At 36.1% G+C, this 109,247-nt stretch overlaps 1 protein-coding gene across 1 annotated transcript; it reads left to right on the top strand.

Moving 5' to 3' along the window:
* Positions 1 to 5,645: 5,645 nt before the first annotated feature.
* Positions 5,646 to 92,193, top strand: tafa3a (TAFA chemokine like family member 3a). The gene is made up of 5 exons (XM_055050464.1): positions 5,646 to 6,008; positions 62,199 to 62,311; positions 84,259 to 84,408; positions 85,156 to 85,280; positions 91,719 to 92,193. Exons 2-5 carry the CDS (start codon positions 62,200 to 62,202, stop codon positions 91,728 to 91,730), a joined length of 399 nt encoding a protein of 132 aa, XP_054906439.1. The 5' UTR covers positions 5,646 to 6,008; position 62,199; the 3' UTR covers positions 91,731 to 92,193.
* The last annotated feature ends 17,054 nt before the right edge of the window (positions 92,194 to 109,247 follow it).

Genomic DNA, 109,247 nt, shown 5'->3' with positions numbered 1-109,247 from the left:
AGAAGGAAGCCATTAGTTGTGTTTCCAAGCAATGTAGTGAGTTTAGCAAACATGTAGGAGAGTCCAGGTTTTTGATATGGTTCATCTTCATCACTCAGCCTACAGTAAGAACTACAAATGAATAATGTCTTGCAAAAGTATTAAGCAAATATTTCATTCTCCTGATGTGCAGACCTGCTTGAGACAAGACTTGCAGTTGTAATTTTAGCAAATCATTTTAGTACTGTACTGAGTTGGGGAACTGAACACCATTATTTTTATTTTTAAGAATTTTGTAGCACCTTACTTTCACTTTATGGTTAGGCAACAGTTTGTGTAGGTCTATAAAATAGCATTCCAATAAAATACAAAGAATTGTACAATGAAACTCTCATAAGTCTATAAGATTCTGCAAGAGATCATGCACACAGATTATGAGTTGTTGATTGTCGCATTCTGATATTTATTTTTCAATTTCTTTCTTTAAAAGGCAGCATTACTGAGATCAAGGTAGTAGTAATGTGTTTCCTTTTTAAGGAAAACTACAACTGTATTAGAGTCACACAAAGGCAGTCGTATTGACAGGACTGTTATTTCTCTTCATAGTCAAATAAACTGATCCACATAACATGCTGTGCCACAAATGTAATTCAGAATGTTTTACATCAAGCTTAACAAATCACCATAAAACACACGGTGAGTATTTTATTTTAATCTTTCTGAAATTTATAGTAATGGCTTTTAAAAATGTTGTTGAGATATTTTTATATAACGTTTAGAACGTTAACTTTAACAAAAGCCATCTATTTAAGTGTTATTTATTTATCAAAGATAATGCAAAATAATTACTGCTATAAATAAATAAGATACACTTATGTAAGTTTACCAGTAGATGGAGCCAAATAACCACCGATTAAGACCCATCTTAAGTAGAAATATATATTCTATACTGTATGTATGTTTGTTGGCATATTTTACACTTGAGATTATGTAAATCCTGTATTTAATAAGTGACTCAGACAGCTGAACATGTTCTTAGGCTTCCACATCTTTTCTCTTTAGCGCCCTTTTTATGACTTTTTTTTTTTTTTTTTTACAGCAGCTGTTGTATTGCAGGCGGTCTACAACACCACATGCTGGCAAGTGATAAAAAGAAAGCTGAAAGATTTCCTTTGCCTCAAAGCATGATTTCTTTTCCTCTTTGATTTTAGTCCCTCTCCTCAAGATAAAGTACTCCCAACACAGAGAAGCAGTGGATAAAGATTTAATCTCTTTCCTGATGAATGACCCTCTGCTTCTCTGACAGCAGGTGCTGAGGCACACTGCTCTGCTATGAGAAACACTGAGATGTTTCTGCATTTAGCTTTTTTCTCTTTGTTTCTGTAAAAGGTGGCTGCACTTCACATGGTCGACCCAGTTTGCGAAACCTCTGCTGAGAAGAGATATTTGATAACCTGTGGAGATAAGTTAAAAGTCAGTCATCGAGGGTTCATGTACCATTGTGTGACAGATCAATATCTCCAGCTTGTGTTTTCAATCAAACTAGATGTTGCTCACAGTTCTACATGTATTGTTTTCAGTTGTATGATATGTTATTTTATGTTTTACCTTCATTTGACAAAAATTATTATTTTTAATTCACAATTCCTGAATGTTGGTAGTGTAATGGGAGTATATCACATAACTTTAAAGAATTTTGAAAAAATTACTGGTGTGCTAGTGTTATTGAGTTTGGGATTTTCTTCAGTCCACATGGGGGCCAGAGACATACACACCAGGACAAATATTTGAAAAAGTGCTACTGAAAGTTTGAGAATGTCTTTCAACTTTACAAATTCAGGACCTACTAATTTCTTATCAGTGATCAGGACTGATTTTGACTGATGGTATATCTATGCCAGTATAAAATATACTGTATGCGATTCCCTGTGATGAATTGTAAGGTTGTCGAGGGTGCAGACCATAGCCTGAACTTTGGAAGGATCTTGGGTAGTTTGAGCCCGTTTTGTTGTTTTTGTGTAGTTTCTTATCTCTTTTAGTTCTGCCTTGTTCTATTTTTACTTCAGTGCCTTCTTAGTGATTGTAGTTATGTTTATTCCTTGTGTTTACTCCTTTCTTAGTCACTCTAGTTTTTATTACGTTTCTTATGTCCACTTATTTTATTAGATTCATTTTCTTGTTCTCAGTGTGCTCTCCCTTGCCCCTGGTGTCACTTTCTCTCTCTGTCTCTCCAGCCTGCATTTTGCTTTTTTCCCTCACACCTGCAACCTGTTAGCTCATCAGCCCAGGTCTTTTGTTCAGCGGTCCACCTCCCAGTACTTAAGTACCTCATTCTCAGTTACTTCTTGCTGGTTCCTCCCATTACTTGCCTATTTACTCCCTGTATCTCCTTCCTGTTTGATATCATAATGTGACATTTTAGTAGACTAAACCATTCCACTGGATTTTACCATATTTTGCTTTCACAATTAAATTAATTAGTATAATTTAGAGAATTGTTGATCTATTATATCTGGGAATAATAAGGCCTTGGTGTTGTTTAGTGAAATTGAATGGAACTGTTAAAAACTGTAATAAAAATTAAAATGGTTAAAGACAGTAAGTAATAACTTCACAAGGAAGATTGGTTTGGATTACCTTGTTCCTCAATAATTTAGGTCATCATTTAAAAGCTGCATTTTGCATTTATCTATCTGACAATTCCATTTGTTTAATGATGTAAAACATTTAAGACAAAACAGATTACATCTATAAAGGGGAAATACTTCTTCACAGCATTGTATGGGCATTATAAGCCATCTGAAAAATAAACAGAGAGCTTTTTAATGTTGCATCTCATTTCACGTTATCGTCACACATTTATCATTAAACCTAAGTCGGTGCTTTATTTCTAAAGTGTACTTTTCCAAATCTAACTAAGTTGTCTGTGGTTGTTTTGCAGTGTAATATTGCTTGCTGTATAGATGTTTTTTTGTAAAGATGTACTTTCAATGTTCTCTCTAAATTGAGCTCATATATTCTGAGTTTATGTGAGCATTATTTCTTTCTTTATGGATGGAGCCTCCTTTGGCTCAACTCAGAGTGTTGCTGAAGTCGGAAACTCCATTATCGAGGGCCCCTGATGAAAACCTGTTAATGGCCGTTCAGTTAGAATTGAGGTCGAGCAAGAGACCCGGCAGTGCAGCCACACACAAAGCCATAAAGCCTGATGTAGGGGGCTCTCATCGAGCGTCCGCAGCTCAGGAAGAATAACTGTACCGGTGTCTGCAGACCTGTTGAATTAAAGGGGGCATTAACTGCTGCATCCTCTGCATTATTGATGGAGAGCTCCTTTCCCGAGGCCATAATGTCGGTTATTTTTCCCCTTGCAATTTTCTGGTAGACGTCTTGCTGTCTTCAAACACACTTCTGCAGAGAGCAAAGAAAGGGTTCAGGAGAAGTACTCGGCCTTCTCCTCGCAGGTTGCTGTTATTTTAAACTAAGCTGCGAACCGCCGCAATCAATGCAGAGCTGCAGAAACCCTGTACAACAAGTCATGTTGCATGCGTGAAATGAGAGTAATCACAGGATGACAAGCGTGGTGTGATGAGTGTTATGCAAGATGCCACCTACACTGACAACACAAATGGAGGTGGTGAGATTTCCTCCTAAAGGTGCCAAATCACATGGTGCCTGGAGTGTTTCTTCATGAGGTGTGACCCCAAAGAGACAAAACCAGACACTTTCATTCCGCTTTGATGCCAAACGCTTCCTAACAGGGATTACCTCATGAGTCACCCCCGCTGCCACCTACAGTACACTTGTTGTTGAGTTTCTCCAACAACCACTCATGCTGCTGGTTTTATCTGCTCCTGGCCAGCTTGAAGCTCCTCACTACGCCGCTGACCTCATCCTGTCAGATGATTTAACGAGCAGAGCCTTGTCACAAACGGGTGCGTCTGGGGCCTGATGGGGCAGCACCACACAATGCCCAAAAGATTAATGAGGTCATCTTCATCGCACAGCACGTGTGAGAGACACTCGGCGGGGAAGAAAGAAACTTGATGACTTTGGGAACCGTTTAATATAAATGACGCAAAGAGAATCAAAAATAACAGCTTCAGTATTCATAGGCAGTGAAGCCTGACTCTGGTCTACTTATCTGCTTTGAATTTTATAGCTCACCCTGGTCGATGATAATGAGCTGACATTTTTTTGTACTCGGTCAGCAGGGATTGGTGTGCTCTGCCCTTTGATTCTGCTTCCATGTGTGGGATTCCAATTGTGTGCGTGTGTTTGTGTGTGTGAGGAAATTTATATGAGCTTTGGTTTTATGATGATAACATTCTTAAGGGCAGTCCCAAATCAATTCACCTGAAGTCCAAATGCTTGACTTCCATCTCTTTCAAAGGCTGCTATTGATTATTCCAACCTTTCCCAGATTTTCAAAGGGACAGGCGAAAGAGACTGTTCCAGAAATGGAGAGATGATAATGCAATTAAGAAGGCCTTGTGGAGTGTAGAGTAGAGCTGAATGTGAGTGGAATCAGAATGCACAAGATTTAGCAACTCTGGTTAGAGTGTATTTTTCCTATTTCCTATTAATTTTGAAAATTACAAATAACTTCTCAAAAAAGTCCAAGTGCTGAAAAATTTAAAAGCTCCACACTATTTTCTCACCTGGTGGTTAAAAAGTAGGTGGACCAGAAGCAGAAAGTCAGAGAACCGAGAAAATCCAGAAGAAACTGCTCATATCTTATAGAAAAACAATCACAACTTACAAGAGGATTAAGCTTTGGTCATTTTTAAATTTATGTGAAGCATCCTACAACTACTGAAAACACTGTATACTGAGGTCTGACAAAAAGCATTCAGAAAAGTGCCCAATCTCCTACATTATGATTTAGTTTTTATTGAGAAACAGCTGAACAGTCGATTTGCAAAGGTCCTTTAGCACAAAACATTTGGTGGTAGTTTGGTAGATGTAAAAATATGTTGTGCAAAACTGAATTAAATAAAGGATAATGCAATGTCAATATTTTGCCATCATTGACAATGTATTCCTTTTCATTTAATTAATTATTTAATTTTATTTATTAATTAATTTTATATTTTACTTTATTCTTTTTATTGATCTTTCTGAAGTGATTCAGTGACAGAATTACATAAACGAAATTGTCTTTTTGGATAAAATGCAACAAAGTAGATGCATTTTTGTCCAAACACAAGATAAACTCAGCCTTCATTCCATCCCAAATAATGTCATGCAATTTCCAATTTTTCTTTTTTTTTTTCCCCTCACTAAAATATCTCAAAACTCTTTCTCTAAAATTATATCAATGGTGATCTTTACTTTGTGTTTTCATAAATCTGATAGATGGGAATTAACAATGGCATAAAGATAGGGGTACTACAAAAATATATCTCTGTTTTTTTATGTTTTTCTGTATGTAATGAAGCATTCAGATTATTTAAGAGTCCACAAAAACTGCAGATTAAATTCTGGATGGCCGCTGGATGGCGCTAAAACACCACCAGCGCAGACACATTAGGCTTTGAATCCGGCTGCGCTGACATTCCTTTAACAGCTCGGATTCATTTCTTTAACTGCACGAACCTGTTTCCCAAGCCAAACCGAACTCACTTTGTTGAAGGAGGATTGTAAAAAAAAAAAAAAAAAAAAAACTCACCCTGCCTCAATCGTGAAACTATGTCCGAGTGTCCGGCTCCGAGTCCAGCTGCAGCGGCTCTGGCGGATGGGAAGTTGTGAGTCACATCAGGAGGACGCGCAACTTTTATAGACTTTCAAGTTCGCAGCTTGCGAGTAACCAGCAGCGCTCAGTTTCGAGTCCTCTGACTCTTGGATTGCGCGTCTGTAGAGCTGTGGCATCAGCCCACCGCGTGTTTCAGGTTCGGTGCCGTACAGGGCGTCTCTTATCGAGGAGGATATGGTAATTCCATTAAGAACATGTTTGTGGTGTTTGCGGTTTGCAATGGAGAATAAATAAAAAAAGGACGGTTATCGGGGATTAACTGAGAGCACAGAAGCAGGTAGGTCGGCTTTGCAGTTTTTAACCTCTCTGCTTTTAATTATTTGTGTATTTGAGATGTTGCTGAAAGATTCAACAAGATGATTTAAAAAAAATCAAACAAGGAGATTAACCATTGAACATTTTCCAAAACGCTTACTGGTATCACTGACACCAATTTGGAAATTGACGATTATAAGTCCTGTGCTGGTTGTTGCTGGTTGCCATATTTTTTAACTTTCTACTGTCAGCATGTAGACAAAAATCAGATCTTTTTTTATTGACTTCTTCAATTTAAACAGAGCCAGCATCAGTTCTTTTCTCTCTCCTCTTTGAGCTGTTTCACAAACTGGTGGACATTTTTTCTTCTGCCTATTAGCTGCACTGGCTTTTTAGTTACATGCATAGGATGGCAGGTTAATCCCTGCATTAAATCCATGCCTGATCAGATCAGATCAAGTCTGAAATGTTAATTCATGAGACATCAACAGAGATGTGTGAAGCAGCAGCAAAATTCAGAGAAAATCATGCAAGAGGATGGAATATCTGACATTTCTGACCTAAACATTCTGTGAGTGGGTTGGTGACTGATATCAAGTAAGAAAAATTAAAAGTCCAAAGAGTTTTTATGAAGATGTAAAGTTTACTGCATTTGAAGTAATCCATCTTTTTGGGATGAGGATGATGACTCATAATAATCCCTGTTTCATCTGCATATTTTAGACAAGAATATTGAATGACAAAATGTGACACTATGAAAAATGAAAGTTTAAATGAATTAATGTGCTTTTCAAAATTCATCTTTGAAGAGAACAAAAAATAACTTCAAACTGCAAAAGAAAAAAAATGAAGTAAAAAGAAGAAGAAATGAACACATATAATTGCAAAATTCTAAAACAAAACAAAAAACCTTTTAAAATAACACAATAAAATTTAAAGATGCAACAGTCAAATCTAACCCCACCCCCAAACCCCAGTCATTAAAATCATTCAATGTAAAATCTGCCAGTTTGTCTATAACTCATCAATCAAGAGCATGTACTGTGATGCACCTTGAGTTCAATAAAAATGAAATAAAGGTTAGGAACACATACTTTGCTGCACAAATGAGGATTCAGTCAACTACTTCTATCAAACAGTTTATTATGGATTAATAGCATTTTGGATTTTGGAAAAAAGCTTAAAAATAAACTCAAAAATGTAATAAATAATTATAATCTCCAGGTCAAAGCAAGGGGAAAACTGCAAGATGCTCCCAAACAGAAAATACCTCTCTAGTGCAACTAAAAAGATTCCTTTAGGGAATTAAATTTGTTATGATTTACGCAAGGATTTATTTTATCTACTCATTCATTTTTGATTGAAATGACCTTCTAAACAGAAGACGCAACTCCAGCTCTACATATTAAGCCATACTTTCACTTTTGGTTGATCAAAATGGATGGTCGAGTCTGACTCTGTGGGATTTTTTTCATCCTTTTTTTTTACATCTCAACTGGATGGCGTTAAATAATCTGTGAGTTTCCATCTTGCGTATCAGTGGAAAGGTTACCTGAACATGGCTCCCCACAGTAAAGCTCTACAGGCAGATCAAATACAGATCTGAATCCACAGCAGGGGCCAGTGTGCTTCCTGTGAAATCCACCATAAGAGTAAAACAGCTTCACCTACAAGCTCTTGCTCTGTGACTTTCACAAAAGCACAAGGCTTTGCTCCTGTAGAAATGCTTGGAACGCTCAAACAGAGCCTCTAATCAAAATTGGCTCTTGTGTTTGTCGTCAGCTGCTTTCCACACAGAATGCAGATATTTACCGTTGTGCTTACACATCACTGACGCGACTATCATTCTCTCTTTCTTTCTCACTTATAGTCTGTCTTCACCTTGTTCCTTCAGCTGCCCTTCATCACCTTGCCTTGTGTGGTCAGCTGTTTTTTCTTCCCCTCCTTTTCCTCAATTAGTGCTATCATCGCATTTCATCCTGCAGAATACAGGGATGGTAATAACCTTATACTCCTATTGCAGCCTGATACAATTCTACTGTGATTAATTGAAGTCCCCTCAGAGAGTCAGAGGAGGCGTAGATCTTCCCTTTCACACTCGCTGACAGGCAACCCATTATATTGTTTTATAGATCGCCGTCAGTAGCCCTTGAAGCCGCCTGTGGCCCACTGTTGTTCTGGAGGGTTTTATTGTGTAGGGTTATTGGTTGCTATTGCTGACAGGCGGAGTAAAGGCCACCTTGGGATTACTGGAGATGGGATCTCTGTGACAGCCCCACTGTATTTGACAGTAACACCGGAGACTTGAAAAAGCTTGCTCTGCAGACTCTGATGGAGAAAGTGGCAATTTGTTTTTTTTACCCTCACAAAAAAAAATAAAAAATACTTTTGCCACCATAACACCACAATAGTGCACTTTGCCATGTGTGGTCTCCAACAGCAGGTGAAGCAAACATTTTGAGCCTTTGTGCTATTTGCATGTGACAGAAACACTGCAGCTTTGTCAGAGAATCGATATAAAGAGGTGAGACTGACTGCCTCGCAATTCCACTTGTCTTTTAAAAGCTACCAGCAAGCAGGTATTGCAACAACAGAGTGAAGAATTCAGAGCACTGAGTGAGGCTTGGAAAGCGTCCTTGAAATGCATGAGCCACCAGGTGACATCTAGAAAAAGAGAACGGTGCAGAACATCACAATAAGAGGCTTGTTTCTAGTTTTAAGAAGCCACCCCAGGCTGAATTTGTGTTCTTCACCATTTTCCTTCTCTTGCTGTCAGATCAATAGGGCTTAATAATAAAAAAAAAAAAAATCCGTAGCGTGTTTTCAGGCTTGAAACAAACCGTTCAGCACTTTAGTTTTTGCGCTTTATAAAGGTCTGTGTGGGTATTGTGCAATTTTACTATTAAAATTCCTCTTTTTCCTGCAGTACTTCTAAATATGTCCTCATTCAACACACTTTATAGATGTCATGTGGTGTGAAAATACAAGGTATGTCTGTTTATGCAAAAGGCATGCACACAACTGTTCAGTGTCTTATCAAGGAGAAAATACACAGTGATGTCACAAATTAACCATAAAACCATGTCTCTTGCATCACTTTAGAATCGTTATATTACCTACCGACTTTACAGGTTTAGTTTAACAGAACAATAAAAAAAATCCACCATCTGTCTAAGTGTACATGATTACGCTCGATTTCAGTGCCTCAAGATTTGCTGCTCAGTGACGTTCATAGGCTAATGTGTTTAGAGAGCTTTTTGTTCCACCTCTCAGCTTGCCAGCTCAAACTGCTGAGGTGAATCTGTCTGGTGCTTAAGGGGAGATTCAGAGCACTACAGTAACAAAAGAAATGCAGCACTGGGATGCTCGTGTGCTGCTCCGTCATGTCAAGAAGAGGAGGAGGACACAAAGAACATCCCTCATGTTTTATAGATGCCATTTAAAGGAATATTCTCAGGAACAGCCTTGCAGAAATGAAGTACAACACACAAACGAAACACTAAGGCAATAAACTAACAAACTGTTTTTTGTGGGAGGCAGCAGAGTCCTAATCACTCATCAGGGCTGATCTGTGCTGATGCGGTGCACAATTTTTCTCTGGAAGATTAGGCTGGAAAGCACAACCACATCTCTTATTTATTTTGTTCATGCAGCTTTGCTGTGTGCATGTTTGGGTATTTGGTGCACATGAGGAAGAGAGGCAGGTGATGATGATGATGTTTGTGTGTGCAGCTGATGTATTGCAGGAGATCTTGAGTGGCTGGTTGAATGATGCATGTGTGCAGAGGATTGTTTTTATTTTCCGTTGCATCATTAAAACTTCTTTTTTCAGGGGCCGAGGGGGATTGTTGTTATTTGATGATGGTCAGCTCCTTATGTTTCCCCCTGAGTCCACATGACTTGAATACAAGCAATCAGGCAAAGTTCATCTGACCCTCAAAATAACTGTTATTTAACAGCTATTGTTAGAACCGCTTTGCTGGAAGAGTGCAGCCTTCATTTTGATTTTCTTAGATCAAGTTTATTTTAAAACAACTTTAAACATAGAAAACATATCCATATATTCAATATAGAAACGAGAAAATTATGAAGATGAATGTTCTCAAAAGCATCAAAAAAAGCATGGGTGTTTTTAGCCTTTTCTTTTGTTACTTTCCTCAAAGTTAGAAGTTCACATACAGTAAGACTAGTATATTTCTCAACAATTTTGGAAAGTCCACAATTTATTTCATAACATCTGCTCAATCATATTCGAGTATAAGAGGAGATGAACATGTGAAGGTGCTACATGTTTGTATGCAACCCAAAACAAAAGAACAACTTTATGAATAGGATGCTGGCTGAAACTGTTAGAGCATAATATTATGTACCAATATATGCTGAATGGGCTCTCAAAGAGACATAATGTCTCAGAGAGACATTATGCGAAATACTGGATTACCCTGAGTGAATGGATGTGCTTTTTTAGAAACATGTCCTATGATTGAATGAAACTAATGTTCATGTTTTTGGCCATTGTTCTTGTTTATTCATACTGAACTAAGTAGTGAAAACTTTCCAGTCTAAGAACTAAATCCTAACTTTGAAATGCAGTGATGGCAGTATCATGTTTTGTTAGAATTGGCTCTTGTACTTTGCGATATCAATGACAGCAGAAGAAAATATGAGTAAATCTTAAAACAGCTCAAAATAGTTCAGGGTCAAATGTGATCTCACTGGATCCTAATCTCATCACCATTTTAGTTAAAAAATGGCTTAAGAAAAACAAAAAATGGCCTTTACAAAATCCTGATCTATCAACAGTTTGTTGGCAGAGTAAAAAAATGTGTTAATGATCAAGGTGACCTTCAACCCTCACTGAGTTACACTGAGTTACATGAGTCCTGATCTCAGAACTACAGCAAAGTTCTGCAGTTGTACGGTTTAAAAGGTAACTCTGTCAAATTTGAAGAATACTTTGATGTTTTTACCTGCTCAATAATAAACTGAATGCACAACATTGTTACAAAACAAATAAAGTAATCTGATTTTACTTATAAAAGAATCTGTAAATCATTACAGGTCTGAAATATTTATTTAAAATATTCTCATTTACATTGAAATTGAAAGCAAAACATTGGGTTTATTAACATTTAATAATTTGTGCTTTACATTTTATGAAAATGATTATTTGTCTGAAAATTATTTGAGTGGCCTGAAAATTTAATTATTTTTCATTTATTTTTTTCTAAAAGCATATCTTCATCGATTGCTTAGGCTCTTAACGTAAGAATAATGATAGGTCATAATTTCCTAACAGAGCACCCACATAAAAAAAAAATAAAAAATAAAAAATTGAGAATACATTTCAACGTTTAATGGATTTATACAGAAAATGAAAATAATTTTAATTCCCATACTAGATTTTTCAAACATCAATATTACAAACTACGTTTCTCTGTTCAAATAAGTGTAAATCATTGAGCTACACTTCAGCATATTGAAGGAAACATGATTACCTGTCTTTGAGTCTGCTGGCATTTATTGCTTTTTATTATCTGGCAAAGTTTATAGGATGCAGTCACATCCAAGAAAACGATCAAAAAAGCTAATTTTCTTCAGTACATGTCGAGAACTACTCAAGCAGAAATGATGTTTCATTTAGTAAAAAATAAATTCAAGCTTTTGTTGATAGAATGCAAGTAGCAATAAAACCCTATGACTGTTTTCTGTAGCAACCAGAATGGTCACATATTGTAAAATCAAAACTTCTTAGAGGCATTGAAGTGAGTTGTTACCAGCAATTGTTATGAGGTCCTCCTGAGAAAAGTACTAGTACTATGATAATCTGGACCTTGTTTATCACTTTGGAGCACATTTCAGCCAAAGAGCATTTCAGTGCAAGATGATCCAATCAGCAGTCTAAATGATCTGAACAATACTCAGGTGATGAGTGGCTAACTTGCTGGAACAACACACAGAGGAGCAGCTCTGATTACAACACATATGTAGGCAGGGTGAGCTCATTCCTTAGAGGGAACACAATCATACTGCTCTACCTCCACAGAACTGCTACTGAAAAGCGAACCTTTAAACCTTTAAGTCAGTTTTGTGCTAACTCAGTGAAAGGGACTTCTAGCTGTGCAGGGATGGCAAACGCAAGCAAAATGCGTTTTTGTAGTCCAGAGAGTCCTGACAATTCAGAGCAAACTCTGTATCCTGAGTGGGAGCCACATGAGTTTGAGTGGACATTTTCCATCTAACTCTTAATGTGTTATGGAAACTGAGGATGATGAGGGTTGAGGGAGAACAGGAGCCCCAGCAGAATAATTCAATTTTTCAAGATGGCGGGTTGCAGCTCTATCAACTTTCTTTTCAGTTCCTCTGTCTGTTCCCTTTTCTTGAGATATTCAGTGTTTGGCAGCTTTCACACCCAGTACTGAGCCATTGTGCTGAATTCTCATCACCTTCTCCTGCACCACAGCAAAGAACGTAACTCCCCAAACCCCTTACATTCAGCACGGTAGAAAGGTTGGGGAAGTGGAGATTTTTGAGGCCCCATTTCTAAACCTTGGTTCCTTAGGGACAATAGAAGCTACCTTTTTTTTTTTTTTTTTTTGGTTTGCTTTCTTTCTGTTTCTAGCACCACATTGTTTTTAGCCAATGTGGTGCCTAAGGGGTCTTGGTAATATTTATTTTTCTCTCTTCTGTGTTTTGTTGCTTTCAGCACATGTAGATAGAACATTTTATCTGTGAGGTCTCAACATAATGCTCCTATTGGCTGTGCTCATTTGTTCTTTGTTTAAGAAAGCAAGAAATATGCAACAGGGATGCGACTAATTAAAAAACTGGTATTAATAAATTACACAGTTTCTGTCTGTCAGGTTTTAATGTGGAAGGCTAGAGGACCAGAAGCCATATAATCTAAGCTGAAAGCATTGGAGGAATTTTCTGCTCTGAAAATACTTCTCAGAGAAAAAAAGTTATGAGTATGAGAAAGGGGAGGCTTGTCAAAAGAATGATACACAAGTATATATTTTCAGAAAGATGGTTTGCCTGCTTTGCTCAACTTTTCTTCTTTTTCCATTTTCACTTGTGACCTTGGCAGGAGTCGGATGCAATGAGAGGAGGGGAGGATGTGCAAATTAGGAACTTACACGTTGGAATAGCTTTAGGTTGCTCTTTTTGCACCTTTCATCATGTCAGCAGCTGGAGGTGTGTGTTGTATTTCGTGCCCTGAATTGTCAGTTCTCTTCATAAAAGACTTCCAGCATTAGAAAAAGCATCAAAAAAGCTTCTCTGTCACTCAGAATATGAATTTGGACTCATCAGTCAGATTTATGTTACTGATGTAATAAAGAAATGAAAAGTTATTGCTACTGATCTGATCCAAATAGTAAACTTATCGCTCTCATCAGGCGTTTCCCCCCAGGCTTTGAAAACAGCAGTAATCAAACCAGTGATAAAAAAGAACAATTTGGACAAATCACTACTGCAGAATTACAGGCCGATTTCCAACCTCCCGTTCATCAGAAAAAGCTGTGTGTAAACAGTTAATAGCTTTCTAACAATAACCAACCGCTTTGATTTCTTCCAGTCTGGTTTTTGTGCTCACCACAGCACAGACTGCCCTTGTAAAAGTATTCAATGACATCCATATAAATAAGGACGGTCTGTTTTTAAGATGTTCTTGCTTATTTGAGATTGCCTAAAGAATATAAACTTTCATGGTACTTTTTATGAGAATAAATAAATAAATGCATACTTTTTAAAAGGCAATGCATGCAGGTCCCTCAAACACTGTGCTGTTTTTGTGAACATCTACTGTTATGGACTATTGCAGGTTCTATCTATTGCTGTATTTCTCCAGCACAGTGAAGCCTTTGCGTTTTCTGCAGCACAATTTTAGATGTTTAGATTGATGTCCTTTTTTCAGCCGGCATCAATTTTCAGATAGGAAGAAAAGTTATACACTTTTCCCTTTCCCTCCCTTCTGTCTTCTATCTTCACTGTCTCTCCTTCCTTCCCAGACACTTTCACAAATACACACACACAGAATCACACACACCATCCTTGACATAGTGTGCTGGGTGACTAATTTCTCCTGGGCTTTGGACTTTGGCATGACAGAGGGCTAGAAGGAGAAAATCAAGAGAGAGCAGAAGCATTGGTGCACTGTTAACTCACAGGCATCCACCCACACTAAAAGACCTTCACACTACCTGTCCCATTACTTTTTTTGGCCACCCGTCTTTCTGTTTTTGTCTCAAAGGCAGGTGCAAGCCCAGATCACCAAACATCTGTGTCGCCTCTGTGGGACTGTGTCAATTTGATTGCTGTTTATACTCCAGTTTCAGGTACTGGAGACAAAAGCACAAGCAATGTGCGTGATGCTCCCATCTGTGAAGAAAAATAGAAATCTAAGTGTGTTGTTTTTGAATCCGATTTGAGTTGTCTTTGCTGGAATCTGTAGAGTGGAACGGGTGCCAGTCAGTGGGGATTTGTTTACTCTGCATCCTGCTGACAGAGCCTGATACAAATATCAGCCATGCTACTGTCATGATGTGTGCCCTTGCACAGTTTGATAGAAACCAAACTGGAAAAGGGTGCGTGTCACCAATATGGTACAGGTATGCGTCAGGAATTTAAAACCTCAAAAAAAAAAAAAAACACTGTTTAGAGGCAGCAGTGGTAGGTTTTATACATTTTTTCAAGTTGTAAATATTGATATTTGTTACAATAGTAATTTATTGTGATTTTCATTTACAGGCTACAGTTATGTGTTTTATACCAACACATAATGGCGTTACTATATAACACAATTGTGTACTTATTGTATATAATTAGAATACAATTATATACAACATCATGAAAATTAGTGTAAATAAGCCTTTTGTTTACACTGATACAATACTGATGAGGGTATGACTACCAAGTTTCACTATGAACACTGAATATATTTCTACTGCATAATTTTTTTAAATTTTTTTTATTGTAATTCCCTTTCTATCTCTTGTTTGCCTCCTAACACCTATTTCCATGCTCCTAATTCATTTAAACATTTAAAACAGGGACCTCAGTAATTGAAACACTCCAGACATCTGCAGCCCTGAGTCAGGCGTCCTGTGGCATCCCGTTGCACTGTTTGTGTGGATGGACACATTTCTAGGCTCCTCATTAATTGATGTCTTACTTGACATCAGGGGGCTAATGTACTCCCACTCGTCACTTCTTACTTTCTGTGCTGATCCAGCATGTCACGTCTTCATCTCTTCACATAGACAGTGTGATGGATTCACACAGAAAGCGTGATGCCAGAAAGTCACGCGGAAGTGATTCAAAGGGTGCTGCCACCCCATGGGACAGATCAGAGGAGATCTTATGTTACACAAAGCAGCTGCAAGTGGACAATGTAGTCTACTACCTTTTTCCCTTCTGTTTCTCAGTCTGTTCAACTGACCTATTTTTGTTTCTGCTGAGCATGACTTCACATTTTCTATCCTTTAAAGAGATGCTCTCGCCTAAGGCAAAGATCTAGCAATGTCAAAGGGCAAATATATAGAAAGAAAGTAAAATGAATATTAAGTAATTAAGAGCCATAATGTTATAAAAGTCAGCTGAGGTGATCAGCCATGCTGCCATAATTTTATTTTGCTATATTGAATTCATAATGCAGATGGCACCAAATACATGGAATAAAAAAAACAAAAAAACAAGCATTACATTTTGTAAATGTGCACAAATTTGCATCAGGCCTTAACTAATGAACGCAGGTTATCACAGAGATGGAAAATTATATTTCATGTTATTGCTAATTCATTCAGCATAGATGTAAAGGCATTGTGCAATATATTCCACAATGTTTGACAGGAGAAATTATGTCAGATGTGATGTTGCAAGTTGTAAGACAATGGAGTGATGCCTCCTTTAACTGCTTCATTTTGATATAAAAGGCAAGGAGCAAAAAAAATATGAGGTTATTGAAGTGTCATGTTTAGTCTACACAAAAGTACTCTACCGCTACTATTACATAATTGCATTAAAATTTTTTAGAACAATCACACATTGCATGGCATATGTTTGGGTTATTAATATGCAGATTTGATGTATCCACTAGAATACTCCACAGCTGCAGTTTAAAAAAAAAAAATTGTATTTTAATGAAGGAAACTGCTTTTAGTCATAATTTAGACAACTTATTTCAATGGAGAAATTATTTTTGAAAGATAGCGTCCATATCTCATTGGGTGAGAAGATTAATTAACTTTGTTACATCCTTGACTTGTTCTCTGTAAAGCAAGCAATGTTCCATGTCTCTGGTTTCCATTTTTCTTCTTCTGCACCACAATTACCACCAGCTTTGAGCAGGAGAAAAACCTCAATTAAATGCAGTCAAACTGTGTCAGAGCAGCAACAATACTTGCTTGTTAGCTCTGTTTTAGGAACCATTCTGCTTTTGCATCTGGTTCATGAATTCCAGGCATGTGCCAACTCAGGTTTGCAGAGATTTAAGATCTGCAAAATAGCTTTGCGCATCGGCCCCAGTGAGTTTCAAATTCCAATTCGATGCTCATTTGAAATTTTTTTTATCATTTTTCACTTATACTTGGTTAATACTGTTCACAATGTTAATATGATTTGGAGTTTTTATTAATATTGACCACGGCATTGAATTTGATATTTCATTTGGCCAACATGTATGAAAGAATCACAATATGCTGTTACTTAAAAATCTGTCTCACCTAAATTCACTTGCTGTTGTGCTGCTGCACTCCCAGAAGAGGTTGCAGTCAAGCCTGTTGAAACATCTGCTTTATAAAATCGGCCGCATCTATATTTTAGAGTGTGCACATATAATTATTATGGTTCTCTTCCTGCTGTGAAACAGGTGTGGTTTGTTGGAGCTGTTAGATTTTTTTTAATCTGCAAAATAGCAAAATTGTTCTGTAAAAAGATTTTTTTTTAAAATGTGTCATACTGTGATAAAAGCACTCAGGTGGCAACAGTTTACCCAATATAAATTTGCTCTGCTCGTATTGCTGGAGATTTGGAACGACATGGCAAGTAAGTGTGAATTAAATTTTTTTTTTAATCCAGAGAAAAGAGGCACTACTGAAAAGAAGGATACAAATATTTGCCAATTTAAAACCAGAGGATCAAGAAAGGCTAAAACAATGTCTGTGGTATTACATGTTATTTTTGTGCTGATCCCAACATGTCACTCATCATTGCAGGAGCCATTAATACACTAATGATCACTAATAAAAAGTCAAAAATTTTAACAGATGTATTGAAATCTGCTGAAAACATGTGTGTTTGCTAAAAGTGGCAACTTGGAAAAGTTAAAAAAATATAACGATAGGACAATCATGGAAATTTCAAGCTTATTTTCACAACTCCTGTTGCAGTTAGTTGTGCTTCTAGTGTCACAGTCAGCTTGTATGTAAACAATGCGACATCTAGAAGTTCTTTCCACTTTTATAAGATGTTTTATTATGGCAAGGTGACCTTTTCTAGGTATTAAGAGTTTCTTTAAGAGGACTTCTTTTGCTCATGGCTCTTTGGTTTGTGCTGTGGGATTGGTTGCAGGCTGCCGGCTATGAACTGGTGCATTTGTCTTCAAATTTGACCTGAATCTAATTGGGAGTTATTTATTTCTGTTCAGCAATTTCACATGCTGAAAATGCAAAAGGAAACCATTTTTTTTGAACCATCAAGCTGCAGGTCATGACCGTGTGGAGAAAACCACAGAATCAGTAGGTTAATTGCTTAGAATGAATGCATGGATGAACAATGGCTTAGTGTGTTGATCTGAAAACTAAAGTTAATACTGTTAATACTGTGTTTCCTTGTCACTAAATTAAATAATTGACTTGTTTATATAATAAAGAGAAATGAGAAATTATTTTAAAAATTATTGCGATGCTAAATGTGCTAATAGTTAAATTATGGGTCAATTTAGAGTTCTGATGGTAATTTGTACTTGCTTCTTGATAATTTGTTACATTTTGACTGGCCTTTAAAAAACAATTTTGGAACTAAACTAACAAACAGTCCAAAGAGTGACGATAAATATTCTTATTATTTGTTTCTGTGTGAACTATGGTTTGATTTTTCAAAACTGGTCATGTGGTTTTACAATCAAAAAATGTGCAAAAATTGAAGCTTTGAAAGATATTTTTGTTTTCATTGTTAGCACTTGGCCTTGATAACTAGTTGTAGAAAATTAAGTCTTGACTCCTCTAAGTACTTCTTTTTGTCTTGAAATAAAAAGCCTTTCAATACTGGAGGCTGTCATGAATGCCTGAGTGCCCAGCCTGACCACTGTATTAGAGCTGTGCAGGAAATCAATTCAGGAAATATAGAGGCAATTATTTTGTCTCCCACATTCGCTGACAAAGTTGCAAGTAAGCGAGCTGGGAAGAAAATACAGAATTAAAGAGAAGAAAATAAATATGTCTTCTATGGGGTTTGGGGCCTGTGTTAGGAGCACAGGGGTAATTTTAAAATCCTGTACACCTCTGCAAAGCAGCTGTAATTAATGAGCTCTGTGAGTGTTATTGATTTGCTGAAACCTGTACCTGTATTGTTCCGTTTCATCCCAACTTAGGCTCAGGAGACATTTTGATGAAAAGTTTGAAATTATCTTTAGCATGATATTCAAGTATTTCCTGTTTCTTCAGATTTGATCTCAGCTTTACTCCTCAGACATATTGTCAGACCCAACATAAATTGCTCATTCTTACTCTTTCTCACTTAATCATTAACACATAAGCTTTTGTTCAAAGTGAAGGAGGTGGAGTATCTGCAAAAATAATGATGGGAGCAGACATAACATTCACTTCAGATTTGAATTCTAGATCTGCTCTGTTAATCACACTACAACTGTGATAAGCAGCACATTGCTGTGTATGAATCATGCATGGGATTTTAACACATATACCACTGACTCATTAGTGACTTGAAAAAAACAGATCTGTGTACAAAAATATTAATTACAGTGTTCAATTTATGTGAAAAAAAAAAACTAAACACAAATATAGGAAATGTTGCTACTTAGGTACATTTAATACCATTTTGGAACCTCAATGACATAAGTTCAGCGATTTGTTGAAGGGAGAAGAGGTGGATGTTGCGGGACAAGAGAATTACTTAATTGTAACTTAGTGCATGGCTGATTGTGAAGAAAAGGGTTCCTCAAGTTGACCAGGGACCCCCAACTGCTACAAAGGAGTGGGATGTCTGAAGTAGGATGAGGGGATAAAAGGATGACTGTAAAGAGGTATAGAAATTGGACAGAGGCAGGCAGTATGGATATAAAAGTGAAGGTGAGAAGGATGAAGAAGCTGGAGGTGATGAATGGAGCATAAAGAGAGTTTGGATAAAAGGAGGAAGGGTTGAAGGATGAACGGATGGGCAGTTGAGAGTGAGCTCAAAAGAAATGATTACAATGCTGAAAATGAGTTTTGTATAAGTCGACTGCTAGATAATTGGGAGGTGTTGACACATTAGCTGTATATACAAAGGCTTGTTCCATTTGTGTCTAAATGTTACAATGTCCAAAGACCTAAATTAGATCATCTACAGAATCAACAGCATTTTATCTCTTACGTTTTGGAAGATTTTATAGAAAATTACAATTATATCATGTATAAAACAAAGTAGCTAATTAAAAATATCTAGGTAATAATGAAAATTGGCATGTTATGTTATTGCGTAGCATTTGCAGCCTGACATTTGGCAGCTATTCATTCACTTAATTCTCTTCTGTTCTCCTTGTTCTCATAAACTTCCTAAATCCCAATAAAGTTGCTCTCATTTCCTGCAATAAGGTGAAAGGAAGCAAAGTGAGTTTGAAATTCTGATGGCAACATTCTGGCTAAACTTCTCTTTGCGATGGTCATAAACATAAGTTTTGTTCACACCGTGTGATTATCAGTGATACAAAAACTTTACAAAAGATTTCTTAAATTCGTTTGGTCACCCATGAGTACTTCTATTGCTGCCTGTTTTCATTTCTTCTCCCTCCTTTCAGCATCTGACTCTAACATTAAGTGCATTAAGACCTGTAACTTCCTGCCCATTTATTGGAGAACGGATACATCCATCAGATCTGTTGCATGTGACTGTGTTTCACCAGGAAGTTGTACAGTGTGGCATCTTCTTTCAAGCAGTGTGACAGGACTTACTATTCTATTGAGTGAGATGTTCAAATATTGCACGTTTTTTGAAACCCTACAGTGTGTGCTGAGCTTTAAAAGAGACAGAATGCATAAAGCCATAGATTTAGTTCTTTGCTGGCCTGTTATACCTGTAAACCCAACTGAAGTCACTCCCTGTCTGCAAGAAGCTTCTCCACAAAAACAACATAAACAGGGCATGATCTATGTGTTTTTATATTGTGGATGTGAGTCTTCAGTTTATATCGTTAACTTCAACAAGAGGAGTGCGGCATCCCTAATATTGATAATCAGATTAATGTGCATAATACCTGATATCTACTCACAGAAACACACACAAACAAAATTGAAGGTCTTGAATTTAAGGGTAAATTTTGTTCTTGGTAACGAAACTAACGTTTGCCATAAAGGTTGCTCAAATTTAAACTTATTTTCACTCCTGAATAGAGCACTGTACAGAACCAACAGGGAGGACTGCACTTAGTTAACCTTCATCATGTATAACTCAACATTGTTCAGTTCAAAGGCCAAAAAAGTGAAACTTAGATTCATTTGAATGCAATCTCGCAAAACACTTAGTTTTGCATGAAGACAGACTTCGAGTGATTCAAAGTAGTTTAACTGTCATCACTTATTTTGATGTTCATTTTGAATCTAATAAATGCTGTAGCTTTTAATTTAATTCCTGATTTAGACCGCCTGACATAAAATCAACTTTCTCGGGATCTCTGAATGTTCAAATTAATTCAATGTTTACTTCATCTTTCATTCCTGTCATTTCCTGTGTGAGTTCTGACATTTACTCTCTAATCAGATGTCAGAACTTCATTACGCTCACAGGTCTCACCACCGGAGCCTCCCAGCCTCTAATTCTCCAGTCAAATGAGGTGTGCAAAGATCAGCTGTAAGCCATCAACAACACTAACCAAATGGAGGAGCAATAAAGCGCTTCTTATGCAAAGATGCACAGCTGCCATCTATCTATTAGCATCGAGGAAGAACTCAAACCTCATAATGTTTGGCATAATTAAAAAGAACACTTCTACCCTTGTATGGCCTATTATCTTCAAATGAGGGCTATAAGATGTGAAAGGAAGGCACAGGAAGGTGGGGGTTAGAGGAGGGATTTGAGAGCTTGACAGTGAACAGTTTGCAGAGGCTTCACCGAATTAATGGTGTGAGACTTGACAGGCAATAATTCTGTTGTAAGATATAGCATATCTTGGCCATAAGGCCCCTCAGGGACCACTAGGACTGGAGAATTAGACATGGATTTGGACATTTGCATTACAGAATCACTCAAGATTGTGAAAAGCATTTCCCCTTATAGCTCTGGAAATGAAGGCTGGAAAGACTCAGCGGCAGAACATTTTCTCCCCCCCAAAAAAAGCAGTGGAAGAATGTGTCGGCGTGTCATTCTGCCTGCTGTGAAGAGAAGAATAACGTTCTCTGAAAACGGGAGAAAAATGGAACGGGCCTGGCTCTCTGCTAATAAACTGTGATATGTTATAGAAGCTGTCTCTTCCATCTGTTGGGAAAAAGAAGAAGGAAAAATAACTCTCGGCAGGGTTGGTGGTCTGCGCGCTTTCCGCTCATCCTCCCCTGCAGGCATTTTGGTGTAAATGCAATGCAACATGACTGAACAAAGCACAACCTTCATTTCAAGTGTGCCATGGATAAATAAAGGTTAATCAATTCAGCTTTTCCTGTCAGAAAGTCTTCTGTTATAAAACACCATGCAGTCCCAACATCAGACACTGAGATCCCTGCTTGCTGCTTTAAAACATTCAAGTTTTATCCATATTTTTTCAAATGAAACTACTAGACAGAAATTGTTCTTTCCTACAACATGGGCAGGATATTTCTCTAATTTATTACCCAATTATTATTTTGTTTTACTTTACCTTGTTGAAGTTCAAAGATCAACAACATCCTTACAGTTTCTCTTTGAGACTATTTGGGGAAATGCTTTGGATTTACTGTCTGAACTCTCTAGATGCAATCTGGTTTAAATCCCCTCTGCATTCTGTGAACTGCCTTTGCATGTCTTGTTTTGCCTTTTTCATTTGACCCAAACATTTAGACTGAATCACATTTTCATTTAAACTTACATTAAATCCCAAAGGTCATTTTTGTAAAGACTCAATCTGTTATTGCAGTTATAAGTGGACAACTTTGTTCCCACACATAAGCTTGTACCGCTGAGCTGACCTTATCCACACTCATCCTTATTTTAGCAGCCTTCTGCACTGTTTTTCATTTATCCGTTGAGAACATTTGCTTTGTTTCTGGACATTTCATAGAAGCAAAAATACTTTTTTTAAAGCTATCATAGGCATTAAAAGTGTGACCAATTATCGTTCATCAAATAATTTCAACAACTTTAATACCGTAGTGCTCTTATTGCACAGTTACATGCGTATCCTGAGTTTTAAAGAAATTACTCATTGAAATTACACGTAACAGTCTGATTAAAACTCAATAAGGCATCCTGCATTAAAAAGCGTGAATTAAAAAAATGAATTAAATAAATAAAAAAAATAAAAATTCCATAAGCAGACTCATTATGATTCAAGTGACCAAGCGTAAAACCCACTCCAAATAAAAGACCCAAGCAGGTGAGGGACAACACCTGTTTGGGTGTTGACTTGGAATGTTCAACCAAAAACAACAGTTTTCAAAAAAACTGCTGGATGGATATCAAAATATCTGAGTGAAGGTCCAGCTGCCTCTAATTTAAGGCTGTGGCATATTTTTATTTAAGTATATGTTAAAATCTTTTCATGTTATTTGTTGAAGCGAAATAATTACCAGATGATTTGCGTTATGCTAGCTTATCTAAACACTTCTAAAAGATATTGAGACATTTTTCTCACAGATTTTTAAAAGTTTTTTTGTAAGATAATCAAACAAGTAATAATATGAGCCATTTCAGCAGTCAAGATGCAGGAAAAATATACACAGTTAAAATGTTTTGCTTCAAACAAAACTGACAAATGATATTTTTGTTGCCAATTGTCCTTACATAATGTGTTGGTTCTGTATTTTATGTATGTTTGCTCTCTTCTTATACAGCCTTTCTTTTTTTCCCATGAAATCCCAGGGCAGTGATTAAATGCACTTTTTTAAAATTAAAATACACATAAGTGTTCTCTAATAGCGTACATGAATGTTTGCGTCTTTGTATTTATGTGGGTAAGCTTGGGGCTCTGCTTTCAAGCCTGACCGTTGAGCTTTCTGAAGGGGTGGAGCAGACACAGCGCTCAGATACGCCGATCCATCACTCTGAAGCACAGAGTTCATTAAAACGACCCACACAGCCTCCTCTGTTGCTCTATACCGAAGCCAGCCTTCCATGCACAACAAATAGGGTCAAAAAGTGATTTCACCACACGCTGATAAAGTTCAACAGTAATAACACTGAAACACACAAACTGGATTTTCTTCAGATTTACATTTAAATCAACCAGAAACTGAATCCCAGCATATTCTTTTGGTGTTTGGAAAATGTTCTGCTCTGTAATTTTATGGAGATGTATTTCAATAAAAGTATCACTGCACTGTTTTTATTATTTTGTTGCCATATTGTTGACATGGCAGCTAAAATTAGACATCATTATTTCACAATTCAAATGATATGCCTGTAAATAACACTTTTCTTCTTCATTATTATTAATTCAGAAATACAAAAGTTGCTCCAGAATGTATTGATAAGAAGACCCAGGTGCAGAAAATCAGTAGCAGTGGTGAAACATTGAGGAAAACAATGATGAGAGTGATGACAATAGAGGAATGCTTCAGAAAATGAATTCCCTTCTTGATAATTCGTATCATAGTGGTTTAGGGTGACTGATTCAATATTGAATACTCTTAAGTCTTTGTTCTATCTACTCATTTCAAACAGGAAGCAATGCAACTGACTGAATCTTCAAAGTTGATGAGTATGTAATGAATGAAAATGATATGAATCCTAATTTCTTCTAAAAATGTTACATCATCTGAACATTTGGAGGCAGCGGTGGATTGGGTGGTGGGGTAGGAGTCCATGGTTGGATCCTGTTGTGCTGTGGCAACCACATGGAGGGAGGCATGGAAAGGAAAACAACTACTTTATCTTAACATTTAAATTGCTCCTTACATTAGTTAGAAGGCAACTGGCCTTAATTTAGTTGTTGGGTGTTTTTTTCTAAGATGTTTTCCTTCTCATCCGAGGAGCAGACTGCTTTTCAGAGGCTTTGCATTCAACAGAGCTTATAGGATTTCCTTGTAGTGAATATTGGAGAATCACACAAAGTGTACTTCTTTCAGTAAAAAATGACAACAGGACAAATAAATGTTTGGACGAGAAGCTTTATTAGTCACAGTACTTCTTTCCATGTTAGTAAATCTTATTATCTAAAAATAAGTACTCAACTGCGTCATCTCATTTGATTGTATTGAGGGTTCAGCTTTCTACAAAGCAAACACAACAACGTGAAAGGGGACCTTTTCTGTTAAATGTACTTCCTTCAGAACGGTTCCAGAAACAGTCCAATTGCTTTAAAAAAACATCCAGTCTTTTTCTGCGAATATGTGAATGTTTTTTGGTATCTGAAAAAATGAGTCAATTCAATAAGCTTCCTATACTGATATCAAAATTCACGGACACTGCCACCCCAGCCGAGCCCAGCCCGGGGTGCCATCCTCTTCATTACCTCTGAATGTGCTGAACAATGGCTGCTGGAAAAAACAAGAGTTTTTTTTGTTGGTTACAATGAACATCATGTGACTATTCACATCCTCTTACACTTCTGGGTTTGACTCAGAACTGAATATGTACCATTCCACAATTGAGCATTTGTTTTCAGACATTTTGACATGTATAAACTGCAAGTGTAAACTTTGAGTTTAGAGATGAAGAGGGGTGTGACCACCAACAGCTTATTTGAATGAAAGTGGCAGAAGTCCTACACAGCATAAGAACTGAGTAGGTAAAATCTAATTATAAGTGGGTGATTTTGTGTAAAACACCATTTTTCAATTGCCCAACCTGCTTAAAAGGAAGTATTATAGGTCCCTATTAAGTCGAGGTTGTGGCGTTCTCTTTTCTGTTCTTGCAGCTCAGCACATTAATTTCTTGCCTAACCAACTCCAGCCCAGTTCACACGGTGAGCCAACAAAACTCAGACAGCTGGTCAGATTTTGTTGGACTTCACGCGCTCTGTGACCAGTGGGCTTTTGGTTCTTGCTGAGTGCAGCCAGGGTGACCTCTGAAGTTATCCTCAACCATTTCTAAAACTCCTGACAGCTGCATATGAATCACTTGGCTCCACAAGCACAAGGGTTACTGTAAAGCTCAAATTGGGCTATATATATATCTATATATAGTCCTTTTCCCAAAAACGTCAGCATTCATTAACTCTTCCCTTGTGTATGTGTGAGCGGACATGTATATAAAAATTCTGTGGATGCTAAATTCGGGTGTTCTGTTGAGCTGTGTGGGTTTTGGGTGGTTATAGTGGGGCTGCACTGGAGCAGATGTGGCATTTAAATGGCATTTTTTTGGGGAAGCAGGTGGCTGAGTGTGATAGATCATAGATGTCATCTTTGTGCCATATTAGAGCTACAGGGACAAGCTTCTCTCTCAGGCGCTTCAGAGGCGACACACATGAACACACGTGGAGCCATGCACATCCACACACCATCACCGTCTACGTACACACACACGGGTGTAAAACTGCTGTAATGATGATGTGGTGTTAATGCTGGAATCCCTCAGGAACACATTTTTGGATCTCTTCATAATGACTTGTGAAACTCTGCGAGAACAAAAGAATTAGTCCAGCTCGACATTTCCGTCAAACGTTTGCATTGCAGCACGCGATTTACAAACCTTTGCTTCTTCTGGAATGGACGCAGTTCTAAAATTACTTCTCCCATGTCCAACAAATAAAAGTGAGGGATTATAATTACAGCTGTATCTGATTCTGTAATGATGTGTTTGTCCATGCCCGCTGTCCTCGGGGTTTGTTCCAGTTCTCCTCTCATGCTGCAGCTCTTTATTCCCGGTGTGGAGAGAGGGCGTTTTGAACGAGCCCACAGCAAACATGACTAAAAATAATGACTCTGTGGCTCTGTTTGAGCTTTGCTGCTCTTTGCCTTTCCCCCAGGAATAGCAGTGTAAATACACACAGAGCCCAGGCCATGGCGCAGCTCTGGGCTGTCTGCATACCTCCTCAGTCATTTTCTTAAAATATCCTAAAGCTCTATTGATCTGTCAGCCTTAGTGTATCCACTGCCATTTAGAATCTAACTTTGTGCCTTTCTGAGCATCTGAGGCACTTGTTTGCACTGGCTTTGCAAACACTGGAGAAAAATCAAGGAGGGAGCCGGGTGCGAGCGGTGGAGAAAGTGTGCTGAATTACTGTTATTATTAGCTTGCAATGACATCATCTCTCTGTGGGGCTGTGAGCGGAGTTTGCGAACAATCACTCCGAAACATGTGATTTCTGCTTACACCGCTTGTTCTGACAGCACTCCCCACTGCTCGATTAATTTTAATCAAATGTTTACAATGCACAAACAGCTTGGAATTTTGTGTGTAATAATGATGGAGAATTATACGCTGTTTGAATTTACTTCACAGAATAAACATTAATTAGTCTGCTGTATGAAGTGATGGATACACGCTGTCCAATCACAGACGGAGGGAGAAGCAGCGGGAACTGCGGATAATTGAACTCCCGCTGTTTGTTTCTCAGCTGCTATAGCTCTTATTGCCTTGTTTTTTCTGTAATATTCTCTTTATTCCATCTCTCTAATTCCATGTTGTTTAAGTTTGTCTCTCAGTCTTTTCATTTTTTCTTTCTTAACTCACCTGTTTTTGCTCTCCTGATACCGCCACCCCATCATCCATTAGATCCCTTGAAGTTCTGCCTTCCTCATTGACTCCCTCTTCCTGTCTCTGTTAAATTCTTCATTTTCTGCCTCATTTCTCATGACTCTTCACTCCCTCTCTGGTCCCTCAGCCTCCCTCCAAGCCCTCTTCAGAATCACCACTCCAGATTCTCCATCCCCGGTTTCACTGAGAGGCGACACACATGCTGCTCTCGTCTTTGGTAGAGTGTGTTTACTGTTCACTGGTGCTCATCTCAGAGGTGGGTAGCAAACTTTAAGGCCGGATTTGGCCAACAAGGTCGACTTTTTGCCAGATAGAATCTAAGAATTTCAGTAACACAGATAAGATGAAGGGCGATGGGATAGCAAGAGATTGTTTGTTGTTTTTCCGATTAAACAGATTAAATAAAACCTCCCAAAGACCCATTCTTAACGTGGAAACCAAGGATTTTAAGGACAGAAGAAAATAACTTTCCTGTCTCCTTTGATAAAGTCTGGAGAATAGGAAGAAACTTCAATTGTGTCCCCTTCTTCTTTTTGTTTTATGTTGTATAATTTAGATTAAATTTGTTTAATCCAAAGTGACTTTGAGTCTTAATATCTAGGCCAAAATCAGTCTTTGCATTCATCAGGCAGCAATAGATGTCAGTGGTTACACTGCAAAAACACAAAATCTTACCAAGTAATTTTGGTTTAGTTTCTATTGCAAATATCATAGTGCACTTGCAATGAGACAAAATTAACTTATAAGTGACTTTTCAGCAAACTATTAGAGCTTGTTTTAACTGTTTTAAGTCAGTATTTCCTTAACATTGATGAAAAATATATTTTAGTGAAATAATATGCCAATGGAACTAATACTATTTAATAAATATTAAAGAACTAATAATGATTAAGAAATTAAAACAATCTCCTGTATCTTTGCTGAAAAGCTACTTGTGTTGTCTTATTTCAAGTGTACTAAGATATTTGCACTAGAGACTACAGCAAAATTACTTAGTAAGTTTTTGTGTTTTTGCAGTGTGTAAATAAATAAACCACAGAGTCAGAATGAATCAAAATAGATTTTTTTTGTGCAAAAATGTCCCCAAAAATTGTGGAAATAGTAAGATGATTTGTTGCTGCAGTAGTCACTAGTGTTGCCTTTCAGCAAGTTCCTGGGTTCAAATCCCACCTGAGGCCTTTCTGCATCGAGCTGGCACGGTGTCCCCCTTTATGCATATGTTTTCTCTGGTCTCTTTCTCAACATTTATTTTTTTTGTCAGAAAACCACAAAGTTGAGCCTCCTCTGAGCTCCCTTTGGTCATTCATAAGTTACAGGAGAAGTCAGTGAGTGATAACATTGATAGTTGTGTGTTTTCCAAAAAGAAAGCCAGAAATGCTGAAGTACATGAAGTGTTGAGTGGCTTAGACATCAGCACTAAAAGGTTTCTTTCTGATATTGGTTGAGTCAGGTGAAGTTGGAAAAAGTGAAAGCATATTTACTTTTATGATCAATATCTTCCAAACAAAGGTCCAAACAAACAATTTCAAAACCAGAAATTGCTTAAAAGTATCAAAACAAGTCTACTTCTGAGTTGGATGAATACTAAACTGTTAATTATAAAATATGAAGATAAAAAAATTCTCAAAATAACCTAGTTGGATGTTTCACATTGTAGATTTGTACCTTAATTATTGTGTTGACTTTTAGTTCCCAGTTTATGTTTACCTTTAAATCTGTGATCAGTCTAGTAAGGTGCTATAAAATTGATAATTGTTAATTGTATAATAATGTTTTGGCAATTCATTTTCAGAATTGTAATAAAAAGAAAAACATTGATTATTTTGTAAGAGATTTTTGACAAATTTTCTGGCATAAAGAAACTTCAGTGGGATGCAATTCAAAATGATATTGTAATTAGAGGCTTTGTGAACAATGTCTGTTAATTGCATGCTTATTAAATACCAATATTTGATTCTACAAACAGTTTTTCATTTCAAATTAATTTTGAAAATGACTGAAAAATTTAACAGATAAAATTTTGGTTGCGATGATGTACAACAAGTTCTGCCTTGAGTTATTGGAAACTGAAAGTTTGGTTTCATGCAATAATTCATCCAAGTATAAAGATTCAGATGCAGTTTGATTCAAGACTTGTTGTAGAAAGTAAACTAGAGTGTTTCTATTTCATGCTCTTCCAAATCATGCAGTTAGTAACATGTTAAATCAATTTTTTTATAATCAACATCTCTCTGTGTCACTCTTTACTAAATGTTAGTAAAACTCAGATTTTTAAATTCTCTACATGTGAATATTTTTCTTAATCATTCACACCAACTTTGAAGCAAAAACCAAGACAGTAATAAATAATAATAATAATAATAATAATAATAATAATAATAATAATAATAATAATAATAATAAAACATGTATTTGAAGCATGCTGACATAGCAACACTGTTTTTTCAAAGTCTCATTTTGCCAGAGCTATAAACTGGCTTAAGATTTTACATATTGCACCTCAGGAGTAACAATCATCTGTGAAGTTTGCTCTTAAAAGCAGTCTTCAGTGACCTTTTAACTCTGCTTATTCTGCGCTGCGTCATCACATAACCCGGTCATAACTTTCCACAATTTGATCAAATGCATTAGCTTTTTTCTGCAATTAATTATTCAGCATTAAAGCTTTAAAGCTCCAACCCTATATAAGGCTGAGCAGAAGACTCACAGACATGCTGATCACCAACATCTGAATGTTGAGAGTTTAAGCTGCAGTTCTATAGGCTCTGAAGATCTAAGCTAACCGTTAACAGAGCCAGCCATCATTAACATCTTTGACCAGACAAGCAGATTCTTCATTCAAAATGGTGAATATTGACTCCTCTATTAGTGTCAGCTTCTTTTCTTTTCTGTTCATGTCCGTCAGTGAAAACTGTCTCCCCGCTTTGTCAGTGTGGCTGTGGCTTATGTTGCATTTAAGTGAGGTGGGATCAATCTGTCCAACAACTTGACAGCTCAAAGCAGCAGTTTGGGCAGTGATGTATTCCACTCTTTGGTAAAGTTTGTCAAATGACAATGTGAATGCAACATGAACATGAGAAAGATTCTGCCTTCACTTATAAATCAGCTTTTAAAGCCCATTTCTGCTTATTGTTTAGCAAGTTAGCAGTTATTAAACCCATTTACCTCAATGAGGTCTTATTCAGACTTTCAGAGGGAAAGAAAATGATTGCACGCTTCTTGCACAGTGTGCAGAGAAAGACAGTCATGTACTGTATAACTGGATTATTTAGAAGCACACCGATATTAAACGTTGATGCTGCGTTAATAAAATGATTCTGTTTTCTTACATTAATTAGATAAACTAAAAAAAAATTCAATATTGTCTTTTTACTACCATCCTCAACTACAAAAAATACTAATAACATCTAAGTCACCAGTTATATTTATTACAGTTAACTATAGGCGTAGTATTCTGTCAGAAGACATTTTAAATCAGATATTTATTGTCTGGAATATCCAAAAATATCCCAGTGTATTTCTACTTTGACTGGCTTGATTACCAGTGTAAAAGTGTAACAAGTTTTTGTTGTGGTTTTAAAACTGCTGAAAGTTTTCCACTACCATTACTATGTGTATTTGAGGAGATGCCAGAGAAAGCAATGAAGTGAGAAAAGTTTAATCCAGCCATGTGAAGCAAAGCAACACAACGCTGCCCCTCTCCATCAGTTGCTGTGCGCGACTGGTGTTTTATTTGTTCATCCTATTCTCACTCTTATTAAGGAAACACTGTTTTAAATCTACAGCTGGCAATGCACAATGAGGATATATGTTAAGCAGCTTACCACAGGCTTTACTGGAGCAGATAACCCAGCTAATTAAGCAGCTGAGACAAGTTTTTTTTTTAGAGTTCCAGGGCTTTTCTGTATACATTGTGTACACATTTATTAGATATGTTAGTATTTCAACATTTTCTAGGAACACTTTTTAACTATAAACTAAATAAACTTGAATGCTTAATGGATTTAAGCACAAGTGATGCATAGCTAACACTCTACTTCAAGGTATGCATAATTACTAGCTAGCTTCTGTTCTTTAGGCTAAATGGGCCACAAAGGACATTTAATTGACTTTGGAAAATCAAAAAGCATAAAACATTCAGCTTTATAGTACTATGAAAATCTCTCACTAGCCCATCCTTATAATTTACTATTGAAAATAAAAAGAAGAGAATGACTCTAACAATAATTGAGTTCATTTATTTATAGATTGACAAAAATAGCTTCCAATAGTTTTTTTGTGGGTTAAAAAACTTTTAGATTTTGTTTTCTCCATGACTTTGTTGGTTTTAAAATGGACAAAATTTTATGTGTGGATTGAAGTTTACCTGTCAGTGTAAAAATGGAAGTAATGAACAAATCTGGTCTCTTTAAAGTCATATACTTTGAGTACAGAGATATCCAACTTTGAACCAAATGCAAGAACATTTAGTGCAGATTGCAAGTTCTATTAAACATAAAGCTTAAAACTAATGAGAAGAATGCCTCTACATTTTGTAATACTCACTTTGAGCTTTACTCCTTATAGCTGTAATTACTCTGAAACAGAAACAAACATTAAATTCAATCAAATTCTTCTTGTTATCGTACAAACATGCTCTTGAGTGACAAGACAAGTGGGTGGTGTTTTGAGTGCTACTGCAGACTGTGTGAAGTCTCCTCACTGGACTGGTTAATGAATTGGCAAAAGCCTTGCACCATTCTGCCAAACACTTATCAACAATGCAGCCCTTGGCATCTGTTTCTCAGCCAGGAGGACTCTCCCTGCTATAACCCCCCTTGGATTTTTGCTAGCTGATTTTTTTATTTATTCATCATCACTTTTTCACAATCTTGTTCTACTCCAGGAAGAGAAGCATGTTTCTAATTATCTCAGGGCTATTTATTACAAATGACACTCTCTACACTGTGCTGCACAGATACTCGGAGGGTTAGAGAAAATGGGGTTTGCCTTCACTCGATGTTCCTCTGTGTTGATGAATGGTGAGATAGAGGGGAGGAAAGCTTTTATCTTTGCACAAAGTGCTATGCCGGGGCATGAATATCTGCTTTCATTGTCAGATTATCTTGTGTGTGAAAAATCTTTTAAAGGGAGTTGGTCCTGCTCGAGAGAGCACTGGGGAAAGATTTGATCTGTAGCAGTGAATTACCTGAAGGAAGCATTCACAATACAAGTGACGTTAAGATTTTTGCTCGGAATGGATCAAAAAGAGACACAAAGCATAATTAGCTTACACCATTACAGCACTTCTGAATCATTTCTGTTTCAGCAATAGGTCACAAAGGGTTCTTAATCCATTGGCCTTTTAGTCCAAGTCCAGGTAATCAGACATGCAGCTGCAGGCTTTACATCCTGACAGAACTTAAACAAATTTAATCAACCCCCTGTGGAGGGCAATATTTACTTCCTGTTTGTTAAGGCAGAGCAAGGACAGCTGTCGACAGGGCTGACACAGCAATCACATAATCACTGGTGTGACATGATTGCGCTCCTGGCCCGTCAGAGCTGTACTGCGTGCACATTTTGCATAAAGCAGTGCTGCATCAAAGTATTTCTAGACTTTATCCGGGCATTTGCAGTGTATGTAGGTAGAAAATGATACAAAACCTTTTTATTAAAAAAAAAAAAAAAAAAAAAAAAAAACCCAAAAAAAAAACTACAAACAACTGATTACTGAAAGTAATCTGAACTGGGCAAGAAGGATTGGTTTGTTCATCTCAGGCTGTGTTTAACTTTACACAGTGTCTTGGAAAATATTGAAAACCCTGAACCTCCTAGAGTGTGCATCTTCCAGTTTGTGCATCTCTTGCAAAACAACTCAAGATAAGTCAGATTGCAGGTACATGTGAATGTCCTCCTCAGTCTTCACTCTATTGCAGTCTCTAACAACTTTTCTTCAAGCCAATTTTTAACTCCATTTATTTTCCTACCAACTCTCTATCCATCCTCCCTGTCCTTGCTGAAGAAATGTTTCCCCAAAACACGATAGCACCTGCAGGAGATCTCACTATTTGTCCTGCTGACAGGTTTTCTGTTCTGATGTGTGGATCTCTCCTCCAGACTTACCCTGGGCATGTTGGCTACGTCTCTCTTTGATGCGCTTCTTTCTCAGCTTATCAGTTTGAGTGGACAACCATGTCGGAAGCTTAAGAAGCCGTTTTATAACCTGACTTTGCTTTAAATGTCTCTACAAATCTATTCTTAAATCTAGAGTTTTTCTTGGCCTTCATGATGCTGTTTGTTCACTGAAGCTACTGTCATTCCATTTTGTATCTCACCATGTGTAGAAATAGGCATTTTGAAAACACAAAAATGTTAAAGCCAAACCAGTTTTTAAGGTCAAATTTTCTTTCTTTATTTTTTTTCTTTTTGTGGACTTAAAATATTATAACATTTTGAGTTATTCTCCAAATATTTGAAGACAGTGTGTAACCCAACTGCGAGCAGCTAATGCATTAGACCATGACCGGTAAATTAGCGCACAATCAAAATAATATGCATGTAGAAGCTTAGTTTGCATTTGACATAAGAAACTGAAAATTAAAAGTATCCATACTGTCCATATTGTTCCTCCAAAGTCTCTTGATATTATGCACAAAAGGAAAATAAAATGATTGAGAATACAATAATCGGAGATCTTTACAAAGTCGGTCACAAGTTTTTACATTTAAACATCTAAGACTTTGAGATTTGAATTAAATAAATTCCTTTCAACCCTGAGATCTGCATTAATTTCCATTATTTTGTGCTTTCACTTAAATCTGAGCCCTTTTTCCATCTACTGTGTGAAAATATCTTTCTTTGAACAGGATGTGAAAATGTGGTGCAGACACAAAAGAAGCCTCTTACTGTGCTCTACTGTGTGTCACACACAATTTAAAAATAACATAATGAATAAATTATATTTAATTCAATAAGTACCAACTAGATTGTGAGGTATGTAAGCCACATATTTGCAAGTGTGGACACCAAAAATATCCATAAATAATAAAAAAGTAACTGCAGCAGACCTCATTGTTGTGGTTTCTCCCAAATTATGTTGAAATAATTTTACTTTTTGGACCAAAATGTTTGACTAACTGAAGTCACAAGCATTCAATCTGCACACAACCAATGGTTCATGTTTTCCTTCAAAACTTCAGCACAATTATCAAAACATCACAAACATCTGTTTTTGATACTTTTTTAAAAAATATATGATATTCTGCTCAGCTTTTAGTGTAAGCCAATCCAGCCTGCGTTTAACTGCTTTCCTGGGCCTGCTGTTGATATTTTAACATCTACTTAGCTCATTGTTTAATTATTGATTTCCAGCCTCTGGAAATAAGCTACAGAAAACTAGGTAATAAACCAGATGGTGATTTTATGATGTTAATTCATGGAAAAATGTGTAAATTATTGCTTGCTCATTCATTTTTCTTGTTTACTGCATATATGGAAGTTACAGCATATTTAAATATCTGCAGATAAAAACAAAGCTTCTAATACAAAACCGTGTGATAACAGCAAACATGAAATCATCAAAGCTGCAGACTGTAAACCCTCATCCAGCTTCACAGCAGTCACTGAAGGTTTTGCTTTCAAGTTTCCACTCACAGCTCTATCCTATAGTCCTTTAAAGCTTCTCTGGACTTGCAAAGTACCTCTCAACTGCCACTTGTTAATTAGGACACTAGAAATGGCAAGCTCGGCACACTTTAACATGTTTTTAAGCTTTGTAGGCATCATTTAACCAGATCTTTTGCTCTTCACTCAGTCGGTAAGAGGAACACTTTGTTGTTAGTTGTTGAAATTTATCTGCCATTTGAATGCCAATAGCTGACAACTCCTGACTTGCTCTATGGGTCTCAGCAAGACAGTGAAGGCACAACAAATTGATGGAGTTTTGAGTCTACGGATCAAAATATAAATATCCAGCTTAACAGTCCTGAAATAGAGATAAATACAGAAAATGTTCTGTTTTTATAGAGATAAATACAGAAATAGAGATAAATACACAAAATGTTCTGTATTTATCTCTATTCCAGAATGAAATTCAGGGTCTTCTTGGTTGCAGCATTTTATTTCAGTCAAGAAAGATTCCTTCATTACTTCCTTTAGTACCTCAGGAGTATGATTTGGGTTTATGTAGAACTTAAAAACATCTACAAGAGTTCAAAATTTGATTCATTTACATTTTTTTTGGTAAAAAACATAAATGAATCAAATATATTTTTAGACTATACAAAAATAAGAAAGCACAAGATATACAGTAAATTAATACATCATTTTGCAAGAACTAGACACAAACATATAAAACAAAGAGAAACATCAAGTCAGATTGTATGGCTCTTGTACATAGCAGCAACACCAAAGAGAGCACACAGACTGCTTTTAGGTTGTTCTAATCTTGGTGTTCTCCCCTGGGTGTGAGCAGCTGTCATTTGTGCTGTGTTTGTCTGTTAGGTGACACATTTCTGTTGTTGCAGCTAATATAGCACAACATTAGCTGCTTGAATTGAGCACAATTTAAGCTTCTGAGGCTTCAACGTAAAGTCAATAAATTGACTAAGAGATGATCAGTGGATGAGCCAGGAAATGGTGAAGTATTTCATATTCTTCTTTCAGATCACAGTTTTGTGATTCTCAAAAATCCATAAGTCCACCTTTATGGATCATTTTGCCTGTCATATCATACAAGTGGTGAGATCATGGGGGCTATGTTTGTTATTAGGACATGAAGATAGTGGGATCATAGAGGTATAAATTATGTCTGCACACACAAGTGTGCAGACATTTTAAATTTTTATATATTTATCCATTTTATCAGTAAATTTTCAACTTCAACACAATGACTTAACTACTATGCCATTAATTCATTCATCCATATATTTTTCTCAGACATCTAACAGCAAAGAAGTTACACGATTCCAATGTGTTTTTTGTGTTTCAGCAACAATTTTGCTTGTATTTCTGATTTTGCTGATCAGAGAATTGGTCAAAAAATGTAAAGATAATGAAGAATGAGCTGACAGGATCTACGAGTAACTAAATAATAGCTGATTATATTGCAAGATACAAAATTGATTGTAGTCTTTTACTTAAAATCTGCGTAGGAAAACTTTTCTGCACAGTCGGATGGTTGTTGACTTTGTTACCTTGTTCTGAAAAAAACCCTGGATGTCAACTTTAGCCTTGTATACTATTTTCTTTTAAATGTTTAACAATGATGAATGGGGTGGGTTTCTGTTTTTCCAACTGATAGTGAGATTTTTTTTTTTTTTTTTTTTTTTTGCAAAGCCCTGACCTGAAAATCTAGATTCTGGACCATGATCAGCAACATTCAAAAATACCTCAGTAAAAAAACAGAAAAAATGGCTCTAAGACGTTTCCATCTTTTCAATATGAAAACAATTATTATGAACATACGCTAGAGTAAATAAACTTTAAAGTAAGGTCTGTTTATATACACGGTACTTTGACTCAATAGTTTGTATATGACAGCATATATTATACAATTCAGCTAATTTAACAAGAAATAGAGGATTGACAGCTTTGACAGATAAACCTGTACAATTTCTACCATTTCTTCAGCATCTCTGTTGACTTTGTTATATCTAAATTGCTCTCAACTTCATAATTTAACATATGTAGGTGGCAGTGAGAATAAATTGCTCAGAATCCTCAGTAGAAACAATATTCCTTTTCAGTGGGCTCTCGCATGTGTATGTGCCTTGACCTTATGTTTAAGTCCTCTATATTTCAGTCTTCTGTACTAATGACATGCAATTACTTGCAACAAGTTACTTCTATGAAAAAAAAAAATAATAATAATGATTTCAGTTTCTCTCTCTCTCTTTCTCTGCCTCTCTCTCTCCATATAGTACTATTAAATAACATAATAGCTTAGGCAAAACTAAATCACATGTTCTCTCCACTCTCTGTTATTTCTAAGGCTGCATCACTTTGACCTGCATCTGCTGTTAGTTTGCTTCTACATACAAATGTGTTTTGGGTCATGTGAAGTGCAGCTTTATTATTCAGATGATGTTCTTGCAGAAGTGCAGATTGTTTATCTGCAAAGCCTTATTGGAGAGGAAGCAATTCTGTGTTTTACATTTGAACTGAATGCACTTAGAAGAGGAGAGTAAAACACAGGGCAGAGAAGGGCTGAATGTGAAATCTAATGAAAAACATAAAAAATGGAAAACACAAGCCAAGACATGCACATTTTAAACAAGCATGTATCTGGAATATTTTAGTCCTCAGAGGGAGCAAATATGCACTGTTTGTACTTTTCTTACATTAGAGGAAAGGGATCTTATGTGCATATTTTATATTCACGAAGGCAGATTATTCACTTGATCCATGCTAATTCTCTCAGTGTGCTTTTCCTCTTCCCCAAACAATAAAAAAAAACATCCTCACAGCAGGACCCTCTTTTCCTTATCTGCCCCTTTTCTGCCAAACAGTACAGAAGAAAAGAGGCTTATTTTTACAAGGTGCACCACACAGTTTCCATCTGGAAGGTGATACTGTAGGCACAGGTATGTAAAAAGGCAGTTTCTGGGTAGAAAGGAGGTAAAAGAAGAGATAATAATAGAAAATTGAGAGAAAGCCAATGAGACAGAGGGAAACAGTGGAGTAAGCAGTGAGGAACTTGTCTGCATGCTTTTGAGGTATCTCAGTCTACTTACACAAGCAGACAGGCAGCTGGTCACACCAACTCACTTTTTTGTGTTTGTTTCTCACGCTGTAAGAATTTGCACAACAAAGTAACAAAACAGTTGCTCTAAAAGACAGAGAGAAATAAATCTACAATAAGACTTCAACAAATGTGTCAGTATGCTCGTGGATCTCAACTTATGTTCTTACATGTGTTAGCAGTGAGAATGCATGCGTCTGTGACTTGAACCTTCGAGATTATTATATGCAAATCTTTGCAATCTACTTAGGACACAGGCTGGGATAAAGTATTAACATGCACAGTCACAGGCCATGTAAGCTCTGTGTATAAAGCAGTAGATATACAATAGAACATCGGTCAGATTCTTTGGTCAGTAAATAAAAATGACATTGTTTTTCATCCTCTAGATTTGAAAGTTAAGTTTTACTTGAGTTTACCCCACAATTTAAGACGCAGTAAAATATTCAAAGGCATTCTTTTTCATTTTTTTTAAGAAAATGCAATAAAAGAATGCTTCCTCCTCAGCTTTGATTCAGACTCCACTTTTAGAAAGAACATCAATCATCTACGAGATAAGGAAACACATGAAATAAACCTCTATTAACTCTTCAGTTCACTGAATTTCCTTCACTGAGTCATGAAGAGTTGACTTGACAACAGATTAAAAAAGCCACAAGCCAAAAATGTGCAGCAAGTTAAACATACATTCAAAGAAACAGACTACAGGATCCTATTTCTCATTCTGTTAGAAAAAAAATATGTTTTTCAGAGGTCAAAGGAGCTTTCTGAAAATACAAAAACTGGATTGTAAACTACATAACACATTAACAAACCTTGGAAGGTAGTGATGAACTATCAGCTTTGTGAAATGTTACTAGAAAAAAGATGAATGACTGTGATCCAAGATCAAGTATATTGAAGCCTGAAAATTATATTTAATGAGGGAATTAGGGGGACCTCTGCATGCACAGTATAAAAGGAATCAACTTACTGGAACAAATTTAATGTTCTCCTTTGAAACAACTTATCTTTGTAGCTTATGTTTACAGAATTAAGTTACTGCATGTTGCATTGTCTAATAGGTTTCCAGCCTTCACCAAGTTCAAATTGCAGATCATTGAACTGGGCTTTGTGAAATTCTCAAAACCTCAGATATTGTTTTATTATCTAACCCTGCTTTCAACTTTTCTCATGATAAAATAAAAAAAAACAAGCAAAAAATATCCAGAGCAATAATAAAGCTGTCTATTTCAAAATAAATTGAACAATTGACTCTTTAGGAGAAACACTTAAAGAAATCCTGCATTGATCAAAGGCGTTTCACATCAAAGTTAGTCATTTTATCACAAAACTAAATTCTAATATCCTCCAAAATGATGTACTAATCTTGTAAGCACTTTGGTAAAAAATAAAGTTTTAGAGCTGGATAGGAATTACTCATTCAGTCTGTGAATTAGAAGCACTCTGTCTCACAAACCATTTCCAGACACAGCAGAAGAAGCTCTTCTAGATAGTTTAAAATGATCTAATCTCTAATGTAAATAAATAAAAAAAATAGAACCTATGAGAATGTGCTTTAATTAATTATGCTTTCTGGTGGCTCTTCCATGTCATCCACGTTTTTATTTTCAGATATCCAGTTTTAAAAAACGACTAACAAAGTAAGCCACTGATGTTGTACATCGGTGTGATGATCTTTTTTCTGGCATGTGAACAATTCTGCACCGGCCCGGGGGCTACCTGTCACTGGTAACCTAATGACCACAGCTGCTATTACTGCACACTGCTGGAAACCAGCTTCAGGGCATTGGTGAAATGCAGGACCAGATGCTGTTCCCAGCTCAGAAAGTTAAATCCTGACCATATATACTGTTCATTGTGACGATGTACAAGCTAGCACGCCGGATACATTGATAAAGGTCTGTGTTTCCTCCAAAACAATGCGATCAATGAAAAGCCAGACACAACATAAATCAATTAGAGGATGTGAAAGTTTATTTAATTTTGCCCTATTACCCCCGTCTGTTTGTCCTCTTCTCTCAGCTGTAACATTTTCTCTGTAAACATGGTGCAAAAGGGATTGATTAACACTTCTCTTCTAAAACCCATCTGCTGGGGCAATAAGGACTTTTTCTAATGCATGAAACAGTCGGTGTCCCCGAGCGCTGTTTAATCCGTCAGCTTACATAGAAGAGTGTGCGTAGATTGGTACTACTCTGCCGCCGCCACTGAAGGCCACACAGGAAAACAGCGAGTCAGTCACAGTCAGAGAAATCAGACAGTTGTGCTCACATCTAAAACTGTGCATACTCCTGATTTTTTTTTTTTTAATAGCTGGTTTTCTCACCTCTCTTAGCATTATCTTCTCCAGACATATATTATGCATAGCTCACCCACAGAGATTTAGAAATGAGGAAAACCAAGTGGAAAAGCGTGTTGGGCATGATTTTAAAGGATAAAAGGTGTAGCAAGTATGATTCAAATGTTATTTGCGAAGCTGTACTGTGTAACATTTCGATGAGTAGATGTTAGTGGATCATGACTTGTGCCACCGCTGAGCGATGCCACTTTTCTGGTCAAAACATGGATGGGAAAATCTTGTCAGATCTTTATGTTGGTTGACCAAGTTTCCTCTTTTGCCATTGCTGGCGCTTCAGCCAGCTTAAACTGACGATGAGAATCAAAGGAGGAGCGTAACTCTCGAATGTGAGGAAAGACGTTTCATGGTGAAGGAGCAGCCTTCACCATGAAAAGAGAGTCGATATTTCAAAACTGTCCTCTGACTGTAATGGTTGGCAAAATAATTGTACATTGTTCATAAATAAAAAAATTGCCTGGCTGGGTGACTTAATTTTTTTCAGAAAAAAATCACTTGTCTGAGAAGACAAACACAGCCAGAGAGGCACAGAATAAATAGCACAGAATAAATAGCATGATGATGAGTGTCGGACTCATATATATATATATATATATACATACATATATATGTATGTAGTATATGTAAAAATCTAAAATTAAATCTTTGATCAAGAATAATTTAATAAACTATAATCCAGATGGTGGTAATTTAGCAGTTCATTGGCAGCATGATTACTAAGTCATGGTGTATTTATCTTATGCGACTTTGAAATTGTTAATTCCTGTCAGTTCATTTGATCAGTCAGGTACGAAACAGCTGCATCCCAAATGATTTAGGAGTGATGGGAGCTTCTTGAGTGTTTTGGATAGTATTTTTCAAAAAGCATGGATAGGAACATAACTATTTTTTAAGCAGCTTTGTAAACTTTATTCACAGATTCACCTACATCTGAGTTAATTTTTGGTTAGAAAAAAGAATTTGATTTCTAAAATTAGAACCTGGAGATTTAAACTAGTGCTCAGTCCTTTTAAATGAGATGTATATATATATTTATATATATAAATATTTAATTATATAAAAGTGAACTGCTTCAAACACACTCATAAAAATGAGAAAACTTATAAATATATATTTTTTCACAACTGTTTCATTTTGTCATGAATGTTTTCATGAAGGATGAACATGTGAATGTTTCAGATTAAACCAAGGAGAAAGATATGCACAATTGTTCTCAAAATATTATTTTCTGAACTCTCCTTTAGTCATGCTCAAGATGTTCCTTTCAATTTCGATGTCCCAGTGCAGCATTATCAGCAGTTACTGGCACAAAACCACATTTTTGTTGGAAATGCTGAGCTTACATGTAGGCTACAGTAGGAGCTAATTTTATATAAATATATAAAGGCTTTGACATATTTAATGTTCTGTAGCTATATCCCAAATTTAAAAAAAATTGAACTGTTCACCTAGTTTGCATTCCAACACACAATGGAATATGACAACAAGAACAATGATAAAACAGTAAATCAGAGGTGTGTGACACCCCCAAGCCAACGTATGTATTGCTCATGCATATTGTCATCAGTCTGGGAGCATATTTCATGACAGTGACTCTTGAAAAGCAGTAAGGCTGCTTTACATATCAGTGATCACATGAAAATAATTTATGGAACAGAACCTCTTAGTCCTTCGAGGAAAAAAAAAATCAAAGCTGGAATGATTTCTCACATTTCTGGGTCAGATAACATCCATAAATCTTCCTTATTTTAAATGCCACATCTTCCTCGTCCCTGCTGCCACCTTCAAAAACAAAACACAATAAAGAAATAGAAAAGGCAAGATTTAACAATTAAATGAAGAAAGTAAGGAATAAAATCAAACGAGGAATACTAAAAAAGATTAGAAAAGCGCTTGACATGATGTCAAGAAGCTTCTGTTCTTGATCTGGAGATTAATTTTTCATTTAGAGAATAAAATACAAAAGCAATAGAGAAGCATTCAAAGAGTCTCAGGGAACCGATAACACAGCACATATCAGCCTTCACCTGACATTAGGTAGAATGCCATTATAATATGTGCTGTGCTATCATTTCAGGTCAAAAGCATTGAAAGCAGTTTTCAGCCACGGGGCTCTGAGCTTGCCTTGCAGGATTGGCAGCTTTGCCACACGTTTATTTCTCCTCATAATCAAGGTCATGCATATTTTACTTTCTTAGCTGCTTTATACTTTAGTATTGGCTTACCTTACAAAGCTGCCAAAATTAAACATACAGTGTGTCACGTGTATCTTTTCGATGTTTGTTTTTCATACTTTTATGTTTGTGTGAATGGGCGTTCCAGTGAAACGGTATCAAATGGTGTCCAAGCTGTAGGATTAGACTGAAATAGTGATAAGGGAGCAGAGAACAGCTAATTAACTGTTGCTTTTGCCTCCGAACACAGTTTCATATGTCAGTAATCCGGTATGACCTCGGTCACAAGAGACCAAGGATTGTTGGCTCAGGCGCAGAACGCTCGCTTATATATAGAACGATGCAACAGATTTCACTTTGTCCATTAACAGATCATTTGACACTGTAATTAAAAACATCTCGCATTGATGAACTAATCAATTCCCTCTTTGTAATGTAAGCTTAGAGCAGTTTCTCTCACAGTAGAGAACAGAAGGTCTGCACAGCACTTAAATGCTCTTCAGGGGAAATTCACATGGACTTTGCAGCAAATTGACCCGGAAGCTGCATATAACGGATAATGCATAATAAGAAGATGTGACTAAAAAGAAGCAAAACCGGAAAAGAAATGCTGGAATTGTATAATTAGTAAACCTCATACACTTGTTTTTATTCTCTGCCAGTAGATGATTCTGGACAAATCTTGAAAGACGTTCTCTAAAAAAAATATGAAAGAGAAACAATAGAAAAAGAGGTGGAGAAAAAAAGCAAACATGCATTTCATGTATTTGTCATAGAGTAACCCAGGCACTCAACTGAGTAATTTGCACGCCTGTAGACAAACAACCAATGATTGCACAATTTTGCTTATTTGGCTGGATTATAAAGTTGTGCTGCTGGGTCAACACAATTCCATAATTGTACTCTATAGTGAATGTATTGACTTTCAATCTCATATTTATTGCTTGATTTTCATCAAAAAAATGACCAGATATTTGCATCTTACCCTTCATGTGTTTTCCCAGTCACTCTGTCAACCACAGCAAGACGCTTCCAAAGCCTTATATGGAGAGGCTGGTTGTGGAATCTTCCCTTTCTAATGCTTTGCCCAGTGTCAGGTGTTTGTGTTTGTCACACAATTTTTTAGAAGAGCAGGAAAGCAAGGCAACCAGAAAATTTTATTACATCATAGTTATGCAGATAGATATGGGTACTGGTAAATATTATGCATTTTTAAAAAAATTATTATTTATAACTTGTGACTGAAAACCAATTAATAGTAGAAGCCAGGAGTAGAAGCTTCCTCAAGAGGATTGTGCAGTTTGTACATCAAAAGGCACAAAATGCTAGAACTCCACAGCCAGGGGCCTAGTGCTTTCTTCTAAATTTCATTATAAGTTCAATATTGTTACTCTGAAAACTTTGAGTTATTTTTCCACACATTTGTGTTTTTGTATTTTTCCTCACCGTAATCATTATCTGGACTTCTGCTTTTTTGGGGGAAAAAAAACAAAATTGCACCGCCAACTAGAAACCTGAAGTTTGTTTTTCCAACAATTGGCCAGATCATACAGAGTGATGAGCAAGTATTTAGTATCTTTATTTTGTTTCTCAGAACAAAAATAAATAATAGTCCATTAAAATTTGATCTTCTCAAATTTGTTTACAACAGTTTTTGCAAAGCTTATCCAATTTTATGTGGAGAGTTGTGAAACCACTGGAGCAATAGTAAGAGAGATTGTGTAGGAGTACAAAACATCTTAAAAGAACACTGACTGTTTCCAGGAGTCTGTGACAAACAAAGAAGATTCCAGCAACAAGATGCTGAATAGTGAGCAAGGTCAGACATGGACCTTTGGGACTTAGAAGCAGCTAACAGCTTTGCTCACACTGTCTAGTTTCAGTGTAGAGGTCCACCATCTACAGAAGCTTTCTAAGATGAACTACGTTTCTGCAGTTTTAATGAACTCATTGATAAGCCACAAACCCGCAGGGTGCAAAACATTTCAGAGGAGGTAGATTAAAATAGAAATAAGTTTTCATTAACTAAGAAATTTCAGAATTTTCAGATTTTATTGCTCTACAATTTTTCTTAGTAAATAAATAATTGAGTATTATCACTGATGACATAAAGAATGTAAACTGCATTTGGAAATAATGAATGTCATGATTCAGTGACATATTCTGGGAGGATTATGTGTTTATTCTGTTGTTGTTTGCACAGCCAGGCTTCTACCCTAAACAAAAACATCAGTATTCAGGGTGCAACCTAAGTAGTAACGTTTATTAGATTATTAAATTTTAATATTTTTCATATCATAAACAAAGCTTTGTATAATAGTTTTACATCCAGTCAGTACAAAGCAATTTATATATTAGGTTCTAAGTGAGGACACATTTTTCCAGTCAGAACTCTGAAGTTATGAAGGACCATAACTTAACTGACTTCAAATGCAATAACAAGATGACATTTTCTTCCCCGTCTTTGTTTTTGTGAGCATGTAGTCTCATTTATGCTAAAATTAGCCTGCAGAAACCAGGACAAAGTGTAACTGGAAAATACAAACAAAACTCCCGGCTGTATAAGCACAGGGAGGAGCACCAACATTTTTTTATGGGCTCCCTGAAAAGAAAATAAAGCAGAACTGTCATGAATTAAACTGGCTCTAGTTTAAGAAGGGATTCTTTTTTCAGCTCTCTTCTGTTCACCACCCATTCTCTCAGACTATGTAGCATCCTGCCAAGGCATTTCAGTCCACACTGAAGGTATCTACCACCATGGAAGAAAACTTCACAGTTTGCTAATACAGTTCACTACATTCTTTAAGTTGCAATGATAGTGTTGCAACTGAAAGGATTGCAATCCAACACAAAAACTTTTTTGTTTTTTTTCTACCTATAATAAAAAAAAGTGTAGAAATGATCTGGTTAGTATCTGTGAAGTACTACCAATTGCAAACACAGATTCAAGCATAATTTAAATTTTTATTTAATTCTAGACTTCAGAAGGATAGTTGTTTTTCTGGTAAAGTTAAGTAACAGTGGCAGCTCTAAGAATGTTTCATTTTTCAGGATTGTGGAAGAAATTATTCTTTTGATTGTAAAGATTGCTTTTGTGCTAAGTGCTTTGTGTATTTCAAAATAGTAGCTCTCCCAAATGTTGCATCTTACCCTTCATGTAAGATGCAACATGTGTAGATGTTGGTCTTACACAATCATAGGACCAACTTGACCTAAGTTTCAATCAAATAACAGTATTTTTAAGGAATGTTAAAATTTGAACAATGGAAACACTAAAATTGGTTGCATTAAAAAATAAATGAGAATGTTCAATGTCATCCTGCATTGATGACATTGCAGGATATAAAAATAGTCTTGATTATTTTTCCAAATATAGCAGGAAAAAAAAAAAACTTAATTTGGAAGTTTTCCTTTTTCTCTTTGAAATTGATAACCAAAACTCAGTGATCATTATTTTTCTGTATAAAAAAAGTTAGTCCTAATTGACCTGTGTTAAGCTACATTAAAATGCCCTCTGGAGGTGATTATGTGCATATTTTATTGTTACTCTACAGTTTGAAAACAAGTATCTTATATCAGTGTTTTTAATGACACTTACTGTAGAATTGATTTGACATATATTTTGCAGTGTTACAATACAGGAAAATGAAAACAGGTAAATTACAGCCCTCAGCAACACAGATAGCAGTATAACTAAAGGCTTGGTTCTGGTTCACCAGGGTCTGGTTCACCAGGGTCTGCTCCACTTAAGTGGCTTTTCTAAAAAGATTTTCTGTTTGCTCTAAAAAACAGAGACAGTATTTTTTTTCTCAAACTTGAACTGGGAGAGAAATCTTACAGGGACTGTGGTAGAAAAACAAAAACATAAACCAAGTGTAAAATCAAATTACACAATCTCTGACAGAGGATTTGACTTTGTTTACCAAGCTATGCTTTTCAGCTGTTCATTTATTGGATCCACTTGAAAAAGGACAACCTTCACCAAACGGACAACAAGAAACTCTGAAAGCAGCAAATGTTTGTGACTGTAAGGAGAAACCAGTGACTGAGCTTTGCATGGAGGAAAACTTAAGTTCTAAATTGCTCCGAAAATTAGCTTGTCCAAACATGTCAGAGTACTCACTTAGACATCCAATTACTGCCACTGCTCTCTAGGGGCTATTGGGTGGAACAACTTTTATTAACTACTCTCTCATGAAAGATGAATCCAAACACCCTGCAAATCCTCACTAGATTGGTGAGTGGTCGGGGCTGACGTCTAATCCAATTTGGAGGGTTTGTTAATTTTCATGACACTGGCCACAAAGCCTGAGTTTAACCCTTATTGACAGCTGAGACCAAGAATTAGTTAAGTGACAACTTTAAAGAAAAGGAGTAATAAAGCATATCTCTGTGCATCCAACTTAGCTGTCATAAGTGTCGGTGAAAGCCTCTCTTTGTATTGTTTATGAAATATTCATGTGGACCACATCCTTCTCTCTGCTTTCTTCTTACTCCCAGACGATGATTACATCAGTTTAGTTCAGTGACCATGAGCCCACAAGAGGCTAAATTTGCTTTAGTGTTGATGCCTGCTTGCTCTTGCTGTTTATTCATTTGCAGTTTAGTTCTCCTTTTGTTACACTCTAAGTGTTTCAACTGTACCCAGATTAAACAGCCTTGTTTTCTTTCATGCTGAGGATCCAAACCTCTCAAAAACCTTGCTTTTACCCCATTCCCATGTGTTGTGCTGTGCTTTTATTATTTATGAATGCATGCAAAACTACTTCTGCTGCAGTATTGCTCTAGTGTAAATAATGCATTTGGCCAGAACTTGCAGTTTTTCAAAAAAATATCAGTGAAACTTTAAGTAATGGAATGCAATGTGGTCCTTGAACCTCATGAAATCTGGCCAAAGTCCTGAACAAGATGCCCTTTGGAGTCACCAGCACATACTCTGCTGTCCTAACGGGGGGCTAATAAGGTGCACTTCAGTAGCTTCAAGTTATCTTTCTGACCTCACATTTATCATGGCGCAGAACAGTGTTCAGCAACAGCAGGTTAAAGGAATGGTTGTGCATTCTTGAAAAGCTTAAAGCAACAGATCTCTTCACACAATTCAACCACATCATATAAACACCAGGCAATCAAAATACCACTTACCAATCCAGAGCTAATCAGGGGGAAATGATTAGCATTTATTCAGGGTCACTAATATGACTTTGTAAAAAATATTTTCTTCTTTCTTTAAGATTAACAATTGTACTATTTAAGACTTGGCACTATGCTGTTTTGGTCCAGTGAAGTTTAGTGTGTAAGGAGATGACATCATGAAACAATTATCTCTCTGAGAGGAACAAAACTAACATTTTCAACTGATGCAGAATGTCGGTCATAAAATTGTGATTTTTCTAGGTCTGAAATGTAAAAAATTCTTAATTTACCTTACAATAAAAGATTACCTTATTATCTAAAGTTGTAAGACAAACACATGAACTGGAGTTTTTTCCGACTACAGATTTATAAATGCAAAATGGAAAAATAATTTGATGAAATAAGCCATTTATTTTCAATGAATTGTTTACTGTTTTATCTTAATGATGACATTTTTTAAACATAAATTTCTTTAAATATTGCCTCCTTTTTTTAACTTTATTAAAGCAGAATTGAAAATCCCCCAACATCTCCCAGTTTTGTCTTTGATGCAAGACAAATTAATGTCACAAAAGGCCTTCAAACAATCCTCATCAGAAAAATGATCAGTAGTGTCTCTAAACATTTTAAATGTGAGAATCCATCTATAATCAAAGAAATAAAAGTCCTTGCAATTTGAAATAAAGCTGACTCCACAGTGAAATCTCACCATAAAATGTGAAGTGTGGCTTTGGAAACTCACAAGCCTGTGCAGTCACTTTATAATGACAGCTTTACAAAGAGGTTAAAGGGACTCCAAGGAGCTCTGGGTACTCCATTGGGCTGTTTATATGGTAAAATCTGATTTGATTTGAATTAGAAATGCACTAGGAAATGTTTCCCACTTGCTGCTTAAAACCAGTGAAGAGCAGCGTTAACTCCACATGCAGAAATTATGGGTCTGCTGCGTTTATTGCCATCATTACTCATTTTATTTTGGCTCCATTTCTCTGTAGTTTTTATCTGCTCAGTCAGTTGTTGGAGTTTAATTGTGAAAGCACGAGGACCCGAATGAATACTGTTTATTCGAGAGTGACTTACATTGCTTTTAAGCAGCGGAATAATTTTCTGCTTCAGCAGGCACATTGTTGGATAAAACGTGGAAATAAAGCTTGAAGATCCACTTAGCATGACTTTGATCTTATTACAGCTTATGGCTGGCTCGCGCATTCATATTTATGTCAAAATACTTTTTCATGCTCTTGAATATTCTTTAAAGTCCACAGTACACACAGCACATATCAGCATTTTATGAGGGATTTAATATCCAACTGAGCTGTTGAGAAAAAAACAACATAAAAATAAGCAGGAGTTTCTGCAAAGCTGGCTTAGTTTTTAAATTGTATAAAAATGAAATAAAGGAGGTTGCCCAGAAATGCTCTGCATGTTCAATAAATATTTTTGAATACTGTTAAGAGTCTAGCAATTAAGCTGAATTGTTGAATTAAATACAGTTTCCAAACAAATAATGTGACCCTGTCGGATGATGGACAATCAGGATTAAGATTAGTGGAATACCAAATAATACTGAGATTGTGGCTGTATATGTTCACATGTTTATTCGAGTTTCACATATTATGGATTATGGCACATAACTTTTAAGTATTTAGAATTTCCAATCACAACAGTTTGGTTTGGTAAACAAGAACAACAACATGCTTCATCTGAGGCAGACAGTTTTCAGTCCAGACCAACAGCAGTAACATCCTCAACCTCACAAACCTGAGAGCACTGCTGCTTTCTGTATGATTACAAAAGTATCCTGATCCACTTGAGGTTTTTTTTTTTTTCAATTGTTCGTGTAAGGGAATTTATTTATTCAAAACCTTAATATACAAATGATAAAATCAGAATAATAACAATTGAAATACCACATGAGTGTAGCTTGTCTTTTAAAAGAATTCATGTTAATTTGCATCAGCAAGTTTTAGAGGCCTGAGGTTTAATGGCCTGGGGTGAAAATAGTTTGACCATATCATAGCTTTTGTGCAAACAAAAATGGTTGCTTAAAAAAAAATCTCATTTAACTCAGTGTTTTTTAGATTCTGGACAATTTCTTTATTTTTTTATTCAATTTCTAATTTTTTTTAGTGCTACCAATTGTATTCTTTTGTCACTCTGATTATGGAAAGATGGTAAATAAAAGAAGGAAAAAGAAATGTGAGACTCAGACTTTATTTCTAGATCAATTTATTTATTTATTTACCTTCTCAAAATTTTAACTTCTGTGATTTATATTATTCAAAACATTTCTCCAATCATGTGAAATGATATTTCACATGATTTCACATATTTCCAATCATATGACATGATTGGAAATATGCCTGACATCAATAGCACTCTTGACCTGGTTCAATAACAAAATAACTACAAATCGCTTTGAAAAACTTAAAATTTGCATGCAAAGATATGTCATGCACATTTTTAGCTTCATCAGTCAACCCAACATGCATGATGTGTCAGAAATCTGGAGCATATTGTAGAAACCTTATTGTAGAAAATATGCAAACTCCACAAACATTTTCATACCATTCTTTGAATAATTCTTTGTATGTTTTAAATTCAAGCTTCAGGGTCTTTGTTCAATATGAGATGTTAATATAAAATTTGAAAATACTGATGTTATGAACATCATGGCTGCTTACATGTTACGTGTTTAATCCTTAATTATTTATAGCAGTAAAAAAAATGTCATGTTTCTCTATTTCAGGCTATCATAGACTTAAAACTCTGAATAAAGCTGTAGAGTTAATAAAATTTTAAATTGTTATTTTGTCCTAATGATGACACATTACAATATACAGTGAAGAAAATGCACAGAAAATGCACAACTTTTTGCATATAATTTAATGCCAGAATGTTTGTAAAGACATTTGAAGTTCAAATATGTAATGCTTTGCTCTTCGATTTCCCTGTGCTTGTGCGGTCCGATGATGCAGTAGGACCACTACCGAGTCCCCGCCACACCAGATGTTTTTCTTTTTTTTTTTTTTTTTTGGTGGGCACAGAATTTGGCGTGAGGAAACAGGATGACTCAGGAGTGAGTGGATCTGAGCAGCTGGGAAGATGGAGTGATAGGGTGAGACAGAGAGACTAGCTGTTTGTGTCAACGCTCCACTAAGAAGACCACAGCCTCTGCACCAGAGGGGATATTTCTCAACAGGTCTGAGCCTAATGTTGGCTTCTGGAACAAAGCACTTTGTCTAATGTGGTCTGCCACCTCTAAAATAACACTACACCAGGCCACAACAGGATGGTAAGAGCTAGAATGTGGCCACATTCAGCCACATTGCCCTTGGAAAGGACTAATACAGTTTCAGGTCTTCCAATAATTCAGCTGTCATTCTGAGAACATTACATCTTAATAATCTATTGATATATTTTTTATTAAATGTATTAAATGGAAGGTAGATAAACAGATTTATGTAAAGTCACTTTCTGTCGGTGACTTCATATATAATATCAATTTTGTATGCAGATATACAAAATATAGTTTTGTATGTTGACACTATTCATTCCGTTTTATTCTGAACGAAATCTCAGATTTTTTTAACTATTGTGCTGTTGTTGTTTTTCAACCATAAAAAATATGCTATTTCATATTTTACAAAGAAAAAAAACATTTATGTTTGTATCAAGGTGGTAAAGTAAAGAAGGCAGAGGATCATGTGAAAGGTTAAATGCAAGGCTTCCTGTTTTTCTGTTTATATATGACTGCACCCACACACACAAATGAAATGCTAAAAAATCTCCTCTTGTCATCAATTTCAGGGGAGGCTTGTTGTCAACAGATCACCCACACATGTTAAAAATAACTTTAATGTTCTGTATTTGTCAAAGACTTTGAATAATACTTTGCCTTGTGTTTTCATGTTCAGTAAATCGAGCCAGTATGGAATAAATGACATTTTTAATTGTTTGTTTTTTTTGACTAATGATTATATTTAAATAATTTGGGAATCCTGTCTTGGCAGAGATGTGTAGAGTAAGAGTATCGCTACTACAACACTTTTTTACTCAAGTAAAATTATGAAGTAAAGAAATTACTCTAGGTAACTGAATGATCAATGTTATCTGAAAGACCTAAAATTATAATTATGTGTAATGTTTGGTATTTCAAAAACTCAAAAGAAAAAAATTAATACAAATGAACATTATAGCATAACAAATTAAGGTGAAAGAGGCACTTTTCCCAAATGATTCTTTAAAACCCTTCAAATTATAGACCATGTTGTTCAGCCCCTTCAATGATTTTAATTGTGGTTTTTTTAATGATTTTTTTATGCTTTTATACCCAAAATATATTTTTGTATGTTTCAGTCTTGTAAGGCAACTTCAGTGGAAAGTCTTATTCAAAAGTACATATTTATTGTCAGAAATCAAGCCTGAGTCAGATGTAGAAAACAGACCCACTCATTTCTATATTTAGGACTTTTCTGCAGTAGGTTCTGTCTGGACAAATTTCACTTCCATAGCTTACGTGAGGGAAAGAAAACTCCCATCAAACTACAGTCAAATACTCTGAAGGCTGTAAGATAAAAATGGTAAAGAAAAACATGTTTTTCTATTTTACCTCCTTTTGGTTGGTAAAATAAAGATATAGAAAATAGAAAAAAATGCTTTAATACCCATTAGCAGTGTCTCCCACAAACTTTAAACTTATCATTTGCAATTTATCACACAAACAGCACATGCATTCAATCTTGGTGCTGCCTACTAATGAACACAATGAATAATTATCCCCACCTGGTCCATTTTTTCCTAAATGAAAAACTAGAAATGGACTAATGTGATTCAATTGAAACAAGAATGCTGACAGGATTTTTTTTCTCTAAATGAAATGAATAATCAATGTTGTAATTATTGTGCAGTCTTTGAAAATGTGAAGAATAAAAATGAAAGAAAGAGACAAGTAAACTAAAAAGCGACTTTGTTCTATTTAGATATAAAACATCATCTCAGTCAGTCTTGCCAACTGAGCCATGTGCCGCAATGTTAATCATGCATTTAATTGTATGCTTGCTCTGTTCTTTGTCTGAGAACGTATAATTTTGTCAGGTAATCAGTCTTTGCGTTAAAGCTCTCATTGACATGCTTTGTGATGCTCATCTGTTGCTTGCCATTGGATTTTCTCGCAGGACTCCGTTGTATGCCTAAATCTTATTCTTTTTTTTCTTTCCAGCTATCTATAGGCTGGCTCGAGATTTGTGGGAACAAAACATGCTTGGAGCAAAATCCATTACTTTATGGAAATAGCCATTGCTTCAATCCATTCATAGAGGGATTTAAGTAGCATATCCCACCCTTCCACCCCCCTTATCCTGTCGTTGCAAACCTTTTGTTGGCCAGCCATTCCTGCAGCCCTTTGGATCATCAGTGTCTGTTTTCTACTTTATCCTTATTTTGAGCATAAATGTAAAAAAAACACACACACACAAAAAAACACAGAACTGCACATTTGCAATGTACATGACAACATGGCAGAAGAATATTTATAACCAGCACCAAGTCAACTGTAAGACCCAGTTATAGCCAGTCATTAAACAAACGTCTTAGAAGAAGTAGCCAAAAAGTAGCAGGTTCTTTTTTTAAACCTTTCTACATGACTTGACAAGAATGAAGTCATTCATACATATGCAAATTTACACCATTGTTAGTTTAAGTTTCAGAAGTATATTTAGCAACACTGAACCTGGTGTAGCATCATTTCTAATGCTACACCATTAGTAGGCGGTGGGGACTTAATTTTGTTAATTTTTTTGTGGTATTGATTGAGAGAAAGAAATATAAAAAATAAATCAATCACTGTATATAGTCAGATTTTTACAAAAAATAAACAAAATAACATATCCAAAATGGATATGTTATAAAAGAAAACTTCAGTGGTTTTAGCATTAACATTTTTAAATTGTTGTCTTCTTTCAGCTGCGTCTCTCAAGGGTTGCAACAGCAGATCATCTTCCTCCATTTCATCCCATTCTTTATCTTTTCAACTGTTACAACCATTTCTGTTCTCCTTCACTATGTCCATCAGTCTTTTCTGGTGTTTTTCTGTTTTCCTTCTGGTTGGCAATTCCATTTCTAACATCCCTTTTCCAATGTATTCCCCATCTTTTCTCAGGACATTTCCAAATTATCTCAACCCTGGTTCTCTAACTTTTATATTTTAAGCTATGCTTAACTGTTCCTCTTATTTTCTCATTTTTCGTCTCCATATCATACACACAACAGGTCTTACTAAAGAGATAATTAAAATACTCTGTCTGCACATATGCTTGACTAATTTGCTATATATTCTGTCCTTGTAAAAACAGTTTTTTGTGATTAAGCCTGTGGGATGACCACTGGTATGCAATGATAAGAGGTAAAGAAAATTTAAAACAACAGCTGTTTTGTTATGCCCCGCAGCAACAGAAACCATCTCGAGCTCCTCCACCCTGTGCCATGTATCATCCATAAACACACTTTTTTTTCCCCACTGGACCCATTGACTCACTCCTGCAGCCAACCAAAAGATATTTGAAAGAGGAGTTTGCTGTGTGAAATTTTGTGTGTTATTGTTTTATTTGTGTGTCTATTATGCCCATCCATTAGCTTGTAGTCACAGAAAATGCTTTATCTCACAGTGAGCACAGTGGAGAGTCACTAACAACAGAAAGAGCAGAGGATCAAAGGATGCAGCGAGAGCTTTTTTACTAAGGTTGCTACGCAACACATTTTTTTTAATATTCTCATGCAAGATATCCATTCACTGTCAGATGGTTATAAAGTATATTACGTTTTAAATAATAATTGTTAATGACTCTTACAAGATAAAGATGAATTATTGAGGGTGTTAATACTTTGTTGGGTAGATTCAGAGAGTTTTATGGTTTGACTGGTTGAAGGGCCAAAAATACTTCAGATAATCCTGATTTCCTGATGAGAAATCTCTTTATTTTACTGACCTTTCGTAGGACATTTGCTGCTGTTTTTTTCTTTACACAGTATTCAACTTGAAAGAAATCATGATGATTTTCTTTGATAATAGCACAAAAAAATTAAAGAGGGGGTAGTCATAGTCATTAAATTCGAATTTTATTGAAATGCTTTTTTGTTTCTGTTACTCTGGTTATGAAGTGAAACACACATTAATTATTTTCGGACTTAAGTTTTAATATCTTTTTTTTGATTAATTTTAATGATTTTCTACTTAAAACTAATGATAACATGACACTTCAGATTAAAAAAGTACACCAGACCATTAAAAAAGTATTCTAATAGAGAAATGTGCATTTAATTAAAAAGTATGTTTAACACCTGCTTTGAGGTATTTTCAGAAGCTTATTTTTTTCTGACACTCAAGCCTCATATTCTATTTTCTACCATATGTTTAATTTGATAAGGTCTAACTGTGCTGTAAATTAGCCAAACCACAAAGGTAATTAGTGAGAAATCTCATAAGGTTTAACAGGAAGTGATACAGAGTGGACCTTAACATGAGGTGGTTGATCGCCACACTAAATGTGTACATAAAAATCAGCTCGAAGCCATCCTCAGAATAGCTTTAACCTGTTGAGGGCGTGTTGTGATGAGCCACCTGGTCTCAGTGTCGTATCAGTCAGGTGTAATAATTTTCCTGTTAACCTGCTCCAATAAGCCACCTGAACACCATCAGACACCAGACTGGAGCTGCACTGTTGGAAGAGGGAACATGTTTAAATTTGGAATGCAGCCTGGCATCCTGAGACTTAGAGCAAAAAAAAAAAAAAAAAAAAAAAATCTGCAATCACTCACTTACTGCTAAACGCTTTATTTTCAAACGAGCACAGCAGCGTGCTCTCAAATTCCAATTATTTCTGGAGTTCGGCTGTCAGAGAAGATTTATTAGTTTTCTCTTGTTTCTTGTTTTCTCCAACTGAAAATAAGTCAAAGTACAACTGAGAAAATTACTGAAATATTTATTGCCTGCCTCATATTTTTTTGTATTTTTAAGATAAACCAACATGGAAGTAATGGTGGAGGACTCCCTTAGGAGTAGAATGTTATGAACAATGCTTCAGTAAAATGAAGGATTTTCCTAGTCAGTAATATCATTATGTACTGCAGGTATAAGCAATGGACCCGGTCTTTTTCTGTTGCTGGTCAAGCAGCCTGGAATATGAGCTGTATGTCATCTCTGACCTGAATTTGTTCAAAGCCAAACTTAAGACTGATTTATTTAAAAAGGCCTTTGATGTTTGATGTTTAGCATTTTTATGTTTCGTTACTTTCTTTTAGTGTGGTTGTACTTTTTTAAAGATTTTTACTTAGTTCTGTTTCTATTTCTATTTTGCATTTGTTTTTACTTTGTAGTGGGGAATAAGCAGTGTATTGGAAGATGCTCTCTAAATACAGTTTGATATTATTGCTTAATCTGGGATGCAGTTGGAGAATCATTAGTGTTTTTTAACTAACCTACACTAATTATATTTCAAACTGATCAAGCCCTGTTCCAGATATAGTTTGTTATTATAGACTACCTAGTACAAACTTGCTAGTTTTACAAATAAATGTCATAGATTGAATTTTAAATCATCATGCAGTTCAACACAATGTCATACAAATGTATCATATGCTATGCCTATATTCTATTTTAATGCTATTATTATTGTGTGCTTGAAAAGCATCATGAATGTGCAGTCCCTTTGGTTTTAGTAAATAGTGTTATATAACAGAAAAATAAAATAAAACAATAGTGTTATATAACTGAAAAATAAAATAAACAAAATGACTGTCATAGCACAAATCATAAATTAGGTGTGCACCTGTTTTCATTATTATTATTATTATTATTATTATTATTATTATTATTATTATTATTATTATTATTTTGTCTCAAACTATTTTTGGATGCTATGGAATTAACATAAATGTGGTGCACATCGTGTTAACTCTTCAGAGAGATGTCTGAGCACAAAGCATTGGAGCTGCATTTTTATAAGAAGAAAGTGGGGCATGAAACGGTGTGCTTTTTTGTGCACAGTTTTCCCATCGGTGGAAAACTGTGATGAACCTTGAAAGAACAACAAGACAGACATTTCTCTCCCACCATGTCAGAGCTATAAGGGAAATCAGTCACATTAGTTTCTGAACTGTAACTGATTGTATAGCTGGGCTTAATCATAAATGGCATTCCTGTTGAGAAAGTTATTACTTACATATTATAAATGGGTTATTATGATTTCATTGTTCTCTCATTTTGTTCTCAATGAGTCAGTAAATGGAGTAGACTAACAGTCAGAACATTTTGTACTTAGCTTTTGAAAACAATGAAATAGGAATAAACAGTCTAATGTTGCAGCTAAGATTACCACCTAACAGTTTTAGGTTTCTCTAAACTCAAAGATTTTAAATTTGCCATAAAAAACCCCCTGAAAATACTAGTGGAGGTATAAAAAAAGCTGAATTAAATTTTTTTTGTTGTTGTAGTTGTTGATTGTTGAGCAGGGTATCAACAATGTTCATCAAGCAGATGGAAACTGGTAGTAATCTCACATTGTTTTGGTATCTTTTCATTGTATTCTCATTTTCACTTATGACGGTGCGAGAGGACGAGTTAATATGCTTTTACTGTATATCTTAAAAAGGAATAAATGTAAACTGTTAAGGAAGAAATAAAATTTTAAGGGTTTGACATGAAGATGCACTCCTTATTACTTTTTACCACCATCATCTCAGTGCCTCATTGTTTTGTTTACCTACACTATTTCTGAAGTTATTTGCTTCCAGTTCTCATCAGGTTTTCTTTTGAACATTTTATTTGGCTTATTGATATTACTAAGATAATCTTATAACATATTATTTTTAAAAAAGATGTTGTGGAGTGTTGACAATTCAAGACACTGTATACAGTTTTCTCTTCGGCTATAATTCACAGCAATTTCAAAACCTCACAACATTTATACATTGGTACATGTGTTTTTTTGAGCATTTCAATTTTAACACATCACATTCTCAGGTAAAAGCATTGCATGTCTACTTCAACCATGATCAGTCTCACATGACCCGGATGTAAAGTGTCACCTCCTCCCATCAGGCAAACATTTCCCTTCATTTAACAGACAAACTTTCTATCCTGTTGCTTTTCATCAATTTTGGCCATGTTATAAGCTGGCAAAGTAGATTAAAGCTGAGAACACACTCCAAGGTTTTTTCTTAAATTTTATTCATGCCCAGTTGGACATAATAAACAGAAGTCTCCACTAGTTGGGGACAATAGACCTGGTCAGGTTGTGACTAAACCTTAGTGTGAAAGAGCACGGAGATGTGAATCAGAAAATGTGTGAGGGGAACTTCACAATATATGTTACATGAGCTCTTGGTTTGGTAGAAACAGGCTACTGTTTTCTAAATGATGTGGAAGCTAATGATGTGAAAGCAAAGGGTCAAAAGTGCATGCACCTTTTGATAACCAGTTTAAGATAACAGCACCACATAGTGGCCTGGCATGACAACTTCAACAAATTCACTACGTCTCATATAAACGTGAAACTTTTTCACAAGTCAACATCTCAGAAAACACTAGCGTTTTCCAGACAGCAGTCTCCTGTAAATATAGCCTTAAAGACTTTTGTTTGGATTTTGCTGCACTTAAACTAAAGTAAGGAACTTCTCTCTGTAGAAATGCAATTTCATCTCCTGATCATCCCTGTCTCTTTTCATTGACATTTAATGTGTGTAAAACAGACACCCAGCAATATTTTTATTCAGACAGAGAATGATAACTTTAGAAACTGTAAACACACTGTAGTTTATAACACCAACTGAGACGTGCAGACATGGAGCAAATGCATATTGTTTGCACTCTTCTTTTCCCACATGTTCTTTTATCAAGCTTTGTGAGAGCTGAGTATCACTGTTTGTGTGATCTTGCCTATTGTGCTCAGTTCAGTAATCTTCCTGTTCCTTTGGATGAATGTTGTCCAGTAATACTCTTCATCCCAGCTGATGGGCCCATGGAGAGCCGGACACACAGCAGCTCATCTTACTGCCAGCAGTGTTCAGCTCATCTCTCCTGAGAAAGCAGATGCAAATCACACATTTGCTTTGAACTGGGATCCAGTACATTCGCTAAAATTAGTAAAATGCTTGGTTTGATGCTAAAAAATGAACTATTGCTTATCTGGCTGAGGCACACAAGAAGGAGTTCTTTTGCTGTGACTTTCTTTGTACTGACAGCCAGTGCTGGTGAGATCTTAACAGGATACTCTAATTCTGCATGGGCTCAGACAGCTGACGCAATCGAAACATGTGAGCACACAGACTGAATGAAAACAAAAACTGAGCAAACTCAGAATCTGTCATATTGTCACAGATACAATGAGCTATTTGCCTAGGTTTTTATTTAGTCACATGTTGTCTCGTGATAATCCAAATTCAGACCAAAACATATGCATTTGAAAGAGTGATGCTTGTTAATATCATCTCTACTTTTAGATATTTTTTTCCCCATGATGGTAAAAAAAAGGCTTATTTTTTGTTTTTTGAAATATAGAAAATCTTAAACGAGTTTATGAGTTTGTGTTTCTTAGCTTAAACAAATTCAAAGAAATATTTTCACTAATGCCATTTACTTTCTTGAGCTTGCATAGGTACAGTTGAGGCTGTTATACACAATCTCTTTGGATCCTTCTTAAATAATCTATACCTCTCCCCTCACTTTGCATTTAGAAATTAATAAGTAATGATCATCAAAATTGATTGCTTTATGCTTCGTTTTTTCAGCACCTCAGTTCTGTTTCTGAGCCTGCTGCAGGTGAGTGCAGGTGGTTTACAGACACAAGAAATTTAAGTTCCACATCATGGTAACAGTGTTCAAGATTGCTATGCATCATCAAAAATCATCATTACTATCCAAGGATGATAATGATTAACAAATCTATAATTTCCTATTCAACCTCAGCCATGGTAATAGACTCAGCTTCTCCCAAGTGTCCAGATTCTGCTGTATCCATGTAGAACATGATGGAAGAATAGAATATCCCTTATGGCTCCTTTCTCTGCAAGAGGACTTCCTTCATCTGAGTTGCCATTATCTCCATAATTGATATGAAACCTAATCAACAGTAAATATCTTTTGTTTTATTTGTTTTGTAAATCAATGAAGGTTAAGTTTCAAGATGATTACAAAATCATGAGAATGCTTAGTCAAATTCACCCTGTCACAGATTTAATGTTTAGTCAAGATTATTTGTAAATAACATTTCAGCAAGAAGGCAATTCAAAGTGCTAATAACATTGTAACCAATTATGAAGCAGCAATAAACATTACATTTTGTCAAAATCCTCAAAATGTAATGAGGATTCATTACATTTATCAAAACATTGATCAAATGTTTTGATCAATGTTCCAGTTATTATGAGTCAAAGGTAAATCAAACAGGCAGGTTTCAGCTTTTATTTTTAAAAAAAAGTCTGTGTTTTGGCTGTTTTGCAGTTTTCTAGAAATTGTTTCTCGATTAAAAGTGAAAATTGAATGCTGATTCCCCATGTTCATTCTGGAGATGCAGAGTAGTCTAGTCTAGAGACGACTTAGAAGATTGACACAAAGAAAACAAATCTTATTCATTCAGTAATTTATAAACTGGTAAAAATATTTTAAAGACAAAATGACAAAAAATTAAATTGCCCACCCCCCCACGCAGCTGCTGTTACAATTTTTTGAGTCTGTCCTGACCTTTCAAAAACATCACAATTTCAGAGGCTTGCAACTGCCTTGCTTTTTTGGTTCAATACTGATACTAGCACAATATTTACTGCTCATGAATTTTACATCCAACAGTCCACAAACAGAATGCAAGCAGGTTGCTTAAATATTTTCTTAGTTTAAAATTACTGAAATGTCTTTCCCCACGAGCAAGTCATAGGAAACATGCAAAGTGTACATGAAGCAATCCAGACTTCTCAAAAAATGCTATGTAGATGCATTTTATTCAAGCTGCAGTACATAACTTAAAAAAATGTTTTCTTCATATTTGTTTTAGCTGTTTTAGCTATAATGACAGTTTGATATGAGACAGATAATCTGTGAAAACAATCAATCTCCTCCAGCTTCTCCCTGAATTACTATTACTGGCTAAAGTAATACAACGTTCCGACCAAAACAACCAATCAGAACCAGGAGGAGGGTCTTAGTGCTGTCAATCAACTTCATTCACTCACTGCTAAATGTGCTAATGGTGGAGAAACAACATTATAATTACAGAAAAATCGTTTATCTGTTGTCACTGGTAGCTTTGCTAACTAGACAGAGAACTCACAAGAGGCTATGCTAGCTGCAGCATAGCACAGAGCGAGGGGGAGGAAGGATGAGTAGCCGCATGAGATTGTGATTGACAGCACTAAAACTCTCTATCACTAAAACTGGTTGTTTTTATCACTTTGGGAAAGCAGAGAAAATAGAGTTTTTACAGATTTACTGTCACAACATGATGACTGTTTTTACAAATATGTAAAAAATATATATATAAAAGTTACATACTGCAGCTTTAATTTCATTCAGATGAGGGCAGGTCAGGACTAGAGCTGCTGCTGACTGACTCATCTGTTGGAAAGTGTGGTAAAAGGTACAGGGACAAGTTAAATACAAAAATATCTTGGTGATTTTTTTCCTTAATTCATTAGATGCTAGTGAAATGGAGGCAAACAGTAGTCTGTAGCTAAACTAACTATGCTAAATGGTTGATAATCTCACAGTCGACTCACCTCTCTTGGAGAAAAACTAGGTTATAAATTGACACTCTTGCCTTTTTTTCTATCTCCGTCTTTCTAGTTATGTATTTTATAATGAGAGGGAATAATGTATAAGTCTTATTTATTTTTGTTCAACCTTTTCTACCAATATCTTCCATGCAGTGTTTATTATTGTCCCCCTTTATTGTTGCAATTAAAATGTCTACAAAGAAGTAGAAAATATTATGGGTGGGTTTAGAAATATGTACCGAAACAAGCCTTCAAAACTGATTCTTTTTAATTAAAACTGGCTTTTACTCAACCATTAAAATGAGGATGATAAATAATGACAATGCTTATAAACTGATAGCCACAAATTGGAAAACTATTCTCTTTTAATATACTCGACTACTCCATCAAGAAACTACTAACCTGAAACTCCAACACACAACAGGAAGCGCTTACATACATTTTTCTTGTCACTCAGGCACAGGCTGGTTTTTGTTAACCTGGCCAACGGCCGATGTTCAAGATCCACTTTAGCTGCTTAAGACACATTTTTTTGCCAACTCAGATCTGACCTTTCCATTTTGGAGGCTTATGAATTGGTTGTACTTTGCACTGACCCTCTTTCCTTCTGGGTTTGTGCTCTAGTCTCCTCTTTTTATGGTTGACTTTATGTGGAAGGATTCTGTTTTTTTACCATAAATGTGACAATGCATTCCCCCAGTCTTGTTTTCTTTCTCTATCTTGGCCTTTTTCGATGCTCTTAAGCTGGTATGTTTTCCTTTTTGTTGTTTGTCCAGTGATGGACTGTCACAGGGCATGCCCTGCTTTTTGTCCACTGGAGATGAACTCCAGCCCATCTAAATGGCTCAGTGTTCACAAAGAGAAGCGATTCCAAAATTTTTTTGGCAGGAGTTGTAATTGTAGAGGGAAAACCTGAGCTCTGGGTGTCCTAATGGATCCTCTCCGCAGAAGAATATTTTAATGTCACTGATCTAGCAAATGGCTAAAATTCCTTTAATTTCCATTATTTCTTATTTGTTTCAGAATGCAGGGGAGGGATCTACAGAGCATGTGCAGAAGGGTGCTGCTCCTGACCATCTGTATGGTGTCTCTCTTGGGACAACTGACCAGCGCATCATCACACCGAAGCCACATAGGTAAACTGCATGATTTGCCATTTTACTTCTTTTTCGGAAGCAGATGTGTTTTATTAAGATTTTTTTTTTTTAGATAAAAAAGCAATTTGGTGTAAGATTTCCAGGATATGACTGAAGGCATAACAATGTAATTTCTTTTATTAAAAACAGAAAAACAACAATTATTCTTTCACATGCTAAGATAATCGATTATGTTGTTTGAATTTGATACATAGACAATAAATAAAACATTAAAAACATGCCCTTTACATTTTCTATTAGTTTTCAAGTAAGCTCGATTACTGCACAGAATATTTGCTGCTTTTCTCACTGGGATATAAAAATGTGATATTAGCTGGTATAAAAGCCTGTTTTTTACTTAGATTAACTGTTTTAAAACAGTGTACCTTAAATACGAATGAGTTTACCAGTTTACCACATCATGACTACATTTTTTTTTGCAAAAAAATTCACATTACTCTATGCTCAATACAGTCTAAGCAACTGTTTCAATTTGACACTTCATCATCTAAGTAGAAAGTTTTTGAAGTGCATGAACTGTAAGATGTAAACTTTTACCAGTTTTGGATCCATAACTGTTTTAAACTTTGGTGATACCAGAAACTAATTGATTCCTGAAACAGAGAGAACATGCAAATGGATTGTCACGAGCAAAAGAGCAACAAAGATCCACTGTGTAATAAATACTTTTGTTTTTATGCTTCTTTACTATGAAAATATTAAAACAAACCATGGTTGATCGAAAGGTTTTAATGTGATGCTAATGAGTTTACAGAGGGCAGAAAGCAGCAACTTCCATTGTCACAACGTTGTCAACAGAAAAGAATGAAAATAAATCAAGACTAAAAATAAGATTTGTACAAATTTCTGCATATCGATTTTGAGATTTATCTACAAATCTTACAACTTTGAGACTTAAATTATTATTAAATCATATATTTCAAAGACTATAAGATACAGTTCTCTCAGATCTAAACAAGATTCAGAATGTCCATTTCCTAAAGGCAGTCTCATATGAGTCTAGGCTTTTTTTAAAACACCTCAAGTACAACTCAACATCACAAAGAGATAAAAAAGCAATAAATTACAGCTTTCTGCATCTATTATAAACTGGTACTGCAGTGAGAGACTATTTTAAAGGCCCTTGCTGCATATTTTTGCCACATTTAAGCTCACTGCCTTTGTAAGTAGCAAAGGGAGAAAATGGCATCTTGTTTTCTGTGCAGAGCAGCAAAACAGTAATGCCATGTAAAGGTTGCACTTTGCACAAATGGTAGTTCAACCAGTTAACATCTTTCAAGTTCAGCATCAAAAGTTGAAACATAATGTCAGTACATCAGCTGTGCACGCATATCCAAGTTTGTGAGTGTCTTTCAAGTGGGAGACAAGACCTTTCAAAGTGATTCTCCCTAATGGAGAGATGGCTTGATCCCTGGGCGTAACGGTGAATACTGTGACCACACATTGAAATAATGAGCCTTGTTCCACTGAAGGACAAATGGCACAGAGCTGCTTGAAGGCAACAGCATTAACTGCAGATGCAAACACGACCAGCAACAGACTGACTCTACAATGTTAGAAATACAGAAAAAAGCAAACGCTTTAATTAAGAAAATATTGAGCAATGCACACTTTTTACTGTTTGTAATTGTTCTTTTCCAAATTAGCACATAAAGTATTATTATAGCACATATACTGGTGAGTCGCCTAGATTTGTCCCATCAGGGGTTCCATAAATGCCTTTTTTTAATTATGTTTTATATCCTTTAATGACAGTTTTGTTGCAAAGGAATTTTAAATGTAGCAGCCTGGTGGCCTCATAGATTACACTGACAAAAATCTACTGTATAGTCTAGACTTTGAGGTTCTTGTCTTTTTCATCAAATATGTGGATGTAAATAATATGATGTTTTGTGAAGTTAAATGTCTGAAACTATATGTTATTTTTGAAACTATTTTTGTGTTGAAACTTGTCTCAGCTTTTGTTTTTTAAGGAAAACCACTTTGTTTTTTTTATACAGTCAGACAATACAGTTTTTGCATTTAATAACAATATAAACAAACTGTAATGTTTGAAAAAAGTATGTAAAAGTAAAATTGTTTCACTGAAACTGAGTAAAAAGCTCAGAAAGATTTAATTGAGACGTGAAAAATAAGTTCATGGAACAGTTTTTTTTTTCTTTGAAAGTTTCTTGAGACAATGGTCTATATATATTGACATAAACTGAAAAAATGTAAATGGACTGAAATTTAATTAACAAAAAGCTCAACCCTGACCTGAAAAATGGAAAGTAACTTGAAGGAAAGATGAGAGCCTTCCGGCAGTAATAGTGGATCCATATCAATATTCATAGGGAGAAAGAACAAAAACTTTAGAAAGTACAAATATTGTTAGGCGAGGGACATGTCATCTTCTTTTATTTACACTTTTCTCATTAATAGACAGAATGAAAACACCTACATTTGGGGTTTTTTCAAAAGGAGACCCAGAAAATACAAAAGCTGCAAAAAGATCAGTTATTAATAAAACACAGCTGGAGAGCTGCATATATTAATAAAATGAGAGCACAGATAACAACGTAGTTCCTGTAAGTTAGATACATGTAACTGTGGTGATTGAAGTAGTTATCAACAAGTCATATGCATTCTATTAACAACTGCTTAAAACTTGCTGATAAAAGGAAAACGGACCAGCCTGCTGATCATGAGAAAGACTTGAGAGATTTGCCTTTGCATCAGAGATCAACACAAAGTGTGACAGTGTACTACTCTATTCTATCTCACAAGACCCAGATTAACTATCAGGCCTGGTTTCCGTTCTTCTGGCAAAAACAGGAGTTAAATGACAACAAATAAAATATGTATTTCCTCAACACTTTCCAATGAAAGCAATGGGAATTCATATTAATCTGTCATATCGTGCAACAGGTTGCTGACAGAAATAAAGGGTTATAAACTTCTTATTGTCAGTTATTGTTCATGCATTTTTGTTTACCATTACATACGCAAGTTAATTATATCAAATTGCACGCATGACCAGAATAAGGTATTTTAGTAGTTGTCAGCAAAAGCTAAACAAAGGTAACCAGCATTGCTTTCAAAGCTTTGCATGTAGTTTGTCCTGCAAGATCTAGATGGGGAAGCCATGTTCACGTCATAAATAACAAGAACTTTTTATCACTCTTTCTGCCTCTGCAAAAGCAGTCAAACTCTTGGCTGAGGGGGAAAAACATCAAGTCATCTCTGCACTGATGAATCCTATACAAATGAAAGACAGTGATGTTATCGCCGTGATGTTATCGTCAGCATTTGAAGATAAACACAACACCTGCAGGACATAACAGAGACATAACAGAAACAGGACACAAAGCTTCCTGAATGTTGATAAAAGTGTGCTTCCTTTAAAATGGGCAGTGTTGTTTTTGGCTTTGATGTGTTTATTTTGGGGTTAAAAATAATTAGCATTGCACAAAGCTACTAGTTAATTACAGACAATTTTGACAATATGGAGTATTAGTCTAGCAAAAAAAGAGAGAATAAAGTTGCAATATTATGACAATAGTCATATAAGGATAAAGTCAAAATGTGAGAATAAATATGTAGCGTTATGAGAATAATGTCATATGACTAATAAATTTATAATTTTACTTTATTCTTATATTATCGTGACTATTTTCATGTACTTTCAAGTTCTTTCTCGTAATACAACAGCTTTATTCTTGTTTTTTTTTCTTAGTATGGCCCTTGTACTCTATTGTACATGTCAGTTATTACAGTCAAAAAGAAATAAATCTACATTTTGAATTCATCATGATAACAGCCATAACGGGACGCAAATCAGACTTAAAGACACGTATTTAACTTTACAAAAATAATTAAATTGATTTAATAAATAATTTAATTGATGCTGTTGCTCTTAAAAACAGAAGGTAGTTACATAATTTACAGATTTTATGATGGAAATTTTTCAGCTTAAAAGGAAATGATGCTCTATAAGTTTATATCTCTCCAATCATAACATGCAGGTTCAACAGGAATGCTGCTTTAATAAAGACTGTGAATGGAAATGGAAATGCTGATACTGTATTTTCTGGTTCCACATGCAGAACAGCTAAGTGCTCTCATTAAATGTGTCATACTTTCTACTGTGAGAGTTTCAGGTATTTCAGGTTCATGGAGATACATCATGGTAGACCACACAGAATCTAACTTGTTTTACCACAAACATGCTGGAAAAACCATGTAATCCTCCCTCTTATATTCCACCTGCGTCGTTTTCACGTTTGCGGATCGTCACCTATTTCATCTGATTTATATGGAGACAGAAGGGGAGCCAGCACAAGCACTCTGGTCCTGCTCTCTATGGGTTCTACCAACACTTCTGTAATCACGTAGCTTGTCCCTGGGCTACGGAGGTCAAACCAAGGTGGGCCCAATAAACAAACCTCTTTAACCCCTCTCTTTATTGAGGCGGAGGCTTTGGTAAAGCAATTGAACCTCTTTCTCTAGCCTGAATGTGGAAAGCAGAGCTTGCAGCATGCACACATAACCCCTGTAATAAGACCACTGCATCCCCCAGAGCACCATCTACATTCATTAGCTAGTCATGAAAGAGTGAAAACGGAAGAGGAAGGGTGGGAGAGAGTGCCATAACAGGGTTCAGCTTCTCTGTTATGTTCTGGAGAGAGAGAGCCAGCATGATAACAAGTACCTTTCGGCTGTACAATTTGTTTTGTTCCCATTGATAGGACTTAGACTGATGATGTGGCTGGGTCAAATGGGAGCCTCATTACTCAGCTATTTAGCGATTTGGAATCTTTCGTCTTAACTATAACTCACTTTGTCCCATTTAAAGGAGCAGAAATCAAGCTGTCGCTGGTTTGCTGGCCAGTGTCTGCAAGAGCAATAGTGCTTGAGAGGTAAACAGGGATGGAAAAGCATACATGCTGAAGCTGTATGATGCAACACTCCAGCGGCTTCCTCTTCTTGAAATGAAAATGTTGTGAGCTGTGCGATTTCCAAGTCCAAACCTCTTTTAGATTTTAAAATGTCATGCATTACACCAGTTGGCCTCTGTTAACTGTATTGCAATCTGACTTAGGAGATTAGGTTTACTCTTCCATTTTATATTCACATGCACACAAGGAGATATATTGGCTTATTAAAGAGATAAAACTGTGCTCTGCCTCTCATTTGAATTTAGCTGAGTATTTCCATATTTGCTTATGTTTGAGACTTTCTAAAAACTGTGTGATGCACTCTAATGGCTTTTTCTTAAGCTGTTTTTCATGCTTCAGGGGATTTCTTTCTTTCTTTTTGCATTCAATGCAAATTGTCAGAAACTTTTATTTTTGGTTTTCTTTTTCTGAGTTTCCCAATTTTCATATAATAAACTGGTTCTCTGGAGGCCAAATTAAGTGCAGAATCTAGCAGAAAAGTCATTTTCTTTGGTTTATTTGTTCCCAGTTAAAATCTTTTCAAAAACATTTATTTAGATTTGCCACATTAAAATGACAATTATAAATTAAAATATTCCTTCTGGATGAGGAGGAATTGATTTAGTACGGTTGCCCAGAGGAACTAAATCTGCTTGTCGGATCTTTTGTGAATTGGACAGAAACATACAGCTTTCTGATTCTTTGAAAGTTTAAATTATTTTGTAAACTCAAATAACAACTGAGGGAGTCCATCTTTGAATAACTTTATACTTTATGAAAGTGATTCATTGTTTCACACAGTGCAAGAAACACTAAAAATGATTTGGCTTATAATTAAATTAAGTTTATATTTATATTTCATTAAGCATTCTTTCATCCAGGCAAATAATTTTTCATGGACAATGAGGAAAGCATAAAGCAGTTGCTCAAAGAAGAGAAATTCTTAAAGTTTGCATCATTGCATTCAACTAAGGAACACAATCTATAACATGTCTTTGAAGTAGGAAGGTGAATGGACACTGTAAAAACATAAAATCCTGCCAAGAGTTATTGTTTAGTTTCATATTCAAATATTTTTGTACTCTTAAAAAAAGGCAAAACTTGGTAACTTTTCAGCACAACATTGGAGTTTTTTTAAGTCAATAATTCTTCAGCATGGACAAAAAGTACTACTTTTACAACGTGTCTTTTTCATCATAACTTGGGAAACATGTCTTGTTTTCTATATTTTTAAAACTTTTTTGCAATGAGTATAAAAAGCATATCAGTTAATGATCATCTGAGACAAACTAGTGACATGATCTGTTTGCTGTAGATTTGCAGTGGTTTATCTCCTGTCGATGCTGTATTTGGACTTAATGTTTCTTTTCTAATCATGATGATCAGTGGTGTAGTTACTTTGACCTTTCGCTGGGAGCTGGAATCACTGGTCAGCCATGATTCACTAACAAATCTCCCACAAATGTGAGGCACTGTCAGATATTTTCTGTATGAACCCCAGTAGAATGTTTGATTACAAAAATGAGAAACAAACAGTTAGTAAAACTCTTTTTGACAGCTTTCAATGACTTTCTTTCAGCAAACACTGATGATTATCAAGTTTGTTGGTTTATCTTAACAAAGATTAAAAAACCCTCAATCACTTTAGTGCTTTGTTATTTTTAGGAGTAGCTTCAGGTTTTTGTTGTCTGTAAGCAAAGTAAATAGCAATCTATGCTTTGTATGTAAATATTAGATCATTGTTGCATGTTAGGATGAATCCATCGGCTTTGCATCACAGGTCACTGTGGAACCCTTGCCAAGAGATAGCATGACATTATATTGACAGGCTGTGAGCAGGTCAGCCCCACCCTGGGGATATTTAGGGATGTGACTGTGGAGCATTTGTCCTGACATTTGGAGAGCGGGTGAACGACACAATGGCGGGGCGCTAGCAACCACCAGGAGATTGAGATAGAGATGCGGGGCTGTTTGAGATGCACTGTGGGGATGACAGGGGTCAGCTCGCCCCATCTCCCTGTGGCAGCTCCCAAGATTAGAAAACCATCAAACGTCCTCTGCTATACGCATCTGAATGGCAGCTGTATAGATGAGCCATGAGTGGCTGCGTGTGGCCTTGGTTGTATTCTCTGAGTGTGTGTGGTTGTAGCCAAAAGAGCAGAGCAATAGGACAGTACAAAGACAAGACAAATGTTTTTTTTGTTCACATCAAGGAGGAATTTAAAGGTAAAAGAGAAAATTTTTTTATATTGTTGTAACTCAATGATTTAACTGTAATGCAGTCTTGTAAAAAGCATTAAATATTCAGTTCGGAATAAATAAATATTCATATATTGATTTCTAATCTAATCTTTAAAAAAATCTGTAGAGAAGAAAGTTATATAATTGTACTTCAAATAAAAAAAACCCACATTTTTTCTTTAAAAATAATTGAATGCATTCTCGCTGATAGATAGTTGTACACAATTAGCAGAGATAATTTCAGGGAGGTGCTTCTCTTAATAATCTATTTGTCAGTTTGCCCCGCTTCTCTCTTTAAGATGGGAAATGCCTGAGGGGCTTCTTGCATGAAGAGCCCAAGTCATTCCATAGAATCTTAATAAGATCAAAATGTGGGCCTTGCATTAAACCAGGACTTTCCATTTCTTAGTCATCAATCAGTCCTTATGTTTTGTGTCATTGTCATGTTACAAATTACAGATTTCAGTTCTGTTTCAGTATTTTTTTGTACACATTTCACATTCTGATATGGTAGAATTTATGGTAGATCATGTAATTGTGAGCTTGTTTTGGTCCAGGTCTACTAACGTATGACAAAAACCTGATGCATACATCTCCATGATTTACAAATGTAATGAGGCTTTTTCCTGAAATGCTGAACTTAGTTTTTGCCAAACTCACCATCTGCTCTGTCCTTGGCTTTGTCAACAGTCTTGGAAAACTTTGGTCTGATCTTGTGTTAAATGTTTCCTCCTTTCACAAGTCTCTTGAAAGTTAAGCCAGTGCATTCTTTTTCTGAATCTGCAAGCATTCACTTTTGTATGAGCCGTAGTGAGAGGTTGGTGGAGAGTTCTCTGCTTTCAGGGTGAATCTGTTTGGACATTCAAATTTTTGTAATATTTAACAAATGTTTTCAAAGATATTTTCTTTGGTTTTAATGTGTTGTTTACATTATTGCATCAATGTTGGTATAATTGATAGTAAATATTCACTGTTGTAATAAGTCAGACAAATCTTCAGGCCTTTTCTCATTAAATGGTTTTATATTGCTTGGAACTTGCTTCAGAGATAAGCAAGTTTAGATACAAATCACATGTTTCATGCTAACACTGCTTTTAATCTTTTACATCTCTTACAGAAACCAATTATTTCAGTCTCTAACTTTTTTTCAGACTAAAGTTTTTTTTTAAACTTTTAGCGCATGCATAATGTGTGTGTTATCAAATACTGCCCATTTGATAACAAATATTATTAGTCCTGCCTACTGTCAGAATTAATCAGACTGCAGGCACATTCCTCAACTTGCAAATGATTAAAATTCAGTAACCTGATATATAGAAAGGGTAATCTACAATATTTAAAAATTCAAATTATGTTTCAGCTCTTGACTTATTTTTTGGTGTCATTTGTTGGAAGGTATTATTAGATTTTCTATTTTCTTGCAAGAAGCAATATTTTAAACTAACTCACCTTTTTCTCCATTCCCACAAGTGAGGTTTTTGTCGTGTTATGTCACCAGCTTTCTAGTTGCTGTCAATGAAGTTAGAAATTTGGATCCATTGAATCAGTTTCAAACCGCCTGAGATTAAGACAATATGCATATTTTGAATAGCTCTCATTAACACTTGGACATTAGATTTTTGTTAAATAACTCTCCTGTATAAAACCAAGTCAGCCAAACCTGAGGGGTAAAAAAACTAAACTAAAGAAAAACTCTCTAGCATCTGTTCTTGTCAGTCGTTTTTTTCACGTCCAATCAGTGTTGTATGGAAATACTGACTTGCATAATAGCTCAAAGAAAAATGTGTCCCTGTGTTTCATTGGAGCAGAGAGGACCCTTACTGTGCCAGATTCTCATCTGCCAGAAGTCTTCCATCTCCATTCTCTCTCTAATTACAGCTCAAATGTAAACCTATTATCCCTCACTGCATTATGAGCTACCGCTTGCGGTCCTGAAACTCAAAGAAATGAGGACTTTTTTTTTAGTTTTGATAGAAATCGAAGGAGAGCCTGCTGATAATGATTTCAGCTGATGAATGCAATTAGTGAAGAAGTGCTAACAGCATGGCAGTAATTGGGTTTTACAAACTAAAAGCCTGCCCTTACCCAGCAATTAAAGCAACCTCCTTTAAAGTTACTCAATTGTATTGCTTTTAATGGTTCATGCTTGGCTGAAGCTTAGTGCACAGAAGAGGTACATTCCCTTTGAAATTGGCCACAGCTCTGTCAGTTTTTCAAGGGTTTGGTGTGTCATGTTGAAATTCTACTGTGATGAAAGATTTTTGATGTGATTAAGTTGGTTTGGTGGTGATTTGCTGCTACACAGAGTGTGTTACATGGGTGGCTGTTGGCTGCATAACAACGCAACATTACATTAATTTTGCAATAAGTCTATCGCAAGTTATGCTTCTTATGAATATTGCTATGTTTCATCTTTCTAACATATTGTTTTTTTACATGCTGGAGGAGTTGTTTTTAAATGAGGGTGCAAGACTTTTATGACTCGATGTGAAAATGTATTGATATATTTCAGAAACAGGACCACAGGGGTGTACATTTTCCTGGTGCCTCCCAGGAGGAGGTGGTCATTCATTCTCCTCCCAGGAGAATGTACCAGCACTCCTCCTTAGAGGAGTGCTGGTACCCATCTCCATCGAAGGTTTCAGACGACTCCAGGCTTGGTCTGAATTATTCAGTTTGTCACAGGGCAACCCAGAGACAGACAGGACAAACAAGCATGCAGACACACACTCACACCTAAGAAGAATTTAGAGAGCCCAGTTAACCTGACAGTCATGTTTTTGGTAAGACAAACAATTTGTAAATTTATGAAAAAGTAGAAAAAATGCACTTCTTGAGTGAAACAAATTTTCCAAGTGGCATCATAACAACCCAATATTACGCATGATCATCTCTGGTGAAAACCAGCATTTATGAATTGTTGTGTTGAGCCACATGGATTCTTATTGTTAACTTCAATAAAATTATATATATATAAAACTTGAGTATTTTAATAGTTTTTTGTTAAGAAATTATTTGAAAAAAAAACCCCCACCACATTTATTAATTTTCAGACCTCTGATTCAGTGACTAAATAAAACATCAATAGCTCTGACAACAAGGAAGGATAATCCATTCTGAACAGGTTTGGATCCAAAGCACTGCTGCTCTGCCATTTAAAAAGTCTTTCAGTATCACAGATGTTTTGTCTTCTTTAGGTCCACACATTCTAAAACGTGTGGACCAAAAGAGCTACCGGATTTTTCTTTCTTGTGTTTGCTCATATGACACAGGTTGTTCTCATTGAAATGTACACCTTCTCTCCGTTCACACACCCATCACTCCGTCTTCAGAATGAATGACCATCCATCACTGCGTCAATGTTGGTATAATTGATACCAACATTGGTATCAGTAATGTAACAGTAAAGATACTGTTTTTGGAGTCAAAATATGCATGTAAACCAAACAGAGAATATTTGAACTATAAAGGCGTCATACAATCACGATGACTGACCAAAAACTCTGATCAAACTACAGATAGCTTTCTAAACATATCTCGTATTTACAGCCTGCATCCATGGACTCAGACTTCAAAGGGAGGGACCCACTGCTGAGTTTTTAGTCCTTTCTAGACAAAGAATCAATGCAAAAATATGAAACATGTCTGGAATTTAGATCTTTCTTTCATGTTCTTATTTATCTTTTGAAAGGTGAAATGCTGGTTGATTTATTTTGAATTTCTCTTTTAAGGACATAAAAAGCTTCAAGAGTGAACAAGAGAATTTATATTGTGATAACTGAAATTAGTCTGAAGCAAGAGGGGGTATTGCAAAACCTCGAGGAAACAATGAACAGGAACATGAAAGCGCATGAATAATTTGTTTTTCTCACACTGGACAGAAAAAAGAAAAACCACAAAACACAATAAATAGCCATTAGAAAAATACAGTCCCACATCACTAATGCTCTCTCATATGTTTATATTTTGGAATTGGTTCAAATGTTTAAATTTAACAAAATCCTAATAAGCTTGCAATTAGAACTTACACTTATTTTTTTCCTGAACTTTTGATGGAGGGATGGAAAACAACATGACGTTCTGGAACATATTTGAGTTGTGTTGAGTTTTTTTTTTTTTTCTTGTTTTTTCTTTTTCAGACACTCTTGGCAATTTTTGAACAGTAAATGTAGAAAATGGCCTGAGATCAGGAATTGAACCCAGGACAGCAACATTGCCACCTCTACCAACTGAGCCACCCAACAATCTTGTTGGTTTTTTTAATGGTCTTCATCCAAAAATGTCACTTTTCTTTCAGATCCCTTTGTTGTAGCTCTCTCTTCATTAAAACTAGTTAAAGCTTTCCAACTGCTCCTCACATTTGTCTCTTAATTGCCTTTTACTTTTTGGAGTCCTAGAATAAGTCAAGAAAGTTTAATGTCCTTTCTAGTACAAATTCCCTCTACTTATTAATACGGATTTGCAGTCTTAAATCGTAAACTTTAACCATTTTCCATAAAAAAATGTCCCCTGAAACCTCATTTTATGCACTTTGTTAATAGCAAATTCTAAGATATATTTATGATTGCTCATCTGTAGTCAGGCAATGTTGCAGAAGAACAAGAAGAGGAACTCTTCATCCATTCAGTTTCATTCCTCTTGGGTATCCCTCTTTTCTTTTAAAGTAATGCTATGCTACAGTTTGGTGGTTATACACTGGAGGGTGGATACTGAATGAATAAAGTGAAATATAAGCTCCTGTAATGCAGTCTATCAATTGCTTGGCCCCGTCTTCCGACTGCACTCAATGATTTTTCGCCTGCTGGCTCACATCTCCTCAGGAATGAAGTGCAGTGCTGATTGTCCACGTCGGACCATAAAAACAGCAACCAAGGCTGAGCATCAAGTTTATGTGAACAGACTGGAGCATAAAATGTAATGGGTGGGACCATTTAAGTTCTCCTGAAATGGCTTTTTTTTAAAAGGTTTGTCGACATATTTTTCAGCAAGATGGTCTATTAAAAAGAGGAACGTTTATATTGAGCTGTCAGTGGGTGTACAGGTCAGATGCTCCTTTAATAGTGTCCTCGGGCAGCCCAGTATTCGACTGGGAAACTGTGCCATTGGTTGGCTCTCCACTAACGAGATAATACTGTTTTGTCCAGCACAGCTTTGATTTAGAGCATGTGGTTAAATATACGTCTCAGTTAATGTAATTACATGACAGACTGATTTAAAAGAGAATAATCTTTGACTTTCAGCTATGAATAATTCAGACCAAGCCATTTTTACTATTTTCCTCTCACATCTAATGAAGACAGATCTGCCTGTAGCTCAGATTTTGTCACTCCACAAGAAATGCACAGTTCAACTGGCGACCCTCATTGTCTTTTACTTGAGCCCGCCTCGTGTTTTATGACTCTGGGACTGTCACTCCACTCTGAAAGACATCAGCAGATCCAGCACAAGATGAAAAACAAGGGAATCTAGTTGGAGAGCGGAGATGGCAGCCGTTTAGAGCACATTTGACATTTGCTTGACAGATAACCAGCATGTGTGCATGTCAGATGAGAGACCAGAGAGAAGAGAAATCTCAGGCGTCTCTTCTTTGTCTGCCTCTGTGGAGTGAAGGTGTGGCTTCATATTACATTCCAGTTTAGATACGAGGTCACAGAATTTTCTGTGAAATTTCAATAATTGATCCTGGTGGTTTCATTGAATTTAAATTATCACATGGCAATATAAATATACTGAGCTTTTGCTTCCGCAGTCACAGTGTATCTAAACCTTTGGTTTCGCTTAATTTCAGCAAGTTGTCTTGATGGAATAGCATCAAAGTTTTTAAAGATTTTTCTTTTTCTCCCCCTAAAACTGAAAATCCAGATAAGACATTTCAAAACCTTTTAGTTTTAAATTTTTCAGAGCGCAAATAAGTTTATTTTTACTTGTATTGCGCATTTCAAACCAACAAAAAGAGTGCAAATATAAAACTTCTGTATATCGATTTAAACAAAAACAAATCCCTAGATTTTAAGATGTTTGAACTGAATTTTCCTTCAAGTGTCTAAGTATGTTATGCATTCAGTGATAAGGGATTGAAAGCAACTGCCTATTATGCAGGAGTTTTTAGACGGTTAAATGTTTCCAGTATGAAACTTGTCTGAAAATACTTTACATGTGATAAAAATACTGACTTGAAAATGTGAAAATTTCATAATAACTAACATATGGTAGAGTACTTGACAGATTGAATTGCCATGAATTTATATGAGCTGAGAATTACTTTGTAAATGATAGTTTCTCTAACCATACTTATTTTATTTTCTGTGACTTTCAGAAAAAGGAAATATGATCCAACAGTTTATTTACAGGGGGATTTGAATCAGCATGCACATCTTGTTTTTGTGCCTCTTTTCCTGCCGCTGCAGTCCCTAGATCTGATAACTTATGTAGACTTTCAGTTTGAAGGCCGTATGATTCCTTGAGGAAATCCAATTGATCAGTCAGTGGTGGGCTTGTACTGATGAATGATGAATGATGCTGACACAGACCACATCTAAACCACTAAACCATAGACTGAATATTTTTGTGACTCCTTCTTTAAAGCTGAAAAAGAAAAAAATAATAAATCCTACAAAAAACGAAAGCATAGACTACTAAGTTACCAGTACTTACCAGTACTAGCACCCTCTATTTTCAAGAGCAATTTAAGGAATCTAGGTGCTGCTTTTTGTATTTGTTTTACTTATGATTTCATTTTGCTAGCCCTTTAAGTACTAACATTCTTGTAAATCTACAGAAAAATATTTCTCTAAAAGGCCATCTCCAGTGCCCACCTGAGTGGAAGCTATTTATTTTAAAATTTGTATCTTGTTTTTAAATTATATTCCCCAGCATATTTTATATCATGGTCTTTTGAACTTCATAACTATAGTTGTGCATAAAACTTGTAAATTCCTAAAGCAAAAAAAAAGATAATAGGCTGCAGCTACTTCCGCTCAGAGAAATGATTCTGATATCCTGTCCTTGTAAAAATATTTCTGTCTGAGCCTTAAAAAGAGAGAGTTGTGGGGTGCAATGCATGACCCATGTATTGAGGCCTTAGTCCTCGTGACGGTGGTCGCAGGTTCAATTCCCAGCCTGGCGAAATTTGCTGCATGTCTTCCCCCCTTTCTCATTACCCTGTCTCCTGTCGAACTACTTTCAAATAAAGGTCACTAGAGCCAAAGAAACCTTTGTAAAAAAGAGAGAGTGTTGTATAAACCTTTGAAAATAATTATCTATAATGCAAGAACAACACCCTGGATGATAGTTCACTGTAAGCTTCACTCTTGATTCACATTCTCTTAGATGTCAGTGGATTTCTTAGAACTTTCTGGGTCTGACTGTCGGCTCAGCGGGTTTACAGCTGGGAAGTAATGAGTCTGCCTTTTCAGAATATGATAATTTAATTAAGCGCTAGTTTTTACAAGGGAAAAAGATGGCTTTGTGTTTCTTACCAGGCAAGGGCAGTTAATGTTTCATAAGCCAATACCTTGTCGTGTTTCAATGGTTTTTCCCTGCGCATTAGCAGATTTTCTTTAATGTGGCCATTTGAAGTGTTTTACTCTGGTCTACTTTTAATGCTCACTCAAAGGTTCCCTTAAATTACTGTTTTTGTGGCTATGTGAAGCTTGCTACTGCAGTCCTTTAGAGACTCCTTTTTACCTCGAGTATATGCTGCGGTAAATGTGTTCAGCTTGTAAAGAGTTATCTGAAGCAAACAGGATGATTTGAATCATTACTAATTCATACTGTGTCTCTATTGTGCAGCCTTTAACCTCTGTTTTTATGACTGCTGCTGTTTTTGTGGTTGGGCCCTGTGGCCAGGACGTGACTTTGTTTTCAGTGTTTTGATCTCCTCTGCCTTTGTCGACAGATAAGCGTGGATTGGCAGTACGCTGACTGGGGGAGGGATGCACTGAATCGAAAAAGACACACTTTCTATTTTGCTGTCCCTCTGTTCTGAAAGCTCACTGAAACAGCACTTGTTACATTACGTTTTAGTGGATAAAACATTTTGTTTTCTGTCAGGTGTATACATGTCATGTCAAGGTAACTGTCAAGAAATAACATTTGATTTGACATTAATTCAGTTACAACATTGTTGTGCCTGTGATTTAGTTTCCTACATATTGAAACTACTGATGTGCTCTTTTTGTCGTCTTACAACTGAAAAGTAAACTACAGATTGTTTGAAGATGGAAGGCGTAAATGGCAAGTTGTGTTGTATATCACATTCAAACACAAGATAATTCAAAAAACTTTGCCTGTAAAAAATAAAAACAGAAGTATATAAAATTCTGCTAAAAACAAGTAATAGTTAAGCTACTTTAAAATTAAACAGGTGAATAAAGTAAATTTTGACTTCTAGCCACAATAAACAGGTATGTATTCAGTCCAGATATAGTGAAGTCAAAGGTTTCTGTTCAACTTGGGTATTCAGGAAATTGCTTCCAGAACAGAGGAGTACTAGAACCTAACCGCTGCTCTTCTTGTTTTATTTTGGGCATGGGAACACAGAGCATGCTGTTGTTTTTATGACTTTTTGTTTTTGTTTTTATGATTTAAAGCACTTTGAACTTCCTTGCTATACAAATAAACTTAGGTCTTTTTCAGACCATTGACAGGATTTGAACATTTATAATACTGATATTTAACTCTGTATTTGTCAAAAATGTTGAGATAGAAGTTGGCAGATTTCTATCTCAGCAAAGCATCACAATGCTTTGCTGAGTCTAGATGAATTCTGATTCCTTTAAAAGTCACATTTTTTAAAAACTGTATTAACAAATATCTTTGATGCACTTTATTCTTGGCTAAGCATTTCTTAACTTACATTGAAGCATGTTTTTATTTGTCTTTAACTCCTGACATCTGGAGTTCCCCACTGTTGGACAATAAGGGATTTCCATTTAAAAAGAAGTTCTTTGCTCAATGTTATATTCAATAGTTGTAATTTTTGTGTTGCGTTTCAGCCATTTTCTAAAAGCTTTTTTGGATACAAGTTAACATCAATTTCTGTGCAAAGAAAATCGCCCCGTTCACAGAACTGATGGTTACTTTTAACTCAATGCCAGAACAGTCTGTTTGAGGGAAGGATTTATTTTTCAAGCTTAATATTCCTTCAGGGGCAGAATGACAAATTAACTTTATCAAATCAACTTGAGCTTTGTTTCCTTCAATGAGGCAAAATCAGAAAGACATTGTGTGCCAAGGCCAAAGTCTCTCTGTCAGCATGAAAATGAAGACTGCGTTTCTGCTTTTGATGTATCCCATGTTGTGCTTCTACTACTGTATTCTGTGCTCTGCTGGCCAGGTGATGTTGATGTGTCCAGTCATGCAGCTGACAGCTGGAACACTGTGTTGTTCTCTAGTCCTCCCTATCTGCCTGTTAGATCAATTGTTTGATTGCTGTGGAAGCTGAGATCAACCTGTGGGTTTCTTTTAATTCAAATGATCAATTCTGTGATCTGAACAACAAGGAAACACTTAACCTTGTGGCTACCAGTATGTTACAATGCAGAAGTGAGTTTGCAGATATCTTTGTCTAATCTACTTTTTCTGACTTCTTTTGAGCTTGACTTTTAATCTACATACATAATTATTTAGAATGTGTTTGCATGGTTTGGATGAAAGCTTGGTTATGTGTTGAATAATATAATTTATATTTCTAGACTTTGTGTTTAAATATACGGTTTCGGCCAACATAGATGGGTAGCAAAAACTATACAATGTCTTTTGTCCTTTGGTGAAAATTTTTAAAACATTTTTATCTTTCTAAGAGAACATCAAAACAAGCTAACTGAACTGTAAATGCATCTACTAATACTCTCCATTTTCAATTTTCATTTTATAAGATCCAATTTGAACCAATGTTCAGTTGTTTCACAGATGGCCTCATATGTTACCCCAATCTTTGCTTGTAATGAAAGAATATACTGTCAACTACATGGTTTCCATGAGCCCAGATGTGGTTGCAAAACAAGCTGTTATCATTCAGCCTCAAACTTTGCTTCACAATTAGTAGTCATTTGTTCTGAAACTTTACTTTTGCTAAGATAAGGAGCATTATTTCTCATGGTTCTTAAAGTGCTAACTGAGGCCTGAATCAGAGTTTCTGGATGGTCTCACCCAGCACTTGTTGTCTCTCATCCTCTCCTGTAACATGGGGAGTTCTCTTGACCGTTTTCCAATTGTAAATAACAGTTTTCACTGTAGAGAGAAGGACTCTAGCTTGTTTTGAGATTGCTTCATTATCCCTTTTTGGTGAACTGGCAGCAGTTGCTTTTCTAATTGAAGTTTTCCTGTCTTGGTATTGTGTACTCCAACCTGGTGATGCTTGGCTGTTTCACCTAATTTTTCCACACATTGCTTCTCCCTGCTGGCTCAATGTCTTAGACAACAAATGTGATAATCAGATTTGTAATAGTTTATCTGAAGTTGTGTTTAATTTTTGGGGGGTCTTGTATGGACAAGATGCACTTATTTTACCCTGATTTAAAAATGTTTCATTTAAAGATTGACTGTAAAAACAAATATTATTTTTATAAAGTACTTTTCTCATTCTGGTCAATAAAATTGTCTCATATGTAGCATTTTAAATAAACTTGAAATACAATTTAAAGTTTCCCTACTTAGGTGTTTGTTGCATACTTGTAGTCATCAATTAACCATCAGTAAACATGATTGTGCTGTTGAGTGGTTGCTTCAGAGTAGTATTGACTGCCCGAAGGGTGGGGCATTGTGCCAATTCTCATTAGTCTTCTCTGTCCTTTCACCTTTTTTGTCTTAAATCTCTCCCTCCCGCTGATGTGGGCGCCTACTGATTCAACCTTATGGTCCTCCTAAGTGTTTTAGTAGAAATGTATTGATCTTTGAGCATATGCCATTTCTCCTGCTACCTGGATATTCATAAATGGAGAAGACAATAGGCAGTCTTCCATCTGCATGTGTGTAATTGAATTTCCATTCACTCAAGTCCAATCCAGAGTTATCGTTGGAAAAAATTGTGAAAACAAACGGAAATCACAAACTTTCCCATTAGGTGGTTTGATGCAGCCATATAGATTGTGTTGTGTCTCTGGAAATAAATATCAAGAAACACAAAAACAAATACAACTGCAGTGGAATTATGCAAATATTTCTCAGATGGGAAGGTGCTGGTCAGACTGGTCAGCTGGTGAATCTTTTTATGATACTTCCTCTGGAGTAGAAATTGGGAGTGACCACAAAACTCAGCCCTCTGACCTCTCATTCTCTCTGCACTCTGTGGTGTTTTTGAGTCCTGCCTCCAAGTCAGTGACCTTGGCTGACACTCATAACTTTAATCAGCAGCTCTGTCAACACAGGCAACCTCAACCAGCAGCACCTTAATAAGCTAAGAGTGCCACACTTGACATTGGCATGGTTGTTTTTTTTCTTCTTTTACCATCATTACAAAACCAATGTCCCCATAAAGTATATACCTTGCAGGATCTTGCCTAAGGACTCAGACTGGATTCAAACCCTACCCTCTCAGGTGGAAGACTGATGACTTATGTATTGAGCTATATCACTTTCCCAGAGACTAGGACTAGGACTAGGACCATGGACTAGGTCTTACAAGTTTAGAAAAGTAATATACAGGCTTTTCTTTCCCTTAATACACTAAAGAATCATTTGTAAACAAATGTTTGGTTTCTGCTCATGTAACCTTTGTCTGACAATAAACTTTGCAACATCAAATAAAAAACCAAGTGTGAAAAAAGATGTAAAAACAGAAGAAATCTGTACTTGTAAAATTTTTCACAGCTCTGATGCTCCCAATTGCTTCTCACTTTTCAGAACTTAGGGCACAGCAGGTTATTGCAAAACAGCACTGTGTAAATCTGACTGAAAGGAAAATTAACATCTATTGCACCTCCAGTAATTGCCCATTGTCCTTGTGTAGTTGTCATTTAAACAAAGTTTGAATATTCTATTCAAACTATACCAACTTTTGAAAGTAACTTTGACAGAGGGGCGTGCTTGTGGCTTAAAGATAATCACATCAAGAGCACAGAGCCTGACCTGTTTTTGCATCAGTAAGTTTCTGTTCAATGAAAAGCACTCAATTGGTAATTGTTGTCTTGCCTTCAGTGGGAATGTGAATAGCACTTTATTGATTGAGAGCAAAATGTTTTTAATGTTGTAGATGAGATTTCTGGATTGCCAGCTAATGGGAAGATGGAGGCTCTGTGCAATCTATTTTGAAGTCAAGTTCCAAATTGAAAATCTTTACAGACATAATTAAGGTTTATCTGAATGGAATGTCAAAACTCTGGCTTTTTTTATTTCTATTGTCTTGGCATTGTCAATGCTTAAATAAACAATTGTGGTCATAACTGTCTTTGTTTGGTTCAAATTAAATATAAATGTGTTAAGCATATATAGTATGTCAAGGCATTTCTTATGAGCACTTCTCCACTGAGAGGTTCTTTTTTTGTCCTTTGGTTCGGATGCAGTGGATTTAGCATGTTGGTCAAGGATATATGAGCACATGGCGCTGCACTGGGGCCCAAGCAGGGTCTCTCCACAAGGGGGGTGTCCTGGATTTCTGATACCTGTTATGGTTAGATGTATAAAACAAAACTTCCCCTAAATAACCTGAATGCCCTGACAGGAACAATAAGAATGAACACACTGCTGCTCAACTGGTTGAACAAACATGATCATAGGGATCATCATCTTATACAGTATTTTCACATTTTATAGCATTTTGCATAGCTTCTGTCTATTTAAGCGTGATAGCATTTATAATATAAAATGGGTTTCAGAGTTGTAAGACTTAAAACTGGTCATTTTTGGTTCGATGGTAGATGGGAAAAGCAGCGGGGTTTTTTCAGAAGTCTCAAATAAATGCTTGGGGACATTTTTTAAAATTTTCAGCTGGCAGTTTAGTCAGCTTGGTCACTTTCAAGGTTTCTAAAAAAGTCACAACAAATGTTTATTCTAATGACCTACATAGTCGTTGATATTTAGGTTGCGCAGTCAAGATAATGCATTCAAGTGTTAGACGTTCACAATCTTCAAAAATATATTTTCAAGATAGTACGGTCTGCAAAGTACATTTCATTCTTCACTTTAAGGAGTCTAACGCTTGATTTATTATATTTGTACTAAAATATCCCTTAGGTATATGTGTCTCTTACCAAAAACAAAAAACTAAGGAAAATAGAAGAGACAGTTTTAGACTGTACATTTTAAGACAGAGGATGAGTGGCAACATTTTTGGTTAAAATACTTAGATGGATCTTTAGTGAATAATGCATTATAATGCATGGACTGAATGAAATGAGACCACAGAGTGCAGACTAAAGCTGTGTTTCACCTGAGTTTCCCCAATAACTAGACACAAGCCATCTTCCCACAGAGAGTGCTGAATTTTATTAATTTTTTCACATGATCAAAGGGAAATTTATGTCACATTACTTTTAAATAAAATCTGTATTTACTGTGAGTCAGTCACCTCTATTTTCCCTCCATGTATCTTTTATCTTTAAGATGCTGTTTTCTTTTCTTTTCTATTTCTCTTTGTTGGTGTTGTTATTTCTTAGATCTTTCAATTTTATTACACTGAGTGTGGGACAAATTTCAAGGACTAATATAATCTAAATGCTCCTCAAGACACATTGTCAATAGTGCACTTCAGCTTCTATTATCCCCTTATTCTTGGTAGTAATAAGTTGACACTTTACAGTGATAGCTGTAATAATAAATGATTTGGCAATGGTAGTGTAGCCAAGACATGAGTTAACAATGCAAACCTAAAATATAATCTGGGAAGATGCAGCCAAAGAGATGTTTTCAGTAAATTGGGACAAACTTATTTGGTATTCGATCAGTTTATGAACCCTAAATATAAAAACATATTTCATGTATTAGTTCTTAGTGGAATTATCTAGTTTGAAACAAGAGACCTATTCATTTGCACAAAATACCTCATCATGCAATTTAGATGAAATTTTTAGTTTATCCTGAATGGTTTACTTTTGATTTGACAATGTAGACATTGTGCAGATACCTCAATTGAGGAAAATGCCCCTTGAATTGTTTCATTATTCAGTAGTTTGTGCAACAATATTTAGGTGCTACAACTGAATGAAATTATTGAATTACCTTCTCAGTATGCCAAGAAGTTTCATTTGATTGAGGTGTTTTGGAGAACAGCTGCATATAAGACTTTCAGAACACTAGATATCAAGGACAAGAGTTGCAGATCCTGACATAGCTCAAAGCATACTTATGTGTTATAATGTCCTAGTAAAAGTTCAGACTTGATGTTTTTTTCCCATCCTAACTGAAATAGAGCTACTTTTCAAATAACTAATGCACAAAAAATAAATCAGTAATATGCATCTCCAAAGCTGACAATGTTTATAAGTATAATTCAAACTCTTGCAGTTGTAAATGCAATAGATAGCAGTTGTAGAAAATCTTGATTCATGGAGTCTGACATTGATTATTAAATATAAAAATGTTTAAATCTATGTATTGTTTTCACTCCACTTCAGAAATTGCATTACATTTCTTGTTCTAATACATGAACTCCATTTAAAATACAAACATTTCAGGTTGTAATGTGACAAATTTTGAAACAAAATAAAAAACAAACATGTTTTTGCAAGGCACTGTTCTGAAATGTGTAGTTGGTATGCATTACTGTGCTGTGAAACATGTCGCGAGAACTGTCACAGGCATTCTAACCACTGCCTGTATTTGTGCTTCCAGTACACGTGAAAGCTGGAACCTGTGAGGTAATTGCTGCACACCGATGCTGCAACAAGAACAAGATCGAAGAGAGATCCCAGACTGTCAAATGCTCCTGCTTCCCTGGACAGGTGGCAGGAACAACGAGAGCAGCTCCATCTTGTGTAGACGGTATGCCAGACTTCTCATTACAGTTCTGGTAATGATTCCAGAATGGCACGAGATTAGAAATATGTGACACAGTGCAAAGCTGTCAGTGTGGATCAGGCAAGTGTTTTGCTGTTCATTTGTGCATGAGAAGTTTATTGCATAGAAGACAAAGAGACTTTTGTGCTCTGTGTGTTGTTTGAGACGTCACCGTTTTCTAAATCAAATCTCCAGCCAGTACATTCAGTAGCCCTTTTGTCTGCCATTGAAGATACAACAGAGATGCCCATCAGAGCAGACAGATGGCCAGGTCATTTAATATCATGTCAGCAATGTCCTCAGTTACAGGTGAATCGATCCCCATCTTCTCCTTTTAGTGTAACAGCCCTGACAGGTCTCGATTTTGACAGTTCTCTACTCACTTTAGAAATGTCATGGGAAAGTGTTTTTTCCCCGTAGGCTTCTTCAAAGCAGCAGAAGACCTTGACTGCATGCTACCTTTCTCCTACAGTGCACACAACCACCCTTCTCACACCTACTTACAACACTCACTGTCCTGACATTCACCCATATCTGTAATTCAAACCCAAAAACACACTTGGGCAGAACTGAAAGCTATAAAATATACTCAATTCAATCACTGAAATGTACACAGAGACTAAATCTGTTTGTGGCTTCTACAAACATACCAGAACCGTGCTCTGCTTTAAGACAACAACAGCATAACTGCTTATAGTACAGCATTTTTTAAATGTTTTGTTTTCATCACAGCATCAATAGTTGCACAGAAGTGGTGGTGCCAGATGCATCCTTGCATGGATGGAGAAGAGTGTAAAGTGCTACCAGATCTGAAAGGATGGAGCTGCAGTACAGGAAACAAAGTTAAGACTACAAAGGTGGGTTCATTTTTCAATTATGTTCACATTTTTAAGGAAATAACTGGTATTAATTTTGTATTAAGTATAAAGATTTGCTGTATTCTCTAGGTTTTTAGGAATCAGAAAAATGACTCCCGATTTAATGACCTGGGATAAAACTGAGTAAAGGAATGGAACTGAAGCTAAGAAGAACACTATAAGATTGTGTTATTAGCCTCAGATGAGAGCAGTGCAGAGGAGGCAGGGGGGGAAACAGGAGTGAAGTCAGTGAAGCGTAACTTCATGCTGTTGGCTTAAAACACGGGAAACACAGGAGTTAATGTCTATCTATTTAGCCATTGCCCCTGGTTGTTTAAGATGTTGAACTATAGTTGTATTATTGTATTTTACTTAACTTACAAAACGAATACTCGCGCATAAAAGTCAAATTGGGGGAAAAAAATCACTTAGTGTGAAGTTGTGATTCTGACAGCAACTGACTCTAATTGTATATGAACAATACATGGCATAGAAAAAATGAGAAAATATGTACGAATGTCTGCCAGGAACCCCGCAGTAAAAGTGAGGGAAGGATCTAAAGCAATTTTTCTACAAGAGTTTTAATCTAAATTCTTTTTTCTGGTAGAAAACTAAAAACTGACGGACTGTATTTTTTAGTTTCACAGTGTGCCTAACCATTCATGCAAGTGAACAAAAAATGTCTTCAGCTGAAAAAGAGTAAGATTTAGAATGGCCTACCCTTTGTTTAGCACTAAGACCTTCCTCTTAGCTCTGATTGGTTGTTTTTGACCTGGTGCAGTGCATTTCTGCGGGTAACTCTATGACTACAGAGACGAGGCAAAGAAACTTGATTTTTTGCATATTATCTGTCTCATATTCTGCTGTCATGACATAAACAAGTAAAAAAGCATGTTTTTATGGAAGTTACCGACTGCAGTCAGCTTTAAATGAGACATTAGACATGGAGTTATAAAGCATGTGAAAAAAATCAATTATCACCTCTGTAATAGAAAATGTGACTGTACACACAAGTTTACCATTATGACATTGAGCCATTTTATCCAAATCAATCTTGTCTCCAAGGTTTTACTTTTAGCTGAGATGTAAAATCAGATTCTGTCATTGAACTGCTTTTGACCACAACTGATTTCTATGAAAAGCTAAAGAAGGCATCCAAGGATAAAGAAACACAAAATTCTCCATGAAGCACAATTGTTGAATGGGATGTGGTGCCAGAGTGCAGCAGTGCTCAAGATAAAACTCTTTTCTAAATTAATGAAGCTTGTCAGGATGTGTGTTCAGGTTTTTGTTGGATGAGCTGGACCAAAAGTGAATGGTAGGTGAGGGGATAGGTATGGTTGAGGGGAACACATAGGACCCTTCCCCATCTATCATAGACCATGGTTTGACTCACCAAAAGCCAGTAGTTGAGCTGCCTCATCCATTATTCATGGTACAGGAGGCCTGGATGAAGCAGAGCTTTTTATTTTAGCCGGGTTAATAATTCATGCCCTCTGTTACAGCCACGAGAAAGCAGAAACAGAGGCACAGATGAGCAGGGGTCCAGGTGGCTAGTAGAACCCGTCAGAACCTCGACTCTTTTATTGATTAGGGAGTCAGCGGGGGTCGCTCCATGCTCATGGCCTTACTGCCTCCCACAGAGAGCCAGCGTGGGATGGCTTGTGTTTGCCAGAGGGCTCTGTACTTAAACTTCTTGGACAGTTAACATCCTTCTGAGGAATGAACAAAAGGGCTGACTGAGAACCAGGCTCACAGTCTCCAGTGTGATGCTGGTGTTGTGTCTGTTTCCATGGAGTTTTTCACAGAGATACAAATTCCAACCAATGAAAATTCAACAGATAGTTCAGAGCAAAAAAATAATAATAGAAAGATCAATATGTCTTTTCACCATTTACACTTAGTAAAGAAATGAACTTAATATTGGACTTGACTAAAATGGAATATTCTCCTTTCGGAATATCTATGCTTTTTCCTTTTCAAAATGATTAACAAAACAGCATATTGACAAAATATCAAATTAATTGATCACCAGATCTTTTAAAATGTATAGCATACAGAAATCCATGGTTGAATTCTGCAGAGATTGTGTTAAATGCATCTAGTTGTCTTGTCTGTATGCAACTGAGATAATAATGTTACATGCAGCACTTGGAGTAGCTGTTGAAAAAAACACATTTGTGACAAATCCACAGTCATGTTTTCAGCATTATCCACAAAATTACTAACAGAAGATGTGAATTATTATTTATCATTCTTCATACTTTATAGTTAGTTTCTGCAGATATGGGAACATATGAGATTGTATTTTACAAGTTCCTTCCTGAACTAGTTCACAACCTTTCTGTTGGACTGCTGCTCAACATGCCTAAGTTCTTATTAATAAAGGTTCTTCATCGTTTGACTTGAGGAGTCTTTTATGTACTGGCAACCCACTCAATAACTGGAGGAAATGGGCGTAAAGTCCTATATGACCCTCCATGTATGGATGGATGTATTAGCTGCTCTTGCTTCTACTGAACTTTTCATTTGTCCTTATTACTCTGTGTAAATAACGTCACTAATAGTCTTCCAAAGTTTTCTGATCCTGGTAGCTAAGATGTGCCAGTTGTGGACAAAAATCATGTAGTTCATTTAAGGATGGAAAATACATTTTTATATCTTATCTACTACTGGAAGCAGTCCTTTGTGTTTGCAATATTGCACACATTCATGTTTCACCAAAAGTAATATTCAGGTGATTATGTAGCTCTAGAAATAAAATGTAGTACATTGATTAGATGTATTTCAATACCTCATATTTACCACAGAGACAAGTAAGTATGAAACAGAGAACAGACCATCTCATTGAAATTTCATTTAGCTTCAGTTAAGCAGTTCTTTGTACATTATGTTAAAAGGAAGATGTTTTGTACAGTTAATTCATGTACAAAGCAAGCATAAATAAAGCCATCTGCCATTAGAAATCAATTCTAGATGTGTCAAAACCCTCAGTAAATTGTTTTGGGTGATTACAAAGCTGTGGCTATGCCCGCTAATAAGTTCTTTAATCACCGTTGTTGTCATTTAGACCACAACAAATTGCTGAATGCATGCCAAAGCACAAATGAGAGAAGTAAATACTGGTCTGTGATGTATTTTAATTTTTCTAACCTCAAGTTTTTATTGGAATGACACCAAAGCACACAGTGTCTTCAAAGATTCTGTTGCACTCTAAGAATAAAAACAAGTAATAAAGATTTCTTGGTTCTTAGAAGACTCTTTTGAAATTCTGTTTTCATTTTCTTATTTAAAGACAGACTGTATTTATTTTTTTATAGTTGAACAGAATATTCTTGTGTTCCACAAAACTGATGTTTTGGACATCAATTAACTTCTCACTTTCAATGCCTTCTTTTTCCTGTAATGCAAATCAATCCTTCCAGATGTTGCATTGATGAGATTAATGATAAAAAAAATGGTTGTGTTGTTTCACCACATGAAGGCACATCAGTAAATCCGACAAGACCCTCTAGGTTCTGCTCGATAAACTTTGTTTGTTCCTTCTTTCTGTACATGTTCTAGGAGCAGCAAGTTTTACAGTCCTGCTGCTGGTGATGTCAAGAATTATAACCCCAGTCGCTCCTGCTTTTTGCTTTCTATCAATCAGAGGACACAGGGCAAAAGAACCACATATCCTTCCCACATGACAGGTGTTATGAAGCTTGCTGAGATTATGTTAGTGTTAGTGATGGATAGATGTCTAAGAGACTTATTTTTTCCAAGACACAATGAAAATATGTTTTATACCTGCAAAAAAAAGTGTGAAAAATCTGCCAATGCAGCTTTAAACTGAAAAAAAAAAGATTGTATTGCCAAACAGAGGCTGAATATACTGTATAGCGCTAGAGAAAAATATTCTAGATAAAAAAAATAAAATCTGACTAGTTTTATTGTATCAAGGCAGTGGAAGACATATTTATTCTGGTGCACATATGTACAATATATGTTGGTTTGATCTTAGATTTTTTTTTACATCTTATATATTTCTTAAGGTTGCTGCCAGTAACATTTACAAAAGCATATTTTATTTTTTTTTTCAAAACTGTCATTGAATATATCATGAGACTTTTGGATAAATGCAGTGCTCCTGGTCAGAAACAACCAATCAGAGACAGCTGGAAGGTTTTACCCATGTCAAACATGGTTGTGCACATGCTGCTCTCACCCTTTCCCCAAACATCAGACTTCAGGAAAGGGACCTTTCAGGTATTGTACAAATTTTGAACAATACCACGTCCATGGTTTTATCAAAACTCCTTGCTCTAGCTTCCAGACATTTTGTAATGGTTTGACTGTTTGTGTGTGTGTTTTTTTTTTTTTTTTTTTGGTTTTTTAAATGCACTCACTAACTAGAAAAAAAGAATCACTTGGAATATAATTTGATACACTGATCAACCAGTGATTGATATATATCTATAACTAATTCATTTAGCAAAGAGTTGGCATATCTGTTAGTAAGACAGACCTTGGAATCAATGGACATTGATTGAACTGTACATTGGAGTTCATATATACATGTCAAGTGGCACAGGGATCTATAATTACTGGTGGACAGCAACATAATCTTGTCTGAGACTGGTCTGTCTTGGATGATAATAAGTTTCCTAACATGCATATTTTAGATGCATTCCTCCTCCGTAACCCCTGAATAAAATGGGTGATTCACCTTTGCAAGTTATGCAGAGGTGACAAACTATTGAATTGATCTTGTTGTGCTGGACATGATTCACCTAAAAGTTACAAGACAGTGGCTCCTGGTGACTACAATTGGAGACCCCTGATTTAAAAGCATTGATGAAGCATTCCCTGGATCTGATGCTGTACACTCTATTTGTAATGCTGGTACCTCTAGATGTACCAACTCTTTTCAAGTCATTCTACATGTTAACCAAGTTAAGTTCACCAAGCAACTTCATGAGGGTACCTCACTTGGTTGCATAACTTCTTTTCTTATTGAGTTTTATTCTGAATAAAAATGTACCTTCTGTTTGACTTCTTTGGTGTTTACTCAGCAGCAACAAAGATGCCCATAATATTCCATCACACTAAACCCTTTAAAAGTTTTTATATGATCTTGTACTCTTGTGTTTTACACCTTTTGATTTATACCTCATTCCATGTTATTTATTCCCCTAAAGCCTTGAAAATAAAAGTTGTATCCTATCTTGTTTTTTTAATCACAACATGTAAGATAAAAAAATGTTCAAATCATAAGATTAAAGCAAAGTGAGTAAAATAATTTCCACAATCAAGATTTCTGCCTTTTATACACCATTGCTGCTGCCTGCTGCTGCAACAGCAGTGAGATCAAATCATTTCCACATCCTCTCTCACACCATGATGCCTGAGGATTGTCGCATGGAAGTGAAAATTAAATTGTGGCTCCCCAAACAGCAAGCACATTGTGATCAGCTGCACCTGAAAATAGCATAAAAATCATTCTTGTGTAGAAATTTGGATTTGCATTACTCAGACTACTGATTATTTGTGGCAATGGCATGCTGATTCAACTGGTGACATCCCAGCAACTGCTTAATGAACAACCATAATGTGGAAACACTCTCACAGGAACACCTTTTCCACCTGCTGGTCTGTGTTTGTGTTTATGCTTTAAAGCTTCTGCTCACAAAGGGCAAATAACAAAGTCAGAAGAAACAGCCAAGCTGTCACCACTTATTTTAAGAATCTTGCTTAAAGTTGAAGATACACAGAATATTTTACAGTTGCATATTTTAGATTAATATTTATGAAAACATACACAAGCATTGCAGTATGCCATATACATGTCAAGAATAATAGTATTCCTCATTTGTATAAGTCATTGACCACAATGCAGTTTCCATTTCAGCAGACTTCCGTCTGTCATTAATGTTGTGCAGCACCACAGATGTTTGAATTGCAAACACACCAGTTGGGAATATGCACACCTTGAACTTGTCACACTTTGACTGTTGCTGATGGCTGCACAGCATCAGAACAAGAGCCTGCTTTAAGAGCAAACCCATAACATTTAAATAGGGTGAATGTAATACTTTAATAGTATGTGTCTATGTGCATGAGAACATCTTTTTATTAAATTTATACATGTATGTATACATTTGTGAAGGTTAATGGGAGTGCAAATAGTGGTTACTGAATAAATAGACAAAGAAAAAAAAGTTTTTATTTCTCACAAATAAAGGATCAATGACAACAATTGACTCATTTACTCATTTGGACATAATTGAAATGTCTTGTTGATAATTGACCCCATTTCATATTTTATTTTATAACTTAACAGTGAAAAACTCCAGATACGAATGTCTTAGATATTGCTGTGAAAATAAGTTACTTTTCTGTTTCTACTACAGCCATAAATCGTACTCTGACATTGCTTTTCTTTCTCTTTGTTCCCAGGTTACTCGATAGTCATATTTTTCCTGGATAGATATTTGGAACCAAGATGTTTCTTTGACCAACACAAGTAGGACGTTTTGGATACCATGGGATTTATAGACTGGCAAAAACCAGGGACCAACACAGACATTAGTTTGGGACATTCCAGTGAACAAAAAGAGGAAAAAATATTAGAAAATTCATATGAGACTGCAATGCCAAACAGATTCTTGACTTTTTGTCTAGCATCAAAAGTAGCTTTCTTTCAACTCTGCTGCCCACCAAATCTCTCTTTGTATTATACTTCTAATCCAATGGACTTGAAAACTCAACCATGGTGATATTTATTGACTTGAAGACTGGATTAGACCCTGAAAAACCCACCCTAAAACATGTGATGTGAAATTTTGTGTCATGTTCTTGCCAGAAGGAGCATTGGGACTCTTGATGCATATCTCTGTGGAGGCTTTTATGAGGTCATAAGCATTTTTGATTCCTTTTAGCCTTATGGAGGAGATATCTTGTCTTACATTTTGTTGGTTTGAAAAAGCCTGGCCTTTCTTCTTTTTGAATTTATTAGGATGTTAAGACCACTTTTGAAAGACACCCATAATAAACACATCTGGAAATAAAAATAAAAGAAAGGTCAAAGTAGCTGAGTTCTGCAACTATGATTTAATGGTATCTGTTACTTTCAACGCCTGGTGACTGCTATTCATTACAACTGTCAATATTATCTCAATAAATCTGATTCAATGAACATTTCTCTTTAGAATAACTGCAGTCTGTATTGTATTGGTGAATTGGTGGAGCTCAGCATGTTGAGCAAATGTTCTAGCAAATGAAACGAGGGGGAGGATCACTCAGAGCTAATCAGGTTTGATCTCATGGTGGAACGGAAATGTGAAAATCAGCAAATACAAAAATAGGCCATGGACAAAAAAAAAAAAACAGAAAGGAAAATGTTTCCTCTCAGTTTGAAAATTATGTCTTATATCTAGTTCACAAAAGTATGGAATATTGTGAAACAATTCTCCCCCTTTTATAATTTTTTTTCTGTTGCTTTTTTTGTCACACTTAAATGTGTCAGATCATCTAACAAATTTTATATATCACCCAAAGATTACTCAATCAAATTGTGATTTTATTATTAATGGACAAAAGCAATCACAGCCTAGCTGGCTCTATTTGAAAAAGTAATTGTCTTAATAACTGACTACTATTAAGCCATTGCAATGACTGAAAGTGAGTCTGGAATAGTTTAATGATTAATGATTTCAATTGAGATACTCTGGAGGGATTTTGACTCATTTAAAGTTATGGGGCAAAATCTATGTGACAAACACCAGAAATATCAACAATGTCAGTGAAAAATACTGAATAATAGTAGTGCTTTCTTCACTAATAAAATAAAGGGCGTTGTAAGACAAGTGTTACATCTCAGTGACAGCATTTATAATCGTTTCTTGAATTTCTTTAGTTGAGTGATTGATTTGTTGCAGTCCTGAGGCCTGGGTGTGCCTGCTGAAATTTAACTCAGTTTTCCAAAACAGGTGGTTAATCACAGTCAACTCGGGATATAATTACACTTTTCACATGGGCCAGCTCGGTTTGGATAGCTTCCAATTTTAATACAGAAAATGACCATTTTTGCTCAAATTTCTCCCCAAACTAAATGTTTCAGTTATCCAAACGTAAAATAAAAAAAATATAAATATTAATGGTACCAATAAACTGACCAAACTATCACAGTTTCTAGCTCCTTTCATTGCTCTGAATAATGTCCCATAATGCATTATTGCAGTGTGGCATTAAATGAAATAAACCCTCTGATGGAGGTAGGCTGTGCCGTGTGATAGGAGGGTGGCAGATAATGGATGAATGGAAAAGGATTATTAAGTCCTGGTGGCCTTGCCAGCCAGCTGAATCAGTGGGATCCAAGGGCAAATAAAATGTCTGTCCGTTTTTACGGATATAATGTGGTTACTATCATTACCGATATCAACATGAAGCTCCATTCCCTTCTCCGTGGAAGCCGAGCAGGGTGGAGAGAAGAAAACGGTTGGGAGTTTATTTATATTTCAGCTGCATGTTACAATCACTGTAGGGACAGGAAGTCACACTATAAAAGGGGCAGGCCCTTTTGTTGATATAATAATAAAATACAGTTTTGAAATGTAAATTTCTCCTGTAGCTGTCTTTTTTTACTGCTAGATAAAGGTCACTGAATCATCTTTGTGTAAAGGACAACCTGAGAAATGTATTCTGATAGTAAAAAAGACAAGTGACAAAGAAACAATGCTTCATTTTATTATAATTGTGTCTAAACTTCCAACAAACTATCACTTTACGACAAATTTTATATTTTGTAAGTCAATTTCTTCTGTAATTGAAACAGTGCATTCACTAAGAATGTTTCTTATACTGAACATAATTAATTAAGCAAAAACGTAAAAGGGTTGCTCCCAGAGATCCGACCTGTGGGACTGATGCTGACAGAGAAATGAGGAGGGTTGCTATGGTTAGTGATCCAGGTTGCGTCTTGTTTGGTTAGAAATCATTAAATTACAGTAATGACTAATTTCTCATTCCTGCTTGTAATTCACCAGAGACCACCATGGATTTAATAAAGAGCTGGCGATGAATTACAAACAGGCTGAGGAAAGGCTACGTGATTATGCAGAGTAATTCAAAAGTGCATTAATAAAACAATACAGAAACATTGCTAAATCATTTGAGATAAAGGCTATTTGCATAATTCATTAAGATTAATCAGACCAGGCAATCTACCACAGTGCTCTGAGGAGTAGCAAGGGAAGACATGATTCCTGTCCCCTGGAAAAAAAAAGAAACCTCTTCTATCTACAAACAATGATCCAAATCTACCCTTGGATCAGAGAATTAACCTCTGTGCACTTTACAGCCCCTGCAGTGTTGAAACACAATCCTTCAGTCATCCACCTTAATGTGGGCTAATATTCTATTAATAATGAAAGATCTTTTCATTCAGGAGCTCCTCTGGGTTCTGTTGCTCTGCCATGAAAGACCTTCAAAAAAAGATGAATGGGTTTTGCATACAATGTGCTTGAAAATCAGAGTGGATTTGAGGTTTTTGCTTCTGTTAACATGTGCTTTTCATCCTGAACCGCTGATGAATTGGACAGAGGTCACAAATCACAGAGTGGAAGTCACCTGCTATTCTCTTGCCTGCAATGCATACAAGGTTGCTGCTCAAATCAACACGATTCTTTCAGAACTTTGGAAAACACCTTAAATTATACCTCATCCACATCTTAAAGTTTCAGTTTGATGTGGCATTGACTTTAAATCTTTGTATTGTATTAAGAAACTGTACAAAAAGCACAGAAAGAAATGGGAGGCTGTACTGTGCAAATGAGTTGAGTTGTAAAAAAATATGTGAAAAGACTCTCAAATGTATATTTTCTTTTTGTGGTTTAAAATCCTGCTTAAATTCCTGTCTTTGTTCGCAAAGGTCATTCAAAACTTCAATTCATGTCCATCTTCTGTAAAAACGATTTACTGGAAATTACTATAATGGTAATACAAGCAGGTACTTGTTAGTGCAAAACAGCTTTAATTACATTTTACAATTCACATGGTGGATTTTAACCAGTTATTTCTGGAATTGTATCTGCCAATACACAAATTCATACTTTCTTTATGTGGATAAATTAATATCTCCTAGTTAATTTTGCCTTAATACCGTCCAAAAGTACAACAGTTTTCATTTTATTTCAGAAAATCAATTTATTGTTCTTATTAAATCTAAAATTGCATTTAAATTATCCTGCATATTAAACTTGACCAGTGAATCTTTTCCTAATAGAATTCTTTAAAGTGTGTTATAGAATGTGGGTTATTAGTTTATAGCTGGTTTCATTGCAATTTTTACAGACCGATGCCTCCAAAGCTGTTGATTAAAATCCTCCCGTAACTCTTTCCTGGAAAAATCCCCCGGTCGACTATCTCAAGCAGAAAATAATATTAGTAAAATGGTATTTTCTAGCTGTGGTCAGGGATGGGTACACATCCCTGTGGAAGAGGCTGACAATGACTCACAAATCCAATTTTATTGGAAGACCAATAATAGACCAAATATTAACTCGAGGTCATCTTACAGGTTCAGTGAAATATTGAATTAGCTTGTTTATATGATTAGAACAATGAACAATTGCAATCTGTTTTATGCTTATGTAAACCACAAAAGGTAGGAATTACAATTAAAGTCGCAGTTTTCCTCTCCCAAAGTAAATAAATGAATAAAAAGGCACCACAAACAAAGAGCACATTTAGAACTGAACTCTGAAGGTTCTTGCACTTTGCAAAATATGTACACCAAAAAAACAAAATGCTCACTTACACAAACACCATCTGTTGGGTCTGCCCGGGCATCTTCTTGACAGGATGAATTAGTCTGAAAAACTGTCAGATACACCGCACAAAATTAGATTTTCTCATTTTAAAATGAAAGCTGACAGGATGTAATGAAAAACTGCTCGATCTTGCAAACAGCCAGATGAACTGTAAAAGTCTGTCTGGGAAAAACTTTGCTGTTTTGATCTAACCTAATATGAGTGTTCTTTTTTCTTTCCTAAATTGGGGATTTTCATTCAGTTTTGGTTGCAGTGTGATGCTTATTTTGAAGCATGTTTGTATTTCTCTCTACTTAAAGGCAGTTTATTTTGAGGTGAGCTTTGCATCTTTGTGTTTGTACTGCTGTGACCTGAGGCATAATGGGATTATCCTGCTCAAGGCAAGACGTAGATGCCTTGAATTCTAATATCAAAGCCTTGCTGCTTGTACCTGACACGTCCTCCTCTCTGTGTTTGTCATGCCTGACTGGACTAAGAGGCGATTAGCTTATGAATCACAACACAGCCAGCAAGCTGCTTCGGCAAATCATTCATACTTTCCGTCAGGGTTTCCTATCAGAAGATTTCTTTACAGCATCACATACTGTATATTGACATATGCCAACAGCTTCTTCTCTGTGAAGAAAGCATCAGCCAATCCTTTTTACCATAGTGTTGCTTTACCACCCTGCGCAATGAAGCTGCAATGGATAAAGTCTCTAAGTATAATGTTGACAAGACATTAGTGCTGCCCAGTGCATTTGCTCTTCTCTCTCATCAGAGACACTCACAGTTCCCACACTGCATTATCTGAATGGCCCTGGGTCAGTGAAAGGGTCTGCTGTAATTTGAAAAGGAAATGATCTTTTGTGGAACTTGTGGAGCAGACGAAGCAGAGGAACAGGGTGGGGGGAAGAGGTGGGAAGTTGAGTAGGTGTCAACAGGCAAGGAGAGTTGATGGAAAGGTGAAATTTTAACTTCCTCTCCTGGCAGCCGGTGAATGTGTTAATAGGAGCGAGGTTTGCAATGAACTGATGTCTATCTGGATGGGCAGACAGGGAGAGGCAGACACGCGAAATGAAATTCTGATGGATTCCCTACTGCATTACTTTTTTTCCTTGGAAACATTTTCAATACATAACTCTGCATTTATTTGCTTACTTTATTTTTTGACCATTATAAATAGCTAAGGGAAATTTTAAGTGGAAGCGGGTATTTCGAAAACAATATTTCATAAGAGTTAACTGTAATGATACAATTATAGAATCTTTATTTACCTGTTTAAAGGTGAAATGGCCCATCAATCAAATGCTATTTGTTTCTCCAAGGTTTATCAAAGTGGATCTCCTTCTACATCACTTGTCATCGTTGGACCTTGTTATGACGGTTATTGTACAATGGACATTTGTACAATAATTTGTACAACTTTTATTTGACAGGGAAAACAGTGACAAATGCATCTACAAATATAGAGTTGTATAATGTAGACATGAACATTTTTAAATAACTTAAATCAACAAAAGCTGGAGCTCCTGTTTTACCAACTCTTTGCCTTCCTCTGACAATCTTTATTTATTACCTGTTCCGTGGAATAGGTAGTGGTTCTAATTGCATAAAATGAAACCAACAGTGATAAAAATGTCTCTTAACTGTATTTCAAATATTTAAAGGGCCAAAAAATAGAATCATTAGTTGTGGGACCATTTAGTGAAAAACAATATGATCAAAATAAAAGGGGAAATTTATTAGATAGTTTACTGCAACTACAAAAAAACAAAACAAACAAAAAAAAACACTATTGTAATTGCAGAATAGCAATGTTCACAAAACATTTCATTTATGTTTTTGCAGGGTGTAAAAACATTCTCAAATTCCTCAGCTTACACCTGCACCACACAGCAGACTGATTTAGTTTAAATTGGTATTCTGTGCTCGAGAACACATTTAGCTGCCACAATTAGACAAATTGGTGTATGCAGAGCACTGAATCAAACATATTGCACTGCAAAGATGCTCATCATGTGCCAACTGGAAAACATAGCTGGCACAGATACAGGTACAAAGTACAGAGGGAACAGTCGGCGACACCACAGGTGAGGTTTTGCACATCAATTTGTAAAGTAATTTACTAAGGTATAACAAGTTGACTCAAATTTTGAAAATAATTTAGCCTGACAACCATGGATCTAAATAGAGAAAAAATGTGTGTCGGAATTGGTTATAATACAATTACACAAATACAAGTAAAACAAATCATTATTTCACAATTTTGCGCTAGCTATTAATGAGCTAACCATTTTGATCTTGACATTTTGCCAAAGTAACAACTGTAGGTCTGGTTTGAGCTGCTATTGACTCTCCTTACATTGATTTACAACCAAATTTTGTCTACCCAAAATAAAAGGTAAATACAGTTCAGCTGCAGAGGAATTAAAATTCCTAAAGTACCTTTTATTTTCATATACGGAGATGTGCTGAAATCACCGGACATTCAATCCCAAAGCAAAACATGAGGACAAAATCATTAGCTTTGTTATCAAACTACAATACAAGTGAGACAAAGAACATTAGTCTTTTTAAGGAGAAGGAAAATATTACGTAAAATGAACTTATTTGAGCTTTACATCATGTTATATTATTCCTTCATCCAAAACATGACCGGAGCTTTGCTTTGATTATTTAATGCTTGTTTGAGAAATCCTTGATTCTCCAGTGGGAGGCTAAGCAGTTGCCCTTACAGAGCACCTTTTCCCCACGTCTTCCGCTCTCAGCTCCTCCAGACTAATGGCAGCAGCAAGTAGCAAACACCTGGTGGAAATGTGAGTCTGCTGAGTTTAATACACAAACTATGTATCAGTCCAATGCTCCTATTGGACCAATAAACAGTCATTCATTTACAGTGAATGACTGTAAATGGCTTAAGGAGAAGCATTGTTGTAATGAAGTGTGAAGTCAACATGTCTTGAGTAGAGACAGATTCAAGGCCTCAAATTGCAAAATCACATTTCTTTTAAATTATGATTGATCTATACAGCATTTTCATAACAATTGAAGGTTGCCATAAAATGGCAATATGGGCCTGGAAAATATATAATCCTACCTCTTTAGTCAGTATTTTTCTTCACATGTCAAAACAAAGGAGAATCTCAAGGATAAATACAAGTTGTTCATCAGTGTAATTAAAAAAAAGAGAACAAACAACTTGTCCTGCTCACTCACCATTCAAAGCCAAATTGTGCTATAAGATCCACAACCCAAGAGGTACAGCGGAACTTCTTACAACAGATGTTCCTGACTAATTATCTATTGTATCACAGATCCCACAATCCCTCAGTTCCTGTGTTGTTTTCCGATGGGAGGCTGGTCATCCCTGTTTCATATCCTTGGTTTGGTCTCTTCCTACCTGGGGCAAACCTCTCCATCTGTGGAGGGAACCAGAGAGATGCAAAGGCTGGCCCACCAGAAGCAAAGCACGCTGTTTGCACACCTTTAGCTGTCATTTTTTAAGTACAAACACCACTCAATAGTGTTGCTGTAGTTCAACAGGAAAGGAGTTACATAAAGTTATAGTTCCACAGAGGTGGTGGGTGATGAAGGCATGTGGGAAACACATTTGCCACATGGCTTATGACATCCAGAGACACAGGCAGTTTTCATTCTGCAGGTTTTCATTAATTAGATCCAACAAGGATGGCCAACATAAATGAAAAAAAGTCAAATGAAAACAGGAAGCATCATTTTCTCTCGTGAAACCATTTCAGTGGATATTACTTGTTTTCAACACTCAAGACTAATTCAGATTTAGGATGCAGGCACTTTTACTCCTGATGAAAGCAATTTTATGAAATGCAAACTCGATCAGTGTGTGCACACATTTTATAAACACAGCCTGAAAATATCATGGAGAAAGGTCATAGAAAATTGCAGTTTCAGTTGCGTAACATGAAACAAAAGAACAGCTCTGACTCTGGCACTGTCAGGTGTCTGAACCTTCAATGCCTTTGCTAGAATCTTCCGTTTGGAGCAATAAGTCTATCTGGTTGAAAAACACTCTTCTTATGTGCAAAGCAAACCTCAGAATCACCTAGGACATCCTAGGCCAAAGCTTCAGAGAGCTGGAATGGATTAAGATATGCCTGGCTGCCTTTTGCAGTCCTGTCAACATGGGCTGGGTGTCTTTGCTGCACAGATCAGAGAGACATGAGAAGGTCATCGCCGCTGGGGAAAAAAGGCAGTGAAAATATTGTCCTGACAAGATGTAGAGTGACTTTTGTAACCCGAGGCTTGAGTTTCAGATTAAACAGTTGGCTGATAGAAGGGGTGAAGTTGAAGGAGGTGCTAAAGAGGGATATGAAGGGTGTTAATCCCATCACATTTCAATATGTCCTCTCTTTCAAACCACTTTCATTAGATTTTACAAATACACATGACAGAATTTCATGCTTGTCACAGATCTCTGGATGCCATAATGACTGTTTTACTGAACAGCACCTCGGAGCTACCTTGTGGAGTGTGCATCCTCTCCGCAAAGGTTGAACTTTTACATTGACAGGCCTGAGCTTCAATAAACCTGACATGGTTTTTACTTTGTCTGGTTACTCATCTAACTGTCATCTCTACAAAAATAAATAAATAAATAAACAGGTTCAAAGGTATCTTGAGGTAAGGGCAACCAGTTGGAAGTTTACATTTTGTCATGGCTTTTGCCATGGAATTGTTTTATTAATTGGATAATGAAGTAATGAATTAAAGTCATTATACTCGTGTGCAGTGTCAACATGCATAAGATGGCATTTAGAGTTGGTGTCATCTGTTCAACAGAGGTGTAAAATTCAGGATTATGTTGTGGTTTGTCATGTGGAAAATAATACCTATTTCTGCTGTATTTACAGCAGAAATATTTTGTCTCACAAGCTTTATACTGATTAAATTTTCCAACAGAAGTTGGCATCTGGCCACACAAAATACTAATACTTATCTTAAAGATCAGGAGCTTTGTGAGTTTGAACTTACAACTAACTGACCTGAGGTAAACTTCATGGAAGACCAAAGGGGAACTTGTCAAGAGGAAGATGAAAGACGCCAAACTCCAAAATGTGGAGGAGCTGAAGGCCATCAGTGAAGTGAAATTTGGGTGAAGTGAAACAGCTTAGAGAATTTATCTCATTTTGCATTGAGATAAATTTACATCTTTATCCAATAGTTCAAATTAAACGACATGCAGAAAGATTAAACTGTAAAAAGAGTTAGAATAATCTGTGTCCAGAGATTTGTGTGCATATTGTACTCAGCAATATTGTGAATTAACCAGACTTATAACATTTAAAAATTTCTCAGTATAACTTTTAAATGATCTATTCAGAGCCTACAGATCCATTTCAGATAAGCAGTTCCAACAATAAAAAATACTTTGAATGTAAAGAATTTTATACAAGTATGTTTCATTATGGGTGCTACTTTTCTTCAGATATTAATTTTTCATTTTTCATCCTTTACTGGGCCTTGTACCGATGAGATCATCATGAAACTCTCCATGTTTATTTCTCTCTATGCTCGCAGTTTTTGTCAAGTTTCTAGCAAGTTGCATAAAAAAAAACAAAAAAAACTTCAGCCCCACTCTGCATTAGTTTGGCAGATTCTTACTTATTAGCTGCTTTTAATTTCCCATTAGACCCACAAAAGCTCTATTCATGTGCTCTTTTAGGTAACTCATTAATTTAGTGTGATGCAAGTGAGATGGTGAGTGAGGGCTTCTTGCCAAGAGTTGCTTAGCATTTTATGTATAAAAGAAGCGCAGAGTGGAGCAGATGGTTACATTGGGGAATGATGATGCTGGCACAGTGTTATATGTGATTATTTCTTTGTGTCTGTTTGCAGGTGTGAATAATTACTTGCTATATTTATTTAGGATACTGGGAGGTAATAATGTGGAAGTAATAAAAATGTGCATAAACCTCTGTCACTTTTTTTGTGATATATATGGTGGGTATCTGTGCATGCTGCTAAACATTCATCTCTTATCCCCCTGGTTAACTATGCATTTCCAGAAAAGCAGAAAATAAAATGAAAAATTATAAATGGAGCTACACATGAAAAACAGGTGTAGTTTGATAACAAAGGAGTGGGATGCTTGCCCAGCAGATTTTTACGTGTTCTGTCCAAGTAATTCTGGGCCTTAGAAGGGCTTAACTGGCTTTCACAGCAGGGGGAACATTTGCTACCAATAACCAGCCTTCAGGGATGTTTTAAAGTTGAATGGATTTTCTTTTGTCGCCAGCAGCCCTCACTGACACTCTGAGACACTTAAGATGCATCATCCTTCAAGTAAGGTTTTATTTGGCTTTAGGTAAATTACAAAATGGGATCGCTCATATTGCATATTAAGAAAAGAAAAACACTGTACAGTAAGTCAATTTGAGATTGGCAGTTGGTGATGCATTGACTGTGAGTGACTATTACAAACATAATTTTCTAACCTAAAAAACATTAATTGCATTGGTTCCATGTTGACCTGCAACAGACTGGCGACCTGTTCAGGGTGTACCCCGCCTCTCGCCCGGAACGCAGCTGGAGAGGCACCAGCACCTCCTGACCCCAATAGGGATAAGGGTGAACAGATAATGGATGGATGGATGGATGGATGGATGGATGGATGGATGGATGGATGGATGGATGGATGGATGGATGGATGGATGGATGGATGGATGGATGGATGATGGATGGATGGATGGATGGATGGGTGGGTGGGTGGGTGGATGGATGATGGATGGATGGGATGGATGGATGGATGGATGGATGGATGGATGGATGGATGGATGGATTGGTTCCCCTTTTTTCTCCCAAACAAACTTATGTCTTCCAACACATCTTATTGTTGTCTGTTTCAATAATAACATTTATGCACATATCCTGCATGACTGCAGTACATGTGACGCTGTCTGAAGTTGCATACTACAGGAAATATCTTTTATGTATATAAAATTAATTCTCTTGCACATGTTGATATTAAGGTTCATTTCTGAGCATCACAAATAGATTTGATCAGTGAGAAAATAAAAAGATGTGAAGGAGCTCTCATGGAAGAACCTCTGAGGGGCTAGAGACATTGCAATTATAGAAACTATTGACTTGTGTTTCCCAAGATATGATCAATTGCAGTGGAATAATGACATCTCTGTGTTGTTTTGACCCATTCACAGCCAAGGCAATTTATTTTGTGTGACAGGAGGCTTGCGAGGGACAACTCAGCTGATGTGTGCCAGGGATCAGGGGGAGGAGAGTTCTGAGCTGGAAAGACAGAGAGGAGAATGAGAGGAAGGTCATTACTTTGAGCATTGGCCTCTTTCGGATGAGCATCCACATATTTTCCTTTGCTGAAGTTTGCAAATCTTTCTTAGACATTTTGGCTTCTGTAGAAAACCTCTAACATGCATTTAAAAATTACTTGTAAGTAAGATATTTAATAAATCTATGTCTGTATTGTCATTTTGTAAAGCCATTAAAAATTAGTTGAAGTGTGTTTTGCACAGGTCAGCTTTATATTATTTATTTCAAAAGACAGAATAAAAATAGAAAAAAAAAATACCCATTAGCCAGAGCATTACCTATAAAACAATTTGCCAAAAAGATAACATACATGTATTTAGAGCCAGAAAACCCAAACTCATGACGGCATATTAAATAGTCTTCTTTAAAGGAAATAAGTAATTTTCAAATTCCCTTTTCTGACAAAAAAGCCACTTATAAGATAAGAGCTGACTTTGAGCTGACTTATACATGGTAGCTCCATGTATAAGAGCTGACTTTATCATACATGGAAAATAACCACTTCTGCCAAGCTATTGATTTTGTTGCAAGGTTTGTTTTTTCCTCTTAAAGGTCTAAATAACCCAAAAATGTAAGTCTCATCATAGTACACAATGATTCTTCATAGGAATAAAGGTACAACTCAATTATTCTTATCTTTAGTGTGTTGCTTTAGAGTATCAGATCTTTTTCGTCTCTCCATAGATGGAAAACAACATGTGTTGTTTTTCTCTTTGTGTGTACTAGAGAGCAACCAGAATGCATCTTGTGGAGTTACACTGTCATCAAAGTGACAAATGGCGGTTAACAATCAAAGATACACTGTTAACAAAAAATGTTATTTGGACTTTTATGCAAATCTTCATTGAAGTCATCATCATTTGGTTGAACATTTTATGTAAATCTCTCTTCAGAAGGATCTCCTTTTATTCACTCACATCTGTATTTCTCTGTGACACAGATAAATGGGGCAATTGTAGACAGGGGAAAAAGTACTCCAAGTCCACTCACCTGTTCACAGAAAATGATCCATCAGGCACCAGACGACCCCTATGTCCATGCCTTTGCCTCGTCTGCAATTCGTTTAAGTCCCAATCCCAGTTCCACCCACACATCCATCCTCACTTTGCTGCAGCTTTTTGCCGTCACTGGCACATCTTGGTCACAGGCTCCCGGTAATCACTTTACAGGTGGGGCTCGTTGAGGAACTGAGGTTAAGTATTTCCTCTGAAAAAAGGTAGATTAACATGGGCACAAGATGAATGTGCAGCAACAAACTGAAGAGTCCATGTTGTCTAATAGCCAATTAACCAAAACATTTTGACCAACCAGAAAAAACATCTTCATTGAATATTCACGTTAAATTGGTCTAATTAGGTTAGTAGAGCTGAATAAGACCATGTGTAACTTTGGCGATTAGTTCAATGAATTAGGCAACCAATAAATCTGTGAATGATGGATTTGCTGACTGGATCAATACAACATATTGGGTTACTGAGATACAGAGTTAGTGAAAAAACTAGGGTTATCATTTTTCACTTGTAGAGACCATAAAACCTGCTTTTGAAGACTATATTGGTATAATTTTAAGCGTCAAAAAGTGAACAATTTATATCTTTTACCGACTTTCAAATAATTTGAAACTGTAGTATATTAGACTACAGCAGCACAACATGGAAAATATATGTATTTTAAAATAAAACACTGGTTAATTTTTTTATAGCATGTTCAAAGACAATTAAAGAAAATCAAAAAGGTCCACCAGTCTTTTAAAAATATTCTAAAATTTTACATTGTAGTTCAGCTGACACAGATAGCCCTCTATATATTTAAGTAAATGTTACAAAATGTCTTCATATCTTTCAACTCAATAGAATTGAAATGTAAGAAGGCTAATTTTACTTATGTTTTATGTTTACCAAATCAAAATTCAGTAGAAGGATATTTTTCAGTCATATAAGTTAAACGCATCTCTGTTGTTTCTATCAGTGACTAACACACAGGATGGTTGCATAGTGGGCTTAAAAGCTGCAGCCTTTTTTGCACTCCATCTCCCATTTATATGATTATGTATGTGCATGCATTCTGCTCCGACTGCTTTGAGAATCCACAAAAGAACAATTGCCAAAAACTAGGGGCAAAAGTGTTACAAAACTTTTAATTTGTCCTGCTTTGTAAACTCCCCTTGAGTTTGCATGTCCTTTCAATTCACAAACAAGACAGAAAGGCAAATCTGCTTCTACAATAACTCTGCAAACAGCAATTTTCCTACTTTAAATTGGACATTATGCATGCATTTAGGGAAAGAATGTGCATTTCTGTGCATATATGTGTAAATTATGTCCAGGCCAAAAAGCTTCTAATAGTATTCTTAAAGACCAGAACTGTTTGTGTTATGCAGATTAGGTAAAATACAATCTGCTGAAAGATGGTGGTAATTATAAGAAAGAGGATGAAAAAGAGAAAAACTATCTGCTGCTTCCTTTAAACAAAAAAAGTGCATCCAGTCATCTACTGGAGTCGCAGCATCAGAGAGAGTGACTTAAAAAAGCTCAACAAACTAAAAAAAAAGTTGGCTCTGGGATTTTCTGGAAACTGGAGATTATTGAGGACATAAAGATTCTTCATAAAATGAACATTATGAGCAACCCTGAGGACCTGAGACTGCTCGGCAACAACAAAGTGTTTTCAGTCAGAGACTTCTTCAGATCTCCTGTGATACTGACTGCTACAGTAGGTCTTTCATGCTAATACCCATCACCATCTACAACTCTTTGAATAAAACCTGTATAATATGAGATATAACTCTAATGTTAGAGATTAATAATTTATTTTTGAATTGAACTAATATTGGATTTTTGACTTCCCTCTGAGAATGTTGCAATTGGGAAACTCTTTAGACGACTATCCAAAAGCCCCCAGAACACCATTTATTATTTTGTACTTGAAACATGTAAAGATTAGTGGTTGACATAAAACTCATGAAAAAAATCCAGATTGTCCTTTTAAGTTGTAAAAGAAAATAGTCTTTTCAGGTTGAGACATGTTGATGTCTCAATCAGGAATGGACTATTTCAAAAAGGGATTTAAAAATGGGCAACAAAACAGCAATCCAAATTATTTGTTATTTCAACTAACTGATTTATAGATTTTCTAAAATTAACAGGCTGGATAACTTGTTTTGTGTTTTGTTCCAGGCAAATCTAATTGACAATATTCTCTAATTTGTTTATCTTACAATTGTCGTGAACTGAAAAGCTAGGGCTGCAAATATTGAAATGTGTCTAAGTTAGTTGCTGAGGAGCAAACTGCTTCATGCTGGTTTAGTTTTACACTCTGAAATGCTTAGTCATGAGGCATTGACAAAAAACCCCATTCAGTGTAAGGATATTAGCGAAGACGTTTCTTTTTTTGGTTTAGCTGAATTACTACCAAATACTACCAAAAATATTTTAGTAGTATGGCTGGGAATTGAATTTTGGAGCTTTGCTGTTAAGATTTTAGCCACTTTTAAATGAGGTTTCTTGACAACAATAATTACATCATGATGCCAGAGTGAAATGTCTTCTCTGCTTCCTGTAAATGCTGGAGTTAAAATAGCCCGAGGTTAAAGTCACAGATTCTGTGATCCTCACACCTCATGTACTTGTGAAATCTGCTACCATCCTATTTTTGTATCCGTGAATCACAAACTGTCATGTACAATTAACCAGGAATTACTGCTGCCATCCGCTTAACAGTGTGCAATGCTTTGTCATAATGCTTTGTGAACAGAGGAGGCTTTCATATTGCCTTAATTTTCCTATGTGTTACAAATCTTGCAATGTTTTTCCAAAGCACTCTTTGGAAAAGATTTCCTTTCCATAACTGAACCAGTAAAGAGGTCAGTGGCAGTCAATTTCCTGTTTTCTCAGTGATTAAGGACTAAGTGGTGATAAAAAAAAAACAGTAACACATTTCACAATGCAGTTTCTTTAATTAGACTACAGAGTCTTGGGAAAAGAAAAAAAAAAGTTGGGGGAGGAAGAAGGTACAAAAAGAGGAAGATGAGATTGTTAATTCCTTTACTGTCTCTCTGCATTTGAGCACTCATTAATCTAAAATGGGGCCAGACCTTGTTGTCTTCCTAAGCATCTTTTTTTTTTCTAAGCAGCCACCTTTAGCCCCTGTGCAACATTGAGAAACTGTCAAAGATGTTTCATGGGTGAGATATGCTGAGAGTGAGAGATGGATGCTGTTAGCATACTGAGCCTCTCTGCTGTCCCTCCTTACAACACTCAGGACCCCGCAGCCAGAAAGCGAATCCATAACACTTTTCTACACAAGCAGAGAGGCTCTTGGACTGTGACCTTCAAAGTTTACTTGGAATACCAATCAAGTGCAACCGCTTTAATGTTTATTGTGTTCCTGTTACAGTTAATTGAATTATTGTTGGCAGAGACGAACGAGCTCCTGCCATTTGTTTTGCTATTAGCGTTGATGTGTTATTAGAAATAATTCAGACATTTTTTTCACTTCTCAATTAGAGCAATGTAATCTGTGTTTGCACAACACATCTACATGTTTGTAAAATATATACTGTAATTGAAAACCAGACAATTAATTTAGAGCATGGGACGAAACTGAACAAAGGGGTAGTGTCTGTCATTAACTCAGTGCAATTGGCAGTTCACATGCTCCATGTTGTGTTTGTTCATCAGTGCATACATACATATTTATTACCCTGCCAACTCAATTCACATAGCAGGAGGTCTCAAGAAAGGTGACAGAGAGGTGAACATTCATCATAATCGTTGGAATGATAGCAGATGTATGTTTATATGTGTGTATGCAGCATGTATGTACAGAGATGAAGGACTTCTCATTTCCCAATCTGCGCCCCCAGAGGCATTGGCACCCCGTCCCTCTCCTGGAGTCTTGTCAATAACACGTTTGCTGCCTCCATTTTGCCCAGAGGAGAAAACCACATGGCTGGGTCTGAGGTGGAGCCAGAACCCCCTCTCCCTCACATCCTGCTCTCAGACTGCCATTAATCCACTGTTTCGGCAGACACAATCCATCTCCCCTTGGCACCTGTTTGACAGAGGGTAAAAACAGGGATGAGATAGTAGGGTTCAGATCAATGCCTTCGATCCCGGTCTCCATCTCTGCAGTCATTCTTCTGCCACTGGTTGTTGTTACTGTTATGTTGTTTGGCTTGGTGTTTTCCCACAACTAAATTATGGTTACAACCAGGGATAGATGCATGACCTAAGCAAATGAATATGTAAATAAATAATTCAAATGCTATTATGAGAGTAATGATAATTGATTGGCTGCAGCACAAGAACCACTTATTTTCACACCATAATAATGTCTTGGTCTCGTAAACACAAAGCTCAGTTGGTTGAAATAACATGTTTATTAGAAAATCAGCTTCTTCAAGTAACAAAATAAAACTACATTTTTTATTCCAAAATATGATCCATAAAAAATATATATGTATGTACTTTTGTTATCATATTTTGACAGATTTATTCAGCTATGTCGTTTTGCAAAGCAGTTAAATTCTAAAGCTGGTAAAATCTGTATTTTGTGGTAGTAATAAAAGTCACTGGTGAATCTCTCATCCAAGAATGGAAATTCTAAAATGAGACTTTGAAAAAGCAGCAAAAAGCTGGAGCTTATTGAACTTAAAGAGTTTTCAGACCTGTCTCTTCTATACGCAGGCTGTTATGTTTCTCCACTTTCAGTATTCTGCTGTGCAAAGTCAATCAGAGACTATACCACCGAAGAAATATTTTCTGCCTTTTGATTGAAGTCTCAGAAAATACTTGGCTCTACTGCATTGGTTTGACATCGCTTGCTTTCAGATGCATGAAAAGTAGAGACT

This window comes from Poeciliopsis prolifica, unplaced genomic scaffold, assembly GCF_027474105.1.
Source record: "Poeciliopsis prolifica strain line A6 unplaced genomic scaffold, Auburn_PproV2 SCAFFOLD030, whole genome shotgun sequence".
Classification (NCBI taxonomy): Eukaryota; Metazoa; Chordata; class Actinopteri; order Cyprinodontiformes; family Poeciliidae; genus Poeciliopsis; species Poeciliopsis prolifica.
The sequence above is the reverse complement of the archived record's forward strand: the minus strand, read 5'-3'. Positions and strand labels throughout refer to the sequence as shown.

Excerpts from the sequence above, each read along its gene's own strand:
- tafa3a (XM_055050464.1), top strand. The coding sequence starts at position 62,200 with ATGCAGGGGAGGGATCTACAGAGCATGTGCAGAAGGGTGCTGCTCCTG. Across the intron at positions 62,312-84,258 it reads ATCACACCGAAGCCACATAG|TACACGTGAAAGCTGGAACC; the intron begins GTAAACTGCATG and ends TTGTGCTTCCAG. Across the intron at positions 84,409-85,155 it reads AGCTCCATCTTGTGTAGACG|CATCAATAGTTGCACAGAAG; the intron begins GTATGCCAGACT and ends TTTTCATCACAG.